General features: G+C 44.3%; 1 protein-coding gene across 2 annotated transcripts; it reads right to left on the reverse strand.

The window, feature by feature from the left end:
• Positions 1–1214: 1214 nt before the first annotated feature.
• Positions 1215–113648, reverse strand: SPRED2 (sprouty related EVH1 domain containing 2). 2 transcript variants are annotated; one of them, XM_036263288.1, is made up of 6 exons: positions 113090–113648; positions 32213–32390; positions 25166–25334; positions 22541–22605; positions 6103–6252; positions 1215–4270 (listed from the first exon to the last, which is right to left on the reverse strand). In XM_036263288.1, the coding sequence occupies exons 1-6, from the start codon at positions 113113–113115 to the stop codon at positions 3605–3607; spliced, it is 1254 nt and encodes a 417-aa protein (XP_036119181.1). In that variant the 5' UTR covers positions 113116–113648; the 3' UTR covers positions 1215–3604. The 2 variants fall into 2 exon arrangements, with proteins under 2 accessions (XP_036119181.1, XP_036119183.1); XM_036263290.1 differs by lacking the exon at positions 113090–113648 and adding an exon at positions 52350–52410.
• Between the last annotated feature and the right edge of the window lie 30531 nt (positions 113649–144179).

The following is a 144179-nucleotide window of genomic DNA, read 5'->3' on the forward strand; positions in this document are numbered from 1 at the left end:
CTATTCTAGAGGCAGCCCGAGGGGCCGGAGAGGACAGGGCAGACAGCGAGAGGCTCTTGACGGGAAGGGTGGCAGGTATACGGGTGAGGTGTGGAAGGGGCTCTGTAGTCAGTCGCCTGAGCTGAGGCCTGGTTCAGCCCTGGCCTCGTGTGACTGCACGGTCACCTCAGTTACCCTGTCTAAGCTTTTGTCCCTCAGCTGGAGACGGAGAGCAGGAGGGACGTACCTTGGGGAGCATGGGGATCAAGTGAGATCTCAGGATTCCTTCCCCACTGCGCTCTGGAGGAGCTTTCCAAGTTCTCTCTCTAAAAAATCGGAACAATTTACTCAAGATTGTCATAAGTAAATGCACACATATTGTTTTGGCAGATATTAAATTATTTTAAAAATCCATCCACTATTTCAGAGCTATCAAACTTCTTGAAAAGTTTTACATTTGAAGTTTCTACTTCCTCCGTGTTGACTCCTCACCCCACTATCATGTGGTTAATGCGTTTCCCACTCTAATGAGACAGCTTTCAAATTCCCCAGTAATCTCTTAATTACCTCCGGCTTCCTAACATCCAGTGTCTCCTGTCTTCACCGTTGCCAGTGGCCTGGAAGTCATTCTTTCTGGAGGAGTTAGAAGGTGGAGGGGCCCCTCCCTCCTCAGTTCTCTAAAGAAGGAGCTAGAACTCTCCTCTGTGATCCTTAAAAAGCCTCCACACTTGAGCTCCTCAGGTTGTCCCTGTAACTTCTGAGCATCCCAAGAGCCCACTTGGAAGGGAAAGTGGGCCGGCCCAGAGTCACTGAAACAGAACCACTCTGAGGAGGCCAAGGGTCTTGCTGTTTTAACAATTGTTTTCAGTAGAAACTGGCTGGCAAACTCCACACACACAGTTGAGCAGGAATTGGTGGAAAACAACTCGGAGGAAGTACAGCTGTTCCCTCTGAGGAGCGCGCACAGGGGAAGCCGGGCTAGGCCGGGGGTGTTCCCGGGGGTGACATACCGCATTCCTTTCACTTGAGGCAGTGAGCCGAGGAGCTGCAGGCCCCTGGGGAATATGACATAAACTTAGCCGGGAAGGGCCGCCCGAACGGACCTGCGTCCATGCGTCCGTCTGGACGAGAAGCCCCGCCCGTCCTGCCCGGAGAGCGAGGACTCCAGGGCAGCAGGGGCTCAAGTGCCACCCGCTCCGGCCAGACAAACAGCCCAAAGCCAGCAATCTCCTCGATGTGTTTATATTTACACGGTACATTTGAAAGCAATGGCTACATTGGTCATACATATTAGAAACCATAAAAAAAAGTTAAGAACTTAAAATGTACATCATACACTTGTATATATATTTTTTACACAGAGGTAAAAAGGGTTATAAAAAATCAGCACAACAGGGATTTTAGTATACAGGTAACGAATGAATTATGCTTCAGGCACTTTGTTAATGTGAGCAAATAGCTTGGGGGGTCGGGGGAACTTCCGAACAGACAATCTTTTGGTTAATGTTTTGTTACCACAGATACAAAAATAAAATCTGAATAATTTCTCTCAAATGATTGACGTCAGTATGGCAAAGCTGACTGGGAAAATACTACACACTGTTCAGCTGCAGTGTGGCAATTAGAGACGTATTTACATAAATGTCCCCATGGCTGTCCTTGTGCCCTTAACCGCTGCCTTCACAAACCAAAAGTCCGCGCGGAGTCAGGTTCCCTAGCCTAACTCTTCAGAGGGGGCCGGACGAGGGGCTGAAGGAAGGTGGGAACAGACAACTGAACGGACGAACAAAAAGCGCTGGGATGTGTATTCTTACTGAAATAAATAGGGGCACTTGAACTGAGGTCTAACAGAACAGACATTAGTGTTGTGCTTTGTAGAGAGGAGACCTGGAAAGACCTTGAGGAAGAACCTGGGGTGGGGAGGCGGTCTCTCCACAGCACAGGCTGGAGCTGGCGGAGGTTTTCTAGAGGTTCTCCAGGCTGGGAAGCGGCTCTTTTCTCCCATCACCAGGCTGACAGCTCTCTGCCCCTTTTCCAGGTGGAGAGCCCCAAACCAGTCACTCCAACAAATGAAAACGTCTACCAACTAACTCCTAAGCACAGTGGGTATTTACACTGAAGATTCTGGCGAAAGAAACGTGACAGGCTCTCAGCGGGCGGAAAACATGCCACGAAGGTGAGCGCGGCTGGCGCCTTCGCGGCACGACTGGAAAAAAGCCCCTTTCTTTGAAGACCGATGTCCTGTGTGCAACGGAGAAAGGGTCAGGGAAGCAGGGAGGGATCAGGCCAGGCCCTCAGCTGGCAGGTACCACGGGGTCACGGGGGAGAGCCGCCAGTGCTGCCGAGCCTGTGCCCAGGTTCTCCGCCACGCTTTGATTGTACTCGGCTAGGTATGGGTAAACCTGTCTCCACCGCTCCTCCTGCCCTCAGAGTTGGCTCTGCCGTGCAACAGGCTGGAGAATTCTCTCCCCCAGCTACTGCGCAGCCGCCCACGCGGCAAGGCGGCAGCAGGCCCCGCCTGCGGACTCAGCCGTGTGTGCGCAGAGGCGAGTCTGGGTGCGGAGCTGCGGGAGAAAGACACTTAGGCATCGGAAGGGTTTTTACATATGGCCTTGTTTTCCCAAGTATAAATGAAAGGTTTGGTGACGTGAAATTGAGTTCAAACGGAAAACAAAAACACAAACCCATGAACGAAATGCAACCCACAACTCCTCAAATTTGTGACATTTGAAATTTCCCCGGTTACTAGAACATACCCACTGGGGGAGGGGCAGCTCCTACAGTTTTATTTACCAGAACCTTAGTGTTTCTCAACACCGGTTTGTGTTTGATTTCCAAAACAATGAACAAAATTTCTTACTGTGTTAGTATTTTCTTCCAATATTGCTAAATTTTTGGAAGTGGTGGTGTCACAATTTTAAAAAGTTCTACCTTAGGGGTCACTGGGGAGGCTCAGAGATCTGAAATCCCCTTTCTAGCCCTGGCCCGAGAGGATGCAATGCAGTTTAAGGAATTTTCCTGATTCTCACAAGTTAATCTACGTTAAGGCTCAATTCTCAGTCATTTTACAGGTGAATGTTTTGCATCGTGAAGAACTAGCAGATTTCGGGGGTGGGGGGCGCCAGAAAATAATGATGGGTTCAAGATAGAAACTGCAGCTTACATGGGGAATTTGGCTTTAGAAAAGTTAAAGCAATCCTGTTTTGTGGTACAAGTGTGTTAACTAGCTCGCCTCCTAGACGTAATAACTAACTGCAGGTTAAGATACTTCTGCCTGGGCCTCATCATGCCGATGTCACACTCCTGCGGGAACCCAGTGATGCTCCTCAGCACCAGGCTAGCTGGGCCAAGAGAAAGAGTCTTCAATGCTCTTGGGAAAACCAACGACAAAACCCACCCCCAAAATCAGCAGTTCTGATCGCAGGCGCCTTTGAACTGGAAGAGGTGGGGAGGAAAGGCAGGAAATCAACACAGGTATAAGACAGCTGATTACAGATCGTTACTACACGAGAATCGGGGCGGAAGTTCCTTTCTCGGGAACACGGCGGGCGCGCAGGGCGGGATGGGTGGCTGGGGTGCAGGGTCCACCGGGCAGGTTCCCAGGCTGGAATGGGGGGGCATGGAGTCACACGGCCGCTTTGTGCTTCCCCCCACAGCACCTGCACATCACTCCACAGTGGTAGCAGGCCCGAAGGGGCAGGTAACAGCACATACAGGGGGCGAAGAAAGACAAGGCAATAAGAGCCATCCACCGGAGGCAAAACTTCTCGTCGCTAGTGTCGCACGAGCACGGGTCTGTATAGTCGCCCTCGGGGTCCGACATACAGTGATAGAGCATGCTGTCCGCACACCACATACAGCTCACCCGGCGGATGCAAGTTCTCACGGAGTCGGGCGCGTCCTGGCAGTGGCCCCGCCGGTTCTCCTCGTGGTTGAACATGTCCCTGCAGTACTCGCACCGGGAGCGCTCCCCATCCTCCTTCCGCCGCCGGGACTTGCCCCGCGAGGGCTGGTTCTTGATCACACCGCCCCCGCGCCCTTTGGGGTCCTCGCCGAGGCCAAAGTCTGAGGAGTCCACGTAGGGGTAGTTGTAGTCGTGCTTGGGGACCTCGCCCTTGGCGAAGCGCACGTAGGAGTCCGCGTCCTCCGAGGGGTCCAGGTGCTTGCCCCTCACCGGCGCGTGCCGGTAGTCCTCGTAGCCCGTCATCCAGATCTTCTCCCGGGGGTTGATGCGCACGATCTCCTCGTCGTCGTCCGGGAAGCTCACCTGGCGGTAGGGCCTTGGCATCGGCTGCCCCAGGAGAAAAGAGCCAGTATTTACAACAGTGGAAAAGAAAATATTCAGTATGCACCTCTCACCTTGACAAAGGCCTTTCTTGAAGAAGCTGACCCGCCCTGTAATTACTGAACACCTCGTGGGTCAAAGATGTATTTCAAATTGTGAGTCTCAATCCATTCCTGGGTCAGGAAATCAATTCACTGGGTCGAGACCAGCTTTTGCCCCCGTTTGTGTTGAAAGATTACCACATATGCGGAAAAGTGTGCAGATTGCAAGAAGAGACTTTGAAACAGACCAATACTAGAGTGCACTGCATGCTATAGGGTATTTTCATTATCTGTGTATATACAATACGTGGGTTCTGGGTCACCATATAAAATGCATTTCTCACTGTGAGTCATGTTCAAAAAGCAAAACGGGGACACCAGGAACTATAAGGCTCACTAGAACCTTGTAATCTGGTTGGGAAGATGCCCAGATCAGAAAAGGGTAGGAATGCAGACTCCAGAGGCCGGCTGCTTGGGTTCAAATCCTGCCAGGATCTCTGAGATACTGAGGGGGAGAGCTGGGATCCAGAGCCACACGCTCCAGCCTTCAAACACCTCCGAATTCGCCGGGAGGGTGAGGGGTGGCTCTGAGGCCGCTCTGCCTCCTTCCAAACGTGCCCTGTGCAGCACAGCAGGTGCTGCCTGGATGCAGGTAAGCCTGCCCTGCACAGGGCATCTCAGTGCTGGCAGAGAATGGATTCCCCCCCTTAGAAGTCCTTTGGGCATGAAGGCTTTTTAAGGGGGAAAGAGCATGGCTCTGAGCAAATCCACAGGAGTCAAATCCCGACTGTGCAATTTACTAGCAAGTTGCTACACCTCAGACTCAGTTTCCCTGGCTACCAAACTGCATAGGGCTGTTGTGAGAATGAAGACAAAGAATCCAGACGGTGTCCACACTGAGTCTGTCACACAGGATGTGCTTGATACCTGTTGCCATTGTCATCATGGCAGGTACAGAATGTTCACATGGCAGTTAGATTTACCCATCGCTTCCCAGCAGACTATGAGCAGGGGCCATGTCTCACACTCTTTGCCCTAAGTCCTCTGATTCTTGACATCAGAGTTCCCTGGGCTTTGGAAAATCACAATCCTGTAGGATTTCAAAACAAGACTTGGGAGCTGACACAGATTTTTCAAAGTAAGGAGAGTTAAAAAGTCAGTTCTTAATCTATTGCTGCCATAATAAAATCTTTGAAAATCATAATGCCAAATTATTGGGAAGCATACAATAAAATGATTTTTAAAACGTGTTATACAGACCTAGCTTTGTGTTAACTATGCCCCCTTTCTCTCTTTCCAAAGCAGACCAGTGGCCACATCACTCTGCAGGGGCGCTGGTCCACGCCCCGAAGTTTGGGAACCTGCTCTGCAAAACAGCTACTTGGTAAATATTTGCTGAATTACTGAACTCCAGCTACATCTCTCTGAGCAGGCCTGGGCCTGCAGCCCGAGGTGCCAGGGCGTGAGCCAAGGGGGTAGCATTCTTCAGTCCTGCCCATGCTCTGCGCTCACACCACGCCGGGAGGCCCTTTGCATGGAGGCACGGCTGGCGGCGTGAGCAGACTTGCCTTTGAATCTGTTCCACCAGGGACTCTGTCTCTGAGCCTTAGCTTCCTCATCTATAAAGGGGGGTGGGGGGACTGAGGACCTACGGGGTGCAGTACAAGGTGTCTGGCACACAGAAACCTCCAAGTAAGGGTGAGATGCCACCACCGCCTTCCATATGGGGTGGGGTGGTACAGAGTGGCCGGGAGCCATCTACCCCGACGAGTTCAGAGGACCGAGACTGCTGCTCACCTGTTCGAGGTGATAGTGGTCCGTGGGATATGGGTCGTGGAGGTGGCCCAGGGTATAAATCCTCCGGTGCTCACAGGATGTGGGCGAGGAGATTGTCCGAGTAGGTTGTTCCCTCTTCTGAGAGGAATTAGAAGAACTGTCTGTAGCTGTCTGTTTAGAGGGAGGTAACCAAGAGTTAATTTGAAAAAACAAAAACCAAACCCACACATCAAACCCTAACATGCTGTCTGCCCCCACTTGTGGCATCTTGCCGGACTTCCCGAAATCTCGAGTTTATCCTGGCTGTGGGAGGTGGGAGGACCCCTGAGGGGCGAGATTGTCTAAACACGATGTGGCCGCCAGACCCTGAAAGTTGGGTTTGTTTTCTCAAATGTGGGAGCAGTGACCAGGCTTTGGGGACGGGCTCACTACAGCAGGCCTCCCGCTGGTGCACCCTGGTTTGATCAAGAATGGTCATCTCCGCTGCAGCCCTGGTTCCGAGGTACTCTGGCAAGCAGGCGAGGTGCAAAAATCAAACCCAAACATCTATGCGGGGCTAATCCCGGCCTGAGAGACTCAAGAGACAAGGAGACCTTGTTGTATCCTGGCTACTGGCTTTCCAGAAATAAATTTTGTAGGAAGAAATCTTTGGGTTGGAGGCAAGCTTTGGGGTTCACTTTAAACTGGAAGCAAGATGGAGGACTGCACGGGGGGGGGGGGGGGGGGGATGAAGGCCACGGTCAGCGGAGGTGGCGAGTGCAGAGCTGTTTCCCAGCAGAGGCGCCAGGTCAGACTGGAGCCTCCCTGACGGTGTCACTGGAAGGTGATCAGATATCAGGATGGACTGTGGCCAGAGCACAGGGGGCCCCACTGCCTCCCAATATACCTACCACCTAGGTGCTTCATGCTCCCACCTATGACTCAACGAAGGGGCCGGGTGCTTGTCACTCTCCACAACCCCTCCCCACAAGCCACACACTCATAAAGGACTTTTGTTAAATGCAGCTGGCAACCACCTTTAAAACCAGGGCCCCCCACCTTTCACCTCCATAGTCGGGGACCCTCCCCCAGACGGATGAAAAGGTTTTCTGGTATCTAGGTGCCCTGTTTCTGACAAATATCTAGGAACTCCTTCCTCCTTGGCTGGTGCTCCTATATTCCCCTTATCTCATTGGCTTATTGATCTTTCACATCACATGTCTTTGTGTCATAAGTCCTTTTGGGGGCAAGGCAGGTTAAAACAAGTTATAACTTTTTACCCCTCTTCCCATTTATAAAGTAATAAATGCTCAGGAAAATGGGACTACAGGATTTAGGAAAAAGAAGACTCATTCTCATAATGCAACAAACTGCTGGTACTTTTTAAAACTTGGTGGACATGTGCAGCATCCCTTTAGGGACCCAACCCTCCTGGATTTTTCTAACTGGTTTGGTCCAAGTGATGGGCTGATGCCTCTTTCCAATCCCACCGCCCACAGCGACTACTGCAGATGTGGTCCTCTCAGGCAACACACAAAGATTTTTGACAGAGGTCAGAAACGATGCTGTCTTTTTATCTTGTTAAGACCTAAGGGTTCCATAAGCCTGGAATCATGGTGAGGGCAGGGGAAGGACCTTCTGAGGTAAAGCAAAACCAAGGTGACCCCCATGGACACCAGCTGAGCTTCTGGGTCCAGTCAAGTGAAGCCAGATCCACGCTTTGGAAACTTCAGCCAGTTGTGTTGGGTTCACCCCGTGGACCATGATGCATTTCTCCTCACTCCCGATTGGCTCTGAGGCGGTACCTCCGCCTGCGTCAGGGCCCTGGCCTCTCTGTGACCCTCATTCCTCTCTGCAGTGGGTGGAGTGAAGGGGGCGTGCAGTCTACCTTGCTCCTCTGCCTCTTGGGAGCCGCCCAGCTGGCAAACAGCACGCGCTGGCAGCCGCTCTTGGGACTGCGCGGCCCACTGTGGGGAGGCGGGGAGACCCAGCACCCTGTGCCGGCGGGGGTCCTGAGATGGCCGCTTCCTGCGGGTGTAAGCCAGGGCCACAAAGGGTCTCCTAGCTCCTACCCCTCCTCAACTGGTTCAGAACTCAGATAGGGAAGAATTACTGTTAAATCCCAGTAACTGAAAGAGACCAAGCTGATACACATGCATTTTTCTTCTTCCCAACTGCCAGTCCTCCAGTTCTCACTCTGACAAACATGGGTCGTTGTGGAGCAGACAGAACAAAGCTAAGAGCTCTCAACAGTCTCCCGTGGTGTGAGTACATACACTGTGCCAGGCCCTGGGTACCTGTGAATAGGTCACAGGTCAAATATCATCTCCACAGCACGCACGGGAAAAGACTCCGAGGAGGCAGGGCCCTGCTGACTGGCAGGCAGCCTCTGCAGGCCTGGGGTGAAATGCAGCCCGACCACCAAGCCCCCTGGACTTCGGTACCCACGTGGCTGCTTCTCAAGCTCAGGTGAGCCCATTCCGGTGCCTGCTCCCAGAGGCACTGTGTTAACCTCCACCCAAGCACGACCTCTCCAAGTAAGAAGGTGCACCCTGCTTGATACAAACCCAGGAGATAAGGGGATGACATCTCACAATACAAAGGTTTCCAAAGATTTCAATAAATAGTTCCTGAATGACCCCTTCAGTATGACTCAAATCTCAAGGGTTAAATTCTTATCCAACACCCACGATGGTCATCTCTGAGGTCAGAAGCTACTCTTATATTGAACACGGTAATCACACACACAGGGTTTAGTTCTCAGAAACCAGTTATCACATCATGGTCACTTCTGTCTTAGTCAGCTGTCACCCTAACCCAGCCCACATCCAGGTTAATGTGTAGAAAGTCATTCTGGGAAATGAGGCACACCCAGTTCTTCCAGCATTCATGAGCCAGTCAGAAAGGCCCCCATCCACCTTCCTGGCCCCAAACAGCCCTTTCCCACTGCAGAGAGTCAAGTGAGAAGCTTCTCCTAACCTACGGATGGATTTGCACAAAGCAGCAGGAAAGCCAGAAACGGAGAGGTCTGCCCACAGTTCACCACCTCCTACAGGCTGTGCTGAGGGTACGGCCTAGCCCAGCCCACAGCCTTCCCCCTGAACTGCTCTGCATGGGTCCGGACTCGGGAAAGGAGAGCCTGCCAGAGAGGCTGCGCAGGAAGCCGAGGCTCGGTTCAGATCCATACTATCAGACAAATCTTACAAAGCGGCAAGTGTGGCCTACAAACTAGAGGACTGTCCTATCAGGTCAAGAGTGAGGGGACTCACCTCCTACCCACACACACCTCTGACCTAACTCTGCTCCTGGTTTCCACTCATAGCTGGAGGGCAGCAGCCACCTAAGCTGTGCGCACAAGCTCTTGCTCCTACTGACCTGACAGCTTCACCTTTGACTCGGAAAGATTCCAGCTGTGTTTTAAACTTGCCTTGCTCTCTGGAGGGTGTCTTTGAACTGTTGCAGGTTTGAACTCAAGAACAAAGGCAGAGGGTCTTTTGCAGCTACTCTGTGTTTGGGGAGCTCAGCCTCCTAAGAGGGACAGCTTCGGCAGCAGGCCCCCCGAGCCTGGGAGCAGTCAGAGCGAGCCTGCGGTGCGGCCTGCTGCAGACAGCAGGGCCGGGCGCTGCACCTTCGTGACGCAGTCTAGCCTCCAAAACTTGCCTCTGGGTTTCAGTTTGACTCGAACTCAACGTTAGTGTCCATGATGAAAAAGATGTCCAATTAAGAAGTCTGCAACTTAACGTGAGGACCGAACGGAAGAAATGCAGTGGAGTACGATGATGTTAAACAACAGGGTCTCAGCTCAGGCAGACTGGATTTGAATCATTCTCTGCTAACTATAAATTGTGTGATTTTGGTCAAGTTAACCCTCTAACTCCAGTTTTCACACCTGTAAATGGAGCTAAAACTGTCCTCAGCATTATTGCAAAAATGAAATGAGATTAAACATTTCCCACTTTTTTCTAAACCGTTGTTGCTGATTACAGAAAAGTTACTGATTCTGTTGATCCTGTATCTGGTTGCCTTGCTTAACTCCTTATAAAAGCGCAAAGAATTGCCCAGCTGGTGTGGCTCAGTGGTTGAGCGTCGACCCATGCACCAAGAGGTCACCAGTTTGATTCCCTGTCAGGGCACATGCCCAGGTTGTGGGCCTGATCCCCAGTGGGGGGCGTGTAGGAGGCAGCCAATCGTTCTTGCTCATTGTTTCTATCTCTTTCTCCCCCTCCCTTTCTCTCTCTCTCTCAAATCAATAATAAAAAAAAATATTAAAAAAAAAAAGCTCAAAGAATATACCCAGTGACTCTGGATTTTTCTCAGTAAATCATATCACCCACAAAAGATCATCTGGTCTCTTTTCCAATATTTCACCTTCTTTTTCTTGTCTTATTGCAATTTTTGCCAAGGTTTCCAGCATGATGTGGAAAAAACAGAGGTGACAGTGGCCCTGCTTATCTTTATTTAAAAGGATTTATTCTTTTTTAAAAGCACTTTAAACATTTTTATTTATAGATTTTAGGGAGAGGAAGGGGAAAGGAGGAGGGAGTGAGGGAGTGAGAGAAAGAAACATCAACCTGTTGTCCACCTCATTTATCATTTATTGCTTGATTCTTGCACGTGCCCTGACTGGGGATATAACCTGCAACTTGGTCTACAGGGACGACTCTCCAACCAACTGAGCTATCCGGCCACAGGTGGCCCTGCCTGTCTTGTACTTGACTCTAATGGGACAACTTCCAACGCTTCTCCATTAAAATGATATTTCTCTGTAAGTGGAGTGATTCTGAAGTGAAGTTCCAAATGTGTCCTTGTCTCCTAGATGACTCAGAGTTCTCACCAGAAGATGTTAGATGTCACCAGATGCTTTTTTTCTGTATCTACTGAGATGATTACATCGTCTTTTACCTTTAATTTGTTTTATTAATGGATGAATCAAACAGACAGCTTTCCCAATATAAACCATCTTTGCAAGCTGGGATATATTATACTGGGCTTTCATTAAATTTGTTTTTACAAATATTTGATGTGATTTGTTAATATTTTACTTAGAAACTTTGTATCCAGAGTCATAAGTGAGCTTGGTTTCTGTTTCTCCACCTGAGCAGTCCTTGCCCATGACCCTCAGTGGGGTCATGCTAGTCTTCTAGACTGAGCTAGGCAGCTTTCCATGTCTCCTATGCTTTGGAACAAAAATCTATACATGGGAGCTGTGTTTCTTAACCACCAACTTTGGTCCCTTTTTGAGGGGTAGACCTTTGCCCACATTTTCAGATTTCCAACGATTACTGTAAAAACGCACACATTTTCAGTAACAAGCTCTGGTGGCCCTCTAACAGGGCAGTATGCTGAGACAAGATCTCGATAAGGAAGAAGAAAGAACAAGAGGGTGAGAAAGGAAGGGAAGGGTCCCAGCAGGTCGGAACTGAGATGAAAGAGTGGGCACTGCCAACCTTAGAGCCACAGTAAGAGCCCGACCAGCCTGGCCACATCCACTGTGGGAGCACCAACACCCATCCCTTCCTGGGGGGTTCTGGTTTGGGTTGGGTGCTGTGGGCCGGAGGTGGCACGGGCAGGGCAAGGCCAGGTGGCTTCCCTGAGGAAGGGCATTCTCGATGGTGGACAACCAGATAAAGGCCCAGAAGAAGAACAAAAGAGGCTCAGCTTTATCAGCGAACATCTGATAAACTTAAAACAGCTAGCTTCCAATGTCTGCACTGTGCAGACATAAGTTGTACTCACTTCGAGAATTCAGATATTTCCTATAATACTCCAGAATTTAACAAATGAGAGAAAGAAAACTACAGAGCTTCAGAAGTTGATCGACTCTTCTTCTGAATAACTGACTTTAATGGTATGATATCTTGCCAATAAATCATAATCTGAAGTACAAAAGATACAGGCAGAGGCCGCCTGGTCCCCAGGTCGATGCTGCCTGGCTTGGGTGGGAACTGGTCTGAATGGAGAAAAGAGACCAGAAGATCAATGCCTAATGTTGAACCTGGGGCTGGCTCCCTGCTATTTTATGGGCATATTTTGTAAAACAGGGTTTCTTACTCTTGGAAACCTGGCCATTCCTCCTGACCTATGGAGGGCCCCTGAGTTTACCAGGAGGTGCTTGAAGAAGCTGGTGCCTCTGTTCACATGTGCTGGGCCCAGCAATGAGCCTCCTTCATTTGGAAGGTTAACCTCTTTGACCCAGGGAAGCTCAAGGGAGGAGGAAAAGAACCAGGCTAGATCAGCGGAGGAAGCAGTTTGCTTAAATTAAGTTACCCACCTGGGATGGAATCGTGGCTGCAGACCAAGGATTTGGGGGGCATTCCAGGTGGGTGGGTCAGACTATACATTTCAAAGTAAAACAAGTGTTTTGGAACTATTTGCACCCTTGAGCTTCCCTGCATTTTCCTGCTAAATCTCTGATTTTCCGAAAGGGAGTGGGGGTGGAGAACAAGGGCAGCAGCAGCTGGCAGACAGTGGCTATGGAGAGAAAGGTGTGCCCAGGGCACCTGGTTTTCGGCTCTCCCGAGTAGGACACTCCGATTGAGTATGTCAGTGAGACTATGAGAAGGTTGGCAACCATCAATGTCCTCCCTCTGGGATGGAGACAGATGAACCCCACCTCCGGAGAGGCAAGTAAACAAGTACAGCCACTTCATCATCCCTGTGTCCCCAGAACACGAGCCAACGGCAGACAGTGCACAGCCATGGAGCCAAGCCCACCCAGCAGCCATTTCAGGAGGCTGCGGGCCTGGATGTTTTCAATAAGGCACAGAAAATAAAGCTAAGAAACTGCTTAAGGAGCTCAACCATATCATCTGGGAATCACACAGCAATGTTAAGCAAAACTAGCTCCATACAGAGAGAAATGGAAAACTTTGATGCCAGGCCAGAGCATTCGTCTTAGACAAGTTGTGTAACTTCTCTGGGCCTCAGTTTCCTGTAAAGAAGGGGCTGCACTGGAGATCTCTAAGGTCTGTCTGAGCTCTAGCAATTTTATGTGTAATCCTTCCTCCTCCTCCTAAGACTATGACAGGTCAGAGGGGTTTGACTAAGGCTGCTGCTTAGCCGATTCAAGCGCCACGGGATATATGTCAACTATACCTCAATAAAAACAAGTAATAAATAAAAAGAAATAAGTCATCACCATCCCCCTCGCCCCCCAGAAGAGCGAGAGAATTCACTCAAATGGTTAAGTAGAATTTCTGCCGCCTGTAGACGCTGCTATTTTGAATTTTTAAAGATGGCTTACTAGTAGGCATGACCACAATTCGTATTATTTTTACAGCAATCCACCACCAAAATAGATCTCAACATCTGATGCATTCCTCCTAGTGCAAGGGCTTCTCATTTTATTCCCTTTTAAAAGCATGCACACACAGTATATATATAAATATAAATATATGTCATTCCTCTCTACCTTGGGCTGGGAGACTAGACTAATCACATAAAAACTCTGAGCTCTTCTGCACAGCAAAAGAAGCAACCATAAAAACGAAAAGGGATTCCACTATATGGGAGACCATAGTCACCAATGATGCATCAGATAAGGGGTTAATTTTCAAATTTTATAGAGTGCTCATACAACTCAACAAAAGGAAGACAAAGAACTCAATAAAAAAATGGGCCAAGGACCTAGATAGATACCTCTCCAAAAAGGACATACAAATGGCCAAGGGACATATGAAGAAATGCTCAACATCACTAATCATCAGAGAGATGCAAATTAAAACAACTAAGAGGTATCACCTCATACCTGTCAGAATGGCCACCATCAACAAATCATCAAACAACAAGTGTTGCTGAGGGTGTGCAGAAAAGGGGACTCTAATACACTGCTGGTGGGAATGCAGACTGGTGCAGCCACTATGGAAAACAATATGGTGTTACCTCAAAAAGTTAAAAATTGAACTTCCATTTGACCCAGTGATCCCACTTCTAGGAATATACCCTAAGAAACCTGAAACACCAATCAGAAAGAACAAATGTACCCCTATATTCATAGCAGCACTATTTACAATAGCTAAGATCTGGAAACAACCCAAGTGTCCATCAGTAGATGAGTGGATTAAAAAGCTGTGGTACATATACACAATGGAATGACCTGGAGCGTATTATGCTAAGCGAAACAAGCCAAGCAGAGAAAGACAAATATCACATAATCTCACTTATTTGTGGAATATAATGAACTAAAACTGCTAAACAAAATTAACCCAGAGACACAGAGGTAGGGTACAGACTGACAAGCCTCAGAAGAGGGGGACTGGTGGGGGGGGCGGGGAGATAAACCACAGAACTTACATGCATGTATGCATGACCAATGAACATAGACAACAAGGCTGGGGGGGGGGGGGGGAGAGGAGGGTGTCAATGGGGGAAAAATGAGAAACATCTGTAACAAAAACAAATGAATAAATAAAAATTAAAATTAAAAAAACAAAAACAACTCTGGGCTGCTTCTGCCTCTCAGGAGACAGGAAACTGGATGGCCGAGTGCCCCAGGCAGTTCCTGGCTGGGGTTTGGATGAGCTGCCATTCCTAACTCTTCAGCAAAGCCCACCTTCTCCTCGGCATCTACCAGACTGACAGGCTTATGGCATACTCAATAATAGAGAGAAACATGATCGGTTGCCTTCGGTATGCAACCTGGGCATGTTCCCTGACCAGGGATCACACTGGCGACCCTTTGGTACATGGGACAACACTCAACCACCTTTCCTCTGGTGAACAGGAAGTTGTCACCCGGCCTTTGGGAACAGCTAGCACTGGCTCACCTGTCCTAAGGGCCTACACTGGTTCCAGGTGTCCTGTTTCAAAGAGGCAAACAGAGCAGAAAGTTGGCCAGGCACACACTCTTCTATGGTCCCAGCTGCTGGGGAAAAAGAGATAACTTTGTCCTAGACCCTAGGACATCACCCTTTCTGGGACCCAGAGAATAGATAAAATGGGCATTCTTTTACTGGGAGGGAGCAATAAAAAGGAAATTCCCACATGTTTAAAAAAATTGTATGTTTCTAAATTTGGAAGTTAGGTGAACAAAGTTTCGGTATAAAAGGAAGGGACTCGGCTAAGCCACAGCTTAGCTTCACCGGAGGGCTCAGGGATGGGAGCAGGAAGGCCGGGTTTCAGGTAACCCCGACTATGTACTCTGTATGAATTAGTAAAATGGAAATAATAGTGCCCCACCATCCACAGCTTCAAAAGATGAGGTGATATATGTGAAAATGAAGACAGACACAAGTGGGAGAGTTAGCAAAATGCCTTTGGGTTGCCTGAAATTGAGCATTTCAAAGCTTTTGTTTGAGCCTCAGACATTTAATTGCTTTAACTTAGCCATTCTGAGGTATTACCTATTGAATAGAAAGATCTTCCTCTTACTATGTAATGTGAGCTTGACAACGAGGTCACTTAGAAGATAAAGCAGCTCCCATCTGTCTTCTGAGACCTCCTGCGGGCCACAGCAGTCCTGGGACACTGCTCCCGCACCCGGAGCAAAGGGCTGCCCCGCCCACAATGTTTTTGCCTTTCTTAGTAAACCACCATAGACCAATGTCACTAGTTAAATTCTATTGAATTTACATTTCCAAGCTATTTTCTTTGTACCCTCTGCCCACCCCACCCTATCCCAGTCCCTTCATTCCAAAGGGAAGACAACAGAAACATTTCGCATCAGGGGGTCTTCTGAAAGGAGCCCTGGGTTTCAAGGAGGAACAGGGGACCCTCACACCTCCGCTGGAGAGACGATTGAGGTCTTACGCCAACGCTCCAGTTGAAAAGTCCACAAAGGGGGACTCTGATAGGTAAAATTGATAGGTAAAATTCACTAAAACTTACTGAATAAATATTTCCTTTTCTTAAAGTTCTGTGTAGGGCAGTAAGCAGAGCTGGGGTTTGCATTCTGGGTGAGCAGAGTGTGGATCTGAGCACAAGCCGCTTCACCTGAGCCTGGGTGATTGATCTGCAGAAATGAAGTGTCAGAAAGTCCCTGGCAGGGAGGGTGTGAGGACCAAATCCAGTGACGTGCAGGTGTGGACACAGCGCCAGGGACCAGCCCGCGTCGCCTTCTGTGGGCCAGCAGAGAGCTCCGAAGATGTGTCCACCCTGAGAAGGCTCTGCTCTCAGAGGGTCGGGAGGCCAGCTCACCGACGCAGACCCCGGTTTAGAATCCAGGCCTCTCCCTCACCCAAACTCTGCACTCAGGGTCACAGACCACTTCCACTTTTAAAAACACTCTCAGAAAATCAGTAAGCGAACCCCATTTTCTTACAAAACTGGTAGATATGGCTTCAGTTTTAACGTTTGTTCGGACTAGATTAGATGGAAAACTTTTTTTTTTTTTTTAATATATTTTAATGGATTTTACAGACAGAAAGGGAAAGGGAGAGAGAAACATGATCGGTTGCCTTCGGTATGCAACCTGGGCATGTTCCCTGACCAGGGATCACACTGGCGACCCTTTGGTACATGGGACAACACTCAACCAACTGAGCCACACTGGCCAGGGCTAGATGGGAAACTTTTAGGAAAAGAAAAATTTTGTGGTATTCTGCACTCTTCCACTTCTGTAAATAAAACTTTGACAATTATAAAATTCAGTGGATTTGTTTTTTCTACTTAATCAAGAATGAAAATAAGTACAACTTGCGAATACTCAAAGGTGCATCTAGGTAAAACAAATTGCTTCTCAGTACTTTGGTTTCAACCACTTTCTCTAACCACGCTTCAGAAAACACCTGGGGTGGATGGACGAGGTCTGCGGTATCTTTAGGGACAACCGCTCTGGAGAGCCAGAAAGTAATAAATGCAGCTTGTAGTAAACAGGATGTAAAAAGTTCAAGCACAGGGCATGAGGAAGGACCAAATCTTCCAGTCTGGGCAAAACAGGGCTAGAAGCTGATGATGCTATAACAGTCATGACATTTTTCCCATGTAAAGTTAGAATGCCTACCTAAAGAAATAAATACAGCGAAACACCAAAACATAATCCATACACCAGTCTTTTCCAACTGAGTTCTAGGAGGGAATCCAGACCCGAACAAAATGACTGAACGACTCTTCTCAGTTCTGCAAAGGACAGTGCGCAGCACCATTCCAGGTGCACAGGACACCTTCACTCATTGGATAAGGATGGATTCCTTGAGGTGCCAGGGCTTAACTGAGAAAGATCGATCGAGAGGGCTGCCCGCATCCAGAAACAATACTTAGGTGGTAGTAAACCTGGAGGGTAGGCCGTGCTACGGTCGGGCTTCAAGTTGCCATCCGTGGACCATGAGACTGTGACACTGCTGAGGAGGCTCCAAGCCCGTCACATGCAGGGGCCACATGAGCATCAGCCTCATATTTACTCTCTCATCTCTCCCCTTCCAACTTGGGTCCAAGAGAACCCTAAAATAGAACTCTTATATTTGATGGTTATATTAAAAAAAATAATAGAACAGCTGAAAGACTCTCTAATTATTCAGCAGAGGAAGAGAAAAACAGCGGTGTTGAACTGGGAAAGCTGGGAGCTCGTGTTCACTGCTCCTCCGCGATGAACTAGCTGTGAGAGCTTAGGCAAGTCACCCGTCTGACTCATCTGAAAATAACTCAAAAGCCTTTCCAATCCCAAGACCTTTAATTCTAAGGGTTGGCTTGGTTGGAGTGATCCTCGCTACCCACCAAGGCAAATACATGTCCAGTTAGCTCCTGTAGCATATCTTACCTTTAACGCGCCGCTACTTCCATAGTGGACACACTGTCCCTCACACCAGGCAGAGAGGACGGCGGAAATGAGCACTCAGAGCCACAGAAGTCAACCCCTGTGTGCTCTTTAACCTCTAAATCTGGGGGAGTCGGGATGAGTTGTGTAACGAAGGTGTCTGTCTCGATTCCACCTTCTCCTTTGCCCTCTCACCCTCCTTCTGATAAACCCCCCGATTCTTTTTTTAAAAAAAAATCAATGCATGTACGTATATCACAATCTCTCAAAGAGCAGGCTCGCCCCTCTCTATCTCAGCTTCTCACTCCCCAGAGAAACACACTTTCAACTCTCCTGGCTCTTCTTGTATTTGTCTCCATTTTTTCAATCCCATGTGGTTTATACTATTTCCTGATTTGTGGATTTAGATATTATTTAAGGACTGCTTATTATGGAAGATGAAGATCTAGCCCTTTTATACACCCTCGAGTATCCTTCTATAAAGCAAATATTTCCCTAATCCCCCAGCTTTAGAGCCAGAATCCAGCCACTCAGCACAATGACAGCTGGAGCACCGACCACACATGACCAGATTCTAGGTTAGCTGCTCTAGAAGGATGTATGCCCTGCAGCTGCATTCTCCCACGACCCTGTGATCCTTGTCTGGCGATGAAGATGCTCATATCATTTAAAAATTACTGTAGAATTCTGCAGCAGTAAATAAATCACTGGTTTGAAGGGACCAAGCCCTACACAACAGGAATTTGGAAAATTGCTCATTAAGTGACCATAAAACCCAGCGCCTCCCTTGTTCTAGACAGTTTATTTTCTCGACTCACTCTGCCCAAGAACCCTTCCTTGTGGGTTCCAAACCCTCCAAGACCTCACCTGGAGGAGTCTGGGAGGAAGCCAGTTCTAAGTTGGGGAGCGAAGCAACTCAGCTTATCCCCCGAGCTGAACTGTTCCTATCTGAAGTTTACATGGACCCCCTCCACAAAGACAAAAGCACAATGGAGGGAACAGACGTGAAGGTCTTTGCATTCTGTCCCTCTCAAGTCTCCCCAGCTCGGAAGCGACAGAAATGAAAAGCTGTCCGTCAGACGCACTGACGAGAGTATGCGCTCAGCAATTTGCAGAATGCTAACCATTCTTGTTGTTGTTTTATATTCTCTGCATTACTCATCTTAAAAATGTGTACCAAATGGCTCAGGCACTGGAATTCCCTCATACATCCATGCTTAATGCTGGGCACACCCCTGCCACCTAGGACCAGTCACTCTAACTGAGGTTTCCCATGGAGCTGAGGGGCTGCAAAAGGACTGTGCTGCAAGGGAGAAAGTGACGAGAGGGTAAGAGGCACAAGGAGCCAAAAGCTTACAGTGAGGATAAGCTAGGGGGCTCAGCTCCTGGTTGTAGACTGGGCACAACACAGCTGGAAAAATGACACATCGTTACTGAGATCCCCTCAAAATCACCCACCTTTAAATTGTTCTCTAAGATAACAATAAAGCAAATGAACAAAACAGAAAAAGCTATGATTTTACACACTATACAAGAATTCTCACGAACCACTGTCGATAGGTTCTACAACTTCAAGCAAAATGATGTATAATGAATCCCATTTTACCACAGGCTAATGTGATATCACAAGAGTTAAGTTCCTTCACTATCTCATTGGTGTTACACCGAAACAACATTGAACAAAGTGACATTACTCAAGGACCTGCTGTATCTGGGGGTCAGAACAACTATTTATTGGGCATTTATACGGCAAAGCTTCATAGGATTGCAGAGACTAAAATGATGGATAACCAGCTTCTAACTGGATGAAGATTCATACACTCTGCAGATAAAATACAAAAGCCAAAAAAGGGGCAGGCTTTCAAGTGGTGAGAGAGAAATAAACAGAGTGCCATGGGATTTTAAACAAGAGAGAACAGTCATAATTGGACAAGGGAGAAAGATGAGGACACACGAATGGGTCAACAGCCCAAACTGAGAATGTTGGAACGGCTGTTAATCGGGGGTCTCTGGTGGTGGTTCTGGCAGGAGAGATGTGGGCACACACCAGGCTGGTGGCAGTGAAATGGAAAATACAGCCATGGGGACACTGGAGGCAACAGTGTTGGCAACTGGCAACAGGTGCTTGGGCAGGGCAGGTGTCATGTGCATGCACACACTAAGAAGGGCACTAATTTGACAGAAATTGCAACATAGTTGTGCCATCCTGAGGAGACAGGTGGATAAGCTGTTTTGGGGGATAACCATTAGGGCTGGGCAGTGTGAGCAGAAATAGTCCATGCTTGGTGAGTAGGCAGGCCAGACAAGTGCCCCACGGGGAATTAGGATGCCCCTTCCTCTTCTGCTTCATTCCCTAACTGTCCACCATGTCCTGCTTTCCTCCTAACTCCAAGGAATCCCCTGAAACCGGGGGAAGCCCCTGGCTCCACCAGCAGAAACAAGATACTGTCCTGCTTCCTCAAGCGGCCTCTACAGCCTTTTCTATACACTGTTCTCCCAGGGGATTCTCCTTCTCTGGGCCATGAGGGTCTTACACCTACTTACACTCTCGGCGATCACGGAGTTCCAAGTCCTGAACTTCTGCCTTACCAATAAACGTTTAAGAACGCAGCAGCCTGGGACGCTATGGTCTGTGCCGAGTCAATGTGGCTGCTCGTTTCCTGCTCCAGCTCTCAGACAGCTCACTGACCGTCTTAGGATAGAAGGTGTGACGACAGGGAGCTCTTGGGCAAACGGGAAACCTGGAGCATAGCCCCTGATCACCGCCCCCCATCCTCACACAGGATGTGTTCTGACTTGTCAATGGCCTGAAGACAGGGCTGTCTTGAGAAGGGAGGTACTATTATTAACAGTCCCTTGTTTGTAAACAAATGGAATGACGGCAACTGGTCGTCTACATCAGGGCTACACAGAATGCAACGAACTGGATGGAGCTCCTTCCCCAGGGAGCTCCAAGGGGCTGGACGCAGCAGGCTGTTTCCCCACTCCCTTCCAGGCATTTGGCGTTACCCTCCCGCGCTGATCCCCCGTGGATTAGGGGACGAAACCAGGAGGGATGCTGGCTTCCATCCCCCTCTCCCGATTCTATAAATCACTTCTGGCAGGTAGGGGGGAAGCAGCTGTGAAGGGCAGTTTTGCTCTGGAGCTCAGGAAGCCACCTTTTAACCCGCCTGCTGTTGTTTGTCTCTCGAAACGTGACAAAGGAACAGATGTAAGCAACATGCCAACTGTTGAGAGGATCTGCTCCGAGCACTATAGGAAGCCTGTTCGAAGCCGCATCACACCGGCCGCTCCGTGGAAGGACAACTGAGTTCATTTCCTGAAACCGCTATGCTCGCTCTGCTCATGTCAGGCCCGGAGCCGCAGTGCGCAGGCCACTCACCACGCGTATCCCTGCATCCGCCTTTGCCCTTGCGGCTCCCAGCCTTGAAGCCACTTCCCTGTTCAAATGCCACCAACGTCCGGTCCCGACTCACCTCCCAGTGGTCTTCTCTGATCCCTGTCCTACCAGAAAGCATTCGGGTCCAGGGCACTGTAGTCTGTGCCAGTCTCTAAGCCTTTCACGGTCAATCTTATATCTGTGCCAACTATCCTGTTACCTGCAGCAGCCATGCTTTCCACACCTTCATATTCCCAAAGCAGTGGTTTCAAATCACCAGCTGCATGATGAGTCTATTGCAAAGCAAGTTTAAAGGGTTGCAACCAATATTTTAAAATATGAAATAAAAACTAGCTTCTAAAAGATGCTCTTGTGACAACTGGGGAACTATTAGATGATATGGGATTCCTATTAATTTTCTTAGGTATAGTAATGGTGTGCCTGTGTAAAAGAACACCTTATTTTTAGGAGGTGGATGCTGAAGTAATAAGAGGGGTGTGTGTGTGTGTTCACATCTGTAAGTACACATACATGCACAGATAAAGCAAATGAGCAAAATGTTACAACTGCTGAATCTAGGTGCAGAGCATACAGTGTTCACCATATTATTCTTTACCTTTTCCTATGTGCTTGAAAAAATCATAATGCATAGCATGAAGTACAATCTGGTTTTAGGTGTCTCTGGATGTGCATGTGTCCTAGGTTACAATATAATGGTATTTCCTACTGGAGATCAAGGCTGAGCGTCTGAAAATGCTGCCCTACAGCTCCTCACTGCACCACGCACACAGCAGGTGTGCTATGAACTATTTGTTAATTAACTCTAGAAGCCCAGGATTTAAATGAAGACGCAAGCTGAGAAATCATTTTGTCCCGTCAACTCCAGCTGTGTCAAAATACCCACGCTCTTGCCTGCCTTAGCACACTTGGGCCCAACCTCAACTCAGCCTTCAGGCCATTCATCGGAGGTTTAATTACTCATTAGCAAGGCTATTTCTGGATTTCCCCATGATGCCAGGGAGCGGTTGTGTTCATGACTGAGTAGGGTAACCAGTTGTCCTGGTTTGCCTGGGCTTGAGGTGCTTTGTAGGACTAGGGACTTTTAGTGCTAAAACTAGGCCAGTCTCAGGCAAACCAGATAGTTATTCACCAGAAGTCTGAGGGAAGACCGCGAGAGAACCTGGGACAGGTCCGGGAGAGCCGACACTGTCATGTCACATGGTGATGTTACTGCAACACGAACGACGAAGGCAAACCCAGCGCAGGAAAAACTGTGACAGGACAGAGATCTCCCGATGGCATCCCAACTGCAACAGCACATGCCAGTTGCAAAGCGTCTCTCATGCCCTTATACAGAACGTCTCCTGATGACTCACCACCAACCTGGAAAGCAAAGGGCATGGGGAACTTACCGTAAAAACGTCGTCATCACCAAGCTCAGCTTCATTATGGATGGTGGAAGATGATGTGGTTGAGCCTACAAAGACAAAAACATGTAATAAAAAGTGTTTTCAAAGAGGATAAGTCCAATCCAATCATTTAAAAGGTATATTTTAAGAAAACCACATTACATTCCTTTTGTATGTGGATCACTAGCAGAAATGTTACCTGAGAATTAATGCTTTTAATGGACTCTTCTTTAACTGACTCTTGCCAGGATACTCCCTAAATGAACTTGGCCGACTACTGTTCCCAGTTAACTCCATGAACTTCTGCACTGGCCACTAGAACAACCACACAGAGAGGCAACATGGAGGAGGGGTGGGGACAGCCTGCCCACTGCTCTGAGGTGCAAGGTCAAGACCAGCCTCCACCAGGAACCCCCCAGGTCCCAGTGGTGTACAGCGGGAAAAGCACTGGACGGACAACCCCCAAGCTAGACCTGCCACCATCTCACTGTGTAAACTGGACTCAGCTTTCTGGTCTTTTCATCTGCCAACAGACTAAACAGCCTGTATGGTCACCCCCTGTTCTGAAAGTCAGGCATTGTACTCTAAAACCCAGACTGTGGGAGCCACCTGCTAAGCTGATGCCAGGGCAAGTGTGTTTTCTCTTGCAGTACCAGGGCATCAATGAGTTTGTTTCTGCTGGCTATAATCTAGGCTCAGGTCAGAAAACTCGATTTATTCCATCATGGAATGAAGGTTCACTTTATTTACTTTTTCATCTCTTTTTTCTTTCTGGTATGCAAGCCAGTAGAAATTCCTACTTTTCCTTCATTAACAGTATCCAGTAATGTATAGATCAACAATTGACAGTTAATGGCCAAAAGGAAAAATATTTAAATCTGCCTAAGTGATAGATACACCAATGGAGAATTTTATTCTCCATTTTCTCCCTTTTTTTGGTTAAGTCTTTAAAAATATGCATTTAGAAACTATTTTGCTATTACATAAAACAGAAATTAAAAAAACTGCTCAGCCCTGGCCGGTTTGGCTCAGCGGTTAGAGCATCGGCTGCGGTCCGGAGAGACCCGGGTTCAGTTACCGCTAAGGGCACATACCTCGGTTGCAGTTTGTCCCCGGCCCTGGTTGCGTTGTGTGGGTGGCAGCCACTCGATGTCTCCCCCTCCCACTCTATCTGAACAAAATATCAAAAAATGTCCTTGGATGAGGATAAAAAAAGAAAGAAAGAACTACTCAGAAAGGGAAGTGGAATATATAATTTCCAACGAGGAATCACAGGAGAAAAAAATAAGTCCCATAATAACCTCTGCTCAATTCCTATTGCTCTTTCAGGGTTTTTCTATACTATTTGAATTATTCTAGTCAATCAATGTTTAAGGCAAGTTTTCCAGAAAACAGCTAGGTAGAGTATATATATAGAAAAAAATGACAGGTGATCAATTTTGTTTATAGATTCAGTAATTAAGTATATGGATGCACTGAAAACTATCAGTGATATAGGAGCTATTTTCTCTCTAAATATTTAAAAGTTGTTTAATAACAACATTTTAAACATTTGTTACTTATGTAAGACCTATGACATAAACAGTTTTCATTGGCTATCATGTGGTTGTATATTCATGTTCTAGCTAGAATTGTCTTACTACTAATGTTAAGCAATTTTTCATTGAAGATTGCTTTTCTCTTTTCCCATAAATCCACAAGGAAGAAAATAACTTCTGAACACTCTTATTTCTTTTTTTCCCCCTTTATTGATTTTAGAGAGGACGGGAGGAAAAAGAGAGAGAGAGAGAGAAACACTGAGAGAGAACATCGATTGGCCGCCTCCTGCATGCCCCTCACTGGGGATTTGGCCCACAACCTGGGCATGTGCCCTGACAGGGAATCAAACCAGCAACCTCTTGGTACATGGGTCAATGCTTGACCACTGAGCCACACCAGCTGGGCAACACTCTTACTTCTTAGACAGTTGAAAGACACATTTGTTTATGATTAATTTTTATAATTAATTAATTCTGAGTTTGGCTTTTTGCTTGATATTTCTTTCTTTACAGGGTTGTGGTACCATTAACCCTCTGATCTGAGAACTGAGTGTGTTAGAGTGGAGAATCTGTGTGTTTGCATCTATAAAAGTCCATGAGAACTGAGGGCCTAAGAACCTTCCAGGCCAGGATCAAATGCAACACGATGTCTACTAACCACTCACCACAGACTAAGGCCTGCACCAAACCAGGGCTCCAGGAGTCACAGATCCCTTTCCTGGTCAGGGGCAGCTGCACACCTGGGCTTTGATTATAAGAGGGCGGTGGGTAGGCCTGGAATCTATGCCTATTTGAATCCATTATCCATTTCTGAGCCAAGATAGGTCAGACCAAAGCTGTTCCAATCGTCAGGGAAAGATGAACACCAAAAAGTCCAACTGGGACTACTCCTTACTTGAAACCCATCTCCTTTTCCCCTGTGTTCTCACTTTGTATTTGTTTTCCTTGGATGTTCCTAAAGTTTTGGCATCTACTGACCTGGCCACCAACCCTCCTGCAACTACAAATATATGATGGTGGACAACTGGAATGGGAAAGAACTCAGAAAATCAACACAGTCCCACTAAGAATACAGTGACAAGCTCAATACCTTCTATAAGGTCTTCGATTGCTTTCCTCACTCCCCTGTCAAAGGCTCGAGCATCTGCAGGACTTTGGAAAGTAAGTCCAAACTTCCTATTGTCGACCTTCCAGTGATGAAAGGTTGGGTTGGCTTTGGTGTAGACCAAGTCCTTTCTTACATAGCATTCCAATACCACCTGAAGGATTGAAACACACAGGCTGGTTACTTGTGAAACAGTCTTGCTGGTGTCTGGTTACAAAAATCTAACGAGAAACCATCCATTATTGGTAGCAGCTAATGAAAACCCTCCATCCGTGCCTTCACGTATCTATGAGTCTCTCCATTTGAAAGGCTGATGATTGTCTCTGTGGACCATCCACTCTTTGCTTACCCATCACCTGACCCCCCCACCCTTGACTTTGGTGATCCCCAATGTACTATCCTTAACTATGCTCTTCTCTGTCATTCCTCTTCCTCATCCCTGACTGGGGGGCTCTAAGCTGAGGCCCGGGTCTTGGGACTTTGCTCTATTCCAGGTTTACTGCTTCCATGTCAGGGCCTTTGTATTAGTGGCTCTCAACCTTCCCTTCTCTGTCCTAAGTGATCTCAAATTCAACATGTTGAAAAATTAACTTAATCTGCTCTGAAATTTCTGTCACTGGTTTCCTCTCCCACTTCCCCATAGCTGGCAATGCCAGCCCTCTCTGTTCCTTGTCGTTGGCTCAGAAAGCTCCGTGGTTATCTTGCCTCTTCTTTCTCTACCCTCTGTTATTAATCACCGAGTCTGTTTCATTTCCCCTTCAATATCTTTTATATCAATCCATGTCAGTTGCTACCACCCTGATTCTGGGTCTCTATTAACCTTTTAGCTGGATTATTAGAACAGTCTCCAAGTTTCTAGCAATCTCGTTTTAGAACTGCCTTTAACTAAGCTATAACTTTGAGTAGACTGTCTCAGACCCTCAGTCTTTTTGTCTCTAAAGTGGAAATAACACCAACGTTACCAATGAGAAGACACACACGAACATGCTCTGAAAACACTGAGTAAAGAGAAACTTAACAGGGTAACACTCATTTTCCAGTATATTTGTGCCATCAAGTTTTACTTTTATTGACTTCAATTCCGGTCATCTTCACAATTTAGTACTAGATTTCACATTATGCTCTAACACTGCATGTGCCTTTGTCTTATTCCCCTAATTAGACTGTGAAAGATCAAGACGTATCGTAAAATAACTCCCTCAGTATCTGGCACGGTGCTACTGTTGATAAAGATACCAGAGTGTAACATTACAGCATAAAAGCATTACAGTCATGTGAATGCAAGTTCCATTCTTTATTCACAAAAGAAATCTTTAAAATATCAACAATATTTATTCCTATGTACACTAAAATAATTTTGCTAAGTGTTAATAGCTTTGATCTTGTTCTGGAGAAGTTCTTCATTTAACAAAATGAAATCCTACTAAGTAAAGGGAGAGTAAAGGCCTGCCTAAATTAGTATAAATTCAAATTAAAGAATGTCCTTAAATGAGTACAGGTTTCAAGGATACATCTAAGCAAACAGAAATTAAGTGCTGCCTACTAGATGCTCCCCAACTTATAAAATGATGAGACTAATGGTCAAATTGGCAGATCAAGTAGCAGTCCCCAGCAGTTAACTTCATTGCATTGTACTGAAAGATGACAACAGTCCCTTCGCAGTTCTATTTATGATTACATTACTTATTATGGCCATTTCCCCCTAAGAATAGTGCGATGGTTAAATGTCAGCCCAGCCCCATTCCAAACTGGGGAAATCCAAATAACCAAGGCTCTAACTAACAAATGTTATCTATTTTAGAATTTAATAGTCTCGATTCAAAGTCTCAAAATAAACTTTTTGTAAAAACAAATACTTCCAGTTTCTTAATATTTTTAGGGTGAAAAATTAGTCTTCAGTTGACATTTTCCAAGTTTAACATTAATACAATGGTACATTTTCTTACAGAAGTTTAATAAATTCTTAGAAAAGTAAAGTAAGTTCAGCCACCTCAATTAAGTGAGGGGGAAGGGATCAGAAACCATCTCTCTGTGTCCTCTTCAGCAAAATGACATCATCACATATCTAAGTTTAATGACAAAAATGAATAAGTTCAGATGCTTTCAACTTATCAACAGGTAGAAAACATCTAATGAAGTTTAGGCATTAATTTAAAACTTGAGAAAGGCTTTATAAAATATTTTTTTAAATGAGATGCATGGGGAGAAAAAAAAAGATTATATATTCTTTTTTTTTTTTAATCCTCATCCGAGGACGTTGTTCCATTCAGATAGAATAGGAGGGAGAGAGAGAGAGAAACATCAATGTGAAAGGGATGCATCGAGTGGCTGCCACCCACACAACCCAACCAGGGCTGGGGACAAACTGCAACTGAGGCACATGCCCTTAGCGGGAACCAAACCCGGGTCTCTCTGGACCGCAGACTGATGCTCTAACCGCTGAGCCAAACCGACCAGGGCAATTATATATTCTTGTTGGAGGCTTTAAAAAAATATACACAAGAAATACAAGTTGTAAAAGATTTTGAGTAATTTGGATGAATATATGAAGGCTTCATTCTTCCTTTCCTTTCCCTCCTCACCCGCAATGCCTCTCCATTTCCAGAGCTGCCCACTGTCAGTATAGTGGGCACAATCCCAGTAACCTTCCAGTGGCTTCTGTGAGTATACAAGTTTGTGTGTAAGGGTGAGTATGTTTATATGTGACCACACCTACAAATTACCTTGCTACTTGCCTTTTCTTTTCCTTAAGAACAAGTCTTAGAGACACAGGAAGGCAAAAAGTATTCTCTTCCATGGCTAATATTCCCCAGTATGAATTTATTAGAATTATTCAGTCATTCTCCATACTAATGGAGATTTTTAGGTTATTTCTTTTTTCTTTTTAACATTTTTTTCTTTATTGATTTTAGAGAAGGAGGGGAGAGAGAGAGAGAAATATCAATGAGAGAGCTCAGCGACTGGCTGCCTCCTGCACACACCCCCACTGGGAATTTGGCCCACAGCCTGGGCATGTGCCCTGACTGGGAATTGAACCAGCGACCTCTTGGTGCCTGGGTTGACGCTCAACCACTGAGCCACACCAGCCGGGCTAGGTTATTTCTAATTGGTCGCTTTTATAAACAATGCTAGAATGAACATCCTCATACATTTTCTCAAAGTTTGGTCTGCAGGTTTTTGGGAGTCCTCCGGCTGCATGCCCCCGCCCTTACAGGGGGTTCCAGGATGGCAAAACTATTTCCAAAGACTACCCTTTTTTTTGGCCTTTTCATTGTGTTGCCATGTCTCCTGATGGTGCAAAAGGAACAGTGCATCACAGTGCATCACACTGCTATGCCACAGCATAAGGTGGTGCATGGCACCAAACTGTACTAATGTCACTGGATTCATCACTGTCACAGGGGCAAAGTATAAAATGCCAGTTTTACGTAGGATTCTTCTGGATCAAGCAGTTAAAATGATGAAGTCTTGACCCTTGAATGCACATCTTTCATTTTGTGTGATGAAATAAAGTACACACATTTGGATTCTCATCTCTAATTCTGCGTCCCATCTGCTGTGATATGTTGCTATGGCTGAAGTGTACAAAGAAACTGGCTTTGCACAAAGGCACAGCTGGCAAAGGGAAGAGGATTTCTAACAGCTTCTCACTTCTGTATATGGAAGAATGATGACTGTCCCAAGGAAAAGCACTTGTGCAATCATTTCAGTTGTGAGTTGAATTGCCTGCTTTTTTCATGGATCTACTTGAAAGAACCATGGTACTCAGACCTGTGTATTTGGCAGATATTTTCTTGAATATGAACACAGTGAGCCTGTCACTTCAAGGAAAACAACTGGAGGTATTTGTTGCCAATAATAAAATTTGAACTTTCAAGAGAAAGAATTGTGGGCAGCTTCCCAATAAAGACTTTCCTAATGAGATTAGTGGTGATCTTAAGAAATGCAATTTTTTTTTTTAATCCTCATCTGAGGACATTTTTCCATATTTTATTCTGACAGAGTAGGAAGGAGAGAGAGAGAGAGAGAAGCATTGATGTGGAAGAGACACATCGAGTGGCTGCCACCCACACGACCCAACCAGGGCTGGGGACAAACTGCAACCAAGGTACGTGCCCTTAGCGGGAACCGAACCCGGGTCTCTCTGGACCGCAGGCCAATGCTCTAACTGCTGAGCTAAACCGACCAGGGCATAAGTGTGATTTTTTTTATATACTCTTTAGTTAAATGTATCAACATTTGGAAGATCTGCTTAAATCAGAAAACCATTATTTTCCAAATGACCAACACATGATATTACAAAATCAGGAATGAGTAAAAAAAATCTCATCAAAGTAAAGATAAAGCAGTGGATTTAGTGAACAATTCATTGATACGGCTTCAGATTCCATATACATGAAACCTTAAGTGTAGGATCAAAAAGTATATCTACAATGATCTGAAAACTCTATTAAAATACTTCTCCCTTTTCCAGCTGGAGTGGTTCAGTTGGTAGAGCACAGTCCTATGCACCGAAAGGTTGTCGGTTCGATTCCCGGTCAAGGCACATACCTGGGTTGCGGGTTTGATTCCCAGTCGGGGAGTGTACGAAAGGCAACCAACCTATGTTTTTCTCTCTCTACCTTCCTCTCTCTAAGCATGTCCTCAGGTGAGGATTAAAAAAAAAAAAAAAAAAAGATATAACCATTCAGGTAAGATAATGTGCTAACACAAAATAGTAAAAAAGGGAAAAAGGAAAAAAATTTTGTAGAAAAAGAACAACTAAAACAAAAAGGCAAGCAAAAGATTATAATAATATTTACAGCAAATATGGCAGATGAAGATTAATTTCCTGTTATACAAGAGGGTGTATATACATGTGAAGGAGAAAAGTAAGGTCCTAACAGGTAAACATGCGAAGGACATTAACAGATAATTCAGTTGCCACTGTTTACCAAACAGAAAAACATTTGACCTCATTAGTTATCAACAAACAACAAGATACCACCGATACTCTATCGAACTGGTAAAGATGTAAAATATCTGATCCTCGTTGTGTTAAAGAATCTTCTCATATATGCTGGTAGCAGCGCTTTGTACAATAATCAAAGTCATAAAAATTTGACATACAAATTATTCCAAGAAAATAATAAATGTGGAAAATGCAGGTATGTATCTACAAATGCAGATCAGTAATACTGGTGGGGGCAGTGAGGGAAGAAGCTTAATATTTAACACTAAGGAGATTGTCAAATAAACAAAAAGACATCAACCTGATAACAGAAACATGAAAATTCTTACAGTAATGTTAGGGCAAAAGCAATGACATGCAGAACTGTTTATGAGCTCTGACGATAGCTATGTAAAAATAAAAATATGCACGAGGAGGAAAAACGACATCAGAGCTAAAGGTGGTTATGCACGTGTGACTTTGGCTCAGTTAGGGGGTCAGAGTGACAGTATCAAATACTGGTTCCAGACTCTCAAGATGAGTCACCAAGAACAAGGAGTCTTTCTGAATCTCAATTTCTGCAGGTATGATTATACAGGCTGCTGTAAGAACACAATGACGCAACCCAACTAAAGGGCTAGCACAGCGTCAATGCTATATAAAGGGTAGTTATTTTATTTTATATTGGTAGTGTGGTTACAATGTCTTTACTGTGAATACCTTAGAAACAAGAATGTTTAATTATTTGACTACTATGTAGGGAATTTATAAAATAGACACACTTCTTAAAATGAGCTATATTCTGCCTTTAAATTTACTTCATTTTCAGAAACGAATCAAGTGTGAAAACAGCATTTCTGTTAATCCATAGATAACATTTCCAAATTGTTCTGTCGTAGCTATTTTGTAACTTTTAAAACAACAAGTGTTTGCAAAAGATTGTATTTGTATACTTAGCACAACAAACTCAACACATGCCACAGGTAAGGGTCTCAGATGTCACACTGATATATCCTGTAGTGTCTTTGTATTTTCTGTTCCATCTTGCACATTTTAAAAAATATGTTTTCATTGATTTTTTTTTAGAGAAAGAGGAAGGAGAAGGAGAGAGAGGGGGGAAGGGGAGAGAGAGAGGGAGATGAGGGAACATCAATCAGCTGCCTCCTGCATGCCCTCTACTGGGGATCCAGCCCAGGCATCCACCCTGACCAGGAATGAAACCAATGACCTCTTGGTGCATGGGAGGACGCTCCATCCACTGACCAAACCAGCCAGGCCAATACTGCACATTCTGAATCATCTGATGGCTTTTGAGTATACACTCCATGGTCAAATACAGATAGGAGCAGTGTTCTTCCAGGTTCACACCACCAATTAAAAATAGATTTGACATTCCAGTTTCCTTCATAACATAGAACTGGACATCCAAGTTCCTTCATGCAAGTGGGTGGATGATCTATGCCCCTGCCCTGTGAGATTGTGATTACACTCCAAAGTGTATATTTTTAAATGCTTAGAATCGTTATCGAAGGGTGAAACCACTACTTTCTGTTACTTCCTTTTTCTAAACATGTTTTATTCATTACTTTATGAAATAAAACCTACAGTATATTTTAGATAAACATTTATTTAGAAGTAACCAAATTCCAGGTGCCACTTTTTCTTTCCATTTACTTTTCACCAACGAAACCTTGATGGCATGCTCCAAAAGAGACAAAACCAAAAACTCAATGTTTTTAAAAACTCTGACTTCACAGCTCACTACAATCTGACTCATAATAAAGAACACACGTTTGTTTTGAATATTTTGTTACAGTGACAGAAAGACAGCTTAGTTAATCAAAGAGGCAAACCAGCCTGCCGAATACACAGCTTCTTAGCATCGAGTTACATGGTACAGGGTAAGAAGTGACTTTGCTGAAAAGCCAGGGTTACGTTTTGCAATTTGGCACCAGCTCCAGAGTTATAACTTTTAAAGCTTTTGCAAGAGTTTGAAGTCAGAGAAAGAAGGAAAGAAATAACCTACAGGAAGAAGGCTATGATTTAAGGTAAAGAAATCAGTCATTGCTGATTTAACCCCCGCATTCCATGTCTGCCATTACCAGTTTGTCTTTCTGCCGTTCACCATGGATGAGAAAGCCGCTTCGTCCATTGCCTTCGGGGTGCATGACCTTACAGACCCCCACGCGACTGATCCCGCCTCCTTCCTGTGGGAACCATCCCCCGCTGGAGTCATCTCTGGTCATAACCACAGCCTTGACACGCACAATATAGCTGTCACTAAAACGACAACAAGAAGAACGGGGCATGACAATGGTCTGGTAGCTGCAGGACATGTTTCACAGTGCAAGATGACTGACCACACCAGCATTTGCTGGGCTTGTTAAAAGTAAAGGTGTGTCTGGCAGCAACCTTAAAGGCAGCCCATCTCAACTTTTAGGGAAAAAACAAAACACTTACACTCAACATAAAAGTACATTTTTTAAAAGATGCCCAGTAACTAAAGGTGTTTGTGAGTCTTTGAAGATGTATTCAGGCATAACATTCTCCAGTTCCTGGGTGGTAAGTATTAACGATAAAACAAATGAGCTGATCTCTATAGTTTGGTATCTATACGTTAGAAAAGACGAACCTATTAACTTAAAAGGATATTATGGTTTCAATCCTTAAAACTTAGTTTATGATGAATGACCAAGGTTTAACATTTTATAAAGCTAATAATCCCCTGATTTAGCATAGCAATAGGAGAATCCATTTCCAAATCACAAATTCACTATGCAATCACTTACATAAGTGGGAAATATTTCAATTTAAGCACCCTTTACACATGTGTACCCTTTTGTTTGATTCCATTTGTTCCAGTCTAAATGTCAATTTCACATCAAGTTCTTTTGCACATTTGCCAAACATCCTCTTTTTCCTCCGGAGACCAACTCTAGCTTCTTTTCATTCTTCATCACTTTGCAGGAAATTTATTTGGATTTTCAGCAAGGCCATTAAATTCTCACTTGCTGCCCTTTTTTCTTTGGAAATAATTCATTTTTTACTCATTCAGACATATATTTCTGTCTTCTATATGCCAGGCACCGTGCCAGATTCCAGGGAAACGACGATGCAGAGTAACACAGAACCCCCCGTTTCCGTCTTCCGGGCCAGCGCACAGAGCCTGGCCACAGAGCGTGCAACCCACTGCCAGAGCCCATTCGGACTGTCCCTCTGCCCCATGCCCCTGCTCACCACACTCATCCCCCAAGGCAATGCCACCTAGACCTTCCATGACTCCCTACAGCTTACCCTCTACTGCGACCCACTCCCTTCCCACCGTGCCATCAGACTCAAGGTCCAACACCCCCTCACCTTCTTATCCTTTCCTCAGACGTTTGTGTGTAGTAAAACATACATAATGTAAAGTGTAGCATTTCAGCCATTTCAATGGCATTAATTCCATGGCATTAAGCACATTCACATTGTTCTGCAAACATCCTCACCATCCACCTCCAGAACTCTTTTCATCTTCCCAGACTAAAAATCCATGCTCAGGAAGCACTAGCTCCTCGTCCTGCCTTCTCCCCAGCCCCTGACAACCACCATTCGACTCCAGGTATCTCTTGTAAGCTCCTTTCTCTCTCTTTCTTTCTTTCTTTCTTTCTTTCTTTCTTTCTTTCTTTCTTTCTTTCTTTCTTTCTTTCTTTCTTTCTTTCTTTCTTTCCTTTCTTTCTCTCTCTCTCTCTCTCTCTCTCTCTCTTTCTTTTTTTCAGATAGAATGGAAGGGAGAGCGAGGAAGAGAGAGAGAGAAAGAGAGAAAGAAACATCGACGTGAAAGGGACACATCGAGTGGCCGCCTCCCCCACGACCCCAACTGGGGCGGAGACAAACTGCAACCGAGGTACGTGCCCTTAGCGGGAACCGAACCCGGGTCTCTCTGTACCGCAGGCCGACGCTCTAACTGCTGAGCCAAACCAGCCAGGGCTCCTTTCACTTTCTTAACCTAAAAGCAGAGGTGCTCTGGGTGGACCTCTGTGGCCCACCCACACGGGGCTGCTTTCTCTCTCACACATCTCTCCCTACTGAGCCTGGATGTGGGGTCGGGTATTCACCTCTGCTGCTGTAGGCCAGTGGCCCTCCCCCCAGTTCCTCTGAAGCCCCCAAGTCTGACCATGCCCCCACTACCCTCAATCTTTCACAGACCTCTGGGTCACTCCCCCTCCATCTCTCCACCACGATCTCTGTAATGATTCTTTGTAATTTCATTGACCCAGAGGATCCTTCCGGTTCCTTGGCCTTTCAGTTTCTGGAACTCTTCTGCTCCAGTGCCCTGGTCCTACAACCAACGTCAGCCACCCATGCCCAGTCACTACCTTAACCTCGCCATGACCAACATCTGCACAGCTTCCACCACGTCAATTTTAAGCATCCTGCTCACCAGCCACCACCTCCCGACTCTGTAAACTCACTGCCACCAGACTCCAGTAATTCCACCCCACAAGCTAGTGTTATGACCACCCCCCCCGACTGACCCCACCTCGCCATTCCCCACTCCCCCTTTGCTCTCACTGATTCTCCACCCAACTTGAGCTCCATGCTCTATCATGACATGCTTTTGCACAAAACCTTAACACGTTTGTTCTCTTTTCTCAATGTAACTGCCTGGCGAAACGCCAACTCTGGTGAAATCCCACCTACTTAATCCCATGCTCCCACCCAGGCTGCTGAACATGGTTAGAGGAAAAAACCCCACTGTTTAACTTACAGGTCTAGTTTGAAAGTTATAACCACTAACCACAATGGATTCTTAGGTGGCACCCAGTATCCTAATTCCCCAATCCCATCCCCAAGATTATTTCATGTGTCCTCTTACCACCTCCCTCACAGAGGATGGGTGAGCTCGCTTCAATTTCTCCGAGAAAACAGACACAATCAGAACTTGCACCTGTGACCATCAATATGCCTACTACTCTGTACTAGTACTCTCTTTCACTCCTTTGGTAACTGTGGCTAAACCGCCCACGACTCAAGCCAGGACCAACCACTGCAGCTTAAGTACTGTCTATGTGCTAACAGGGGCCCAATTCATGTTTCTATCCAGACCTCTTCCCTAAGCTTCAGACCAGTAAAACCAAATGGCAATGGGATTTCTCTGCTTGAGTGTCTAGCAGGCACCTAAATCCACGTTTCACGTTGAACTCTTGATTCCGGACACCTTCCTATACTGTTGGCTCTCCCTTGGAAACATATCCAGAAACCACTTTTTACTACCTCCCTCAACACTGCCCTGATCCCAGCTGCCATCACATTTCAGACTATTGCAATAGCCTCCTAAATGACCTCCTTACTCCATGCTTGCCCAACTTTCTAAGAAAATAGACAGATAACTCAGATTATTGCACTCTACTCAAACAAACCCTTCAGTAATTTCCTTATATAACTGAGTGAAAATAAAATATCTAGCACTTATCTCACGCCTCTCCTCCTTGATCATGCCACATTCATCCCACTGTCCTTGACAGTCTGCCACATGAGGCACACTCCTGCCTCAGGGCCTTTGCACATGCCAGTTCTTTCACTTAAACCTCATTTCCCACTCTTCTCCCCACACATTAAGTTCATTCTCAAGGTTATTTCATCACAGAAGACTTCTCTGTCCACTTTATATAAAGTAGCTCCGTTCACTCTTCCTAAATCTTCTTACTCTGCTTTCTCTTTCCACATGCTGCTAAGTCAACCTCTGCCCTATTTGTTTGGCCACCTTTCTCCACTAGAATGTAACCTCCATGAGAGCAGGGACTTTGCCCTTTTTGTTCACTGCTATATCCCTAGGGCCTAGAGCTGTGTTGTGCAGTGGTTGGGTTAAATACAAAATAGTTTTCAACAGCTTTTAAAAAAATTATTTGTAGCTAACAGAATCCCTGGGAAAATATAAAGTATTCAATACTCTTTTGCTTATGAGCCCAATAGCTTAACTGGGTTAGGGTAAAAATTTCCTTTTCATTAAATAGGAAAACAGAATTAAAAGAAAAAATCACATGGCTTGCATCATTAATCCATTTATCTCAGGATTCAACATGCATATTCTTTTAGATCATAGAGATTAAGAACATTTAAAAACATTTGTTTAGGGTAGTTGCATACAAACACCTTGAGAATATCATGTTCCCCCTTATACCCCATTCATTCTAGAGAAACAAAGGGTCCCAGGATGTGTAACTCTGTGGTATGAAACTCAGCTCCTCAAACCTGCAGCAAGTACACTGTGGATTCACCTACAGGAAAGGGCCAAGGTGAGGAACAAACTGCACACCTCTTGTTGAAACATGCTTTCTCTTTTTTTGTGTTGCAGCTGTGCGCTGGTCTCCTTTTCTTTAATGGGATTAAGTGTAAAAAAGGAAGTCTGTATTACTTATGTTAGTGCCATAAACTTATCTCCAGAAATTATTCATTAGAGATACAAAAAAATACCCACCCCTTGGCTTCCAGACTACAGAGGCTGTTAATGTTGACCTTTGCTCTCCGTCTGCAGGGTCCTCTTTTCCGCCTTGGTTCCTTTCCTGCCTCTTCCCAAGGGCAGACTTCTCTGTGATGGGGTGTGTGAGTTGGGGCTGAAGGGAAAGAATTCCACCCCCCACTGCCATCTCCTCTGGCAACATCTCCGACAGCCAGCATTAACTGAGGCATCTGGCTATTTAAAACAAGGCAGGGATAAAGTGTTGCACTAAAAGCTGCGAGGGATGTCTGGATAATCCAGCTGCAGGGCCGCATGCCAACTGCTTCCTATCTGTGGTGTATTGACGTTACTCAGGCATTTCACCCCACCCAGAACAGAAACGACAATGAACTCACTACCAAAAGGTACAGAGGAGGAAAACTCCCTTCCCACCTTCCCTCCCTCTTTCTGGAAAGAATTAAACAACATGTTTAAACCAGATGTGGGTGGGGGGGGGGTGGAGCAGGAAGGGCAAAGGTAGATTAGTTTTCTGCTGTGCGGAAGGAAAATGCTGCTAGTGTGCCTTAGAAAGTTTTCAAGAAATATTATTGTCAAAAATAACAACAACAAAAATGCTTCTGAAAGTTTCAACTGCTAAACCGATGTAACTGATTAAGGACCTGGTGAAGTTCCAGCCATGGGTCCCCACACCAACGAAGGGAGCCCTGGTGCCTGAATTTGAGCTAATCTGCCCCAAAGAATCAAGTCATTACAGATGGTGGCTGGCTCCCACCACCCAAACACCACCATATTTATTCTTTAGGTACATTCTGAGTAAAATGGACTCGTACAAACTGGGCTAGGGATCTGCCATTTAAATGTGGTTTCTTTAAGGAACAAGTTTTACGTTCCCAATGTGTTGTCTGATTTGTAAAAACATGACTTGCCGTCCTGTGATCACTCCACATACAGAAGAGGTAGGTGGTACCCTAAAGCAGAAAGAACAATTTCAAAGCTAGATTTTTATTGGGGGGGTGTGTGTGCTAATTCTACGGTGGCACAGCAAGGTGGAATCTCAGGCTTCACTGCTCTAAGTTCTGTCTCGAGTCAAAGCATGGGCCACATTACAGAAGTACACAAAGGAACTGCAGGACATGGTGCTGAGGGGACACTGTCTGTGAATCATGTTCAACAGCCAGACAGGTCAGCAGTGCCTTGACCTTCTCAGTAGCTGAAGAAGCTTCTTTTTTGAACTTCGGTTTCTTAGAGAGAGACAGAGAGACAGAGACAGAGACAGAGACGGGGGGGGGGGGGGGGGGGAGAATCTACCCTGCTGGGAAGTGGGGAGGGTTAACAGCAGTGATAGAGGTCAAGTGTCCGATACAGAGAAGTTGTAGCCATGACTATTTTTGCTTTAAAGACTGATTTTGATGACAAAAACAGGTCCTTTAAAGACCAGCCTCCCTGGCCGCTGACTGCCCTTCTCAGCGGCAGGAAAGTGGAGTGGCAGGGAGGCTGTCAGGCCCCTGACAATGGGAGAAAATCCAAAACGGACCTGGGGCAATTATCAACGCAAGTCAGATTTATAAAGACCAGGCTGGAGCCTACATTTTAGGCACACCTGTAGAGGAAAAGAATTCCATCTGCCATCTGTGAAGGGGCCTCCGCTCCTATTCCTGCTCCTCCCCAAGCCCCCCCCCCCCCTTCAGGGATGGAGAATGGAACTTTTACATCCCCCATAAATACTTCCTGGCCCCCTCCTCAGTCAGCCCTGATCTGATTACAGGGCATCTTTATCTCCACATTATGCTAAACATTACATTCATTTCCTCCCAGCCCTCTTTTCTACCCTTTCCCACTTCACCAGACCTTGAGAGGGATTAGCTGAGATCCAGCCTCTCAGCTCCCTCTTCCACCCAGCAGGACGTCCAGCTGCAGGAGCCACACAGAACGGAATCCTCCAGGGCAGGCGCACTGTTCACGTACTCACACCCGCCCCCTCCTGCGCCTATACATTTCTAAAGGCTCTTTGATTTCATCGAATTATATTACATGAGTATAAAATATATGTATATATGAAATATATATGTCTAGCCATCTTAAAAATAAGACTCAGCAAAATATTTCAGCAGAATCAAATGTGTTGAGAAGCCAAAGATATCGGTCATATTCTACTTAAGTGAGTGGTAGTTCCATGCGTGGCTGTTTTATTATTAAGTATCAACTACTAAAAAAAATTTTTTTTTAAAGTTGACTGCCTGGTCTTAAATCTATATATTCTGAAGTTTATAGGCAGTGAAAGTTATGCACAATGTGGTTTCACGTGCGGCGGGAACATGATTTTTAGTGCTATGCCACTGAAGGCAGAGTGTTGGCTCTCTCTGCTCACTGTCCCCCAAGATGTGTGCACCCCTTGTGTTGGTAATGGCGTCACAGAGAAGGGGGGCAGGGAAAGCCGGCTTCTGCACACCACCAGCTCTCCTCTCAAATGCTGAGGAGCAAGCACTACGAAGCAGGGAAGACATTTTCTGAATGTGTTTTCTTCATAAAGAGAGCTGCTTGGCATAATATCAGAGCTGGAGAAGCTCAAAAGTGGGCTAAGATCATGTGAGAAAAAGGCTTCCCCACAGTAACTTAACATCCGTGAAATCAGCCATGAAGTACATGATGGAGAGTTGTCTTGGAAACGGCCCTACCCCAGGATCTGGGAGGAAACAAATCTATGTGCTCGAACAGGTCCTAACACCATGACTTTGACCTCGTGGTGCCAAGGCGCTCTGTGGTGCCTGGGTCTGCGGGGACAGAAGGGCAGGCTCTGCAGTCCAGTCACCTGTGTCCCTGATTTTCTGAGACGCTGCGGTCCACCTTGCCCACACACAGCAACCCCCCCCCCCCCCAGAGTATTACAACAAAGCTTTTCTAGGTTTTCTCTTCATAATTTCAGTATTGTAAAATGGTAATGAGTTTCTAGGAATGGAACCCCAATATATAATATGGTACCCAAAAGGTGGTGGTGGTAGTGACTGCTTTTCCTTGCAATGACTGGGTGTGAAGGAGGTGGTGGTGGTGTGACCTTCACCCAGGAATCAATTAGGCTAAAAGTCAGGGGTTCTGCTTATATTGTAGGAGCCTCCCTCAGAAGGGGTGTGAATAGGTTTTCCTTCTTTATTATGTGCTGGGCTCAGAATAGTGAAAATGTTTTAGGAATCCCCACTTTCACTTTGCACCGTAACCAGTACATTCTGTAGTACTGCAAGGTCACAAGAGTCCTCCATGTTCAAATTCTACCCTCACCCGGAGGGGGAAGTATGGGGCATGCCCGTTCTCATCCTCACATGCCACATCCAATACAAGCATCTTTGTTGTTGATGCTACCTAGCTACACTGAAGCATATAAATAGACCTACTCACCCACACACACTTTCTAGTGCACATGAGAAAGGGCTGCTCTATCTATTATTGTGAAGGACACTGCCAACATGACTGATGTTTGACACAGGCATGATTATTAAATGTAATAATTTATAAATAATTCTTCAGAACCAGTCCTAGCAAGTGAAAGTTTATTAGACATGGCCTCTAGTATTTTTATTTTCCTACTGAAATTTTAACACAAAATACTCCATTAGAATAACTACTGCAAACTCTTGTTTTTATAACCTAGTGATTCTATGATTCAGAATAAATGCCCAGACCTTGTTTGACATAGTGCTGATTTAGCATGTGATGTGCCTCCAATATATTCCTTTAAATTACAATGCACTATAAATGGACACATTTGCTAATCTCCCAGGTGTTACCTTACACTTTCAGGCGGTAAGAGCCACAATGCAGCTGTACTGAATATTCTGGCCCATTCTCTCCCACAGGGGGCCAAGGCACCGCCCTGAGCCGTCTTTGGGAATGGATGTTCTTTGGGGCTGTCCCCAGTTGAGGGTGCTGGGCAATGTGCTGTTCACCACTCCAGTCCCCCTTCCTTTGCTGCGGAGCCCTGCAATCCTTCAGGGCCAGAGAAAGGAAATGAAGCAAAGACACAAAGGAATCAAGATTGAGAGTGGAAGTTAAACTTGTAAGCTTTACAGAGGCTTAAGAGGCCTTTGAGGAAATACCAGAGGCAATTAGGGATCCTCTGATATCTCCGCAGCCCTGAGAGCAATGACCTACAGCTCTAAAATCTACAGAGCTTCTGGTGGCCCCAGTGACCCCACCTTAGTGACAGCGCCAATTCTAGGGGCAAATCTCCCTAGACTGCGAATGAAAGGTGGTGAAGCCCACGCCTGGGCCCAGGCTTGTTGGAAACTGCTGCAGAAAACACTGGTTTTGGGGTTTCCTTCTCAACGAGATTTCAAAGTGATATGAGACTCACTTTACTCTACAGTACTGTGTTTGAAATAAAAATTTACATTTAACCTCTAAACTTTTATCACCTGCAGTGTAAACAAGCATAAATCCTCCACAAGAAAAGAGTGCTTCACCTGCCTTTTACTTACACTGCTCTCAATCTTCTCCTCTTTTGTGGATACCTTTGACAAAATCTTTCAATTTTGCCCAGCCGGTGTGGCTCAGTGGTTGAGCATCGACCCATGCACCAAGAGGTCACTGGTTCGATTCCTGGTCAGGGCATATGCCCAGGTTGTGGGCCAAATTCCCAGCAGAGGGCATGCAGGAGGTGGTCAATCGATGTTCTCTCTCATCAATGTTTCTATCTCTCTCTCCCTCTCCCTTCCTCTCTAAAATAAAAAAAGAAAAAAACTTAAAAAATCTTTCGATTTTATTTACTTACTATATCAAATGTCTTAAGGACAGACTATAATTTAAAACAACAACACGTCTCGTCCCAACTTTTAAGTTTAGCACTTAAATTCAGAAACCACAAAAATACTAAATATATAATACCCATGAAGATGGATCACTGAGGCACAATAAAGATAAAGGCATTAGGGCTGTTCTGCAATGTACAACCCCAAACCACAACACTGGGCTGTTTAGATCAGGCCAATGAACTGTTTGCTGAAGTATATCTTAGCTTCAGCACCTGAAAAGGCAAATTCAGAAGTTGGGTCTAGGACAGTATATTTTTTATGGCTCTTTGGCAACTCTCCCATGCCAATGTAACTCCCGAGCGGCACCTCTCGAGGTGAGTTGTGTACCAGCCAGGAGAAGCAATGCCCAGCTGAGGTTGAGCCTAGAGAGACGGGGCAGAACAGGCTTGAGAATTTATTGCAGGAGATGCACAATCAGTTTAAAAAATACTAATTTTTTCTTGAAATTTGAAAGCCATTTGCTCTAATTTCTATTAAATAGCAGAAACCCTAATTTCCCCACCCTGAAGGTCCAGGAAACCAGAGATTTCTGGTCATATGCCCCTTAAATCCTAGGTGGGGTTCCTGGTCAGCCAGTGGGACCTCTAGTAAGTAACTAGCAAGTGCCTGTACAGTGGGTAAGTCATTTGATGGTAGGTTGTAGTAAACATTTTACATTGTTTTTGAGTTTTAAAACACTGGCTCCAGAAAATTAAACCAGCTCATACTACCCTCCAACAACAACAAAGGAGTAAATATAATTTTGAAATTAAAAAAAATTAACAATTCCATTGAATTCAACAAAGCTAAAATTTATTTTGGAAAAAGACTACTTTTTAAAAACTCAGCATCAAATTATTCCTTGCATTAAAATATGAGGTCTATCATAGCATTGTACACACATTCTCTAAATGTTAATGAACATGGATATTTTAAGATCAGCTAAAACATTTAAGAAAATAATGGTAAGATTCTACCATAACTGTTCATTAACATTCAAGGCATCTATAGGAGACTTCTGAGTTTTGTCAAAAGTCACCCAAACACAAACAACTTGAACATGAGTAAATACTTTAAAAAATGAAAATTTTTGCTTGGCCAATGTGGCTCAGTGGTTGAGCATCGACCCATGAACCAAGAGGCCATGGGTTCTATTGCTGGTCAGGGCACATGCCTGGGTTGTGGACCAAGTCCCCAGTGGGGGGCATGTAGGAGGCGGCCAATTGATGTTCTCTCTCATCGGTGTTTCTGTCTTTCTCTTCCTCTCCTTCCCTCTCTCTCTAAAATCAATAAAGAAAAAAATATTTTCTTAAATGAAAATTTTATTCAAACCAAAACAGAGTAAAATAGTTCTGTCCTAAAGGGTGATAACACAGTGTGAAGGAGGACAAGGGAGGCCTGACAGGGTAGAGGCCGAAGTCTGAAATCCAGGTTTATAGTTTTGCTTTTATTGTCTGCTGCTCTGCTGAGCTCACAGTTCAGTGGAGTTCATAATTAATCAGGATCAAAGGATTACCAACTGAAACAAAATAACCCATCCCCGGAGAACCATCTTCTTTTGCCACTTTTTACTCGGAAAGCAGTTTTCCCTGTTTTTATACCCCCTCCCAGAGATGGCATTTACAATCCACATTTAAACCCCCAAAGGTCAGCTAATGGAAATTACTAAATAAATTTAATTAATTACTAAACAAAATGAACTCTCACCACATTAAAGTATACATGTAATAGAAAAATTGGTACTTCCAACACGTAAATTAACAAGGGAGTTTGTTTAAAGTTAATAATCTCTCATTTGGGTCTTTAAGTTATTGCCCTTGAACTTCTGTGCCTGACTTTCTCAGAATATCTTTTTTTTCTCTCACTGAATTGGAGAAAACAAAGGAAGAGGTTACTTAATGATCCATATGCTGAAGGGTTGAAGAGGAGGATACTAATTAATATCTGTAACTTACTTTGAAATGCACAAGAAGGTAACAGGCATCTTGGGTAGAGAGAGGGACAGAGAGAGGGATAGGCACCTATAGATAAAGCAATAATAGCAAAATGCTAGTAGCAGACAGGAGCTGGTGAGTGTTGACTGTATACCTCTTTCAGCAAAATGTTTGTTGAAAAAACTGAAGACTTTCACAAGGAGAAAAAGAAAATTTACAGTGCGACATTCTAAACGAAGATCAACAGTAACTAGAAGATGCTGATATGGTACTGAAAAGTCCAGTTATTTCTCCTCACAGGATCCAGGACACCTCTCCCATTCTTCCCCTGCCACATGCTATCCTTCCCAATCCCCATAGCAAACCATGGTCAAAAGGGGCAGGAAATTACTTTACCAAACTACTTAATACCAAATTCTAAACCTACAAAATCCTTTACAAGCCAGTCCTTACTTAATAAGACCTGTTCTCAAACAAAAGGAGGTGATCATTTAGCCCAAAGGGGGAAAGTTAGCATGTTTTGCTAGCAATAAATAGGCTGACTGGATTTTAAGAGCCTCCCTGCCTGTATTCCAACAGATGTGAATGGCAAGAATTACCAGTTTAGTTCCCTTTCTTCTAGGATTCTGCCACCTCCCTCATCAGAGATGAAAAACTTAACACAAAGAAACAACGCACAGGCAAGGCATCTGCTCTCCTTGAAGGATTCTGGATCTCTTCATTTATACCAGGTAGGGACCAGAACAGAGGTGGCCTACAGGTGGACTTTAGGTCTTCAATTAGGACTAGGGAAGAGCCACCCAAACAAGTTAGATACACACTTTTTAAGCTAGAAAGAATCTCAGAAATCATCTACCCAAGACCTCTCACTTAGATGAGAAAGTTAAAACCCACTCTGGAGGAGGAACTTGTTCAAGGTCACTGGCATTGAAATAGAAAAAGGATTAAGCTCTACTCTCTGTAAACCACCCTCTTCCCTGGCACTTCGTTTTAAAGGGGTCCTGCATTGTGGCAAATGTCCCGATAACCGAGCTATGTATGTGATCTAGAGAATATAAGACAAGTTACTCTCATTAGTCCCTTAAAATCTAAGGGACAGGCAACCCACTGTCAAAGAAATCATAAGGAGAAATGAAGAGGTATCATTAATGACACAGCCATGTGACAAAAGGGGGAGGGGGAGGGCTGGTGGGTCCTGCTCAGCATGGCAAACTTCCCTGCAGACAGAGGCAACCCTCACTTTTGGGTCATCAGTGTAAGGCGAGTGTAAATCAGCAGACAACCTCTACACACATCTTCTCACACCCAGTGGAGGCACCCCAGACTCTGCTACTCAGCATCAGTTTCTTCATATGTAAAGTGAGGGGTAGGGGCTAATTGACCTTTTAGATCCCTTTTTAAAATTGTGTTCTACACACAAGCCTGTAAAGTCATTTTGCTGTGCCAGAGAGCTCAGCAAACCTAACCCACACAAATATTCTACAAAAGCAGATTAGAAAACTTTCAGCAGTAAAATGGCAACCGAAAATATCTTTTGAATCGAAAAAAACCCCGAAACCACAAAGACCTGAAACCACGACAAACTAACAGATATGTTCTCTCAGTGCAAGTGTTATTACGCAATTATATAGTTCCCAGGGGTGACACTAGTCTATCAAAGTGTTTTGAAAGAAAACAAGAGAATGCTGAAAATTGAGTTTTAATAAGTTTAATAAGATTCTTTGAGTAAAATAGGTACAACTTTGCTATCTGACTGGTTTTACACATCACAAATGTGAGATTGTCTCCAGCCACATAAAAGAAAATCCCCAAGACATACTTAAGGGACAAACACAGGCAAAGAAGGGAAGAGGGGTCTGCCTCTTTTCTCCCAAATAGTTCATGTATATGCTGTATCGACTGACTCGAGACAGCTCCTCCAGTAGCAAAAGGTAATGAAGCATTTGCTTAACTCAAAAATGAGGAGAGACATTTACTTGTAGACCTTTGATAAAGCAACCCTGTGCATTCTGAGTTTTATGTTTGGTCTGGGATGCTTTAATGACACAAATGAATTTGGGTCCAAAAGTTTTCTTGTAAATCAGTTGTTTGAAACGGGAATGTATTTTCCCCACAGGAAAAACAAACTGGTGGGTAGCAGGAGAGTCTAATCAATTCCTCAAATCACAGTTCTCTTCCCACTGAGAGTCTCCTTAACAGAAGCCTCTTCCCCCCTCCAGTGGGAATGGCCCGTTCTATTCCGCTCCGACCAAGAGATTTCCTACCTGGGTGAGGGGTGGGGGAGAAAGGGCAAGCAAGGAAGAATTCTTAAACTTCTGATTTAGGCTTCATTATGGGGGCCCTGGAATCTGATACCACTGGGTCTTGAATAGCTCTAAAAAGAGCCAACCTGATGATCTCTACTAATAAGATTGAGAAGTCTTTACACCTGGGCAAGCAAGCAAGCAAGCAGTCAAACTGAAAGGAAGACACTAAGTTACAGCAATGGGACCAGTATCAACGCTATTGGTTAGGAATTCCAAATAAGTGTCACTGAGGCAACTGTTCTGTTCTTTTATGGTGAGCAATCAGAAGGGCAGGAACAAGGCAAGCTCTGGCTCACAGGATAATCAGGCAGCAGTGGATTCTGGACTAGTGCTTGACTACAGAGAAGAACAGGATTCATCCTATGAGGGCAATTTCCTTCTGAGTTATTACAAAACAGAGCCATCCACTCGGTACATGTGCTTCCATTAAGTGACTGTCCTGCCATAAAAGAGCTAGGCAGTAAGGAGAATGTGTAGGCCAACTAGCCATTAAGTTTGCTCACAGTTTCACATAATATTCTTAAAATAGTTTCATTTCTAGGACAATATTCTAGCTTGATTTCAAAGAGAGCTTCCAGGGAACACTAGAACTATCCCCAAATAGCTAAGTCTACTGGCTTGTGGAAGGACTAGAAGCCATCTGATTTCCAAAGTTTTGGTCTGCACAGATAATAGAGACCCATGGAGGCTAAGATGCTGAATTTGAGCTTTCCTGCCCATCACCAACATGCTCATGCCAGGAAGTCCAGTGAAGCTTTAGGTCATGCACTCAGTGGTGGCTAAAGACCATTGCCCACTGCCCGAGGCAGGACACCATGTAGCCATGGCTAACTTCTCCCACCGGGGGGCTTTACTGACCAGGTGGCAGTCTGCATGGCCAAATAGATGCAATTACACTATCCTGAAGCCTCGCTGTCACCGTAGGCTGCCATTTAGTATCAAAGAAAGAAAAAAAGAGCCCGGTCTTCATGCTTGGTCAAGAGGAACTACCCACAGCTCATTTTACTCCCCAGCACACTTCAGCCACCTCTCAAAGCTGAGCTCACCTGTAGGACAGTCCTGATCCCAGAGGGCACCATAAATACGCCATCCCAGACTGAACATTGCTACATGTCCAGCCATCCCCTATAGTGAGCAACCTGGTATATGGACGCTCTTGTGTAAACCAAAAAGGCTAGATAAACACAAGGTATTAATATATGATGGCACTTTTTCTTGTGTGTTTGCATATAGAGAATTAACTTTGACATTTATTGGAAGTCAACTCCTATCTCAAAAGGCAATTAATTTCACATCCATGCGCACTGTAGCATTATTCACAATAGTCAAGAGGTAGAAACAACCTAACTATCCATCAAAGGATGAAGTGGATAAAGAAAATACATACAATCGAGTATTTTTCAGTTTAAAAAAGAAAATCTGGCCATATGCTACAACATGGATGAACCTTCAGTGCATTATGCTAAGTGAAATAAGCCAGTCACAAAAAGACAAATACTGCATGATTCCACACCTAAATTCTGCTATCTCAAGTAATCAAACTCATAGAAACAGCAAGGAGAACGGTGCTTGTGAAGGGCTGGGCTAAGGGGTAGGGGGTGTCGTTTAATGAGTCAGTTTTTTTTGCAAGATGAAAAGGTTCTCAAGAGCTGCTGTACAATGTGCAGAGGGAACGCCAACAATGTACTGAACACCCAAAAATGGTCAAGATGGTAAATTTTGTGTGTTTTTTGCCATGCTCACAAAAATGACAACATGAGAAACAAAAAGGAGGCTACTTGAAATGGGTATACTCAAGAAGGATCCCAAATTCATAAATTTTGGGCTTTAGCAAAATAATATTTCTGTAGTTCTTAAGAAGTAAACATTACCCCCCCCACACACACACACACACTTCTCCCCTAATCTAAGAGATATTCTTCTACACCATGAGAAACAACAAATTTGCAAGATCTCAAGGTCACTATAAAAGGGAGATCTCGTGCTTTAAACATAGATGTAAATGTGGACTAATGCTCTGTGCCTTACAAATCAAGACAAACTGCATATATGCAAGACACAAACATTTCCTTTGTAATGGGTTTTACTGAGATAAAAATGGCTTTTCTTACAAAGTAATCTCAAAGAAGAACAGAAGCCAAATTAAGCATAAGAGACTTCCCCCTAATTGTTAGCTCTAAAAATTCCCTTAATCCTTAGCCATTTTATTGTATTCTAACAGAATGCTTATCATGTTTACAATATAGGTGACAGAATGCCAAAAAGTATTTTTTATTAGTCCCTTTCTATTTCTCCTATTCCAACCGCAGTTTTAAAATTATTTTAAACACACACACACACACACACACATACGCACACACAAAATCACAAGGGTTTTCTAAGAGTTCCGTTTCTTCATCATGGGGGCTTGATGATGTTTTTTAAAAATATGTCTCAAAGCAGAGAAAGAGGCCATTTTATTTTTCTTTGGAACAGGTTCCTACCAGATTTTTCTCATTGCAGTTTTTTGGCGATGTGATGAGAATACATGCCCACCCACAGACACTAATTTTACTCTTCACCCTTCCCAAGCAGCCTTATGACACATGCTGTCTGTGCTCCACTGAATGGAATTCAAGAGGCCCAGTCAAACAGCAGGTCCCCCAGGGCCAGAGCAACCCATCTCTTCCACTGGATGGGTACAAGGAACCTGTGTTTAAAAGAAAACTACAAAAAAGCCCAACCCAGCTCGGACACCTCTAATCTGAAAATCTTTACAACTGTACAAATTAACACTGAAAATGAAAAGTCATCTCTTGGGTTGAAATCTGGAAAGAAATCGTATCTGGTTGCGGTTCCTTGCACACTGAGCTCTACGAAGATGAGGCTAACTCCCCGAGCTGCTCTCAGAGTGTGTAGCAAGGAAGGTAGACTGTCATGCAAGCCAAAAGCTCTTTCTAAGAGGGCTGAAGTGCCAGCCTGCTTCTGAAGCATTTGCTTTCCCTATGGTGATCATTAGTCACAAAGAAACACTGGTGATTAAGAATCCACCTGGGGATGGGCATGATTTCTATAACTGTCCCACATGTATCCTAAGATAATGTGGGCACAGATATCAATGCAAACAAGCAGTCAGAAAATTTATCCCTGGAAGAATGCTCAAGACCAATAAAAGTCCATGCTGGTTTGATAACAGAGAGTCAGCCACCCCATTTACATGTCCTTAAGATCAGGGCTTATGCTCTAAGGAGGCTATTCTATACTTGTTTCTGGCTTTTCTGAGCTACACATGAATGTTGATTATTACCAGATAATGCTACAAGATTTATCTAAGTGCTACTAATCGCACTCGCTGTGTAGACAGAGTGACCATAAACCCTGGATGTGGGGGTACTGTGTAACAGCAGAAGAGTGGGCAATGGACAACAGGCAATGAACAGGCCCAGCCCTCCTCCTGGGGTCGGTAACCATGCACCTATAAATCATCCACCCACAGAGCAGGAGCAGAGTGTGGATTCACTACACAGATTTCCCTAAATATACTTAAGTATTTTAAAATGTTGATAGATAATCTATAGTGATTTTAAATAAACCTGTTTCTATTAAATGTTTACTGAATTCTTTATAGCTTTGAGTCACTAGAATATACTTTTAATAGATGCTAAAGAGGGGAGGGGTCTTCAAACCACAAAGACTGGGAAAACTATCCTTGATGTTTACTAATCTGTTCACTAAAATATTCTGGACTCACCTGGATGGTGTGGTTCAGTGGTTGAGCGTTGACCCATACACCAATGGGTCACCGGTTAGGTTCCCAGTCAGGGTACATGCTGGGGTTGTGGGGAGCATCCAGGAGGGGGCCAACTGATGTTCTCTCTCATCGATGTTTCTATCTCTTTCTCCCTCTCCCTTCCTGTCTCTCTAAAAATCAATAAAGAAACAAAAATTAAAAAATAATAAAATATTCTGGGCTCTAAGCTTTGAGGATTCAAACACTCTGCTGCCACTCCCCTCAAGGAAGAAGAAAAACAAAACAAAAACCAAAAAACCTTTGTCCAAGGTGGTGTCACTCTACTTGGCTCAGAAAATGTGGTCACCAAAACTATCAAATACATTTTTAAAATATTTTAATTGATTTTGAGAGAGAGAGGAAGGGAGAGGGAGAAAGAGATAGAAACATCAATGAAAGAGAACATCAATTAGCTGCCTCCCGCATGCCCCCTACTGGGGATTTGGCCCACAACTTGGGCATGTGCTCTGACTGGGAATTGAACCGGCGGACCTCTTAGTTCATGAGTTGATGCTCAACCACTGAGCCACACCAGCTGGGGTCAAATGAATTTTTGAGTAGGACAGTTCTTTTTTTATATCCATCCAAGGAGAGTTAGATGCTGAAGAACCAAAAGGGAATAGCTAAAAGTCACTTCTATACAGAGCAATTAGTGGCTCCACAGTAGAGACTGCAGTAAATCTATGAATAAAAGAAAACCCAGGAGGAATCTATCGCCAATAACAATAAATCCCCACTGAAGAAGGAATTAAAACAAGGACAGGGCTAGGCCCAGATCATAAGCATTCTTTAATTTAACACTACCCAGCACATAGCTCTGAACATAGGCAGCGTCTCACTCAATATCTATTGATCCTTCCAAGTTGAATAATATGAGACCCTTAGTACTGGCTGTGGCTCTGTATTCCTTTGCCCTCAAAAGGGGGGAGGGGGGGCTAAAAACTATGTGGTCACTCTGGAGTGATGGCTCATGGTGCTTAACAGCAAAAGGACCTCTGAGGAGTGGCGGCCCCAGCCCTAGGGGTGATTATCATTGCTGAACCTCCATGATCAATATGCCCTGAGTGTGTGATGTAACCAAAGCTGAACAAAATCTATGTTGCCCTGAAATAATCTGGAAAGGACCTGAATTATTTTCCCCTATACAAATCACAGGAAAGCAAGGCATTTTCACAGAAAATGCCAATAAATCAAGAACTTTAAAAGACATGTTTTCATAGACCTGCCTGTAATCATTTTCTGTAGGCCTCAAGGAAAAAAAACATATAACAGAAACTAAGATGTCAGCAAAATCAGAGCAAATTAGCTCTTCTGCTTTTAGTCTACATCAAGTCACATTATTTTTCTGATAACTTTGGACTAAGTGAACCCTGAGCTGAGAGCTTCCCAAGAGAACCTCATTTACTATAAGGTCATGAAATTCAGGCTTCAGTTTAAGCTAACATTTTTTTCAGTAGCTTTTCTTTTACAGCTTACAAAAATATTAATGAGAAAGAATAAAAAGGACTCTGACTTTGAATCTGAAGTATTTTTTAATACCACCAAATGCCATTATTAAATATGCACTATGCATGTATACACACATGTAAAAATAAGCACTACAGATGTGGGCAGGAAAATTCTTAGCAAAACCCCCACATATTTCAAATACTGTTCTTCCTCATTATTGTCCTCTACCATAATTAGCACGTTACAGCATAACAGGTGGCTTTCATTTATAGAATGCAAAATTAATGAAATTTGGAGATAGTCCTCTCTCTAAAAACAAACTGGCCATTCTAAAAAAAGTGTACCTCTTAATCTACAAAACAAACAGAAACGAACTAAATAGACTCCCCTCACACTGACTCTCCACATTCTCTGAATTTCTAAATGTATTTAAATAAGTAAATTTAATACATTTACTGACAGTTTAAAACACAGATGCCTCAAGGAAAACAAGACATTATTTGGGGCTGTACAAGAAAGGAGAAGAGAAACAAAGACTGCCTATATTTCCAGCTTGGTAACCCCAGATCTGTTTAATACTGTCCGAGTGATAACAGAATTTACCATCACAGATGGAGCTGCTCCAAAAGTGCTAAATCTTAGGCAAAATTGTGGGCAGTTGTGTTTTAGGTTTTGACCCAGCCATTCTGGACAGACAGCAGAAAAGTGTAAAAAAAGCTTCTGTCCCTAACAACTAAGAGGCAAAAAGTATTTTTTTAAAATACAAGGAGACACTGAATGGACTGTCAACACACAGAGGAATGTTTAATAAACTCAAATAAATAAGATATGAGCCTTAACTTGTCAGGCATTGTTTAAATTTAGTGAGTGAAGGGGGGGGGGGGTCAGACAAGAGACAGCCTCCCAATTACGCAGAGCAAACCTTCAGATCACGTGAAAGCTATAATTAAATGTTGATACCAAACCCTACTGCCCCTTCTCCCACCTAGAAAAAATTAATGCATGAATTCAGTATGAACAAATTATGATTTGTAAAAACAGACGTAGTCACTCAGTAGGAGAATAAAGCTTTCTTGCATTAAGTCATGCATCTGTAAGGGTAGGAAAAAGCACAACATTGAAAAAAAAATCCAACATCATTAGTACAACAGTTACAATTCAACCACGTCCTTTAGCTCACCTCTGCTTATTCATTTTTTTTTTTTTAAGTTTTAAGCTAGTCCCCCAAAAAGGGATACCACCTCTGCAAGTTGTTTCCTAGGCAGCATCTTTTCAATTAAAGGCTTAACAAAGGGGAGGGGTTAAAGCCATTTCTATCCGAATACCTAAGGAGAAATTTGTTTTCAGAAAAGCAGATGAGTAGACAAGAACTGTGTCCACCAAAAGACCAGGGTTACCTATGTCCTTGCACATGGACACACCACACGCAAACACACATGCTTCAGTTCTTCAGAAATTGCATGATTTTTTTCCTCCCTTAAAAACTGTTAAAAGCCAACAGTGAAGAGGTTAGGCAGAAGAGAAGAAAATAAAGTCCATGTAAACAGTAAGCACATACCTGCCGGGCGGTGCCATTTCCTCTACATTGTAGAGCCCAAGGACTGGGTATTAACATTATTGCTACTATAAAGCTTCCGATAAAAATGGACCGGCTCCTGCGGACCTGAGAACCAGCTGGCTGCTTGAGAAGTGGTTTCCCCCATATATGATTCAGTCTCCTTGACAAATATACTGCATCGTACTGGATGAGTCATCCGAGGGTTAGTCCGCATTTTATAGGCCTGTTGTGTCATTACTCACATTCAACATCCTGCTTCTCAAAAGTGGAAGCTGGAAGCCTGACAGCTGACAGATGCTTTTTCCAATTAAAATATTGTTTAAAAAAATTTCTGTAAATTACAATTATCAGTCATTGATGATATGATGAAATGCCCAGGAAGCAAGTGGCATAGCTCAATACCCGAGATTAGAGTCTGTAGAACCACAGTGCAAACTGTTCACCTGCTCCCACCCCCAATCCAAATAATTCAGTTCCGAGTCAAGAGCAAGGGCATCCTCCCTTTTTAAAGCTATTAGTGAATTAGTTTAGGCACGTCCCTCGTCGATTCTTCTGTTGTAAGTTTACCTAGTTGCAGGAGCTTTGTAAAAACTAGACATCAAAATTTTGGTCCCTGAGTTAATGTTCTTAGGTGGGATAGTGGCATTGCGTTTATAAAATGTCTCCTCTTTAGAGAAAGTATGTTAGGGGTGAAATGATATGCTCTCTGGGATTCATCATGAGATATTTTAGCCAAAAAAGGTGGGAGTGGGAAGTAAGGAAGTGTGGCAAAATCTCGGGAACTGCTGCATCTGTGAGGTGAGTCTGTAAGGGTTGGCTTATCATTCTCTCTTGAGTATCTCTAAACATCTTAATAATAAAATGTTAAAGACAATTTTTTTAGTCCCTAAATTCTCATTTGTACCCCAAACAAGGCACTTTTCAAGTTAGGTATGAACCTGCCGTACGTGTGAGTGGGCACCTTTACACAGTGCAGTCCTGGGCTCGGCGGGGGAGGGAGATGCCAGCCTGAAGCTGAAACACAAGTCCTAGGCCACGTGAGGGCTGCGCCACCCCCCAGCCCAAACACAAATGCTTGGGGCCCTCGCCTCCCAAGGCTGGGGTGTTGTTCCTTGTGCTTTCTTTGAGGCCTCGAGCCCTGGCCTCATTTGTGAGCTCAATGTTGACATAGCGAGAGAGAGGTGATTATTTCCAGCTTCCTTATATGGTTTTGGAAACGCTCCATGAGAGGTTATGTAAGTCACATCCACAGTCCCTTGCACCAACCAGTCTCTCTGCAATGTGGCACAGTGTTTGTGCGACTCACTTGATGCTCCAATTGGGTTACTTAAGCGATCTGATGGAGGACGAGAGCTTTGATTTCATGGCCAGAAAAAACCCTGCTATGGAAGCTCCAAGTATGTTAAACAAAACCACTGTTGAAACTAGATGTCATTAAAAAAAACAACCCTCTGTGTTATGTTCTGAAAGCATGACAAGTCAGCACAGGACACTTGAAATACAGAGGTCCCACAAAAGCCTAGGACCTCTTGTCAGCTCCCTTCAGTGCTGGAACTCAAGGACAGGAGTTGGGTCAGACCAAGGCTCCCACCTCGGCCAACAGCCAAGCCCAATCCTCAAAGGACACAGCCCAAAAGAACTGCAAATCCGCTACAAATGGTTGTGACACTCTCTACACAACATCAAATGACAACCTCATGAATCCAGACTGATTAGGGACCGTGTGTGGGCCTAATGAAGCCTTCCTTGGTTCTGACAAATTCTTCTCTGTAAGGACTGCAAGCTACAGGCTTATCCAAATGTTCCCTGGCAATTTAACAGTAACCTTTCACACACTTGCAAGCATGATTTACCTAATGTAACAGGTAGCATTTGGGGAATTAAACAACTTCTAGCCTAATTTGAGTTTCTACATAATTTTAACAAATAAATCCATAGTTTATTAAAAATTTTTAAAATTCAGATTTCACTATTAAAAATACAAAAGTAATAGCAACAATAATATATGCACCAGAATAAAGCTGATGTGGTAAACTGTTAAACAGTGAAATGGAAGCTTTGTACTATTCTTGCAACTTTTCTATAAGCATAGAATATTTTAAAATAAAGTTAGACACAAATACATAACTTTTGCTACAAAAAACAAAAACAAAAAACACCCCCAAACAATTTTATGGTTTAATAACCACCGTAGTTGTGCCTTGCCCATTTTAAAAAATCTTGACCATGAGGAAATTTACCAAAATGTAAATATTGAGAAATGCCACTAGGTTAGGGTTTCTCAAAGGGTGTTCCTTGTAAACAATTTTATAAGAGGCTCCAGAAACAACACACACACACACAAAACCAAATAAACACTTTGGGAAAACAACATACTATATCCTGGAAATACTATTTAAGTTTGTTTAGTCTTGTATTTCACAAACTTATTTGACCACAGGAAGCTCTACTTCCATTACTGTTAAAGAAAGCACTTTGGGAAATGTTGTAGGTGATGAAATATGGGATATCTTTTTTCTGATCTTTTGCTCTAATTTTTCTTCAGAATACACTTTACTGTCACAACAAAAAGCATCCAGACTTGGTTTCTGGTATCTCTAACAGACACTTCTATCTGGTTGACTTGCATGCTAATGACCACCGTCAGTCAGCAAACAGCTTGTGTGATGCGATTACCAGTCTCCCTTGAACACACTGGAGTGGCCTATGCCTAAGCCCCGTCAGTGGCAGCCTAGGAGCCTGCACCTGTGTGCACAGTGGCGTGGACAGCTTAGCTGGTGTTGGTGTTTCTGCTAAGAGGCAGCTGACCCTGGGTGAGGCCATCCCTAGGAGCAGTAGCTTGCTCCAGGACCAGCTCCCCGTGGCCATCTTCAGAGCACTGGGTCTTGGAACCTGGAAACGACCTGGACATCTTTGGCCTCTAAACTTCCCAGGCCAGTCTCCTAGCACTGATCCTGGGGTGTTAAGAAGCAAAACAAGCCTGGAAAACACAGCAGAATATGGTTTTTAATTTCTCTGAATTTGCTAATGGGCTCTTATTTTTAAAATTCTTGCCACGTATTAATTTGCTTTTTTTTTAAATCCTTACCCGAGGATACTTTTTTCCATTTATTTTCAGATAGAGTGGGAGGAGGGAGAATGGAAGAGAGAGAGAAACATTGATGTGAGAGAGGCACATCGACTGGCTGCCTCCTGTACTACCCCAACCAGGGCCGGGGATGAACTGCAACTGAGGTACCTACCCTTGACCAGAATCGAACCCGGGACTCTGGTCCACCGGCTGACGGTCTAACTGCTGAGCCAAACCGTCCAGGGCCCATGTATTAACTTGTACATGGGATTTTTTTTAAAGCAATTATCTGTCTGCATGTGTTTTTTTGTGGGGCTAAAGTCCAAACACTGGCTAATGTGAAGCTATAAAAGCAAACGTGGGTATCAATGACATTAGTACTGGAGGCTGTCCTGACTGCGTAATGGTAAAGAACATGAACCTGGAGTCAAGCTTTCTTGGTTCAAAATCCAGCCTGGCCATTACTTACATTACTTAACTCTCTAAGCCTCTGTTTCTTTATTTGTAAAATGAGTATAATACTATTAATGACCTCACATAATTGTTCTGTATGAGATAAATGTGATAATTCACAAGTATTTGGTCAAGGGCCTGGCCACATACAGAGCACTCATTAATTTACTCAAACAGTGATAAGGATGTTGTAAGTTTTATGAATTTAGACTGTCGGGGTGGGCGAATCACAGCCAGCAGCACACTGGTCTGTTTCCACATCGTCGATGGCTGCTTTAGCACTACAGAGTTGAGCAGTTGCGACAGAAACCGTATGGCCCCAAAGCTGAAAAATATTTACTATCTAGACCTTTACAGAAAACAGTCTGTAGACCACTGATCCACCTATGAGTGGATAAAGAACCAGTTCTTTTCCCTATAGAAGTTTTGGTCATTGGTCCCTTATTCTGTTTAATGCCTCAATTTAGAATCAGACACACACGCACGTTCTGTGGTGATTCAGTCCTCAGGAGCTATAGTTCTAAATTATGGAAGGAGCCAAGGGCTTGATAGAAAGGAAGAGGTTAAGAGCATTCAGAGTTCTGGGTTCAGGCACACCTCGTTTTACTGCGCTTCCCTTACAACACAAAACACATACCATAGCGTTCTGGCTCATGCTGGGTGGGGAAATCTATAGAGCCTGAGGTTGCCTGCTGGTCTTTCCGCCTCTCCTACTGCAGAGTCCAGTGACCCCAGCTGATGTGTATGAGTCCACAGCCTGCCTCCCCTCCCCCAAGTCACATCTGTGCATTATGTCGAAACCACATGTGTCCCCAGAGCTTGAAGCAAGAGGTGAAAGATGATCTGGAAGAGGCATTCAGGAAACTGAGCAAACAGAAATGAAGGATGCTTTCAAGAGGGCTAGGCAGCCACGGCAGGATTAATACTGCACGAGGGGCCTTCACACATGAGGGTTGCTACACCACCACCACTGCCAACAAGAGCCCAGTGAGAAGACTGGGGGCCAACTCAGAAAAATGAAGAATACGCCTCAAACGCAGGTCCCAAGACACATCCCTGCATCCAATCATGCTGCTTATTTTCTTTGGCAGAAAAACTTGTTTATTTGGGGAAAATGAACCCCCAGCATTAATGGATAATGCAGGTGAAGGGACTCCTGGGACTTGTCTCTGGGAGAGGAAATCTGAACAAAAGAAACCATTCTAATTGCTTTAGTTAGTTCTCTTACAAAAAAAGTCTAAGCCAGCTGTTCGGACAGAGATTAAATCTGGGATGTACTTAGATACACAGTGTCTTTCTGACATTCACTTGTTGCCTTACTGGCAAATATCATCTTTGCAAAGTCAATCCAACAGAAAATTGCACACATTAAATACTAACAAGGATGATGAGGGCTGGGGCTGGTCAAGGAAGAGGTGGGGAGGCTGATGATTTCTATAGTTACCTGTTAGAGCAGGATTGCCGAGATGGTACAAAAATCTCACATGCAGCCAAGTTAGTTTTCAGCCCTACAGTGTTAACTGGCTGGCACAGGGGTAAGATAAGGCTCTCTCCAAAGCTCAGAGTTAATTTGGAGATGTTCGGCTTGGCTAGAGTCAGAAGACCTTCACTACTGATTCAATGCATATGGGCTATTATGCTAAGAAGATTAAAAAATAATAACAACAGGAGACACTATGTGTGCAAAAGACCTTTCAGAGCTAGGCTTGTAGATTCAGCCAATTTTCTTTAGAAAAAGGCGAAGCGAACTCTCATTCACTGAGTATGCCACAGGTGTGGGGTTTTCAGTATGGTTATAGCAATGCACCCACAATTTTGTTCCTGATCTGTGTGGAGAAAAAATAGGGGACTGAATGATCAGGTTGATTTAGTCCAGATAATAGGAAGCTTTCAAGCATAGAATGTTACCCAAACAGGCCAGGACTGATAAAAGAGGAAGAAGGAATCCAAAATATAACAGGAATATGGAAAAGTCACTCTGAGAAATTATGGAAGGAACCAAGGGCTTGATAGAAAGGAAGAGGTAAGAGCATTCAGGGTTCTGGGTTCAGGCACACCTCGTTTTATTGTGCTTTACTTTACAGGTGTTGTTTTATTTGTTTTGTTTTAGAAATCAAAGGCAAGAACCTCCACCAGCAAAAAGATTATGACTTGCTTTACTGCCATGGTCTGGAATCGAACCTGCAATATCTCGGAGGTATGCCAGTACATGGCTAGGTTGGAGGTTGGGTGTCCACTAGAAGACCACTGTACCCTTCAAGCCTGGAGAGGAAACAGGGCAACAGGGCCTGACCTGGGCTGCAGAGAGAAACCATATTTGGGCCTAGGGGTGACATTTTAAGTTCAAGAGATGAGGTTGCCTCAAGATCTGGAGAGGGAATATAGGGAATGCTAACGGGTGACCATTTAGTGTATTTAGTATCTGCCAGGCTGAACAGTGAGGTCTGTGTTTGAAATCTGCTCAAGGTTGGACGGTTTATTCCTCAAGGTGCACTCGTACCATGACTATCACTGCACACACTGAGCGTGCTGGATTCAATCTGCCATCAGCCTAGCTCAGCCCATTCTGTTGTTTCCCTAACTTCAGCCAGATTAGACCTGAAGTTGCTGAAAGGCTGTATATTCCAGAAACAGTCTTCAGAAAAGAAATCTACCACTCATCTTGATGTTGCTCACAAAACACTCATCTAAGACAATGGAGCTTTCTAGCTAAGCAAAGCTTTGCCATGGAAGCCACCCCTGTTTATCAGATGGCTATGCAGATACTCAGCTGTGGACAGAGAAAGCTCCTCTGAGAACTCTCAACAACACGCTTTAATCATTCTCCTAATCCTGTAAATTCATTCTATTGGAGGCAGGAGCTTGGGCCTGGCTTCACCACTAGTTATATGACCTGGGGTACAATCATTTATCTTCTTGATGCCTCAATTTCTTTGTCTAGAAAATGTAAAGCTAAAACTAGTTCAGTTCCCAAAGCTCCAAAATTCTACAGGGAATGAATTGGTAACAGCTAAATGAGAAAGCTGCCTAATACAAGTAGACAGAGAAGAGAGAGGAATAGAAAGAAAACTGGGCAAGGTACTGGGGGCAAAGCTTTGTTTCCGACCCTGGATCTAAAAGGACAGGCTAAACTGACACACCAGTTAAAAAATTTTTTAAATTGAATTTAGAGAGAGAGGAAGTGAAAGAGAGAAGGAAAGGGAGAGAGAGAAGGAAAGAGAGATATTTTTGTTGTTCCACTTACTTATGCATTCTTTGGTTGATTCTTGTACGTGCCCTGACCGGGCATGGAACACACAACCCTGGTTTATAGAGATGTTGTTCTAACCAACTGACTTATCCAGCCAGGGCCTCACACACCAGTTTAAAAAGATGCAGATCTCACCCCAAGCTAGAACTGCCTTTTTTTTTGAAGAGGAAGAGAGAGAGAGAAACATTGATGTGAGAGAAACACATCGAGTGGTCACCACTCACACAACCCCAACCGGAGCCGGGGACAAACCGCAACTGAGGTACATGCCCTTAGTGGGAACCCAACCCGGGACTCTGGTCCATGGGCCGACGCTCTAGCCGCTGAGCCAAACCAGCCAGGGCAGAACTGACTTTTCCTTACAAACATCTTTAGTCAACAGTATCAGCTAATGTCAATATTAGCTGTGGTTGTATCATGTGCAAGCACTGTGCTTACAATCTCACAGGACTTTTATCCCAAGGATAGCAGACAAGGAAGCAGAGTCCAGCACATCCTCTCCGTCTTCACGGCAGTTAGTACCACGATTACTGCATTCTGCTATGACTTGCATGCCATCTTTGTCCCTTGAGATACTCAAAATGTTTCTTACTTTTTCTTGTTTACTTTTGTAGCTCAGTGTCCGGCAAATGGTAAACCCTGAAAGACCCAATTTTTTTCCTTCATTCAACAAACACAGATGAATCTTGACTGGCTTGAATAGGGAGTGGAGATGAAGATCAAGGAAGGAAATGACAGAAAAGTGGAAGCAAACTTTTGTAATGTGTACTTTTTCATTACAAAAAGTGGTAAGTTTACTGTGGAATATTGAGGAAATGCAAAGGAAAATGGTCACCTGCAATGACTCGAGGTGGTAGAATTTAAGGACATTACAGGCATCTGTAGTCATGCGACACGTGCTTGCTAACTGATTACATTCTTTGCCACTGTCTGCATCCCATTTTAAACATGACTGGGAAGTAATATTTTCCTATTTTTTTCATTTCTGATAAAAACAAAAGGTAATATATGCAGGGCTTAGCAAGATGTTTTTCTCTGCTGTAGATCAGCACTTCAGAGGGGCAAATAATTAATTTATGGGTTTCACATGTTATGGACCTTAGATATTAACTTAAAAAAATGAGGAGAGCAGCCTAGAATTCCAAAACAAACCTGAGAGACTAGTTCTAGACCACCCGCCCTTGACAGATGAGGAAACTAAGGCCAGTGGTCAAGTTTCTTACTCAAAAGCAGGAGGAGCTAGAACGGATCCAAAACTTCTGACTCTAAGTCCATTGTTCTTACTACCCAGCTAAAATCAAATTGTGTCACACTGCTGACTTTTGGTTTCCGATAAGCAATCAGAGACGAGTCCAGAACAAGAAAAGTAAATGACGGTGCCCAGAATATTTACCTGCACTGCAATTCTCAGGTGCCAGATTAAATAAATCATCAGAAGGGCAGCCAAAATCACTCATTTCTCTGAAAATTGTTTCCGACTTTGCCACAAACATTTTAGTTCTATCAGAAATTTTAAAAATGGGCCAGTGAACCTGAGTTAGGGCTCACTGGTCACCAGATCGCAAACTCTAACAGATAAGGCTTACAGACCACTGGCTTTGGCACCTCCTCCCCCTGGTTCACCCGAAGGCAGAGTTGGTGAGCACCCTGTCTCAGGAGCCCCTAAGAGTGGTCCTGGTAAAACTTGCACAAAGAGGGGAGGAAAGGGGAGAACCCAAAGTACCTTGCTCTGTGTGGTCATAAGATGAATGCCTTAGCCTTACCACCAGGGAGTCTTGCAGACACACAGTTAGCCTTCCAAATTCAACACCACCCTCTCAGTAAGAGAGCAGAAGCAAGAGTCGGAGTCCATTTAAAGAGAAAAGAGGCTCTTCCTCTCAATGAACACATCTGCTGGAGCTGGCTTACATTTGGGGACCCACTGTCCACGTGCCTCTCCTGGTCCACTGCCACCCTTGCTGTGACTCTAGGCTCTAAGGATATAGTACACATGCATCTGTCAATGTGGACTCTTAAGTGCTGACCAACGACCTCATTGGGTGCTCCATCATGAAAACAGTGATCCCTCCCAAGACTGGTGGAAGAGGAGAAAGACTGTATGCTGGCTGCCAACAGACTGTCAAGGGTAATTATAACCACATGCGATTTTCATCGCATGTACAGCTCTACTCAAAAGAGGAAGAGAGGTGTGGGAGAGATTGAGTCTCTGATCAAACCTCAGCCTGACCAGTACTCACCCGAGAGCAGTACTCAGTGTCGTAATCATTCAAGGAAGAAAAGGGACCCAGGAAAGCTTTACCCACTCTCTTTGCCTAGTTGCCCTTTAAAAGGACAGCCTTCAAGTTTCATTAAAATAAGTCTCAGATGGCTAAAAGGGACAGTGAGGGGGACAGACAATGAATGTGGGCTCCACCTATTTTATAGGCTTAAAAACCAAAGAGTAAGCTCCAAATGCACAAAATATAAAAGGTGTATTTGTGGCAAGAGCCAAGAATAGGTCCTGAGTGCCCTTGAAAATTCATTTTTCAGAAGACTTCTTAAATAAGGTCACTCCCACATGCTTTTTGTTTCAAATCTCTCCAAAGATTCTCTCTGCCCCCCTCTCTCCACTCAAGTGGGAGAAAACTATTCCATGGATTTCATTTGTTTGTTTCCTGTGAGCCCTGGAGGAATTGTTCCTGATACTAAGAATGTGCCAAATGTGGAGAGCAAGTCTTAACAGAACATTCCAAGCTCCCAGGGTGGGACCAGTTCAGCTCAAAGGGATTTTACTACTACTCAGTAGAAGCTGGAAATAAATACAAACTCACAATGTGGCTCATGGGATGCCAACGGATAAGCAAAAGACTGCACAGAAAGACTAGAATGGGAAGGGAAGCCACGCCCCCAGTTCCTCCCATCAAGCCACCTCCACTGGACACAGCAGCTAACTGTGCTGGAGGCAGCCTGCCTTCCCTGTCCCCTGCGTTCAACTTCAGATGTCAGCTCAGTTTATATTTCATGGTGAGGAAGGAGAAAAGTGCACGGGCTTCAGAATAGAACCAAAGATTTTTAATCTGCTGCTGAGCATGGCATCATGGGAAGAATATGGCACACATTCTGTGGGCTGGTCATTGCCTCATTGATCCACCCCAGAACAGATTCTGGGGTATCTAAGTACAGATAAGCAGTGGTCAGAAGCTTATGAAACAGACTAACTGAGCATAAAAGATCACTAATTTATCTGCACAGTGTAGGTACAGATGCATGTATTTTTAAATTTAGTTATTTTTTCTGCATAGGTAATACATTCATGATTCATAATCAAAATATAAAGCAGGTATACTCCTACTACATCCCATCTGCCTTGTTCCTTCTCCCAACCAACAAGCCAATTGTAACCAGCTTTTAAAAGTTGGTAAATATAAATATGCAGTCTCCACTCACCCTTTCTCACAAAAATGGTAGTATATTATTCAATGTTCTAGACCTTGCTTTCTACCCCTGAGATCTTTCTATATTGGAACACACAACTAATTCACCCCCCTTTTACATCTGTACAATATTCCATGATTTCTTTAACTAGTTCCTTATCAATGGACATTTAGGTTTTTCTGAACCTTTTGCTATTGAAAACAATCCTGTGATAAACAACTTTATATATCAGAGTTGCCTTTATATATTAAGATGTGTGTTTACTGTTCTGTAATTACCTGACCATCATACAGAGAAAGAAGGAAGAAAACCTTGGAATTGCAAATCCCATCTGAAATCAAGACAAAGCCTTTCTAAAGCAAAAACATGGTTATAGAAAAATAAAACAAGATTTTGACTCTGTATGATGCATATGTGGAAGAAGTGAGGCAGAATTCAATTATTTAGGTTGTCCATTCTCCATCCTTATCTTCCTTCTGCTCACCTCCCAAAAGTCTCACCCTTCATTCATCTTAGGGACCATCCAGGCATCTGCCCCTTTAAGAAATTGACAGCAATCTATGTTATAGAAGGGACACTAGTGTATGGTGCCACCTCAGAGAACAGAAAGTAACCCTCTTCTTCCTTGGTCATTATCTGGACCTGAACCCAGAGGTCCAGCTGGAGGTGAAGCCACACAGAGCCCTAGGAAAGCAGGGCTGAGCTGCTGTTGGCTGATCCCTCTGTCAGGGTACAAGTCCCTGGTGAACCCCAAAGGTAAGCAGCAAAGCAGGACCCCTTTGCAGAACCCAGGGAGGAGCCCAATAGGCTGTTCCAACCCTTTCCAACCGCCACCTCCAGCAAAGGAGCAAGAAATTCAAAGCTGTCCACAGAGCTGACTCATACTCTTTCCACAAGCCTCCTGATGCTTCTATTCTCAGTTTACCAAAGGGAACATGCCTTCAGGCAGGCAGAAGCAGAGAAGTACAGAAGTGTCGCGGCTGGGGTCTCGGTGAGCATTTCCTGCATGACAGGTAAGGTCCCACCAGAAGTTCTAAGGAAGATAAGTGAGAGAGACCATCCTGTAAATATCAGCTGAGTCACATGCTACTGACACGTCTTCAGCCAGCATGTGCATCATTAGCTGCGTGGATGCCAGTGACTGGCTTATGACCCTGGGGTTAAAGTCAGCTACTAATAATGAATTACACTCGGTGGGACCCTAATTGGAATAACTATGTCAAAGCATTTCTGAGACAAATTGGAGAAAACTGAACATGGATTTGGTGTTAGATGAGATTAAGGAATTACTATTAATTTTCTTAGGTGTGATAGGGTATTGCGGTTATTTTTTTTAAGTCCTTAACTCTTAGAGGTACATAGTGAAGTATTTATGGATAAAATGTTGTCTGGGATTTGCTTTAAAAGACTCCAGCCCACCTTTCCCCACAAATAAAAGTGTGTTTGTTTGGTGAGGGGGTGGAGAAAATATGAATGACTGCTGGGTGATGAGTACATGGGGTCCAGTATGCTATTCTCTTTACCTCTGTGATGTTTAAAACGTTTCATAATAAGAAAACAGGCTGTCATAACAGCCATGTGCCACTGAAACCTCACTACTGACCAGAATGAAAAATTCAGCTCCTAAGGGGGATGCCTCGGCCCCAGATGACTACACCGAAGCTCATCAACTAAGGCAATAGCTGCACCAGGGGATTTTTCATCTTGGTTCTCATACTTGGCTGCACCCTGGAACTACCTGGGATGTGTGTGTGTGTGTGTGTGTGTGTGTGTGTGTGTGTAACTTGGTGCCTGAATTAACTGTTTGAAGCGCAGCCCGAATTTCTGGATTCTTTCAAAGTTTCCTAGGTTATTCTCGTGTACAGAAAAGTTTGAGAATCAGTGCTCCAGGAACCTAATAAAGTGGTTCAGGAAAAAAGTCAAGGGTAAGTGTGAGAGGACAGTGGCAGCTGGACACTCTCTGCTCCTGCCTGTAACCCCCCTTGGCCCAATTATCTGTCTCTCTAGGGCCCCAAATCTGGGGCCCAGGCCAAGTTTCCTGAATTACTGGTGCAATCAAGGATGACACTACAGCTATAGTAAAAGCTAGTGACTTGACGAACAGAGTCAAACCAGAAGTGGGCCTACTTTCAATACAGAGAGGAGATGACCTGTTATCAGTATCAGGACTGCAGTTCACACCAAGCACTTCATTGGTGGTTTCCTCTCACCCACCTGAACATTAGGTGCCAACATGTATCTCACTGAGACCAGTGTAGTTAACTACAGAAAAGCTCCTGTTTCAAGAGGCTGAAGGGTCTTGGGCAGCTTAATTTGTTCTAGCCGCTGAGTGTTGGAGCCCTAACAGCTGGCCTTATTCAAAGCAGAGAGCAAATGGCAAGCATCCTCAGAGCACAAGCCTCACCTCACAACGGGACAGGGGGCATTTTCCTGCAGCAGGTGGCATATTCTGATGTACAGCTGTGGGATTCAGCTCACTTCCTTGTGGCTTTGGGGCTAATTTTGATGTCATCCACAGAGGCTTGGGAGAGGTGGGGAGTTTAAACTGTTGAAGCCCTCCTTCTGTGTAACTCCTCTGACCTGTCCTCACAACCCTGAAGTGCAACTGTGTTCCTGTCTCACAGATGAGAGAAGTGAGGCCCAGGGACACAACAGTCAACCAGGCAAGAGAGCAGCTCTTTCCACAGCCACGTCCTCCAAGATAAACATGAGGATATTCTGAACGTGGCACCTCTCATTTCCACCTGTAGGAAATAATCCAAAGGTTGCTTGGTGGCCCAGCCCTCCTGGATGAACCTATTAGTCATCCAGAGCCTGAAGATACAAAACCCTCGATCTTTCTTCCATCATTTCCCATGGGGACATGCACGTTCCCTCCAGCCACAGAAAGCTGACTGTTGCTTTCTAGCCAATCAGCAGTCCACAAGGAAGGGGGAATGCTGCTCGCACACCCAGCTTTAAAGTCTTGGCTCAGGACACCCACCTGAGGGCCCTTCCCTTGACATACTCACTCTCTCAGACTTGAATTCTGTGTGTCACACGGCATACACAGACCTGGAGTGCATGCCAACCTAGGTCCAAAGCCAGGTTTGGGCCTCTGCTCCTTGGATGCACGAAACCTTCTGCAGCTGTTGTCCCCATCAGCAGCTACACCCCAAACGCAAGGCCAACCGGGCTGCAGGTGCTACTTAGTACAGTAGGTGCAAATAAGACTTTTTTTTTTTTTAAATCCTCACCCGAGGATATTTTTCCATTTATTTTCAGACAGAGTGGGAGGGTGGGAGGGAGGGAGAGGGAGAGAGAGAAAAAGAGAGAGAGAGAAATCAATGTGAGAGAGACACATTGATTTGCCGCCTCCAGCACAACCCAGATGAGGGCCAGGGACCAAAGCACCACCGAGGTATGTGACCTTGACCAGAATCGAACCCAAGACTCTTTGGTCTTCAAGCCGACGCTCCAACCTCTAAGCCAAACTGGCCGGGGCAAGACTCATTTTTACTTCAAAAACAGAACCTCACGTCTTAGTAAATGTTGCCCACTCAACCCCAAACCCCTGTCCCTAAAACTTTGGCCCTGGGAGACTTCACTAGTTGCCCCAAGTCTGAAGCTGCCTGAAACCTTCTTCTTGAACTGCCTCAGGGCTAGTCTCACAATAAAGAAGCCAGCCATGAAAATTAAAAAACAAAAACAAAAACAAAAACGAATCCTTACTTTTCAGTTAAGACTCAATTTTAAGTGGATCCATCACTAAAGCTTATTTTCGACTTAATCAAACTTAGCTCTAATGACCTGAAGACCATTTCCCAAACATAAATTCTACCTTCACAATTAAAATACTTAATATCACTGATGTTTTTTCTTCTGAAGAGTTCCAAAAAGGCCTCTGAAAATGTTTCAAGCAAAAGGTTGCGGGATCAAGTGTGCGTGGCGCCTCCTGAAGGGAGGTCATGGCTTTGAAAGATAGAGCACTCAAGTACAAAAGAACATATTCAGATACAAAGGGATATGTTCTGATATGTTTGCCTTTAAGCAACAAAAACTCAGGCCACATGGTCAGATCTTCCAGTACATTTTGTCTAAGACTATAATCCATCATGCAGTATTAAATGGCATTAATGATAATCATAATGAAAGTACACTATGCCTTTAAGTGTCCTCTTTAATTCTCACAGCAGTTCTCTGAGACAGGAACTACGAGTATCCCATTTTACAGTCCAAAGCATGAAGAACCCCACCTATGAAGCCATTGAGAGGTAGAACCAAAAGAACATTCTGACTCCAGAGCTCAGAGCTCTTCACCCTCTTCTCATTCCCAAGCCTTACCAGGTGAGCCTGCCACCTTTGGAGTTGTGCTTTTGCATCAAAACAACAGCGGCAGGGCACCCTGGAGAGGCAAACAGGACGTTTGAGACAGCCCTGGACACAACAGCCACATGGGGAAGGTTCTGCAGCACACAGCACTTCAGGGGCCACGTGAGAGGTGTCCTTCCAGCAAAGCTCAGAGGCGCTCAGTTCTCAGCTCTTAGCTGGTTCAGCAACAGAACTGAACCCTCCCCTGGTGTCGTGTCCCAGCCTGCACCCGCAGACGTGTCGATAACAAACAGAAGCCTGTACAGAATGGAACAGTGCACACATGGACTGGTCTGGGCAGCGTAGCGTGACACCCAAAGTTAAGCATGGGGCTCTGGCGTCACACCCCATGTTGAATTCTGTGCTCCATCGATTTCAAGCTATGAGTTCATCTTTTTAAATTTTCTTCATCTACAAAATGGAAAAACAATGGCATCAGCTCTGGGGTATCTAATAAAGCACATGGCACAGAGTAAGCCTGAGTAAATGCTGGTTCTCCTGTGGATTATTCCAGCAAAGGTTCGGTATACCATGGATAGCAGTGTGGACATAAAGTGTCCAAAGTACCAAGTGCCTCGGTGCAGGGCTGCTCTGTCACTGAGGACAGACGCCCCACTCCCAGCACAGGTGCCCACGCAGAGAAATTCCACCATGTAACATCCTTTGGCAAATGATAACTAAACAATCCAACAGGTTCTTCCTGGACCTCTGAGGCTCCTCCTCGCATCAGGGAATTGTTTGTGGCTTTCAAATGGCAGTGGAATGTCCCCCTTTTTTCCTGAAATGCCACCCCAACATCAGGAGGTGGATGTGGTTCCGCACTCTTGCACCTCTCCTGTTTGCCCAGGATACATTTACACCCGAGTGACCACTCCAAAGGGCGGGGGGACTCGGGGACACAGGACTTGTCTGAAACAGTGGCTGTCCAGGTCCATCTGGGTAGTTCCTGGGCTGGCAGCTACTGGAGCCTGACCTGGGGGCAGAAGTACAATCTAAATAGGAAAAGAAAACAAGCCCTTCAAAAGCCCCTCTGGACACCACCATGCCTGCAGGTCCCAGGCTGACAGAGGGGAACGTTCTGGATTTGAAAGAAAAGCTTCCAGAAGGAGGCTTGTCCACAAATCAGGCTATAAAAAATAAAAATAAAAAATAAGCAAGGAGGGGTGCTTTTGAAAGGATTTTTTAAAACCCTTGCTGCTGCTTATGAAGTTATTAACTCTTGCCTAGAAGTGGTCTGTACCTGCTGCCCTAGGCAGTTTTCAGTTAGGGCTGGGTCACCCCCTCCAACCAGCCACCTGGAGAGGGGCCTCCGCTCACACCCTTCCTCGGGGAGTGTATCTGCTTCAAAGCCACGCAGGCAGCTGACCTCACAGCACAGACTAGCAGCTCTGTAGAAATGTAACGTGAGCCCATATGCATATGCCCTAATGTTTTTAGTAGTCACATTAAAAAAGTAATAAAACACAGGCAACACTAATTAGAATAATATAGCTGACATAATCCAATATATCTACAATATTTTCATGTCAACAAGTCATCAAAATGAAAGAATAACTAATGAGATAGTTTACATTCTTTTTATTCATAACAAGGCCTCCAAATCTGACATGTATTTTACACGTCCTACACCTCTCGGCTCACTCAGGCCTCATTTCAAGTGCTCAACAGTCCAGGCGGCTAGAGGCTCAGGTACTGGGCAGCAACAGGCCAGAGTCTGGCAGTCACAGTCACCTGAGTTGCCGGGGGGCGGGGAGGGAGGGCTGGTGCCTTGTGCAAAAATATGACATCCCAGCCCCACCTCAGAAGGCCTCAGTAAAAGGCAGCTGGCTTCCCTCCAAGTTCCGCTGCGGCACAAGCCGCCACCCACGCAGCCGGTCCCCAGGCCTCTCTGCAAGAGTCATACCAGAAGGCTCACACTGAAAAAATAACCCACCAGCATGCTAGCTTGGGATCTGTAAGCACAAAAAGGAGGAGACCCGAGAAAGTCTCTCAGAGGCAGGTGGACTCCCTGGGCCGAAGAGCAGAAGGCCCTGGCCTACTTACCCAAGCTAGTCTGTTTGTCTATCTGGTCGGAACTTGGCCCAAGCCTCAACAGGCTTTTCCCTCTTCCTCTGTGCAGTCATGAGCACCAAATATACTCCAATTCTCTCATTTGTGACAGGAAGAGGGAAGGTAGGGGCCCTGTTTATAGTTGAAAGATGATTATGGTTGAAAGAACAAATTATGGTCCAGCGAGGGATTTTTTGAACTCTCAGAGGGGCAGAGACATTTCTGGAACTATTATTCCCCTGTGGATGTTCAGTAGGGCATTTAAAATGTCCTCAAATAGGGCCCTTTGCAGCTGTCACTTTATCTCCCTTGGACTCTGGTCAGAAAGAAGCCACCTTTAACCTGGAGGAGGTGGCAGAGTGCCCAACAAAACCCAATGCTGGTCACTGCCCACCATTCCCTGTGTCTCCCATGTTCTGGGATAAGTCTTTCTGGTTGAGCCTTCCTTGCTGGGGTGCCTAACTGAAATCTCTCAAAGGAAAAGCCTGACACACCAGAATGGAAAAGTTATCTTATCATTTGGAGAAAATAATTTAGGGCTGGGTAGATAAACATGTACAGGAAATACTTCTATAGAGGTCTTGATCCTCTAAGATTAATAACCCACGGAACTGGAGACCAGCCTCAAACTCAGAGGAAATAGGCAAGTTATAAAAACAGGAAGAACGGGAAGTTTATTTTTGGATGAATATTTGTTCTAGTGAAGCTCTCGATACTGACAAAAACCTTGATCTGCAGGTCATTTGTTGCAGCTGAGCAGCTGCTGCGCATGTTTCCACAAGCTGTCCCACCAGATTTCCGGGTCTTTTAGGAGAGGGCCTCGCCCCACTCCTGCAAAACATCTGCCTCGCTGCCATGGCGTGGGGACTCCTTTCTCCTTCATTCCTGTTGCTGAGTAGAATCTCCAGCCAAGCTAGAAACCTCAGCACGGCCATCTCTAGCAACCCTCTCCACCTGCGTCCCCAGTGGCATCCACCACATCTGTTCCAGCATGATTCGATCAGCCTCACTTCATGGGCTGCCAGCCTCCCTGGTCTCACCAGCCCCTCACAACCCCTGCCACCATCCTTCTGTGGCTCCCCACTGCTTCTAGAATAAAGTCAGATGTTCTCCAGTTTGACAGACAGAGCTCTTCACAATCTGGCCCAACCCATCTTTAGAGCCCCATCTCCACATGCAGTACTGGCTACATGATTTGCAGAACCCAGTACCACATGAAAATGATTTATGGGGCCCTTTGTTCAAAAATTGAGAATTTATGGTAGCAACGGCGTAAGCCAAGCATAGGGCCGGCATAGGGCCGTCTAGCACGAGGCCCTGGTGACTGCATAGGCTGCAGCGGTCGAGCCAGCCTCTTCCTACACTGCCCTCAGACCGACCCCAGTGGGCAGCAGATGCTGCCACCTCTAGGCAGAACCCTTCTCCTGTTCTCAGCATCACTGAAACTCACTCTGCCCCTCAATGACTTCAAGACAAGGAAGTCAGCTTCCTCCCTCTCATGTGACCCATTCAGATACCCCTTCCATGGAGCTCTCTGGCCATGGTTTATCGTATGGTTATTTATTTACCTATCTCTCCACACCTTAATCAGACCAAGAGTCCCAAGGCCCTGGGTCCATTGCTTAGTCATGCTGCCCCCTCCCTTACAAACAAAACTTGGTACATATTAGGTCTGCTATAAATTTCTATTGAATGGCCACTTACAAAGCCTTCTATGACCCTGCCAACTGACCGATTAACGGCAAAATTAAAAATTCCCTGACGATCTTGCTTTCCCACAAGAGGAGAAGCCTGAGCTCAGTGGAGACGAAATACATATGAGGCTTGAGGGCATCTGAACAGGAACTTCCATTAACTGTCATTATGAAACCCACTGGCCAGACACAAAGGCTGCACGTGTTGACTTTGGCAGTGACTTCACAGGTGGCCTAGCTGGCACGGTGGCAGAAATCTCACCACCTTCCTGGCTGCTGCCAGCCCCATGGGGACGTGGTGGAGGGCCGGGAACAAGAGAGCCGGCATTACCTTCTCTCCCCTTACCCCCTCCAACACAGGGGCGGGTAGAACTCGAGAGGAAGATGGTGATTAATATTTCATTTCATTCCCTACCACTGCCACAGGGATGAAGGATAAAGACAAGAATCTTGGGTTTTCTTACCTGGAAACTTTAAATGAGATCTTGTTTCCCTTTTAGTTCCTTTTGGGCAAAGAAGCAGAATGAAGCAGGAAACAGAAGAGATGAACCACGATCACCGCTACCTCCTAAACGGGCACCTGCTTTATTCTTCTTCAAGAGGAAGAAAAACATTGGAAATCCCAAATAGCTTCCTAAACATTCCGGCACAGTTGACTTTTCCAGCAATTGTCTACTGAGTGTGCTCATGGGAGACAGTGAGGCAAAGGGTGGGGACAATATTGTCTCAGAAAGCACAGGCATTAACTTTGTGTGTTCTCTGATATTAGATCTTCGCTGACCTTAGTCAGAGAACCTTCCTCCTCCAGGAGACCATTCAATAACAATAACAACAGGGATGGTAGCAGCGAACATTTCCTGAGCCAGTCCTTGCTAGGTGAGGGCTGGATCAGTTATTCTCCATATGTCTCTCTGGGCATCGGGGACAGTCTGTACTTTTCTTGTTTACGGGTTTCCCTGCTTATTGTGTCCTCCCTCTTAAGAATGTAAGGTCAGTTCTGATCACCCAAAACCCAGAACAGTGCTGTCAACCGAGGAAGGTCTTAATGTAATCATGAACTCATCAAAAATATATCATCTCCATCCGTATAGTATGGTCCACCTTTTAGAGAGGGAGAGAAATCAACTAACAGGCTCTGGCTGGCTGTCTAAGGAAGGACATTTCAGGTTTGGGCCCTTCAGCTGTCATTCTGTATGTTTAGGGTACCCTGTTGTTTCAGAAGTCCTAAGCATAGAAGTATCTTATAAAATGTCCACTTTAGAGACCCTGCCACCTGTCACACAACAAATATTTCCCGAATATAGCGCATAGAAGCTTCATTTATTTATTTACTTTTAGTTGAAGCTGGTTTTAATGTTACAGAAACATACTCTGATTATGAAATATCCAGCAAATACCATAAATATCTAAAACCTCAAGGAAGGGGTCAGAGGACCCTCCTGTGACAGGGTGATTTTGGGGGAGGACCCTAAATGCCTCGTGTGGAGTGGGGTATGTGGGAAGTATTCCATCCACGGTGGTTCCCTCAGTTTTGATCACAGAACACTGAAGACAGAAACTGCACACATGGCCGCCAGAACAATCCCCTCCTTGTTCTGTACCTGCCACCTTGGCTGTGCTTCCCTGCGAAATCTAGTCAGTTCTCCAGGTACGGCCGCTGCAAAGGTAGTATGAATTCCCTCCAACAGAGGCTTCCAATTTTTACATCTAATAATTTGTAACTTTGGGTAATTTTCACACAAAATAATGGTAAGCACACCCAGGTTTCAGTTTATATATTCAGCTAAATAGATTCGATTCTGATATTAATTCGTAATAAATAACACAAAGTTTCAAGATATGCTAGTAAATGCTTCAAAATTATTTTTGAAGTAAAAACGTTGGAAAGGTTAGGTAATGTGTACATGTGAACTCCAGAGTGGAAACACTATAGCATTTGGTTAAACAAAATCAGAAATATTAAAGTAATCAACTCTAGGCAACACAGAATGCATATCTGTTTCCAACCTAGATCTATTGGTTTAGACTATTAACTAAAAATGCACATTTTAACCTAAACTTATATGTGTGTGTTTATGTAAAAAGGCAATTGATAAATGCTGAAGAAGGAGGAAAAACAACTATCTAAAAGCCACCATGAGTTAGCAATGAGGCTCTGAAGGACAAGGTTTTAGGGTATTACATGGCCTAAAAGAACCAGGCCAGTGCCTCACCCATGAGCTGTGTTCAGCCCCTTATTTTAATACAACATGTCTGGGGAAGAAGTTCAACCAGAGTGAATCCAGAGTTTATGAAACTCTGAATCTGAGCCCTCAAGGTAGGGATCGCATGTCTCCTATTAGGGGCAGAGCCAAAGACATTATCAGTGCCCAACAAACGGCTGGATGGGTAGATGAGGTAATGCCAGCCCAGGGCACCATGTGGGCAGGCTGCCCCGCCCAGCCTGTGCCTGCCTCCAAGCTAAGGTCCTCGCTCCTACTCCATCCTAGGCAGTGCTCAAATCAGCCAAGACCCACGGACTGGTGACTGCATTGTTGGTGATTTCTTAAGACTACAGCGAGGACCCTCATGAGCAGTTCTGTGGTTTGCCTTGGTGAGGGTGACTGGGAGAGCCTGGCCTGGGCTCCTCACTGGGGTGTTTATCATGCGCTCTTAGGGGCTGTTATCAATGGGGCTGGAGGTCCCTAGGTCCCCTCCAAAGAGTCTACCAGTGTAGATGAGAGACCAAAACCAGGGATTGGAGGTAAGAAAGCAATTCTTCTCCCAAACACACAAACATTCCTGTTGTGTTCTTGATGATTTCCTAAGTATCCAAAGCATAACCCATGAGCCTGAGCATGTGATCCATTATTACTAGTTTACATACTATAATATTACTTAGAATGTAATAATATTATAATGTTAATTATCTAGAACATATTAGCCTACCGTCTCCTGTTCTCCTTGGCTTAGGAGTAAACTGCCGGTCGAGGGGGAGATTCTGCATTTCTGACCGCTCCCCAGGGATGCTGGCCCTGCGGAGGGAGCTGCGAGCACCCAGGCCCTGGGAACCCTGGCTGGCCAGGCCTGTGCCCTCACTCTAGCTTCCTCTGGCGATCAGTGGCCTGTGCCAGCCTCAGGAATCCACCGGGAACTCTCCCCCGTTCTCACCCCTACAGATGCCTCATCCCCCTTCCAGAGAGAAACCACAAATGTTACATTAGTCTTTGGGGGCGGGGGGTGTCACATCTTGCCTTGGGAAGTGGTTTTTCCTATATTACTTCCCTCTTACCTCCCAAAAAAGTGTGTTAAGGGGAGGGAAGGTGACTCAGACTTTTGAACTTTTTGGAAGGAAGATGATAGACACACAGATTCTTTGAAAACAACACCCAAGTTCCAAATTTAAACTTTGTTCCAGTTTAAACATCACAGTCCCCATAAAGAAGTACCTATTATCTTTGTTTTACTTGTCAAATAACAAATTGCTAACATTTAAAAGCATAAAACATTCTTCACCCTCCCTAACATACCTAAAAAAATGTAGATTTTGTGCCTCCACCTCAAGGGAGGGGAATCCAGTGCCCATTGTTCAACCAATGTGACAAAACAAACAACCAGAGTTCTCAGCAAGGTACAAGTTCAGACAATAGCTGAAGGTGTACAGAAATGAAGTTGCTCTAACTTGAATGTACGGATTTTTGAAGGAGCTGGAAATTCTGCCAGAGTAAAACTGCATTATAAAAAAAAATGGAAACATTTTTAAAATCTGGAAAGTAAAGGAAGTTTGAAGAAATGTTTAAAACAGGTGAACAAAAAGGATAAATACTACCTGTGTCTCACCTCCCAGAGGTCACCATTGCTAACAAAGCAATGTGCAACCAGAGGAGTCTTGGTTGAGCAAAGCTAAGGATGGATACCCTGATATACACCACCCCCGCCCCATGTTCAGACTCATCCTGAAATCTGCACGGAGTCCAGAACCTTCATGGAAGATTCCAACACCTACAGAAATGTCTGATGATCTGAGCAGAGGATCCAAAATCATGTTCAGAGAGCAGGATGGCTGATGAACCAGATTAGGCAAAATAAAGGAAAAGGAGAAGTGTTTCCAGAAATAACCAAGGTTGCACCTGGACCCAGCCCTTTGCCACAAGGTCATGTGGCAAAACTGAAAGAACTCTATCACCAGAGGCCAGCAACTCTGCTATGGAAATCCCCACCCCAGGCTCTGGAGTGTGAGTGTGAGTGTGTGAGTGTGAGTGTGTGAGTGTGAGTGAGTGTGTGTGTGTGTGTGTGGCGCGCATGCGGTATTTCCTCTGTTCAAGGTCAAAGAGAGGCAATCCTGGCTATGACAGGGCCTGGAGTGAAGCAGCAGTAAGTGGAGTGTGGCTCCTCCTGTGGGCAATAAAGACAACATTGTCAAGAGGGGCAGCAAAGGGAGTGGCTGGAGTGTGGGACCTACAGAGATACAGGTGGTGGTGATCAGCTCAGAATCTGGATCCAGACTGCCCGAGTTCAAATTCAGACTCTTTTGAGAGCTGTACAACCAACCTTGGCAAAGTACTCAATCTCTCTGTGCCTCTAAAAATGGGGATGCGAGAATAGTCCTTACTTTATAGGGTGGGGATGATTAAGAAGTGTTAAGGTTTGACTCTGTGGTTACAGCATCAGCCTGAGGACCAAGGAGTCTCGGGTTCAATTCCCAGTCAAGGGCACATACTTTGGTTGTAGGTTTGATCCTTGGCCCTGGTTGTGGTCGTGTGGGAGACAACCAATTTGATGGGTCTCTCTCTCACAACACATCAATGTTTCTCTCTCTCCCTACCTCCCACTCTATCTTAAAAAAGAAAAAAAAATCAATGGAAAAATATCCTTGGGTGAGGATTTAAAAAAGAAGTGTTGAGCACTGAAAGCATTTTGAACAATACTGGCCACATGTAAGCACTATTTAAGTTTTTGCATATTTGTTTTTTTTTCTGTTTTCTAAAATAAGTCATATCAATTTTATCACCAAAAAATTGATTGTTTTACTCCCACACAGGCCCCATCAACCTGTCACTTGTCACTCACTACCTTTGGCCCTTCCTAACAAAGGACACAAACCTGTTTCAATATGCAAACATACATTAGAGCAGCGATGTTCAACCTGTGTGCCACAAGAATTTTTAAAACCTGCAAGACCTGACTATTCAGTCAGGGGCACTGACCTCTTTTCCCTTCGACTGTCAAATAAAAAAAAAATGACAACAGCCAACATAACAACAGCTATCTGGTGTGAATGCCCGTCTTGAATCACAAATATGTAGGTCATATAATAGAGTTGTATCTTATTGGTCATGTTGCATAATAAGATTGTGTCTGATTGGTTAATTCTTGGCATCAGAAATCGTTATATACAAGTATAGGCACCTGATCTTTTAAAAAGTCACTTTGGAGCAAAATGGGCAGGTAATTACTATTTATTTTGTAAATAAAAATTATACCTATTTTTTTTGTCAGATTGGCAAAAAATATAATACTTTAGAATTTTAGTAATTAGTTTATGTGCATCATGAGGTGAAAAAGGTTGCAATTGCTGCACTAGAGTGATCAACAGTATGTGGTAGGCCTTTCCGCACTAAAAGCAGGGCAGTGCTAGGCAAACCGGAGCAGCAGGTCAATGACATACAGATAAAAGAATGAAGAGTCATGTCCTTAGCACCACAGCTCAGAAATGACCACGACTAGTGCTAACAGTCTGGTGGAGTTCCTCTTGGTCCTTTTGTTATGCATATGTTTTAGGCAAAATTTGGATCATGTTTATGTAGGTATAGAGCTCTCTATCCTATTTTCACTCCATATTACTAATAATTCCTTCAAAGCACTATTTTCTGAGGCTGTCTACTATCTGGTCATATTGGTATAAGGCTTAACTACTACCCCTCTTATAGGCTCTCTCATCAACATTTTCAACTCATGTAACTTTATTTTATTTTTTATTTATTGTTGACACTATTACAGATGTTCTCCATCCCCCCACCCCTTACCTGCCTCCACCCAGCCGCCTCCCACCTCTGGCCATCACCACACTGTTGTCTGTGTCCATGCGCTATGCATCATGTTCTTTGAGTAACTTCTTCACCTTCTTTCATCCAGTTCCCCCACCCCCACCCCCTGCCTCTGTCAGTCTGTTCCATGTATCCATGACTCTGGTTATATTTTGTTCATTAGAGTCCACATATAAGTGAGATCATATGGTATTTGTCTTTCTGTCTGGCTTATTTCATATAACTTTAAATACCACTACCCATAAAATACCTTTATTTTTTTTTTATCTTTAAATTTCTAGAAGAAAAAACTTTTAGATAAAAATGAACTTTTAAAAAATACGTATTACCAAACTGCTTTTCAAAAAAGGGTGCGCTAAATTCTATTCCCAACTGCAATGTATGAAGATTGCCCCTTTGCCAAGGTCATACCAGCATTTAAAGATATTTTTCTATTTGATAATAACAGTTGAAAATATGTTATTGTTTCCTTTGCATTACTCTAATAACCTGTGAATAATTGCCACAAAACTGCTATTATGTGTTCATTTAATTGCTTTAATAATTTGTGGGTTAACTATTTTGTTGTGTTTAACCAACTATATATATTTTTCTCTTTTAAACAGTTAGCTTGGCATTTTTTAAAGTATTATGTTGTCTATATTTCTACCTTAGTGTCTCCTTTTGTAATTTCCTTAACTCTTCAGTTTTATATTGAGTCTATATATCATAATCGAGGCAAATTTTGTAGCATATTTGTTAAATTTGTCTGCAGTACTATCGCACAAAAAGGAGTTTGGAAACTTAATAGTCATTTCCTCTGTAATCTCTTCCAATACTTTTATGTGTGAACAATCCTTCCTTTAGAGATGAGTTTATCTACCTATGTGTTCTTCCACCTTGTTTTTTTGAAGGTTTTCATTTTGTTAATATTTACCTCATTGTTTTGAAATAAAATGTGAGGCGAGGTTCTACATTTGAAGGAAATCATAAAACCCATAGTACAATGGAGTTGTGTTGAAATAAGGAAATTGTTAGAAATTAAATCCGCAGGATACAAACGGGTTTGCATGACACCTACTCTCAGTAATGAATCAGCTCATTAAAAAGCTGTACTTGACAATGAATAGGATTAATCAGAACTGTGCCAGGGACACTCAGCCCTCCTCCTTGCCCAGGCCCTAGCCTTTCCGAGTGCTGCTTTGGAGGACAAGGGATGGAAGCGGAGGGCAGTGCAAAATGAGAAGGGGGAGTCTGACAGGCCTGTGGCCCCAGACCTCAATGAATGGGAGATTCTATCTGCCAATAAATAACAGGAAAAAGGAACTGTTAGGAGCCTGTCGAGAGTCTGAAATAGATCTCTTGCTTGGCTGGTGTTGCTCAGTGGTTAAAGCTTCAGCCCACACACCGAAGGGTCTTGGGTTTGATTCCCAGTCAAGGGCACATGCCTGGGTTGTAGGTTCAATTCCCAGCCCATCGGGGGCATGTGCAGGAGGCAACCAACTGATGTGTCTCTCACACCAATGTTTCTCTCTCTCCCTCCCTTCCACTCTGTAAAAATCAATAGAAAAAATATCCTCAGGTGAGAATTAACAAAAATAAATAATTTTTTAAAAATGAAACGGATCTTTCCCCTGCCTCCTTGTCAAAAGGCTAAAGATTGTGGAGCCAGCTACTTTTCCTATACAAAGTTATTGCTACAGAGATAAAAACAAGGCAGCACGTTCTTCAAAATAATCCTGAGTGTAGCATGTGGTGCTATTGTGGGAAGCACCTTACGTGGGAAACATAGCACCTACCCCCAACCTGCCCTTCATAGGGATCTCCAACCCCTCACCCTTTCCCAAATCCAGAGCTGACAGTGCGATTTTACTCAACATCTGTGTGTTGAATAATTATAGATTTTTTTCTTTGTAATGATAATTAATAATAACGGGAATTACTGGCTATAAGGAAGATTTTTTTGGTGCCTCCTGGTTCGCGGCCCCCTTCTCAAAAAAAAAAAAAAAAATCTCAAATATTCTCTTATATTAGGGAGCAATATGGTCCATTCTTTCTGGATCATTCATTCATTCATCCATCATTATTGCCATTTGTCAGGCTACTCCTGATAATGGGAGCAGAAAGCCACGCCGTCAGAGGCCCAGGTTGCAACCCAGCTCTAGCACTTACCAGCTGAGGGATCTTGAGGAAGCTACTTATTCTCTGAACCTGGACTTCTCATCTCTAAAATAGGTTCGAGCCCTGGCCTGTTTGGCTCAGCGGTTAGAGCGTCCGCCTGCGGTCCAGAGAGACCCGGGTTCGGTTCCCGCTAAGGGCACGTACCTCGGTTGCAGTTTGTCCCCGGCCCTGGTTGGTCGTGTGGGTGGCAGCCACTCGATGTGTCCCTTTCACATCGATGTTTCTCTCTCTCTCTCTTCCTCTCTCTCCCTCCCACTCTATCTGAACAAAAAATGGAAAAATGTCCTCGGGTGAGGATAAAAAAATAAAAATAAAATAGGTTCGAAACCACACAAGTAAAAACTGTGTGAGAACTACTAAGAATGTGTGAAAAATACCCAGGCAAGAAAACTATAAAGTGTCAATCAACAGCGGCTGCTACTTGGGAATAAACCTTTCCCTTTCTCCTAGGCATCTGTAGATGAGACATCTCCTCCTCCTATGTAAATTTTTAAAAGTCCAGCAAACAATTTAAATTCTCATTTCCTCTTAGGTAGCTGATTCGCTAGGAATAGATCGGTTATAACTCAACAACTAGGCAATTATATATCACTAGGTTTGGAAAGATGATTCCACAGATGAACCCCTGCTTTTAAAGTCCACGGGTGTCCAGCAAAGAAGGCCACTTTAGAGGCCTGCCATGGATGGGGGTGGTGGCTGGCGCTCCGCACAGGCCTCCCGTCTAACACCAGGAAGCCACTGTGAATGGACACATACAAGGGCTTAATGTACTTCTATTTCAAAGCAGCCTCAATAAGCCCAAAAGCCAATAATTACCTCTGGGCCAAATCTGACTAAGGAACATACACTACCCAAAGACTGATTTCTGACCACTGTATGTTTCACATACATGATCAAACATTTACCGGACCCATCTGAACTTGAAGAAAGGAGCACACCTAAAGGGTCTAAGAGATGCACGTGACCAGGCCTTGCCACATGGAGCAATTTCTCTCTGTCACCAGCTAGCTCCTCCTGAGGTGTCCAGCCCACCAGCTGCCCATCCAGGACCACAGCCTGACACCCCGCATTCCATCCAGCTTCCTCTCCAGGCTCAGATCTAAGTGTTCAGCTTTGCTCCACCTGTGGCCCCATTCCCACCATCTCCACACATTTCACTTACCAGCAACATCCATGGCTAAGTTCACCCTCAGAGGCCTTCTCCCCACTTGTGGGCAGAATGCCCCTCTCTGTCCCTTCAATCCCACTCTGTTTGTGGGGCTGGAAAGGAAGGTGACTTGCCCCCTCACTGCTTACACTCCCCAGGACTCTCTCCAACTCCTGCGTGCCACTAGATGGAAGTCAGAAAGCTCTGCCACGTAGACTCTCACCCCCTTATCTGCACCCCAATTCTCTCACATCCACTGCTTCCTTTCCTCCCCTCCCTGCGTCACCTCTGCCTCTCTTGGGCTCCTGCAGTGGCCTGAATGACCTCTCTGCCTCTGACCTCAACTGCATCTCCCACATCACACTCAATTCCTCTTCTAGCAAGTCAAATTCTGTATGTTTACTCAGTTTCCTTCATCAGCAGAAGGGGGCATCGACACCACCTACCTCATAGGGCTGTCATAAGGATTAAATGACACTGCGGGTGGCAGGCACCTGGCATAATATCTGGCACATAGTAACAAACTCAAATGTTTTTGCCTTACAGTGGGAAGCACTGCTGTGGCCATGTCACACCCCATTAAAAACCTTCAATGGCTCCCTGCAGCTTACAGAGTAATGAGCTCAGCATTCGAGGTTCGTTCTTCCTTCCGCCCCAAATCACTATTTTCTAATCCTCACCTTTCAAATTACTCCACTTCCTTCAAATATCTTTTGCTTTGAGATTTGGGGTCAGACTGTTCTAAGTTCAAATCCCCACTCTACCACTTATGAGCTTCCATAGGCAACTTATTTAAATGCTCCAGGTCTTAGTTTTCTTAGCAGGAAAGAAGTTGTTATGAGGATTAAATGGGATAAGGAGGGCACCACCTGAGCCAAGTGCCTGGGATATAGTGAGAACTCAGTAAGCACTGATTCTCCCTATTCTCCATCCGTCCTCTCGCTTTTCAGAGCCCATGTGTTACCTACCTCTGCCTAAATAAGCCCCCTCTCTGCACAGCGAGGCCTGTCCTTCAAGTCTCAACTCAAATGGCACCTTCTCCATGACAGTTAACCTGAAACCCATCCATCTAACTCATCCCCTTCCCCTTCTAAACACCTACAGCACATGGCACTGCTCTGGGCACTTGGTAAAAGCTCCATGTGCTTGCCCTGCACGACGTCCTTGACTTGACTGACGATATTTATGGGCAAGCCCCGTGTCTGATTCATCTTGTGTTCTCCACACAGTCCTGTGTGTGGCAGAAAGTTGGCAAATATTTGCTGAGTGAAAGAACACATTTCTGGAAGAAAGGCAAAGGGAGTTCCGAGCTTTGAAGACTAAGGAGCCAGCACCGCGGTGTAACTGAGCAATGGAGAGAGATGGATCTGTCCCAGGACACACTGGAGAAGTGAAGAATGTTTCATTCCAAAGGAGCACTGGAGCCAGAGCACGCAGAGCAAGGTGGAGTCAGCCTCTCCTGTCCATTCCAAGTGAAGCAGGCCTGCCCTCCACGCCGGGAGTGGCCGCCGTGTTACACAAACAAGTCACACTGCTTCTGGGCGCAAACAGCCCCCATGCTTCAGTCCTGAGGAGAGGGACTCTGGTATATCATGTGGTGAGAAATTAGATCTTTGATCCCAAGAGGCTATTCTAAACTTCTAACCAGGCCTGTCTGGTTAGCAGCTCAGTCCTTAAAAGCATGTGTTGGTAGCAAGTACAGCTGCATTCTTTTTTTTTTTTATCCTCACCCGAGGACATTTTCCCAGTTTTTGTTCAGATAGAGTGGGAGGGAGAGAGAGAAACATCGACCTGAAAGGGACACATCGAGTGGCTGCCACCCGCATGACCAACCAGGGCCGGGGACAAACTGCAACCGAGGTACACACCCTTAGCGGAAACCAAACTCAGGTCTCTGGACTGCAGGCTGATGCTCTAACTGCTGAGCCAAACCAGCCAGGGCTACAGCTGCATTCTTAATCACTTCTACCCTACAGCCAACTAAAGATAGCGTGAGGAGGTTTGCCATATGCCAAATCAGAACACAAGACTCGTTCATGCAAGAAAAATATAGTCATGACCATCAGAAAAGGAAACAGACTTGACGTTTCTCTGTTTTGAATGAAATACCGAAGTAGAAAATTTTCGTTATTGAAATAGAGGCATGCTACATATTGGCACCCCATTTGCCAGGCTTAAATGACCTACATGGCTGGGCCTCTGAGACCCTCACCCTAACACTAGTCTATACCCTGAAGATGCACCAAGCCTGCCAGAAAGCATCCACCTGATACACCCAGCCGTCTCCATTTTGAACAAATGAGCAGTAGTAACTTTTCTCACTGGCGACTAGAGTCGTTTGTGGCTTAGGACATTATCTCCCTTTTCCCTTTACCCAAACCCTATGACTCTATCAGGGCAAAACTCAATTCCTTTCTTCTGGGAAGCCACTCTCAGCTGCTGAAACCAGCCATTCCCAACCCTTTTATCTCGTTGCACACATGAACTATTACTAAAATTCGGCAGCACACACACAAAAATACCATTTTTTTTGCCAATTTGACAAAAAAAAAAAAAAGGAATAATTTTGATTCATTCATACCGGACGGCTCTTGTTGTGTTAGCGGTTGTCATTTTTTAAATGTGACAATCTAAGGGAAAAGAGGTCAGTGCCCCTGACTAAATAGTCAGGTTCTACGTGTTTTAAAAACTCTTGCGGCTCACCGGTTGAAAATCGCTGGCCTAAACCAAGATGATTTCCCCTCTCCTCCCATCAAATTGCTACAATGTTCTTGGCACCTTTTTTTAGCCCTTTTCTCACAACCAGGTAACATGTAATTATATTTCACAGACTCCGGCCTTTCTAAGCAGATGAACAACTTCAAGACAAGAGTCTTGGCTAGACTTCTTTAGACACGTCACTTCCTCCAAAGCACCTGACGGCTATTCTCGGCATTGCAGAGGGTACCCGGTGTGAACGCTTCTCCAGGGAGACCACCGATGCACAACCCTGCTGGCATCCATTTCAGCAACTATCTACTGGTTCTCTCAGGGTTAGTTCTCTTCTATCACCCTGGCCCCTCCACAAATCTCTTCCTCCTTCCCTCCTAAATAGTTATATGACACTTCAATTCAGTCAAGATTTGGTGATACACAGCTATAATTACATAAATCTTCAGAACTGACTTTGCAAAATTTGATGGTCATAGTTTCCTTCTTATAGCTTTTTGTCTTATTCCTACATTTAAAAATGACCTCCCCTTAACTGCCATTTGACCCAGTGACCTCACTTCTAGGAATATCTCCTAAGAAGCCTAAAACACCAATCAGAAAGAATATATGTACCCCTATGTTCATAGTAGCACTCTTTATACTAGCTAAGATCTGGAAACAGCCCAAGTGTCCATCAGTCAGTAGATGACTGGATAAAAAAAAAAGCTGTGGTACATATACACAATGCAGCTGTAAGAAAGAAAGATCTCTTACCCTTTGAGATAACATGGAGGGACCTGGAGAGTATTATGCTAAGTGAAATAAGCCAGTCAGAGAAAGGCATGTACCACATGATCTCATTTATCTGTGGAATATAATGAACAAAATAAGCTGACAAACAAAATAGATCCAGAGACATGGAAGTAGGGAACAGACTGACAAACCTGGGGGGGAGGGGGGGCGGGCAGGAAGAGATAAACCAAAGAATTTATATGCACATATGCATAACCAATGGACAGAGACAGCAGTGCGATGAAGGTGGGGGAAGGGGTATCAATGGGGGGAAAAAGGAGGAACATCTGTAATACTTTCGACAATAAACATAAATTTTTTTAAAAAAATGACCTCTTAGCCCTGGTTGGTTTGGCTCCACGGTTAGAACGTCAGCCTGCGGTCCACAGAGACCCGGGTTCAGTTACCGCTAAGGGCATGTACCTTGGCTGCATTGTCCCCGGCCCTGGTTGGGTCATGCGGATGGCGGCCACTCGATGTGTCCCTTTCACGTCGATGTTTCTCTCTCTCTTCCTCTCTCTCCCTCCTGCTCTATCTGAATAAAAAATGGAAAAATGTCCTCGGGTGAGGATTAAAAAAAAAAAAAAAGACCTCTTAAAACATTGGCTTGGTTTTCTACGCATTGATTACTATTTCATTGGCAAACTGGGCCAGACCTGAAAAATATTCTCTCGATAGGATCAAAAGCACGTTTGCTCTTTAGAGCCATCCCTTCTGGGACCATCTACCCTGCCCATTGAGACTGGCCATTCTCAGGGTTTGAATGTGTGGATGTGTTGCTGGGGCTTCTTCCTTTCATTTCTGTCCTGTATTGGATCCTGTTTCTTGGATTTCAAGGTGTTCTCTGTCTTTCTCCCTTGCTGATAGAATGAATGTTCTTCCACTCCCCATTTTGGGTGCAGAACTGCATCTGGAACCCTGGCCTCTTGGACTCTGTAGCAGGAACTTGCATCTAGCCCACCCCCAACTTTGCACCCCCCACCCCCCAGGCAGATAGGTCTCAGCTTTCTCTGCTCTGCTAAATCAGCGTCCACACGCTGGCGTTCCATCTTGCAAAATTTGGTTGATCTCTCTCTCTGGGAGGTTTCTGGATTTATACTGTTTTTTATTTTATTCCTTACTGTCATTTTATTAGAGTTTTGGGAGGAAGCGGAGATATATACACTTGTTCAGTTTACTTTGTTTAACCAGAAGTTAAGAGAACTGAATGTTTACAAACAGGATTACAAGGTTAGTCAGCATATCTTGTACCATTTTTCTTCTTCTGGCATCAAGCACAAAGACTTACAAGTATTGAGAGCTCAAGAAGTCTTTGCCAAAAACAGTGGGTTGGTGTTTTAAACTAAATGCTAATATTTAGACCACTCACAGATTATAAAATGTAAAACAATAAGAATATTAAAACACACAAACATCTGTTCGTTTGTCTGAGGTCATTCTAAAGGCACGTGGGTTTCCTAGGAATTCGAACCTCCCCAGGAGGGGTCTCTACACAAGCCTGTAGTTGTAGGACCTCGCCTTTCAACACAGTCTGGAAATTGCTTCTTTAGGAATAATATAGTTTATTTTATTATTTTGCTTTTTAAAAAAAAATTTAAATTGATTTTTAGAGAGAGAGGAAGGGAGAGGGAGAGACAGAAACATCGATGAGAGAGAACATCGATTGGCCGCCTCTGGCATGCCCCCACTGGGAATTTGGCCCACAACCTGGGCATGTGTCCTGACTGGGAGTCGAACCAGTGACCTCTTGGTGCATGGGTTGATGCTCAACCACAGAGCCACACTGGCCGGGCTTATTATTTTCCTTTTTTTTGCTCAAACAGCAGTGAATAAATACTAGTGCTAGTAGAACTCAAGTTCTTTGCATTTCAGGTAAAGTCATTCATTTATTCAACAAATGCTTAAGACTCTACTATGTTCAGTTACTTTCTAGGCACTAGTATACACTAACGAAAAGACAAATGAGGCTCCTGCTCACATACAGGGGGACAAAACATATAAATCAGCAGTGGTAAGTCCTATGCAGATTTAATGTCGGGTGATGTTATAGGAGGTGACCAGGGTCAGGGAAGGCATACTAGGAGCTGACATTTAAACTTAAACCAAGAAGGATCCAGTGCTAAGAAGAGCAGGAGGAACAGCATTTTAGTCAGAGGGAATGGCCAATACAAAGACCCTGAGACAAGAGCTTTCCCGGCTGGCAGGACAATGGTACCAGAGGAGCAGGAGGTGTGACAGAGGCCAAGGCAAGAATCCGGGATTGGTAAACCAGGTCAGGAATTTCCCTTATAAAACTGCTGGAAGGTTTTAAGCAATGAGAGATGTGAGCAGTGTGGTTTCTGTAAAGCTCATTTGGCTACTCTGCAGAAAATGTCTTACACAGGGGCAGAGAGAGAGGGTGCCAAAGGGCCCTGGCAATGCTTCAGGTGAGAGCCTGGGACAGCCGGACCAAGGGAGGGAGCTGCCAAGGGGAAAAGGGATAATTTCATATTCGTGTGGAGGAACAGACAACCTTGTTGATGGGTGAGAGGTGGACAGGTAGTACAGGAAAGTGGGAACAGAGATACCATGAGCTGTGGGATCTGACCACTCATTGGATGGTAACATATGTGTCAAGACAGGGAAGGTTGGGGAAGTGGGCTGGCCACTTTAGGGGATTCAAAGTTCTGTTTTGAATATTTAAGTTTAGATGCATGTTAAACGTCCATGGGGCAATGCTGATACAAGTCTGGAGTTCCGGAATGAACAGCCTGAAAAGATAATCTGTGAGTCATCTGCACACAGAAGGTATGGAAAGCCATGGGACTAGATGCTGCCCAGGCAGGCCGGTAGGGAGAGAGAAGAGGGCAGGTTTGAGCCCCTGGGGTGCTCTAGCACCTAAGAAGGTGAAGCCTTAGTGAGGTCACTATGCAATCACAGCCTCTTACGACAAACAAGAAGTTATGTTTACACCAATGTTATTGCCTGAATTACAGTAACATAAAGCAGCTATGCTGGAAGAAATTCTGACAATTCAGAAATTACTAAAATCAACAGGCATTATATGGACATACAAAGAATCATAGTTAAGATTTTTATTTTGCAAAACTACAGAAGGTTTGCTTTAGTATTCGCAAAAAAAAAAAGGTTAGACAATGATGAGCACATATGGTCAAATTGAGTAAGAGAAATAAATCTACCATGTTTAGGGCATTATCCACTTCTGCCAAAGAATTTATTGGCACAATCCATACTTCTAGCCAGCGCTGAACCCAATAACATTTGATTTACATCCAAAAGCCCAAATACATTCCCAAAAGCCAAATATAAAGCGCATCAGACTTTACTCAAGGTCCACTGTGAATCCTGAAACGTTCAAGCTTCCAGGAGACTGCACTTGGCAGTACTGTATTAACTGTCTACAGACCAAACAACGGCCCTCCCAAGAAAACAACTATTTCCAGAAGAGATTAAGAAAAGTCAGTGCTTATAATAAGATATGCTAGAGATCTTGAGAACACAAACACATCAACATACTAAAGACAAACTGAAGTCTTGCTACCCAAGTGTGGCTGAATAGCAGTAGCAGCACCAGAAAACTTATTAGAAATGCTTGCTCTCAGTTCCTCCACCTAATCTGCAATTTCGCAAGACCCCTGGGTGATTCACAGGCAAGTCAAAGCTCTGGTCCAGGAGGCCTAGGCCTTGCTCAGTACTGCGCTGGTCAGAGCAATAGTCAGGGGAATATAATGCTCACTTTACTCCACAAGCAGCAGCAAAATCAGTTTCTGAAAAAGGAATGTTCATGCTAATAATTTCCCCTTAATTGTTTTAATGATTGTGTTGTAGGGAGACAATGATGTAAAATAAAGTTAAAATCTGTAATCAAATATATTAAACATATTAATGAACTGCATGGTAACTAGGTATAAACACAAGTATAAACAACTTGTCTATGACCAAACCAAGATGTTTTAAAAGTTTCTCTCTTCTCTTGATTGCATAGCCTAACAGTCTCAGTAATGACAGTTTACTTGAGTTTTCTCAAGGAGCACCTATAATTTACTGTAGATATTCTTCATATGGTACCCTTATTCATTCATTTAGCAGATACTGCTTGAGTCCCTATTATGACAGGCACTGGAAACAACAGTAAACAAAACAGGCAAATGCCCTGCCCTTCTGCAACTAAGCCCTACTGTTCACAGATAGATGGACCTGGGGTCTCTGAGAGGTCTAGAGTTGACAGAACCCCCCCACCCCAAGTCTGCCACACAAGATTGGGGAGAAGCCAAAGGGTACAGGTTGCACATCTACAAAATAGCATGTCAATTTCTTACAAATGTGGGCACAGTTCAGTCAGTCCATGCACCACATGCCCAGCTTGGACATCCCCCTTTCTCTTCTCCCAAACAAATCCCCTCCTCCCCCAGCAACCGGCTCAGGAAACCTTTCTTGGGCCAACCTCACTTAGCTCCAGGCACCTGTTCCCTAACAGACTTTTCATTCCCTACTTCCCCTCCTGCCTTAAGGCTATCTTTGGCATTACAATGCTATAAACATGATCAGAATCAATGATGATGATGATAATGGCAGCTTGCTAAAATTTAGCATGTGCTTTTCTTCTGTGCCTAGTATTATCTCACTGAACTGTACCTACAATAGCCCATTTCCAGAAGAGAAAACTAAGGCTTAGAGTTTAAACTGCTCCAGATCTCATGACTAACAAATGGCAGAATTAGGACCCCCAAATGCCTTCTTACAGCACTTTTCAGCTTGGTAGAGAAAGTATGGAGCCGACATAAAAATATTAGAGGGAGTCGTTTTCCAGGGAGTTACTGAAATATCCTTTTCACCTTTACTTCTATCATTCAAATAGCAATTAACAAGGGCCAGTTGCCATAAATCTCCCTCGGTTTTCCCTCTTGGCTTAGATCTTATTTTATTCTGACCCCAAATATTCCTACCTAAAATGTTTAATCGTGATTCTTTTCTCCTTCATCACAAATTTGTTATAAATGCAAAGTAGCTGTGAATGATTATCCAAATGAGCAGGACGAAAACTCCAATTACGTCCAATCCACACACCTGAACTTCATGGGATTTCAACACCCCCAGAAGATTCATCAGCATGCGGGCTCCGAGAACACAAAGGCCATTTTGTGGGAGTACCGCTGCGCTGCAGTCCCTTCTGTGATTACACCTCCTTTCATAACAATGTTCAGACATTTGGTTTGAGCAAGTATAGTAATTACATTTCTCACTCTGAACTAATTTAAGCAGTTCTATCTGAGCTCCCCCACCCTCCTCCTCCTACCCAGAGCACTCCTGTTTGAGAAGACCCAAGGCCTCTTCTCAGAGTGACTCTCCTCTTTCCTTCAGGCACTTCTCAGAATTACAAATGAGTTCTCCAAGCCCACCCTCCCCTTTCTTCCTGGACCTCATCTGGATGATTCCTGGGGGAGGAGCAAATAACCAGGCCAATTAGACTCTCCTATTCCCTAATCATGTGACCTGGGTTTAAATCCCAGGCCTCAGTGTCCTCATCTGTAAAATGGTGCTTCTATCTGGCCTGGATGTTGTTGATGGGACACACCTTGAAGCTGATATTGCTGCCCTGGGGTCAGAAGATTAACCACCTCAAGGTAGCAGGTCCCCCAGAGCCCAGGGAAATGTCAGAGCCACAAACACCACCCTAGAGGCAGCAAATCCCCCAGCCTGTGCCCGCCAGAGAATATGAGAAACCAGGATTTCCTAATCCTCTCCACTCACAATCTTTCCCATCCTCCAACCCCCTTCTTATAATTCACTCTTCACAGCAGTCTAGAATAATGAATCGAAATGTTAAAAACAAAGCAAGGCCAAGTTCACCCCCTCCCACTCTCCCCTAAATCAGAGCCCAGTTTTGCTAGGTGGGACTCAATATTTCATCAGCTCGTGTCTGTGCACAAGTTTGTCTCCAAGACTATAAGGAGCTTTCACAGAGGCAGTGACAAGGGACCTAACTGGTCGTGGATATAAAGTCAGTCATTTTACCCTGTGCATCACACCTGGGATGTCCTGACTTTTTATCTCCCGGGAGGATTTTTTTTTTAGGGAGGAGAGAATGGAATGTCAGGGGCAGGTAGCAACACACACTTTAGAATGTGTTATTATTTCACTTTCTTTCTGCTTGGCAAACCAGCCCTCCTTGCTGCAGGTGAGAGATAGACCAGAAATAGTTAACATCAAGTTCCCTGCTGCAAGGAGAGAGTCTGTTCCACCAGAATGGCCTGATCAAGGGAGCCGCCACTTCCTTTGAGATAAGATCTACCTTTCCTGAGAGCACAGACCCATAGTGAGGCAGGGCGCTTCTCCAAGCCTCCAGCCTGGGCTTCTGGTCCAAGTCACTGGACACTACTTGGGGCAGTGGAAAGTTTAGTCTCTTTTTCAAATGGGCCATTCAGCTCCTTTATTCATGGCTAAAAGTCCCACAACAGCAAGTCTATATGGAAGTGGGATACAGACTGACAATCCCCAGAAGAGGGGGTGGTGGGGGAGAGATAAACCACAGAACTTATATGCATGCATGCATGAACAATGGACATGGACAACAAAGCTGGGGACAGGGCGGGGAGGGAGGGGGGAAATCAGTGGGGGAAAAAGGAGAAACATCTGTAACAAAAATAAATTAATTAATTAATAAAAAAGAAAAAGAAAAAGAAAAAAACTCCTAAATCACGACTTAATAGGAACTGGAGATGGCTATGCATCTCTGTGTGACTGTGTGTTGGTGGTGGTAGGTGATTAATACTTATGACTGAATTCAAGGAAAACACTGTATGCAGTGAAAACCCATCTGATGACAATCATTGGGGCCACTGAACTGTCCTCACCAAGTGGAGATTCAGCGTGAGGGGGCTCCATCTGTTGCTGTGAGGTAAATCAGAGGTGGGTGCGTGTCCTGCAAACTTTCTCTCTGCACGGGGACAGGGGAGGGGATGCTGCTATTTAAAGTAATTTTATGCTGTCTTTGTGTACAATGATTGTCACATACACCCTCATTCACATGCTTTGCAAAGCTAGGTTTGGGTGGCTGGTTTGCTTAAATCAAGAGACCAACTTGTACTTATTCTCTCTGGCTTGACCACTTTTGTCCTTTTACCTATGAAGACATCGTATCCATCATGCTTCACCTTGGGAGCATAGGTAACTCCCCGGAACTCCATTTTGAGGACAGTTTCTTGGCTCTTGGGACTGTCTTAAAATACTAATACAAGAGAGTTTGACACTCTAGTAATAATTTTACTTTCCAAAATAAATAATAAAAAATATCAAAAGCTAGGCCTTGACTATTTTGCTCAGTGGTTAGAGCATCAGCCTGCAGACCAAAGAGTCTTGGAATCAGTTCTGGTCAAGGGCAGGTACCTCAGTTGCGGTTTGTCCCCAGCCCTGGTTGGGGTCACCAGTCGATATGTCCCTCTCTCGTCGATGTTTCTCTCTCTCTCTCTCCCCCCGCCCCTCACCCTCCACTCTATCTGAGGATAAATGGAAAAATATCCTCGGGTGAGGGTTAAAAAAATAAATAAGTAAAAGTAAATTAATTAAAAAAAATATATATATACATATATCTTAAACGCTGGGCAAGGAAGCCCGAGAACTAAAGGGTCAAAAAAAAAAAAAAAGTTACCAAAATGTTCACAACACAACCCATATGGAGTGCCATAACCCACCAAACCAGGCCATGCCCCCTTTCCTCTTATTTTTTCTTCCAGAGTCCCCTCTGGCACCCAGCTCAGTCATAAATCCTTGGTACAGCCTAAGAGAATCCTGGTCTTCAACGAACAATGGGTAAGTAGGCCTAGACCCTCCACAACCATTGCACTTGGCTTAGACAGGATTTATCAGTCTGTTTTCAGCTCCAAAGATAGTTCCTCACAAAACCAGTCTCTTGGGCTCCTCTCCTTTCTTGCTGGTTACATTTCAAGCTGTCTATCAGAGGGCACAATCAATCCTTCCCTTCTGTCTAGACCTTAGGCCCTCTCAACAAGGCTTTAAGCTGAAACTGCTTTCCAGGTGCCAGTAGCATCCACCTGGCATGGCTCAGGCACCCCCAGTGTTCCAGACGCGGCAGCAGGCATTGTCCGGTGTTGTCTAATTGAATCCTCACAAGCCTCATCTTATTAGTTCCATTCGACAGATGAGAAAAACCAAAGTTTGGGAAAAGATATACGCAATACAAGGGACAGAGTCCGAATTTGAAACCAGCTCCCCCACATCTGAGGCTCAGACTGTTTTAATAATGTCATATGATCCCGGGCCAGTTTGGCCTGCAGATTGAAGGGTCATGGGTTCGATTCTTGGTCAATGGCATATACCTAGCTTGCAGGTTCAATCCCTGGCCCTGGTCAGGGTCGTGTGGGAGGCAGCCAATCAATGTTTCTCTCTCTCTTTCTCCCTCCCTCCCAATCTATCTAAAAATCAATGAAAAAATATCCTCAGGTGAGGATTAACAAAAAATAAATAAAATAAAAATAATGCCACATGACTCTGAATTGGTCAAAGCTCCCAGCAAATTGCTCTGACCAGAACCAGAGTCCCCTTCCAATGCTGGTGTACAAGATCCCAGTCTCCTGTCCCTGGAATTGTCAGGTTGTTTGAAATTCTTCTTTAGCCCATAAATACTAGCTTTCATCATAACTCTAACCCCTTAATCCATACACTACACAATGAACAGTGACTATCTCAAAAATCACAGAGGCCATTTACAGAGAACCCCTTCCTGGACCCATGCATTTACATACACACATCACCTAACTTAGTACTCACAGCAGCCCAGAAAGGTGGGTTTTACAGTCCCTTTTTTGCATTTGAGGTCACTGAGGCTTTGCAGGATGCGGGTAATTTGCCCCTGGTCACACAGCCAACAAGCAGCAGAGTGAAGTTCCCACCCAGGCCTGTCTTAGTCTAGAGGTGCACTGTTTGATACCATAGGCACTAGTTATATGTGGCGAACGAACACAAGAAATACACCTGGTCAGAATGAGATGCCCTAAGTGTAAAATACACACTACATTTTAAAGGTGTGGTACAAAAACAATGCAGAATATTGAATACTTTTTTATACTGATTACATGTTGAAATGACAATTTGGGGATATACATAAATAAAAATATATTAAGATTAACTTCACCCATTTCTGTTTACTTAAAACAAACATAAACCACTGCTACCAGAACATTTAAAATTACTTACGTGGTTCAAATTGTATTTCTATGGGACAGCATGGGCCTAAATCCTATCATCTTGACCAAGAAGCCCTACTGCCTTCCTGCAGTAACTCTAAAAAGAGTAAAGCCACCCTGACCGCCTCAGTTCTAGTGACAAGAACTTAGTTTCCCAACAAAGACTTGAAGGATAATTTCAAATAAAAAAAAAAAAGCATAACTTCATGTGCTGATGCCAAAGAGTTGGCAAGTAGCCTACACAGGGCTGTCCTTCCTCCCTGCTCACGTCAGACAGGAGCTTTAGCATGTTCACAGCCCTTGATAAACTTCTCAGGCAGAGTCTCTTTTTTTTACATCACTAACTGCACCAACCACCCTACTTCTGAACCTTGCTAGATAAAAAAATGGTCCCCAAATTAAAAGAGAACCTCGTTTTTTTCTCGTAAGGCTGAGGTTTACAGGTAAGAAGCTGGGTTCAAAGGTGTCATGTTCCGGGTGTACAGTGAACCCTGAGGAGCCTGGAGCCCAGCCATACCTTTGCTTTGCGGGGTGGTTCTCAGTGCAGGGCACCCGACTGGGGCGGTGCAGGAGGACCTGAGGCTGTTTACCTTGGGAAACCTACCCACTGAGGCTCCTGACCTGCGACCTAAGGGTTAGTTCTCTCGGGGTTTTCGATTTTATGTTATAATAATCCTCATCAGCTGCAGTAGAACCATTTTTTAAATTGATTGCTTTCTATGTGCCAGGTGCTGGGCTTGAGCGCATGACCCACGTTCCCACATTTAATCCTCCAGCAGTTCTTTAAGAAATTACTGTCTGCAAATGAGGAAATCACAGCTCTGGACCTAGGCAAGGCTTCTTCAACTGCAGGCTCTGAAAGCAATCCTGAGGGAGACCGAGTCCCCCTGCCCGTTCTCTAGCATTCCTATGATATCCCTGATGCTTGGTCAGTTGCAGAAGTGCTAACATGGCATCATTTAATAGTTACTTAACTTACATGCTTTTAAACAGCACTCTTACATGATGACATGACAAATGGCACTTTTACCTGTATGCAGTAACAGGCCACACGTGCATAGGTTCTGTGCAGTAACTAGCTCGAAGGGACTTGTAAAACTGTGCTACAACTGGGGACAAGAGTTACAGCTGGCATGTGGGCATGAACAGCTCACTTCCATGCCTTAATTAGCTTCTATCTTGGTGTTAACTGACTTAGAGTTAAGTGCCTTTCATACAAATAGAGGAAAGCTGACCTTTGGAGGGCTGGCGACTTGTTGGGTAAATATGTCTTTATGGACTTCATAAAATGCAGATTGTGTAAACACATACTCAGGAACTATTAAAAGCACTGGGTGGCTGGAGCAAGGCACAAAGGTGGCCTTTAAGATTCCTGAGTACTCAGTCCTTGGACATTTAAGAAAACGAACATCAAAGAAGTAATTACAATTTAGGAAACAGATCTCAAACTCTGGCTTGCAGGAAGAGGAATCACCTGGGGAGCTTTTAAAAAATGCAGATTCCCTGGGCTGCATAGCCAGAGAGGCCAATCCAGGAGGTCTGGGTGGGCCTCAGGCATGTGTGTTTTAACAAGCTCTCCAGACTACTGACTCTGAGTAGGTGGCCCAGAACCAGCTTTAAGAAACAGCGATTTCAGGGCCACAAGCAGCTCACTCACCTTCCCTGGCCTTCTGCACCCCTACTAAAGGATACTGCTCAGGGAATACAGAAGACTAGAGTCCTTCACCTACAAGTGGAGAGTTCCTTTGAAGCAGAGGAATGCCCTTGCCCATCCCTGCCCAGCACAATCAGAGCCAATAGGATGCTCTCTCAAAGGGAGAGATGTCTATTCCTCTAAGCCCATAGCAGCTGACAGTAACTGACATAGCCACTGAGAGGAAACTCAAGGGTGCAGGCCCAGTACTCGCCTCGTGCATTTTCCACGCAGACGACCTGGTGCCTTTACACTCACCCAAGCCCCGAAGCCACCTGAGACTGCACTAAGAAAGGTAAATACCCATAGCATCTAAGAGTCTGGCCTCTGGAAAAACACCTCTAGTTCTGGGCCCCATGTTACAAAAGACATGGTTGAATGTGAACACTGATAAGGAGACCAGGATGATGTCTGGCCTGAAGAAGAGATGGAGCACTGCCTTCTTGTATCAGCGGGGTGATCAGAACAGGGAACTAGCTGTCACCGCTGAACAGGGAACTAGCTGTCACCGCTGCACAGGACAGCAGGTCCATAGAAGAACTTGCTGACAATCAGAGCTGCATAGTATGTGGGTTCCTTATCTTGGAAGTGTCCAAGCAGAAAGTGAAGGGCCATCCGGTGTGGTAGAACAGGGCATACTTCTCAGCTCCGTGAATTAGTTAAGATCTTGATCCTGCATCTCAGTACGGGGTGGGGGGTGGGACTGTGTACTTTCACATGAACAAATGTGCCCTCGACCACAAATAACCCTGTCCCCAAAGCTTATCAGAGAGGTTCATTACAACATTTGTTTTTTTCTACTGGACATAGAGATTGCCAAATTAAGTATCAAATGTGGTGACTTAAGAATTCCCAAGGCCAGAAAGTGCCAAATCCATAAATAGTTTATGAGTACAGATTTTCAACAGTTAAGAATGACTACTTGTTGGTAAGAGTTAGTGTATAGTTTTATTGAAAAATTCACAAAAGCCACGTTAGAAGTTGCTAATATTCCCACTCTAGGGGTATGCCACTTCAGACATGCTAACACTCCAATTTACACCAACAAGCTACGAGTAAAACTACTTAAAGAGAGAAACATCAAGTCTTAAAAAACAGAAACAGGGATGTGAAATGGGAGAGTCTCAAAGAACAAGCTGTTTTCTCACAGGCACGCACTGCGGCACACGTTCATTCATATACGTTTGTTTGAAGTAAGTGACTGTTCATCTCACCTGCCAGATTATGAATCCTCCAAATAGGAAGAAGGGCCGACTTGCCTGATTTTTATGTGTGTGAACGCAAAACACATGACTGCCAGAACCTCGGAAGTCGGATATTTTGCTCTCCCTGAGAACTACCGAGGCTCTGTGGCTGTGAATGCTTGCCCAAGGCTGTGTCAGGTGGTTACCCCTCGACCCTGTGTCTGGGGAGGGTCCATCACCCACATCACCCACAACCAAGACCAGCTCTGCTGTTAACTCTACTGGAAGCTGTTTGGACCTCTAGAACTTTGTCAGAGGATCCAACCCCTATGCAAGACACATTAGTGTAGAAACACACACACTTGGTCAACTGCAGGGAACTTTAGGGGATACACAAATTTGGGCACTATTGGCCTAATCTTAAAGTCCACCTGCCTCAAATTTCTGTGAAGGGGGCGTTTTTTGGGCGAAGGGAGAGCGAAAGAAGGAGACAAAGTGGACTAGGCAGGAACTGGCAGGAAGCTAGAAATCTATAGGTGAGGCTGTGGCACGGATCGGGCACTGCAGGTGCACAGGCCCAGGCAGCTGTGTTCAGGATGTCATTTTTCTGGAAAAGGGTCTCAGAATTTTAATAAAGTCATTAGTAGACTTTGAGCCCATTTCTTTGGTTTGATGTTATTGTTTTCTTTTTTTATTTCTTTTTTTTAAATCCTCACCCGAAGATATTTTTCCATTTTTTTGTTCAGATAAAGTGGGAGGGAGAGAGAAGGAGAGAGAGAGAGAAACATCAATGTGAAAGGGACACATTGAGTGGCTGCCACCCACATGACCCAACCAGGGCCGGGACAAACTGCAACCGAGGTACATGGCCTTAGCGTGAACCGAACCGCAGGCCAACACTCTGTTGAGCCAAACCGGCCAGAGCTATTGTTTTTAATTATGGCAAAATATACATAACATAAAATTTACCATTGTAACCATTTAAAAGTTTTTTTCTTTTTCCTTTATTGATTTTACAGAGAGAGGAAGTGAGAGGGAGAGATAGAAACATCAATGAGAGAGAACATCGATTGGCCACCACCGGCATACCCCCCGCACTGGGGATCAGGCCCACAACCTTGGCATGTGTCCTGACCAGGAATCAAACCAGCGACCTCTTGGTGCATGGGTCAATGCTCAACCACTGAGCCACACCAGCTGGACCACTGTAACCATATTTAAGTGTGTGGTTCAGTGAGATTAGTAGAGTCACACTGTTGTGCAAGGCTGTCCCATTTTAAAGTGTGTCCTTCACAGCCCAGCTAGTGTGGCTCAGTGGATTGAGTGTCGTTCCATGGACTGAGAGGCCCCAGCTGGATTCCCTGTCAGGGCACATGACCAGGTTGCAGGCTGAATCCCCAGTGGGGGGCATGCAGGAGGCAGCCAATCAATAATCTCTCACATGGATGTTTCTATCTCTCTCTCCCTTCCTCTCTCTCTAAAATATCAATAAAAACATTAAATAAATAAATAAATAAATAGTGTGTCCTTCACAGTTTCTGAGATACTAAAATAATTTTTTTGGTCTTTCCCACATTTGCATGTGGTGCTGCCTTTCTGGGTGACAAGTAGCAATCTCAAAACCTGGCATCAGTTTGTGTTAGAAACACTGCTGTTTAAGTCAATGTATTTCCACTGCTAGGTAAAGCATGATTCTATAACTCTGTTTTCCATCAAATTTGAGCAAATACTGGTTCCACATTAACAAAAGTTTGTTAAAAATTGAATGCAAGAACTAATTCTGTTCCCTATAAAAATAAGTGGCCTGGCCCTGGCCGGTTTGGTTCAGCGGTTAGAGCATCGACCTGTGGATCTGAGAGTCCCGGGTTCGGTTCTCGCTAAGGGCATGTACCTCGGTTGCAGTTTGTTCCGGGTCCCAGTTGGGGTTGTGTGGAGGCAACCAGTTGATGTGTCTCTCTCACAGCAATGATTCTCTCCGCCCCCCGCCCCTCTCTCATGCTCTATCTGAAGATAAATGCAAAAAATGTCCTCAGGCAAGAATTAAAAAAATAATAACTGGCCCTGGCCGGTTTGGCTCAGCGGTTAGAGCGTCAGCCTGCGGTCCAGAGAGACCCGGGTTTGGTTCCCGCTAAGGGCATGTACCTCGGTTGCAGTTTGTCCCCAGCCCTGATTGGGTCGTGCGGGTGGCAGCCACTCAATGTGTCCCTTTCACATTGATGTTTCTCTCTCTCTCTTCCTCCCGCTCTATCTGAACAAAAAATGAAAATAATAATAATAATAATAATAATAATAATAATAACTGGCCTTACTCTACTAAAAAAGCAAAATAACCCCCCAATATTTACTTCTTTATTAAAACAGTGAAATTAGTATCCTAAAGGCATCTGTGTTATATCACCAAGGAAAATTTCTGAAAAAAATTAATAAGGCTTTCAAGATTTCAACCAAACCTTTTTTAAAAATAATAAAAAACAGCCACACATTTGGACAACTGTAGGTGATTTTTTTGGTGTGCTTTAGCATTTTTAAATTCAATATAAAAGACCTCTTGGATCAAAAATTAGAATTTATTTTTTATTGTCTCTTATGATCTCATTTTGCGTTGATATCAATTTGGTATCTTCCCCCCTAAGAGATTATCTGCCATCTAACTGGGATGAGATGGAACCTAGAGGAAAGGGAGAGGGGAAGGACCCACACCTCTACAACATTCCCCTCCACTGATATGAATGTGGCCTTTTGAATGTTCTCCGACATGACAGACTAATCAGGATTGACATATAACATATTAGTTGGTGTAAAACATAATTTGATATTTGTAATATATTGTGAAATGACCACCACAATAAGTCTAGTTAATATCTGTCACCCAGGGGGATCTTTAAAAGAGTCAATGCCGTCTTGGTTGGTTACAACCTTTTTCCAAACCCTGATAAGGTACATTAAAATCTCCTGGATTTTTAGAATTCTAACATGGGATGGGATGAATGTCTAATTCAGTTGGTCTAGGGAGGAGAAGGTAAGAGTGCTAACATGGAAGGGTACGGTGTCCTGGACAGCATCCCAAACCAACCCCAATATGCACCCTCTCCAGACCTCCTGTCATATTGATAAATTGTCCTTGTTGGGACAATTGGAGGAAGGGGTTCCATTTCAGGCTGCAATACCAGGGGTCGGGGCTTGACCACACCTGTCCACTTCTCTTGATCACTCAGTTCGGAACAACGAGGGGGGAACGGAGACCTGCATGTAAACCATCTATAACCAAACCACCCTGACCATTTGGATGTTTCAGAAGTACTGGAATGAGAGGCCTGAAACTCCAATGGAATCTTTTCCTCTATGAGTAACAAGGTTGCCCAGATGGTAGGGATTAACAAGGGAAAACAAAAGGCAAGGAGGTAGAACCCCAAGAAAAATAATTAAAAAAAATATATATATGAGTTTCCTATCCTACACAAGCAGTATGAGTCTTCTTATCCCAAGGGATCCTACCTGAGAACTCTAGTTTCAAAGAAGGATTGGAAAATGGACCAAGTCTTGCCACAGCAAAGTGGAGTGTGTCCTCTCAGCCTGTATGCTGGCTCTCAGGGATACTGTGTCTTGGTTTGGGGAGTTTTCATTCTCCCTTAAGCCTAGGTTTCCACATGTCCTTGGACACAAAGCTTATTAAGCCGTGTGATTCAGTAGAGGCTAATCGAGACTTTATCTGGAGTTAACCTATGAGACAGCAGCCTTACAAAAACTTAAAGTAAAAAGCTACCATAAAAATATGTTCATTATATGACCAACTGGTCAACTCTTCCCTTCCTCTCTTTGCTTTAAAAGCACCTGTTTGCTTAGAAGTGCTCAGAGTTCTCACACAAATGTGCCAAAACCACCCCCCTCCCATCCTGAACCTACCAACCCCCACCCCAGGAGACCTGCATATCAAATATTACTTCCTGCTGTCTCTGACCACACCATGTTGGCAGTTAACATCAAAAACAAACACATGGGGAGAACAGAAGGTGCTGGAGCTGGGAAGAACAAGCATAGGTAATGTTTCATCAACTTTTTTTTGTTGTTGATGCCCAGGTGCAAAAACCTGGGAACATCACATGTATTTCAACTCTTCATCTAAGGTCTCATCTTCTCTCTCCCAGGATGGCGAGCTGAAGGAAGCCCTCTTCTGCCTCCACTCCCTGCCCCCCTGTCCCTGAAACACAACGTGTGGAAGTCACACCTACTGCCATCCAAAGGCGAGCCCCACAGGGCCAGCTCCTCTATCTCAGCCTTGCACAGGGACTAACAAAGGCTAGCAATCTGTTCAGTGTTGATGGTTCACCGTCAACATGGGCCACACTCATCTGAATTGAGTAGGTTACCACCATCTTTTTCATGTTTCCTCAGGGCTCAGCAACTCAAGTGTAGCAACTGTCATGAATGTTTAACACAGCACCCCAAAAAGGACTGGAACCAAGTTCAAGTGACATCTGCTCACTGACATATGCTAAACCACCAACTAGCTGTTCATCACTCAACCTCTCTGGATTGCAATTTATGTAAAAGAAGGGAGTTGAGCTGGTGTTTTCCTAGGATCCTCTCTAGTTCTACAATTTGATGGTCAAGTTGCAACCATTTTACTCTATTGAGAAAGGGCAGTGTATCCTTTACTTCAGAAGGGCACTTTCAATTGACCAGTGCTGTGTTCCTGTAGCAGTAATAATACTAAAACAAACCAAAAATCCTCACATGGGTTCTTACCAAGTGGTAAATTCAATCTACCGAGTAAGTTGGTTAATTTTGTTCTGAATTTCACAGCCCCCTTTGCCATCTTCCAGTAAACACAATGACAACCTCTTCGGAACAAAGGTTTCGACAGAGATGCTTACTGCATTTCACTAAAGCCAGAGAGGCAGGTCTTGCCCAGATAGAGCAGAGTCACAGCTAGTAGTGGCCTCCTGAACTCCAGCCTTGCCTGCATCCTACATTCTAACTAGTTTAAATTTACCAATATATCGCTTCATCATTTATTTGCTTGAAAACCTGCAGTAGCTCCATTCTCCCTAAAGAACAAAAGTCCAAACACCTGTTTTGTTAGCCTGGCACGTAATGACCTCCCAAATTTAGCCTCAGCCAACTGGACCAGCTCTTTCTCTGAGCTCCCCCAGCATAAACCCGGAGGTGGAGTTTCCCTGTCTATGGAAGAAAGCTTTGGCCACAACATGCCTCCTCCCCAACTTGCCTGCCCTGACCTTCTCCCCCACCCCCAAAACACCACCACCATCTTTAGATCACTCCTTTAAAACTCGAGTCCCACCCTGTTGATAGTGAACATTCCCCAGGCTGGTGTAGCAAGAGGTATTTTAATTTCTTTTTTGTATTTGTTTCTATTTTTAAAAAGAATATTATACTAGGAATAAAAGTTTCCTAATATGAACTGTCCTTGCAATATTTAGAACCACAAGAGTTCTATATTACATGATTCAGTCTCCTTATTTTAGAGATGAGAAAACAGTCCAGAGAAGAAGTTTGACACCTTGCATCAGGTCCCACAGCAGAGTAGTAGCAAGGAAGGGATAGGGACCTACGTTTCCTGACTCCCAGATCTTACTACACGTGGCAACCAAGTACCTACCTTCTTTGCTACTTGATTTCTATCAAGAGCTTCTAGTGTTGGGTGTATGCTCTTTTGCACAATAAATAGTTGTATGCTGCACAACACCCGTGTTTGATAAATGCTGACTGCAAGTGTGGAGAGGACGAGGAGCTGAAAGAGAGGAGACTCACTACCCCCGCTCTCCTTCCTCTCACCAGAAGTCCCAACTTGATGCCAATTCTCCAGGGGAGATGTCCTGAGTCATTTTCAACTCCCCCCATACACCTCCAACTACACTGGTCCTCTGCTTTCCTTCAGACCTTCCACCCAATCCACCCTGCAGTAGGACCACAACCTATGCACACGCCTCCCCCAGAGAAGGACCACATTTCTTTTCTTCCAGGCAGAATGAGAGTCACAGCAATGAGTCCCAACTTTCTAAGTATAAATGTACAAAGGGAGGAAATACAGGGACTAGCCCCTTCTTCCCAGGGATTATAGTTGTCCCTTTTAATAACTGTGAGTTGAGAAAACTGGACAAACATCCATGGTGAACTCAGTAGTATTTTAATGAGGCTGTGGTTTATTATTCCATAAATACATTGAAAGAGAGTAACACATACATATGGGTGACTATGTATTTGGTTCATGAACAATACTTGGAGTGCTTGTTTATGGATTCCCAGCCACTTGTTTGGGAACTTCTGGGTGGTGCATCAGTTCAAGACTTCAGAGGGGGCATCTAAATGATAGGGAGGGACCTTATCCCCTTCCTCTAAAAGAAAAATGTGACAAGCTAATGGAAAGACGACCAGAGAGGGTGTCCAGTCAGCTCATGTCGGACTTCCCACTGCATCTGCCTCCATGTTGGAGATGTTACTATCACAGGCGCTGGCATTTTTAGAACCTCTTTTTAGGGGAAACAAAGGATCTCTCACTTCAGTCCTCTGGTCTACTCTCGGCTTTCCTAGCGATGCTGCCAGAAGAAAGCCCAATTCCCGATTCATATTCCAGTCTCTTCCCTATCTCTCACCAGGAATTATCTCTAAAGAGTAAGCACTGACAAGTGATGGATAATTTGCATTTTAACCCTATTCAAATTTCGGTAAATGGTTTAATATGCATGCTAATATTCTATCATTATTCCAATTAAGGAAACTATTATGTTAAAGTGTTTAATCAAGAGAATTAGGGAGAACTCCAGACACCTAAAATTAACCTCTAATAGTCTTGACATTCATTTCATTTAAGTGCAATTTGCCAAGCTATAAGCAACTCCCTGCTTTAAGACTTCTGCTTAGGCACGTGGGGATTCCTGATAAGACCTAAAAGCAATTCATTTCCTAACTAGATTGCTGTCTAAAAGAATAAACTAAAAGGGCTGCAATTTAAATACAATCAAATCCCCAAGCAGCCACATTCCAGAAGACTTAAACATCATGATCTTGATCCCCTGGAACAACAATGCAATTCGCATCAGAAACAACACAACCACTTCCTCTTTCTCTGACCTTCTCTGTTTAATTACTTCCTGTGATTTCTTCTATGGCTGAGCGTGCCTGCTTCCCTGGGCAGCAAGCTTTCCACACAAGACTGATTTGTCTGGAGGGCACAGAGTGCCAGCTGACTACCAGGAATTACAAACACAGTGCTGGAAATTCATATTTCTTTTTAAGTGATGGAACCCTTGGGTCTCTTGGCATTCACCAAAAACTTTTTTAAGCCATAAAAAAAGAAAAAAAGTATTCCTGCACATTCCTATCTAAAATCAAGTTATACCTCAAAGCTGGAAATCCTGCCAGGGATAGGGAAGGGCAGGAGCTTGATAATATCTGTGTATATTGTCCAATGAGCTTCCTCAACAGATCCCAAATGCCAGGTAAGTGAAGTCACCTTTGAAGACACACACCTGGCAGCTGTGAGCTATCATCACACCATGGAGAGACTCTTGCTACTCAAAGTGGGGTTCACGGATCAGCAGCAACAGCAGCACCTGCAAGTCTGTTAGAAATGCAGAATCGCAGTCCTTACCGAAACACAGTCTTCCTTTGACAAGATTCCCAGGTGGTTCCCTATGTACGGTCAAGCTTGATCCTCCTCCCAAAACGCTAGGCTAAAATGCAGGTCCAGGAGAATCCTGTGCTTTGTTAAGCCTTCTGCTCACACACGCTTTTTCCATCAGGGGTAAGGTGGTTAGTTCTCTTTCCAAAAGAGGTATCCAGAGAGCTGCTCTTTATGTCAGTACAGAACAGGCCACCTCAGAGGGCACTGCTTCCCTGCTCCACAGAACTAAAGAGGAATGCGAAGAAGAAATGTCACCTCACAGTTCTGAGGTGTTCACAGCATTCTAAGTGGGTTCTAATTTAATTCACTCAACAGTAATATAAATCAAGCTTACACACAACACAATTTTTTTATATGAGAAAACTGAGGCTCTGTGAAATCATACTACACAATGTTATCCTACAGACATGGGATTTGAAGTTCAAGGATCTGGGGTTAAAATAACAAATCCTGCTCTGTGACCCCACACAAGATACTTCACCTCTCTGAATTTTTTCCCTGCCTGTAGTTTGTGGACGCTTGGCTGTCAGTCATTTCCCAGCCATGTATGAGTGTGCAAGTACTTGTCCACACAACATACACTCACCTTCAATATAACTTGTAGAAGTTGTTGGGGATTCTATCCCCCCACCCAAAGTCTGGGAATTCCAATGCCTGTAGCTCTAGGAGGAACCCTGCAGAAAGAGGGGAAGGAAAGGGAAAACAACTCTGCAGTCAACAGACAGTCATCCAGATGACTACCCTCGCACCCTTAAGGTGTGTGAAAGTGCCTAGGACCCTAGAGGGTAAGCTCCCTGAGCAGAGAGAGGCTCTCTGAGTCACAGCTCCCGGTCAATCCGTCAGATTAAGTGTCAGGTACATTTGTTGCAGTAAGTGAATATGGCACGCAACAGCTAGTGGCTCCCTTTCCTCGAGTCTCACCCACACTGTTACATATTTTTTCCAATAAAATGAGTTATATATGGCTTTGCAGTTAGAGTACAAGTATGTTCTAAAATCAAGTTCTTTAGAATCAAAGTCTACCACATTCCAAATGCACACCTGTAATCTAGTATTCCCTAATTTTCCTTAGTGTAAAAGACATTAGGAATGGACGTCACCAGATGCAAAATTGGTTTGCAAACAGCAGAGTCCTGATCTAAAACCTGTGCACTCACAGATTAATGAAAAGGCAACCACTAGACCTTCAGGGCCAGAAGTAACACTGAGCCAGTGCACACCATCCTGGCAGAGCAGACTTGTTTTGGAATTTTGAGTCTGAGAAAAGTCACAGATTTGATTTAACCTATTAAGCAAAGGAGAGAAATTTAATTACTATATTAAGACTATATTCACACTTAAGTGGCTTTAAAAGGTCTATAAAAAGAAATAAAATTATTGGAATGTTGATGATTAAATTAAATCTCAAGTCCAGCATCCACTTTATTCCTTGGCTAGAAATATAAAATGCAAACAACCAACATAGCATGCAAGTAGACAAAACAAGTCATAAGCCACCTTACCCCTAAGAGACCCCCTGGCCCACCCATCCCCACCAAGACTACTGATTCTTGTTTTAGAAACCATTTGAACACCATTGGTAACATGATTTCTAGACCACAGATAGGATGCTACTATAGGTAAGAACACTGACAATGAAAGAGGAGACAAGCTACTATAAGACATAAAATCTCAAAAAAGCATTGCCAACTAGGATCATTCAGTTAAGGATGCCAATAGTCAACTGGGCATTACTGATATAGCATGAAAACTAAGCTGCTATTCTTGAAGTACCTACCAGGACAGCATTGGAAGGCCAAATGAGAAGAAGAACGGGACTTCTAGGCTCTAATTCTCCCATAAATCCCCTTGAACAAGTCACTTCAATTCTCTTAGGTATAAAGTGAGAGCCTGCCTCCAAAGGTTGCTATGAGACTAACCTAGTTAATGGATATCCTCTGCCTTGTAAATTCTGAAAATAAATGACAGCTACTTGATGAGACCTACCAGAGGTGGATGAGTGCCACTGATTTCCCAATTCATTGGGTGCTGTGCTAAAATACTTCGCATTTCCACTGTTCAACAGCTTGCGAAGTAGGTAGCAGAGTGAACTTCAATTACATTAACCCTGGACTCAAGGCTCAGGACACTCTCCAGGGTCCCTGAGTCAGTGGAGAGTGGGGGCAGGGTGTCACCCCAAAGCCCACGCTTTTTCCACTACTATCGTGGCAGCTGACCCTTCATGATAATTTTGAAAAAGCAACCTCAACGTCTTTTTGGACGTAGGTACCATATGAATAACTGTTTAAATGTTTATATAAAGTCAAATAATTTTTAAATTAATGGCTATTTATTTTAACCAATCAATAAACATTTGCAGAAAGCCTACTGTGGGCTTAGCAAGCCTGGGGTCTTGCTTCTCTGTAGTTCTCAGTTAGGGTGGGATGCAAATACAAAATAAACAGTGCATATCTGAAAAAAATCAATGCTAGAGGCCAGAGCCAAAGGCAATGTAAGGAGAAAAAGAAATAAAAGGAAGAGGCAATGAAAATGAAAAGACAAAGATGTCATTACTAGATGAGCTTGGAAAGACAATTTAAGAACTTAACTTGATAATTAAGTTTTAAGCATTTATGAATGGACCATAGGGAATATACCTAAGAATAAAAACAACTAGATTTGAAAAACCATTATTTTTCATGTGAGTACACAGAGGAGCCAAAGCCATGTATTTTAGAGGCTGCCCATACTGTTCTAATCTCTTCAATCACAAGTACGGAATGCTAAAGTCGAAATCCATGACTTCACCTCTATGCTCTAAGTGCAAGTAAACAGAAACTTTGTTTTTAAATAAGTATTCAACTACCCTTTAAGAATGTCATGAATAACATAAGCACAATTTGCTACACATGTGCAATATGCCACATGTGAACATACTGTTGACAAAGATTACCTGAGAAATGAATAGTTATCAAACAGTCATTCCTTAACTCTTATGCCAGTTACTATCAAGGATTTTGTTAAGATTCTGGCCAGACTTCCTTTCTCTGACATGGGACCCATCAAGCTGTGGTAGCAATCCTTCAGGACTACCCAGGGCAAGCACAAGAAAATACATTTTGCTCCACAGAGAACTGTACACACCAGTGCAAAATATTCTTTCTACCACAGTGACTTAATAGCTCTACAAAGTGTCTAAAAAATCATCAATGTTCTAGCCTTAACTATTGATCAAAAAGAAATATTTACAAGAATAGCCATCAAGTTTATCAATATGACTGGGTTTAAAAAAAAAAAAAAAAAAAAGTCAGCCCAATTTACTTAAGAGAAAATAAGCCAAAACAACCAATCACACACACCAAAACTTCGTGCTCTGCCTCTATTATCATCTTGTTCAGTTTGGGAGGATTTTGCTGTTAGATTGTGTATTTGTGTTCAGCCCAATAATGTAGGAACTATGCCAATATTGGAGTTCATCAGCACAGCTGTCTCCAACTTTAAGTGTTAAGACTCCATCAGAACCCTGCAGCTACTGCAAATTGTTAATATTGTGATTTCTGCAGATTCTCCTGCAGAGACAGAAACACAGGCTCTGGCCTATTGCACTTTACTTCCCAGTTCCTACAACAGTGATTGGAATCAAAATGGATTTTTTTTTTTAAATTTTTTTTCTTTGTTAATTTTAGAGAGAGAAGGGAGAGGGAGAGAGAGATAGAAACATCAATGAGAGAGAACATAGATTTGCCACCTCCTGCATGCCACCCACTGGGAATTTGGCCCACAACCTGGGCATTTGCCCTGAACGGGAATCAAGCTGGCAACCTCTTGGTGCCTGGGTTGAAGCTCAACTACAGAGCCACACAGGCCTGGCTCAAATTGGTTTTGAGTTGTCAATCACACATCACCATCACCAGGTAGATCTGCACCCAATTTCCACAAACCTCTATAAGGGCTTCATGTGAACATGGTAGTTTCTCAGAAGGAGGCTTCTACATACCCTGAGTTAATCAAATACAACTGCAATTAGTTGACAGGGACAAAATAGGATTTTAAAATAATTAAACCTATTTTTAATTCATAGACTTTTATTCAACAACCACAATGTGCTCAATGGTACTGAGCCAACAACTAGAAGACTAGGCAGTTGAGAAGCAACCCTGAATCCAAAAAGCTCACATTCTGGGACAGACTCTAGCTGGATATAAGCTCAAATCTAAATGGTGGTACCTGCCACACAGTGTAGGGGGAATTCTATAGAGTCCTTGGTTTTGACTTGGAAAATGTGAATGAAGAAAGTCTAGGAAGACCTCATAAAAGCAACGGCTCCAAGCTGGTTGCGGAGAATGAACAGAATGTCATTTGTTGGAGAAGGGAAGGAAGAAAGAAGAGAATTCCAGAATAAAGAGCATGAATAATCAGTTTAAGGAAAATAGTTTTGGTATTCATACTGATTCACTTTTTTCTATCTTTTACTGGTTAAAGAAATTGGAAAGCACGGGTGATCAATTATAGCTAAAAAGGAGGTATCATTTGCTAATATCCCTATGGAAACAAACCCAGCAGATAGAAGTTAGTCCAGACCCACCACCTAACAAGATGTAAGGCCTTACAAGTAGGCACTTGACTTTATATGATGACTTTATGCAGTGACAAGGACTATATTGACAATGTCCTAGCTTACAAGCTTGCTAAGTAAGGTCTTTCCAATATAAGTTTTTTTGTCTTGCTTTCAAGATTTTCTGATAAATGAACCAAGATTCCAATTCTGCAAAGTCATCTCCATGTTTTTAACATGTAAGGATTTTACTCATGTAGAGCAGAAACACATCCCCCTTTTAAGGCAAAGGCCCAGAAAACAGATCAATACTTGTTGCATCAGGTCTAATGTCCACAACTGTTAACTCTGAATTCACAGTCCTCCTATTATCTTAAGGTGTACCACAGAATTCTCAAATGCAAGTTTATTTAAATTCACTTTAACTCAGTATGTGCCTCATTGCATTTTTAGGAAAGGGAAGTGGAAGAAATTATGGCAATGACAGATTATCACTAATACAGAATTACGGACGCCATGATGGCAGAAACAGTGTGAGCTCTGAAGTCAGAATCACCAAGGTTGGCCACCCTTTCCCCTTCTGAGACAGTACTACATAATGGTTAAAAACACAGTGTCTTCCTGAGCCAGGCTGCTGGAGTGCTCACATCCCAACTCCTTCACTTACTAAGGATATGACTTTGGGCAGATTACTCAACCTGTCTGTGCTTCAGTTTCCCCATCTGTAAGTGAGAGTAACAATACCATCTATCTCATCGGATTGCTGAGAACAATAAATGGAATAAAGTGTTAAAAAAAAAAAATGTCTGCTATCTTAGGCAAGTGACTTTACACATCCTTCCCAGGGTTTTTTGAAAATTAACAAACTGAGCCTGTAAAAAACCTACCTCAGTGCTCCCTAAAGAGCCACACTAGACACTTGTTTTATGTTTGGTGTTGGATTGTAAGCTTTACATAAACTATCTTATTTAATCCTCACAGCAACTCCATGAAAGTACTAATATTTATTCCCATTTTATTCACACTCAGATAAAATCTAGGTGGGATACTTAAGTAACTTGCCTTAGATCAGAAAGTGAGCAAATAGCTAAGCCTTGAGCCTTAAGTATATTTCACAAGTGGCATTTAACACAGGATCTTTGACTGGCTCCTGGCTGAAATAACCAGTTATAAAAGACATTTTTCACATAATTGAGACTGAGTGTTACAGACATCGGGGAATTGTTCTTTATTTTGTTAAATGTGATGATGGTATTGTGGTTTCACCAAAGAGTATTCTCATCTTTTAGGAGGATCAAGTATTTAGATATAAGAATTCTGATGTCTAATTTTGAAATTGTTCCACAAAAATATTTTAGCCTTTTTTTTAAAAAATGAGAAACCTTTCAACATTAGGAATATGACTGCAGGCAAAGCTGTAAATCCATTCTTTCAACAACATGTATGTTGCAGAGAAGTATTCACAAGAAGAACAAAATAAAAAGCTGAATGAAGAACTCATGTCTCCAGGATTATAGCTTACTTGGGAGAATTTCTTCATTTTTGGGAAAATTTCTTCATTTTTGTCTGAGAATTTCCGAATTATTCATATCCATGATTAAATGCTTTAAAGGTATAGTATGAGTTAAAAATTTTTTTCTAGTCCAATGTACAAAAGACCACTTTTAATAGTTTGCTGATGCTCTTTACTTTTTAAATTATTTTTAAAATTGTAGAGTTATAAATCTTAACATGCAGTTCTAACTGGAGTGGGAATCAAAGAAGAGTCCATGTATTTTTTATATAGAAGCTGTTTTTAGGGCCATCAGTGAAAAGAGCAGATAAGCTTTCCTGAATTACTACATATTTATTAGAGAGCAACTTTAACATTAGAAGGCAAAACATGCCCTGGCCGGTTTGGCTCAGTGGTTAAAGTGTCAGCCTGCTGTCCAGAGAGACCGGGGTTCAGTTCCCACTAAGGGTGCGTACCTCAGTTGTAGTTTGTCCCCGGCCCTGGTTGGTCATGTGGGTGGCAGTCACTCGATGTGTCCCTTTCACGTTGATGTTTCTCTCTCTTTCTCTCCCTCCCACTCTATCTGAACAAAAAATGTCCTCGGGTGAGGATAAAAAAAAAAGACAAAACATTATTTTTTAAATTAAGCATAATTTTACTAGTTGTAAGATTCTTATGTATTGTATTGTGATGTGAAATGTAATAGATATTTAATAAATATATGTGTACTATCAAGAAAATCTATTTTAGCCCTGGCCGGTTTGGCTCATGGTTGGAGTGTCCGCCTGCGATCCAGAGTCATGGGTTTGGTTCCCGCTAGGGGCACATACCAAAAATAAATAAATAAATAAAAATAAAAAATAGAATCTCAAATTCCTTTAAAAGAAAATCTATTTTACCTAAGGCACAAATATAACTGCCCTAGGTCTCCAGTTTATTGTCACCATTTCTATTTATAAGTAACCCAACTTGCCTGCTTTGGAAAGTATCTGAGGGACTTCAAACATGAAACCATTAGAAGAGAAAACAGAAGATCAAAATTTACACAGAGGAGTAAATAAATCTAGCAAAAAACTAGGCTAATGTGGTTACCCTAATCAAGAAATAATTTTGGCCCTGGCCGGTTTGGCTCAGCGGTTGGAGTGTCCGCCTGCAGTCCGGAGAGACCCGGATTCGGTTCCCGCGGTTGCGGTTTGTCCCCAGCCCTGGCTGGGTTGTGTGGGTGGCAACCACTCCATGTGTCCCTTTCACATCGATGTTTCTCTCTCTCTCTCTCCCCCTCCCACTCTATCTGAACAAAATATCGAAAAATGTCCTTGGGTGAGGATAAAAAAAAAAAAAAAAAAGAATTTTGGCTCTGAGCTTCCAGACAGTATTTGGGGGGGGGGGGGGGGGAGAAGGCAATCACAGCAAACTCAGACAGAAACCTTCTTCCTGGCACTAACATTTAAAAGAAAATTTTCAGATGGATCATTACATAAGAACATTGAACAATATAACAGACAGTGTCCACAAATGCCAGTTTACAGCCCATGCAACCCGCTTTCTTAACAGGCATTTCATGTATCATGCCAAGGTCATTACATTAAAAGTAATTCTGAGAAGGCTGTTTCTGCAGTGAGCTAAGGCACCACAGTTTTTTGATTCTCAACTGAAACCAGAATGTGCCCTCAAATATCCATTGTCTCAACTGGGCTTTTGACAACAGTGGGGGCAGCCAGTTCCATGTTGAACTGCTCTGAACGCCTGGAATAGAGATATTTATTATTTTACTGGTGATCCCACTCGAAGTCCTTTTGCTTTGGATACCAGATAACATGCTGCTGTGAAAAGAGAGAGGCCAAGCCAGTATTTACAAGGGATGGAGCCAAGGAACCCAGTGTAGGGCAGTCAAATCAATCTTCGGAATTCCCAAACCCTGAGCATGGCAAGTGTCCTTCCCTGCTACTATTGCTATTTGTGTGTGCAAGGACAAAGGAGGACCCATAGAAATACCTGTTACTAATCAAGTCCTAAACGGGGTAAAGCCCAGCAGCATATACCTTCCCCCCACCCATATTTCAGCCCTAGAAACACAACTTTTTTCCATTTTCCCATTTCAAGATAGTTTACAAGGGCAAGCAAAAATGTCTAAAATAGCAGAGCCAGCATATGTGGTGGGATGGCCACAACAAGTACACCAAGCGGGATCCTCTCCAGCTATGGGTGTCCGGCAGACCAGGGGTTACTGCAATCAAAGCTCCCTGGGGACCCACAGAAAGGAAATTCCCTTTCTCAAAGACTAGCCCTTCCTAACCTCTCTCCCATCCAACCTGGCAACAGCAGACATCAAAGGATAAAGGGGCATTAAAAAATGAAGTGAGTTCTTAGAGTAGATTCTTACAGTATTCTGTCACCTGCTGCAAGAGAAGCCCTCTCGCCCAAGCCCTGAGTCACTTCCCCTCTCTACACCAAGTCTGAATGCTCGCGGAGGCAAAAGATCCGGGGCCTCTGGAGCTGTCTACCTGCAGGCCCCACGCCCCCACAGACACTCCAGGGGCCTCCCTCCAGGGCTAGTCCCTATGGCTTTCGACAGGGTCTTTGCGCCCAAGCCCGCGCCGCAGCTACCTTGGCTAATGGCAGGCAGCTCTGAATGAAAGGAGCCCAGGCAGGCTCCGGATTTATGAATGTGCAGGGGAGGAGGGGAGGGCTATCATGTGACAATAAAGGAGAGTGTCTTATTCACAAAAAAAAAAAAAAAAAAAAAAAAAAGTGGCTGGTGGCGGGCACAGACGCTGAGTAGCGACGGCTGCTGTGCGGTGGCCGCTCGGACCCGAGGCCGACGACCTCAGGCACCAGGCCCAGCGGCCTTGCCCCAAGATTGGAACGGCCTCCGGAGGGGCTGGGAAAAAACCCAACCCTACTCTGCAACGGTGAGGCTGGAGGGAGCTGCACCTTGGCGTGGGGCTGGAGAACTGCACGGGTCCCACCGGGGGCGGCGGGTCTGGCAGGGATCCCCTAGGGCGAAGCGCCCCGAGCTTTGTTACTCTCAGACCCGCGGGGCCGGGCACGCACGACTGTGCACGCGCGCACACGCGCGCGCACACACACACACATGCACACGCGCACACACACACACACACACACACACACACACACACTGGCCCGCAACGTACTGCCCCGCACGATCCCGTCCGCCCCCGCTGCGCACGCCTCGGATCCGCCCCCTGAGCTAGACCCCGCGGGGCGCCTGCCCCGGGCCCACAGGCGCGTGCACATACACCCGCACGCGCTGCGGGACCCTGGGGGAGGCTCCAGCACGCCAGCCAGCGCGTGGACCCCGGCGCACGCAGACCCCCGCACGGCCGGCGCCCAATGCTCCCCTGCTTGGCCGCGTTTTTTATGAATGAAAATGTGGTATGCAAATGAGAGCGATTCAAGAAAACGAAATGGCGGAGCCTGGGCCCCAGAGGGCTCCTGAAAGGACCGCAGGGCGAGCAGCGGGGCGGGAGAATCAGAGTCACCAAGCAAACACCCACCGACCCCAGGAAACCCGAGCGGGGGTGTCAGGTCTTCCTCTCTGGCCGCCGAGGATTTCGAGGGTGGGGGATGGATGTTTGTAACTCCCCGGAGAGGGTGCAGGGACCTCTCCGAGGTCACCAGTGCGCCCTTGGCCCCCGCAGCAGCCACCAACCCGCCGACCCCAGGCGCGCCCCCGCCGGCCCACAGCAGTTTGCCCCCTCCTCACTTAGACAACAAGGAGGGAAATCTCGCGTCCCAAACCCCACAGGCCAGCGAGTCGCTGCACCCCACGCCAAGTTCACCCGACGAGCGTCCCTTGCCTGCGTCCTCAACCCCGGACCCCCACGCTGCCCCCGCAGGGCACACGCGTCCCACCTCGCGGCCAAACTTACTCGTCCGGGTGTGTTTCTTCGGTCATTTTCCTGTTCACCTAGACGCCTGTCCCGCGGCGGGCAGCTTTGCTCCCTTCATCTTCCTGTCCGCTCACCCCCCTTCTTCACATCTCCGGAGATCGCCTGATTTGGTTGGGGAGGGGGGACGGCGAGAGATGAAGGGGGCGCCGCAGAAGGCAGAAGGGGAAGCAGGACGCCCGGGGCGCGGGGTGGTTTGGGGGAAGGGGTGCAAAGACAGGCTGCGGGGGGCAGGAGCGCCGCAGCGCCCAGGGGCGAGGCGGGAGGGGGCTCCGGGGGCTCGAGAGCGGGCGGAGGGGGAGAGCTTGGGGCAGGGGACGGCGGTGAGGGAGAGGAGAAAAACAAGCGCGCCTTGGAGCGGCGGAGACTGCTGAGAGGAGGAGAAGAGGGCCGGCCGCGGGTGGGGGCTCGGTCCGGGGTCGCCCCCGAGAGGCCGAGCCAATCACGGTTCCGGGGAGCGGTCGGCGGCCGGGGGAGGTGCGCCTGGGAGGCGGTGCAGGGCGCCCCGTCCGAGCCCCATCTCTAGACTCTGCCGATTTACTCCATATTGGATTCTCACCGCCGCCAACAGGAGGAGGAAGTAGGGCGGAAGCGATGACGTCTTCCCAGCGGCCAGAGGTGGTGGAGTGCAAAAAGCTTCCTACTTGCGACCGAAAAAGAGACAGAGAGAGAGAGAGGAGAGAGAGAAAAAAAACTTTGTCCGGTCTACTGAGCATGCCCGCCCCCCCACCTCGGGTCTTCCACTCCCGGGGGAGCGGGGGAGCGGAGTTGTTTGCGCCGTGTCTGTGTGACTCCGGATCCTCCTTCGTCAGAGCTCCGGGTTTTAAGATGCCCGAGAGGAGGGAGGAGGCGGGAGCCGGGGACTCGCACACATCTGGCTCCCGTTTAGTTCCCTCACTGGTACCAAACCCCTGGATTAAAAATCGGGGGGCGGGGGGGGAGGAGGAAGGGTGGAGACGGGGAGCTAGAGGTAGGGCCTGGCGGGGTAGGGGGGCGGTGCTCGGGCTTTGAGGACCAATTACTCCCCCACCGTTTGGTGGGAGGGTGAGGGAGGCACAGGTGCCTTTGCCAAGGTTCTTAATGTGAATTTTATGATCTTTTTTGTCTTTGGTAGGGCAACGGGCATTATTTTATATAAAAAGAATAAAAGGTAAGTCTAACGCAGCCCAGAAACCTTTGTATTTCAGTAGAAATGATGGGCTTTCTCGGGTTAAAAGGTAAGCCCAAATATATTTTTAAATTTATTCCGTAAATCCCTCTAATGTTGGTGGAGGATGGCCCTGTCCCAGGCCCTTGAAAACCATAGTTACTGGGCCAGAGGTTGCACCCCATTGGGTTTTAGCACAGTGAAATGGGGAGATGGAGAGTTTCCCTCTCCCAACCCTTTGTCTTTAAATTATTTTTCTTATCTTGGCCTGGGACGATGGCCTAAGTGGGCCCATGCTCGCCAAAGCAGCACTGTCTGGGCAATGGGCAGGGCTTGCTTCCTGGGCAGAACCCTGCACAGTTGGGCAGGGATCTTTGATTGTTTTGATCCTCTGCTGTCACAGTCTTGAAATTCTTTATAGTGTTTGAAAAAACAAGCGCTCCACATTTTTACTTTGCTGTAGGTCCCTCCAATTACATAGCGTTTGGGTATTCCCTTCTGGGGTCTTGTTAGAGAGCAAGAGATATAGTCCCTGCACCTTCCTGCTCTCCAAACACAGCAGACTTTCCATCCTCCTGAATGTGCTAAGATACTATACAGATATTTTAACTAAATAGCAACCATTGAACAAATTAAAATTAGATTAAACATAACTCAAATTAGTACACCTAAGGGGCACACACACACACACACACACACACACACACATTTGGAGAGCCACAAGTGCTCCAAAGATAGAATGAGTTTCACCTTGAGTCAAGGAGAAACTGGTGGTTTACCCTAGCTTCCTGCTGATCACAACCATGAACTTTGTGGATATGGATTGGGCTTGACCCACCTTTGATGCTGAGTGCTGGTGTGTGGTGGTGAAAAGGGCACTAGATGGGAGGAATATCTGGGTTCTGGTTTTCTCCTGGCAGCCTGGAGACCCTGAGTGAAGCTTTTAGCAGTTCTTTACTTTATTTACAAAACAGGGACAACAAAGCCACAGTTGTCTTTCTTAGTTTTTGAGGCCATTGAGAGTATATGAGAAAGCACTGAACAGAGCAAGCTCTTATTGGTCTCTAAAGCTAAGGTGTCTACCCAGTTCTCACCTTTGGCCATTGTTATTTTTTTCCTAGAGGTGCTGAAAGAGATCCCACTCAGTCATTCCTGAACTTCCGGAAAGTCATTTGTCCATATCAAAATTATCCACTCAATGGGCATTTTGGGGGGCTCCACCCTCCAGTTTCAGGGAGCCTAAATGGCAAGGTGGCAAGTGAGCTGATTATTCATTTCTGTGGGTAGGCAAGCAGAACTGGTGTCATCACTACTTATTCATCCAGCTCTCTGCTAATAGCAGTGAATGACTGGCAGGGCCCTGGAACCAGGCAGCCAGAGGAGCTAAGAAAAACATGCAAGGTCCAGAATTAACCAGGTCCCCATTTGGATGTCCTAGTGCCACAGCACCAGCAGGTTTTTAGGTTCTCTGGGCCTTGGGTTCAGTGTCTGTAGTGTCAGGATAATACCCACAAATAGGGTCGCTGGGAAGATTAAATGGCTATACAGTAAGGGTACTGTGTTAAGCATACTGCAAATAGGAAATTAATGGCAACGCTTTCTTCTTTGTAGGCAGCTGCGTTACTAAATGCTACCCTCTCCACTCCCAGTACTTCATGTTCCTCTAAAGAAAACCTACCAGTTTTCTTCTGCCTTGTTCATTACCCAAAAGGGGCCTTTTGATGGAACCGTTCCTAGCAGGTCACCTCCTGGTTCCTCCCCATCAATTACTAACTGTACTGCCACTCCATAGAAGAAATGGCATATTGGTCGAATAACTCAGATATGTATGTTGATCTGAATATCAGGGTGTTATCAAAGTCTACTGGGTTGTTACCGGAATAGGGGTTATCACGGAGTTAGGGCTTTAATTTAATGACACTACTGAAAGAGCTAAACACCCACATCCTTGTCTCTCCCCCACAATCTCCAAAGCGGGGCAAAGCAGCTCTGAACACGATCAAATCAAGGACATCGACTCAGAGTGAGATAATACAGCTTAAAAAGTAATGTCGATCTACTCACAACCCTCACGCAAACCTAACGGAGGCCCCAGCAAGATTCCCCCAACTCCCCCCCCCACCCCCCCAATCCCCAGCCTCTCAATCCTGAGTCCCGGGCTAGGCAAGCACCCCGACTCGGGTCCTTCTCGTCGGCTGCCCGGAAAACCCGGAGCGCGGAACTGAAGCGACCCTCGGTGGCCCGGGACGGGCATGCTCAGTAGACCCGCAGGTCTTGTTTAACTCAACAGCGGGTCGCGGCCCCTGCCCCTGCTCGCCCCGCACCGGCGCGGGGAGAAGCAGACATTTTATCCTTCCTAGCAATCTGCCCTCTCTTTCATGTCCTTCGTCCCCTCTCTGCGTCCTCCCTCTTCTCACCTATCGGAGTCTGGCAGGGCTGTGAGTGTAGATCTCCCCGGGGTGGGTGGCGGAACGGGATCCCACAAATCACTCGCCCTTACCCGACCAGGGGCGCGAGTGGTGGGGCGGGGTGACTTGGAAAGGACTATACTGTACCCTAAAGTGTGTGCGGCCCGGTCCGCAGAAACGCCCTCACTGACGCGGCACCCCTGCTCCAGGCCGGGGGAGGCGCGCGCAGCTGCGCCGGGGCCTGTCCTCATCTCACCCCCTTTCTGCCCCTTCGGTATTTCTCAATGACCAGCGCTCGGAGGACACTTCCGACGGGGGAGGGAGAGGGTGTCATTAGCGCTCAGTTTATCAGTTCCTTCCGGTCTGCCGGGAGCTCTGCCCTGCGCGCTGCTGGGCCGCGCCTAGGGCGCTCTGGTGCCTTTATTATTATGTTTAAATAAGCAGTCGTGTGTGCCAGCGTGTGCCAAGTGAGTTTGTAGCCCAGCTGTCTCCCCCAAGACCCACCGGCAGGCATGGAAACCCCAGCTCTCTCGTAATGAAGGGGATGATGCAAACTTAGAAACTGACCCGGTGCCCGGGAATGGTGCCCTCCCCCACCCCGCGCGCGTCGTCCCAGTCCGGGCATGAATGGCTGAAGCCAGATTGCATAATCTGCCGGGTATAAATAGCCGGCGGGCGGGCCGCTGACGCGCTCGCCCGTACCGTTATCGTGCAATACTTCAGCCCCGAAGCAGTTCACTCCCAGGTCATTTTCCCTTTCAGTTGCAATGCTGGGATTTTAAATAGCAGAGATGAAAGGCTCTTGTCCCTGCCTCCCTCCTCCCTTGAGCTCATATATTATGAATGAAACGCCAACCTCGCGGCTTCCTAAGGTGCTCCACTTCAGGTAGGAGAGAGGCTCAATGTCAAGGCAGCGGTCCGTCCAAGTTGTGTGTGTGCACGCGCTGGGGAGGGAGAGAAAGTAGGAAATGTTTATCAGGGCTGGGAAACCTTGTCGAGAAAATGTAACCGCTTAGGGTTTGCCTCTGGAGTTTCAGTTTATAATTCTACAAGCCTCAGTCATTTTAAGAGTGGTTTATGCAAAGGGTCTTTCAACTGTGGCTGCTTGCACTGGCCGCAGCTCTGTGCAAGTGCAGTTTCATTCAGAGAAGCTGGTTCCCTTTCCCCTTGGAGGCAGCGAACACCCCCGACTCTAACAGCCTTAGGGCGTTGGAAGGTTGGGGAGAAAAGCTAGCGTAACCAGTTTAGTCATTTTCTAGTTCTAGAACTCTTCTTAGAGGCCTCAGCTATGTCCAAAGTTGAGAATATCTGAAAACTTACTCTTTCCAACTGTATTTTACAAATCTGTGGTCCTTCTAAAAATGAAAGTATACAGAGGGTTTTCCCCCTTTTCTTAAACACCAAGTTTCAATTTGATTTCTCAAAATAAAATTGCCAGTTCGCCTCAAATGGATTTCTGGTGTGTGAAAGGCAATGGTCAGGTTCATTATTTTTTTAATTGGATGTCCATTCCTTTATTATTTTAAATTATTTTTAATTTTCGTTAATCCTCACCTGAGGATATTTTTTCATTGATTTTTTTTTTTTTTGAGTGGAAGGGAGGGAGGAAGAGAGAGAGAGAGAAACATCTATGTGAGAGAGACACATCAATTGGTTGCCTACCACTCAACCTCAACAGGGTCCAGGGATCAAACATGCAACCCATGTACATGCCCTTGACCAGTAATGGAAGCCAAGACCCTTCAGTTCAAAGCTCTAATTGCTGAGCCAAACCTGTCACCGATGTCCATCCTTTCATCTGCACTTAAAGTAATCTATGGGGCAATGGTTCCTGCCCTCTAAGGGCTTGGTCAGGTGGGGCAACAGGCCTGTAAAGAAAACTTTAGAGCATCAATTTTCAACCCTTTTCATCTCATGGCACACATAAACGAATTACTAAATTCTGTGGCACACCCAATCTAACAACAAAAAAAATAGGCATAATTTTGATTCAGTCACACTGGACGGCTATTGTTGTGTTGGCTGTTGTCATTTTAAAAAATTTGGCAACCTAAGGAAAAAGAGGTCAGCGCCCCTGACTAAATAGTCAGGTATTGCATGTTTTAAAAATTCTTGCAGCACTCTGGTTGAAAATCTCTGCTTGAAGGCAATGGAGTAACTGCTGTAAAACATAGGGTAAGCAGAAGAGAAAGCAGAGATCTGCCTAAAGAAAGGGGTGTTTGAGCCAAATCTTGAAGGAGGGGAGAGTGCTGATAGCCAGCTGGAAGTGGAGGGTCCTCTGAGATAGCCCGGTGAACAAAAAGGCTGGGAGGTGTGAAAGAGTATGGAGGAGGGGGGGTAACAGAAAGGCCAAGGAAAAGGGTAAGAGCCAGGTCAGGGAGGCCACACAGGCCACCCTAAGGGAGGTTAGACTATCTTGAAATCATGGAACCTTTTGTAACCGGTTCACAGCTGATCTTTGTCCAGTCCCAGTTCATTGCTCTGGCCCCCATAGTGATGCAAATGTAAGGCAAGTGGGAATCCATTGTTATGGGATTAGAGCATAAAACCTAATTCACAAACTGACAGGCCCTGGGACAGATAAGGTCCCAGACCAGTTTTGTTTTGTCTGCTTTTTTTTTTTTTTTTTTTAAATCTAGCTAACAGTTTAAAATCAGACTATTTTACATAAAAATCAAGATTTTAGGGCTCCCGAAAAAACTACTGATGTGGCTCCTGTGAGTGCCAAGCTTCTGCTTGTTACCAATCGCTGTTGCTGAGTTGTGGCTGCCTTTTCTGTCAGGCTTCTGGCTCCTATTGGCAGTTTTTGACCTCTGGCATAAAAGAATCTTTTGAGACTGGATCAAGACCCCCACTCTGAGCCCCAGGTAGGTAGAGCTTGTCACTGTGTACAGCAATTTGCCTGAGGGGCTCTGGGCTTCTTAAGAGGAAATACACCAATCCCCAATGTCCTGCCCCAGGATTCTGTAGTCTGTTTAGCCAGGCCAGGCAGGGTGGACTAAAGTGGGCTCAGCCCCAGCCCAGTGGCAGGAATTATGAGGCCCCCCTAAAATAACAACTAACATGTATCCTCAGTTCAGGCTCTGTTTCTAGGAAACAACCTAAGATAACTAGGCTCTCTGCCAACAGGACAGCTGGGAGTTCAAGTGATTGACTGGAAAAATTACCAAATAGAATCATGTTTGTACCCCAAATTTGTGGAGCAGCTCATACAAGTTATAGAAGCAAAGATTTTAAGCAGGGAGTGCTAGACTCATTTGCCTTTTTAATAGACTACTCCAGGCATGGAGGGTGGTTGGTAGGGAGCAAAGCAAAGACTAGTTACAGAGAAATCTTCCATGACAAGAATAACAACACATGACAAAGCACAGAGGCAATGGCCATGGAGAGAGAAAACCAATTCCAAAGAAACAGATGAGGTCAAAATGACTTAGCTTTATGATCTATTAGATATGGGGACTTAATGGAGAGGTCTGGGATGAGTTCCAAGTTTTTGACTTGAGAAATTGGATGGAACTTAGTGTCTTTAACATGATAGGGTAACAGGTGGAGAGAAGGAGAAGGGTTTGGTCATTCAAGATGGAGATATAATAGACAGTTGCCACTACTCAACTCTTGGACTCAGAATAGATCAGGGATTGAGGGACCTAAGGTAGCCAAAACAGAGGGAAGCAGAACCTAGAGGTAGAAATGGAGAGACAGTTTCCTGAGAATATCATTTGAGCATTTGGTCAATCTTGCCTGAAGCCTGAGGATGATCTGGACTTTTAAGATCTAGTTGGGCCCAGCCAATGTGGCTCAGTGGTTGAGCATCGACCCATGCACCAAGAGGTGGCTGGTTTGATTTCTGCATATGCCCGTGTTGTAGGCCCAATCCCCAGTGTGGGGCATGCAGGGGGTAGCCCAATTGATGTTCTCTTTCATCGATGTTTCTATCTCTCTCTCTCCATCTCCCTTCCCTCTCTCTAAAATCAATAAAGTAAAAAAAAGGATCTAGGTTGGGTTCTCTCAGTTGTAGCCCAAGTAATTCTAATGACGGACACAGAAAGCCACGTTTTAGATAATGAAAAAGATTGAGAAGAGCCCAGCCAGTATGGTTCAGTGGTTGAGCATTGACCCATGCACCAAGAGGTCGTCAGTTCAATTCCCAGTCAGGGCACATGTCCAGGTTGTGGGCCTGAACCCCAGTGGGAAGCATGCAGGGGGTGGCCCAATTGATGTTCTCTCTCATCAATGTTTTTATCTCTCTCTCCCTTCCTCTCTCTCTCTAATATCAATAAAGAAAAAATTTAAAAAGATTGAGAAGAACTAAGGATTAGATCATAAGGGGAATTTTAGAATGTGTGTTTGCAATTTAACATAGGGGCATATGGGGTCAGTGCCAGGGAGTTTCATAGAGATTCTGATTTAACAGAGCGAAACTCTCTCTGGAAATTAGTCAACACATTATGAGATATACTAATGTCTCTTTTTCCCCTCAACATCTCACCGTCACCACCTTAAATTCACATTTTCAGCTCCCTTCTCACTTTTAACACCGTGCCTCATTTTTATTGCCTTTATTCCCAGCTCCTTTCTTCTGTAAAGACTGTAACTGAGAAAGAAAGCTTCACAATGTAAGAGAATCAGAGTTAGAATTAGAAGAAAATGAAAGATATTTTAGTGACAACTGTGGCTCCAATAAACCAAACATTTTACCCAAACTATTTGGGATGGATAAAGAGAAAAGAGGAGAACAAAACTCATTACAATATAATCCCTGTATCAGTTAGCTTTTGCTGTATAACAAACCACAAAGTTCTGTAGCTTCAAACAATCAACATTTCATTATTTCTCATGAGTCTCTGGTTGACTTGGTGGCTCTTCTGATCTCTGCCTGTTTAGCTGGGTCAGGATGGTCTAGGATGGTGTCTCACATATCTGGTCATTGGCAGGCTAATTGGTCTAGTAGGGCCTGAGCTGTGTTAGCTTGTCTGTGCCACATGATCTGTTATCCTTCAGCAGGCCAGCCCAGATTAGATCACATGATGGTGGTGGCAGGGTTCCCAGATCAGCAAGAGAAGAGAAAACCCAAAGTGCATGCCTCTGCTTTCTGCCACATTTGTTAATATCCCATTAGCCAAAGTAGTCACATGGTCAACCCAGGGTCAAGAGTCAAGGAGCAGTGAAATAGACTCTTCTTGAGGAGAAGACTGGCAAAGTCACATGGCAAGGGTTGTGCATACAGGGATGAGAGGAATTTGTGACCATCTGTACAATCTATGTTAGTCTCTAACACAAATTTCACAGAGCGGGATATAATAATAACATACATGGATCACATATATTTGATAAGTATTATGTATTCTGCATACAAATACATATTAAACATTTTATGAACTATACATATTTTTTATATAAGAATCATATATTTATTTGTATATAGGTATACTATTTAGATATAAAAGTACTATTGATAGAATTAACTTCTACCTTTACAGTTCCTGATTTATGGCCAAGTAAGTAAAACTGCTCAATGTTTAGTAGATTTGTGCATGCTATAAAGCTCTTCACTATTAATTTAATGAATATACAAAGAGATCTTATGAGCTTCTTATTGTGCTTGCCCTTCTTTCTCGGCATGAAAATCATCTCTCTCATATGCCTTATTCTTAAAATAAGTATATTCCTAAAGAGATCTGGGTAATTAAAATGTTTGTAAACCAAAGCACATATTAAAAAAAAAACACTAAGGCCCTGGCCGGTTTGGCTCGGCGGTTGGAGCGTCGGCCTGCGGACCAGAGAGTCCCAGGTTCGGTTTCCACTAGGGGCACGAACCTCGGTTGCAGGTTGGGGTTGTGTGAGTGGCAACCAGTTGATGTGTCTCTTTCACATCGATGTTTTTCTCTTTCTCTCTCTTCCACCCCTCTCTTTTTAGCTCTGTCTGAAGATAAATGCAATAAATAAATAAATAAATAAATAAATAAATAAATAAGGCATCAAAGTGCCCTTCAGAATGACTTGCCATGTTTTTCTACCTCAGTTTGCTAATGTCAGTTAAGGGTTGGGAGGGTCCCCAGATGAACATTACTATAAAACCATGGAGTACTAGAGTTTAAAGGATATTAAAGAAGCACTTGTTTTAAGATGAGGAAATTGGGGCCCAGAGAAGCCAAGTGACTCAATCAAGATCACGCAAATCAGGTCACGTCCAGAACCATAACTCAGGGACTCAGAGTTCAAATTCCGTAACAAAGGTGCCTTTGTTGGAAAGGTACCAGATGGACTTGGGAAGTGTCACTTGGCACTTCTAATTATGCTGGTGGAAAGCAGTGTTGCTTATCAATATTGTAGCTCATTCATGAAGGAGAAAATGAAGACTTTTAGCTTAACAAAGACTACTCAGGGAGAGAGGTATATATCTTGCATTATGACACATTAAATTCTACTGGACCTACTGATCTAGGACAATGGTGGTAAATCCTTTCTCCAGTTTTTGGTTTAGACGTGGCTATGGTTTTTAATTTCGACTAAGTGTAGTTTTCGCCCCTTTTTTTCTGTACACTGAACTATCTCAGTGTAGCCAGTAAAATTCAAGAAGGTGTTTGCTAGGAAAATTCTGGGAAAGCTTTGAATCCATGAAAACAAAAAAAGATGGGGTGAGAGGGTTATGCCCCTTCCTGCCTGTAGACATTTTTGTGTGAAGCAGTGATGATCAGCACTGCCAGGAGCAGGGAGAGCCAGGAAAGTCAAAGGAAAGCTGACCCAGAATGCTCAATTTGCTGACCTACTGAGTTATCCAGAGTTGGAATCCACCTACTTCTGGACTTCATGTTATATGAAATAGTAAACATTATTTAAGCCACTTTTAACCAGTATCCTGTTACTTACGGCCAAACTAAGTGATTCACATCATATTCATTTGTTGTGTGCACAGCACTCCCTATTTTTAGTAAATTCCAGTGTTTTAAGAGCAGGTGCCTGGTTGATTTGCTACCTTGCAGAAGAGGACCAATAAGGTCAACTTCTAGACACATCTCTTTGAGATGTCATCTGCTGACATGGTGTAGGCTAAGAAATTATTGTTGCTATTCATGTAACAAATAAACATTGGACAATCTACAAAAACATAACAACCTCTGTGCTTACAGGCAAACATGTATGCTTGTAACATGTTGTGGTTGAAACTCAGTGATTTTGTTCCATTGTTATTTGTGATTATAAGAATAAGTCCTGCTTATTATATAAACATTTAAAGTGTAAAAATATTAAGTGAAGAAAATAATCTCCCAGCAAACCCTCCACCCAGATATATCCCCTGTTAATATTTTAAATGTGTATCTTTATAGACTTTTTCTACTTATTTATAGTATATATTTAATAAAAAATAATATAGCATATCTTTTAATAAAATAAGATCACACTAAGGTACTCCTTAGTAGTCCCTTAAAAAAAAACACACCCCAGCTCCCTGGCTCGGTAGCTTGGTGGGTTAGAGCAGTCTCCTGATGTACCCAGGTTGTGGGTTTGATACCATCAGGGCACTTACCTAGATTTGGGTTCAATCCCCAATTGAGGCATGTATGGGAGGCAACTGATCGATATATCTCTCTCACATTGATGTTTCTCTCTCTCCCTTTCTCCCACTCTGAAATCAATAATAATAATAATAATAAAACCTCAGCAATAATGTACATGAGAGGCAACTCACTGATATTTCTCTCACATCGATTTATCTCTCTTTCTCTCCCTCTCTCCTTTCCTCTCTCTCTCTGAAAGTCAATAAACATATCTTTGGGTGAGGATTAATAAAAAGATTAACCAAGTTCTATACATACATATTTATATAAAAAAGAATGCATTCAGAATTCTCAATAAATGTTTATGGGATGGACAAAAATATATATAGTTTTTGTTTTGTGATTGCAATAAATATTCTGTAGGCAAATTTACACTGCTCTTTGTATTGAAATTCTCATTTCAAACCAGCTAAGATCACACAGTGATTAAGGTTTCAAAAGAAACATTATTATCTCCTTCACCATCATAAGTCTTTTAATGGTTCTGGACTTAAAGATCTTGCATGAAGATTTTGCTGGTTCTAGAATTGAATTTTAATCATTATCCTTTTACCCAACATCAACAGCTCAAAGGTAAGTGGAAAATCCATCAGATACCTCAGTATTTTAATAAACCTGATACTTTTGCTTAGCAGATTTAAAAAATTCAGGTAACAGACCAAATGTTTTCATTTTTTTTTCCCATTACAATTTCCATTCAATATTATTCTGTATTCATTTTTATATTGCTACTTGCTGCCACATAGATGCATAATCTCTACTTTCCCATCTCTTCTTTTTTAAAATAAATTTAATTGATTGATTTTAGAGAGAGAGAAAGGGATTGAGAGACAGAGAGAAACAGAGGAAGACAGAAACATCATTCATTGGTTGGCTCCTGTATGTGCCCTGAGCAGGGATTGAACCCTCAACCTTGGTGTATCCAGACGACACTCTAACCAACTGAGCTACCCAGCCAGGGCTCCTATTTCTTCTTCCTTATTTCTACTCCCTCCTAAACCCACCATGATTTAGCTTTTGTCCTCACTGCCATTCACAAGCTGCTCCTTTGCTATATCATTTCATCTGATTGCCAAATCTGGCTATCTTTCTTCAGTACTGATTTGTCACTTAACATGGCTGACCACTTCCACCTTCTTAAAACTCTTCCTCCAGTGGCTCCCATGACCCTGACTTCTGGTTCCTCTTTACCTATCAGTTTATTCATATATTCAGCAAAATTTTATTGCGTACCTGTGTTAAGTTTATTATGATAAGGGTTTGCAATATTATGAAACTAGCATCTATTGAGTGCTTACCAAGTACCAGGCAATGTTTTTACATTTTAACCACTTTAAATGTATAAATTCAATCTCACCAGAGTGGGGGCTAGTAAACTTTTTCTTAAAGGTAAATATTTTTGGCTCTGCAGGCCCTATGGTCTATGTTGCAACCACTCAATTCTACCGCTGTAACATGGAAGTGGCCACAGACGATAAACAAATGAGCGTAGCTGTGTTCCAATAAAACTTTATTTATTTATAAAACAGGTGGCTAGATTTGGCCCAGGGTCTGTAGTTTGCCAACCCCTACTCTAAATTCTAATCTAAGTTCCACCAGGGCAGGACTTTTTGTCTGGTTTGATACATGATAGTCAGTGAATACTTGGTGAGTTACCACTCTTCTTCTGAAATAGGAACTGTTCTAATTTTCATTTTACAAACAAGGAAACTGAAGCACAGGTTTGCCAACTGGTAAGTGACAAATCCAGGATCTAAACCCAGAGAGTCTGGTGTCAGAGCCTCTACTCTTTCTTTGGTCCTCAGGCCGACGCTCCAACCGCTGAGCCAAACCGGCCAGGGCAGAGCCTCTACTCCTCATCACCACGCTCTACAGTGGTGGCACAGAGGAGAAGGTCATCAGCTATTCTCACAGACATCTGGAGAGGTTATTTTAACTGGATCCTGAAGAATGAAAAATTCACCAGGAACAAGAGGGGAGGGAGAGGCTTTGCATTCTAGGATGTGGAAACTGCAGCCATACCAAAAGAGATCCTAGCACAAAATGGCATTACGAGCAAACTGACAGCAAAGGAAGAAAGTTCCTAGGGAGCGTGTTCACTCTTCAGTAGTTCACATCTCTGGACACAGGGCTTGAGGTGGAAAGCGGTGAAGATGAGGTTAAAGAACTATGCAGGGGCCTTGTGTAGCATCTGAACAAATTTGGATTTTAACTTGGTAGCAGATGGGTTACTTAAGTGTTTTGAGCATGGAAAAGAATGACCATCTTCGCATTTTAGGTCCATTCAAAAAAAATTAATTTTTCCTTTATTGATTTTAGAAAGAGAGAGAGGAAGGGAGAGGGAGAGAGAGAGAGAAACATCAATAAGAGAAAACATTGATTGGCCACCTCCTGCCTGCCCCCACTGGGGATCAGGCCCACAACCTGGGCATGTGCCCTGACTAGAAATTGAACTGGTGACTTCTTGGTGCATAGGTTGACACTCAACCACTGAGCCACACCTGCCAGGCTTAGGTCCATTTTCTTTCTTTCTTTCTTTCTTTCTTTCTTTCTTTCTTTCTTTCTTTCTTTCTTTCTTTCTTTCTTTCTTTCTTCTTTCTTATGTGCCCCTAGCGGGAACTGAACCCGGGACTCTCTGGTCCACAGGCCTACACTCCAATTGCTAAGCCAAATCGGCCAGGGCTTAGGTCCATTTTTAAAGTCACATTTTATTTTAAAATGATGCAAGACATGCATATTGCACAACGTTCAAGATTGGAGGTCTTCTTGCTGGCCTCCGGCCTTCTAGTGTCCTGTCACAGAGGCACTCACTGGTTCCCATTAGAAAGACAACTTTCACTTAGAACAGTGGGTTGGGGTATCCTGATAATTAATTTACATTAATTTAATTAGTAAAATTAATTAGATTCTTAATTTAGTTTTGCATCAAAATTTCACCTGCTAGGTTTAGCATCCATTGATGATTATTGCCTGAAATAATAATGTGGTGACTGTAAAATGGTGCTTTTCTTGTTGTCATTCATTCCATAATTTATTAGTTTGTCTTCCAGCATATAGAATAACTTTTCTTCCTCCTCCATTTGCTTGTGTGTTTGCTTGTTTCAGTGTGGATTCAGAGATTCCTATTCCATTCAATGGGATATAGGCCACTACTATCATAATTTATTTGGGTGTCCTTTTGACATGTCCCCATCATTCTTTGAGTACTTTGTAGTAGGGAAACTGACCAATACTACCACTTTAACCAAGTGATCAAAGTTAATATCACTAGTAATAGGAGGAATCAAAATTAGGTTCCTCCTAATATGATGCTCTGAGGACACTGCATCATTTCTGTAGTGTTCCAGTTGAAAATTTGAAAGCTAAAGTGTGAGGAGACCTCAGATAAATCCAGATAAGGGCTGTTCTACAAAGTGATCTTCAAAAAGGTTAATGACATGGAAAATAAAGACATATTGAATAACTTTCTGGATTAAGTAGACTAAAGCTACATGGCAACAAAATGCAATGTGTGATCTGGTTGCTGGACCAGAAATAAATTTTTTTCTTTGGGGTAAAAGACATAAGTGAGTCGATTGGCAAAAGCTGTAGATTAAATAATAGCATTGTATCATTGTTAATATTCTGATTTGATCACTGTACTATGATTGCATAAGAGAAGATCCTTATTTTTAGGACGCACACACTGAAGTATGTAGGAATAAATGTGCCTGTCAGAGAGACAGAGAATGATAAAGTAAATGTAGTAAGTGTTAATATTTGGAAATTTGGGTCCAGCCTGTGTGGCTCAGTGGTTGAGCGTTGACCCATGCACCAAGAGGTTGCTGGTTCGATTCCTGGTCAGGGCACATGCCCAGGTTGTGGGCCCATCTCCAGTGAGGGGCATGCAGGAGGCAGCCAATTGATGTTCTTTCTCATCAATGTTTCTCTCTCTCTCTCCCTTCCTCTCTCTCTAAACTCAATAAAGGGAAAAAGAAAAATTGGGGAATTTGGGATAAAGGATATACAGGACTTCTTCATATTATTTTTGCAAGTTTTCTGTCAGTTTTAAATTATTTCAAAACACAAAGTTGAAAAACAAACAAACAACCTCATCTCCCCTAGGTACCCATGCAGTGAAATATTCGTAACCCTAATCCTGGCTAATGAGTTGTAGTTTTTAGTCTAATGTAGCAATTTTCAACCAATGTGAAGAATTTTTTAAACATGCAATACCGGACTATTTGGTCAGGGGCACTGACTTCTTTTCCCTTAGAATGTCAAATAAAAAAAATGACAACAGCCAACACAACAATGGCCATCTGGTGTGAGTGAATCAAAATTATGCTTAATTTTTTTTTCTTTTTTTTGGTCAGATTGGCAAAAAATACATTTTTTGGTGTGCCGCAGAATTTTATTAATTAATTATGTGTGCCATGACATAAAAAAGTTGAAAATCACTGGTTTAAGATGGGGCTTCTCATAAAACTATTGATTTTTTTTTTTTCCGCATAAAAAGGGAGATACTTTACAAATGCCTTTTGCCCTTTGCCCTTTCCCTTTTTCCTGCCTGAAATGAGGGCTTAATGCCTGGTTGTGGGCAGCCATCTCCAACCATGAATAAAAAAGGAACTGAAGGAGCTGAGTATTGATGGCCCCATTAGGCCCTGCCCCCGGTAAGAAGCTGATTAAGTCACTGCACTCAGGTTCTGTTATATGTAGCCAAATGCAATTTTCAATGACTTAGAACATCTAAGTGGTGTTTAGAGTTTGTGTGGCTTTGCTCCTCAGTTTTCTTCATGGACAGCTGCTTCCGACTGCCCTTAAATGTTGGTGTTTCCTAAGTTTGGATTTTCAGCCTTCTCTTCTCTCTTATATAATCCCCTTGGGTTACCTCATCCACTTCTACTAACCATTTAAACTCTGATGACTCTCAAATTTCTATCTCTGGCCTGGATTTTTCTCCTGAATTAAATAAAGACCACACATCCAGCTAACTACTGGAAACCTATGCCTATGGTCCAGCAGTTACAAAGCTGAACTGTCTTTCAGACTCTCTCTCCCTCTCCAACTGAAGCAGGATAGTTAGAAGCTTGGAAAAGTCCTTGGCAAGTGGAATGGGGGAACTGAGACAGACAGACAGCTGAACAAACTGGCCTAGCAATATAGAGCCAGATACAGAAGGTCACCAGGGTGGAAAGCCCCCGGCCCCTAGCAGCAGGCGAAACTGGAGCTGGACCTTGCCCCCAGCGTAGCCTTTCTTCCCCTAGCATATCCCTGGTCATGCTGTTTAGACACCACCCCCAACCTTTCCTCCCTATAGAATACATTTAGTTAGACCTCAGTTGTATTTCAGCTCCAGGCCCAGAAAAGCAGCAAAACCAGGCAGGGGATGCCAGGACCAGCTGCAATGACTAATGACCTCCTGTCCTAGCACTAACCAATCAGTGGATCTTGACCCTGAAAGGGCACACCTAGAATAATTGATGAATATTCTACTAAAAATAAATTTTTTTTTCTTAAAGAAGGCTGAGGCTGCTGGAAACCCAGACCTCTTTTTTTTTCTTTATTGATTTTTAGAGAAAGAGAAAGGGAGATGGAGAGAGAGATAGAAACGTCAATGAGATGGAACATGGATTAGCCGCCTCCTGCATGGCCCCACTGGGGATTGGGCCCACAACCTGGGCATGTGCCCTGACCGGGTATCGAACCCATGACCTCTTGGTGCATGGGTCGACACTCAACCACTGAGCCATATCAGCCGAGAAATTTTTTTTTCTTGATTGATTTTAGAGAGAGAGGAAGGGAGAGGAAGAGAGAGAGAGAGAAACACCGATGAGAGCCCGCTTCTTTCTAGGCAGGTGTGCATCTTCTGAATTCTAAGGGAACTCATGAAAATTGCAACCAGAGGAGCGATGGGCAGCAGCAGCTCGTCCCAGGCTAACCTCTTGAACCCGTCTCCAAGGCCCCCTTTTCTCTGACTTTTCAGTGAGCCAAAGCAACCTCGCCTAGGCTCATTCCCTATATTATAGGGCCTATAACATTTCTAGAGAGGTAAGGCAGCCCCGCCTAGGCTCTCTCTTGTTGCTTCTTCCATCCTAGGCCCTTCCTTGTTTCACTACCTACAGCTTTAATACATGTGCTCTCAAAGTCACCTGGACTCCTGTTGTGAATCTCTCCCACACAAAGTCAAGAATCCACGCACTACTGGACGGCCTGAGGCAGACCACTCTGGGCCCAGTTTCCTTTCCGGTAACACAACCACCATCCAACCACTTTCCCAAGTCAGAAACTCAGGAGTCATCTTTTCCTCTTCCTACTTTCTCACCCCCTTCATGCAATTACTCATCCAGATTTTGATGACTCTATCTCCTAAAAATTTTTAATCCATTTCCTCCTCTTTAGTTTTGTTATCTGGGTAGATGCCTCATCATCTCTCACTGGTATTTTTTCATTAACCTTCTGAACAATCTGTCTCTGTCCTCTGTTCCCCTAATACATACTGCTGTCATTATCTTTCTAAAATGCAAATATGATCACCATATTTCCTACTTGAAATTTCCTGTCACTTCAGCTGCTTATGGTAATAGTTCCCCCCACCTCAAATTCTTAATATGGTATGACAATGCCCCCAGAATAACCGTGGCTGCTCTTCAGCACCATGAGAGAAGGACTATTGACTGCTGTGGCTGGTTCATAACATTCTTAAGAGACAACTCTCCCAGCTTCCAGTGAACCAGTGATTTTCCCTGCTCCAGTGCTCTCTTCCTCACAGCAGTCGTACCCCACTTTATTCCTCGTCAGATGACCTGCAGTGTTCTTTCATTTGAAGCAAAAGTTGATTGAAATGAGATATTGGGGCCACTATGTGCAATGGTGAGGGTTGGGCATTACGTGCATCTATTGAACACTCTTCATATAGATGATATTTGGTCTGTATATGGTGTCCCAGGTGGGTGAGCTCTAGGGATGTTTATAACACAATCTGACTCCGCACTGTTGCATTGGCTGCTTTGGAGTGAAAGAAGCCTGTGTTTCTGGGACTGGTTTCCTGAAACCAGGGCTTGGAAGATGAGTGATTGATAGTCAGCAACAGAGCAGGAAACAAGGTTACCCACCGTTGGAGGTACCAACCATCAGTCTTTTCCTTTAATAACCTTTTCTGTTCTGTTCCTAGCAAAAAAATATATATTTTTCAAACCCAGATCAAATGGACCCATTTAAGCCTTCCCCCACAAAGGCAGTTAGATATTCCTCCTAGGACCTCCCATGGTACTTACTACACTATAATACAATTATGTATTTGCCTGTTTATTTCCCTGCATTTGGTTTCCAGCACCTGAAGGCAAATCTTACTTCTTTTTTTTTTTTTTTTTTTTTTTTAGATAGAGTGGGAGGGAGAGAGAAGAAGAGAGAGAGAGAGAGAGAGAAACATCGATGTGAAAGGGACATATTGAGTGGCTGCCTCCCGCTTGACCCAACCAGGGCCGGGGACAAACTGCAACCGAGGTACATGCCCTTAGTTGGAACCAAACCCGGGTCTCTCTGGACTGCAGGCTGACGCTCTAACCGCTGAGCCAAAGCGGCCAGGACTTACTCCTTTTTGTATGTCTCTCATGAGTAGAGCCAGACATGTGGGGAAGAAGTAATAAGTATCTGTTGCCTGAATGAATGGTGTTTCTTCTGGGTTCCAGGTGGGACACAGTGGAAAAGAGCTGAGACCTGGGTATCATTCCCAGTGAGTTCTTCCACTAACTAACTTTGTGACCACAATCTCTCAACAGCCCCCTTTCCTCATCCATGAATAGAGATAGTTAACACCCACCTTGGAAGAATAGTTTTGAAAATTAAGAGCTCCTGATCATATATTTGTTCAACTATAGGGATGTACTGCATGCCTTTTATGAACCAGGCACTGTGTTAGGTACCAGGGGTATAACATTGTCTTTTCCTCATAAAGCTTTTCAATCCAGCAAGAAAGACAGACAATTCAACAAGTATCTACAATAAAACATAGTGAGAATTATAATTGGGGAAGAACAAGATACCAAGGGAACATAGAACAGGGGGTATAATCTTGTCTACAGGTCAGGAAAGACCTCTTCAAATGGTGTGAAACATTTGTAAAATATTCTACTCAATGTCAGATGGGATATTATTACCAGAGAGGAGACTGCCTTTGAATTCATAGGAGGCAGATATCACACTGTGAGAAGTAAGCCTTCCCAGAATTGGTAGACTATTGAGCTAGACCCAACTTTTTTTGATATTGTTGACCAATCTTTATCAGGAGGGCATGCCCTTTGCATAGTGTTTCAAGGATCAGGGATGGATTTGTCTTCACCTATGCGTACTCCAACTTGCCTTGTGGTTCTAAGAAACTGAGCCCTCCAGTGAAGAATGTAAACCACAGAGATCGGGAATCCCGAAGTGAAATCGGAGAGGCCGGTGATGTCTCAGGCAAGGCAGCAATGTAACACTCTTTTTTTTTTTTTTTTCAGTTAATTTTCAAATAGTTTTTCTTTTTAAAAAAATCTTTATTGTTCAATGTATTAGAGATGTTCCTCATTTTTCCCCCATTGACCCCCCTCCTCCCCACTCCCGCCCCCCTCCCGCCTTTTCCCACACTGTTGTCTGTGTCCATTGGTTATGCATATAAGTTCTTTGGTTTATTTCTTCCCACCCCCCAGTCCCCTTCCCTTTGAGGTTTGTCAGTCTAGCAATGAATTTGTACTTCTTAATCCCTTCACCTTTTTCACCCATTCCCCCAACCCCTTTCCCAACTGGCAACCAACAAAATGTTCTCTGTATCTATGAGAATGTTTCTGTTCTGCCTGTTCATTTTATTTGTAGATTCAATTGTCGATAGATATGTATTCATTGCCATTTTGTTTGTTCATATATTTTATCTTTTTCTTCAAAAAGACCCTTCATCATTTTATATAATAACGGTTTGGTGGTGATGAACTCCTTTAGCTTTTCCTTGTCTGGGAAAGTCTTTATATGGCCATCGATTCTAAATGACAGCTTTGTGGGATAGAATAATCTTGGTTGTAGGTTCTTGCTTTTCATCACTCTGAATATTTCTGGCCACTCCCTTCTGGCCTGCAGAGTTTTTTTTGAGAAATCATCTGACAGTCTTATGGGAACTCCCTTGTAGGTAACTAACTGCTTTTCTCTTGCTGCTTTTAAGATTCTCTCTTTGTCTTGAACCTCTTGTATTTTGATGACGATGTGTCTTGGTGTGGGCCTCTTGGGGTTCATCTTGTTTGGGACTCTCTGTGCTTCCTGGACTTGTATGTCTGTTTCCTTCACCAAGGTAGGGAAGTTTTCTGCCATTATTGTTTCAAATAGATTTAATGTAATACTCTTGACTTCTGCCCTCAAAGGCATCTAGAACCTGCCTGCTTCTCACCATCTCTTCTATAACTCCCTGGACTAGGCCAACGTTATCGGTCATTGGGATGACTGTAAAAGTTTCCAAACTGGTCTTCTTGTTTGTACTCTTGCCCTCTACAATTTGTCTCCACTTGTATTCCAGCTCTAAAATTATTTGTTCGTAATTTGGGTGCATTCACTTGAAATCGACCAATAGTTTGCAAGGAAAGGAGGGCTTGGCTGAAAGAGTATGGAAGGAAGGCTGTGTTCACTGGCAAGACCAGGAAATGCAGGTAAGTGCTATCTGCCTACCTCACAGTGGGAACCTGTGCTAGGTAAATAAACAAGACCAAATAAGCCTTCCTTTGTTGTTTTTGAATTAAAGAGTTTTGAGATAAGTCCTCCACTCCTTCACCCTTTCCCAGACTCCCCTCCTCCACATTTCCCACACATTTCCTGAGTTGTTTCTAGGCTACAAACATCCCATCTCTCTGCCCCCTCATCTCCTTCCCAGGCTTTTCCTGACTCACCCTTCAAGGCCTTTCCCAGCAATGTAGGAATATTTTCTTGTCTGTCAAAGCCAGCTCCAAGCAATCATCCTAATACCCCAGGCCAGGGGAAGGTGTAGGGGAGCCAGCACCCCATTTGGTCAGCTCCTAAGTGTATTGCACTTGAAGGCTGGACACTCAATGTGGGTTGCAATGAGTACAGTTAACCTGACCCAGGCTTCAGACAGGACTACATCTTCTAGGGATGATCTGTTTCAAGCCTTGGTGTTCTTCAAATGTCAGCAAGGTGAGGAATTGTGGCACCATTTATTTTAACACCTTTATTTTTCTTCCCCCAATTTTTATTCTGAAATATTTCAAACTTGTAAAAAACTTGTAAGAAAAAGCAATGAAATTCATAGATTCTTCATCTAGATTAACAGTTGTTAACATTCACTTTTCCTCTACATCCCTTTTTTTCTCTAACACTTCCAAGATTATCTATTTTCTTTCTTTCTTTCTTTCTTTCTTTCTTTCTTTCTTTCTTTCTTTCTTTCTTTCTTTCTTTCTTTCTTTCATCTATCTACACAAACACATGCATATATACACACAAACACAAAATAAACCTTTTGAAACTAAATTGTAGACTTGACTTTTCACCCTAAATACTTCATCATGCATTTCATAAGAATAAGGACATTTTGCCCTGGCCAGTTTGGCTCAGCGGTTAGAGCGTCAGCCTGCAGTCCGTAGAGACCCGGGTTCGGTTCCCGCTAAGGGCATGTACCTCGGTTGCAGTTTGTCCCCGGCCCTGGTTGGTCGTGCGGGTGGCAGCCACTCGATGTGTCCCTTCACATCGATGTTTCTCTCTCTCTCTCCCTTCCTTTCTCTTCCTCCCACTCTATCTGTACAAAAAATGGAAAAATATCCTCGGGTGAGGATTAAAAAAAAAAAAAAAAAGAATAAGGACATTTTTCTACACAACACCATCTCTTTATCACACCCACAGAATTAAACATTAATGAAATATCTAAAATATAGTCCAAGTTTTCCCAAGTGTTCCAAAAGTGTCTTTTAACCCCACCCCATCCCCATCCAATCAAGGGTCCAGGGTTGCATTTTGCATTTGGTTGTCAAGTGTTTGGTTTCCTTTCATTTAGAACAGTCCCCTCATCTATTTGTTTATTTGTTGTTGTTGTTGTTGTTTTTCACAACACTGACATTTTAGAAGAGGCCAGGCCATTTGTCCTATAGAATGACTTTCATCTGGACTTGTCAGATTATTTCCTTGTGATCAGACTCTGAATAAACATTTTTTGGCAAGAATATTACATAGGACATTTTATGTATATTTCCCATTGCAAGTCATCAGAAGGTATATAATGTCAATATGTTCTATTATGGGTAAAGCTAAGTTTGGCTGCTGATTTGGGTGGTGTCCATCAGATTTCTTCTTCTTTTTTTGTTTGTTTAATTAATTAATTAACTTTAAGAGGTTAAGTAACTTGGGGTAGAAGCAGGATCTGAACCCAGGAAGTCTGGCCTGAGGGCCCAGGCCAGTGTTCATTACATTACACTGTTCCTGGTAATTAGACGCTGCACTAGAGATTTACTTCTCTAAATATTTTCTTAAATGGAGCCACTTACACTGAGAAGCTGATAGGAAATCCCTTTCCAATCATTCACACTGCTGTATAACTTGGATTCTTAGATGATTTCCTGTCCACTTGAGAGCAGATCCCCAAGACACTGGACGTTTTGACAGTGAGAAGGAAGCATTTCACACATGGATTTAACATTTACTGGCGCTGACTGGGATTGACATACGTTATTTATAGAACCCTCCAATGTCCCTGCAGGGTAAGAATTTTCCTCCTTTTACATTTGAAGGGACATTTGGGTCTCAGAGGTTGGAGCCAAGTTGGTCCCTGGGCATTCCCAGAGGCTACACAGGCCCTGGGACACTTGTGGCTGGTTAGCAGGACAGAAAGTTTCTGGAAGGGAACAGCAGGATGCTAAAGCCAAACACCCTAGTTCTGTGTAGCTCTGAGCCTAGAAGAAAACACAGCTGGTTTTATTCATTGATAACAATTGGGACAAGCCAGTGCCTTCCTGCCTCTCTGGGCGTTTGTGCCAGGGTAGAAGAGAGGATATGTCAACATGCTCTGTAATGGCAAGTGAGTGCCACAGGCCACCTGAACCCTCCACCTCCCGAGCGGGGGTATTTTAGTGGTTGAGAACACAGAAGAGAGGACTGGAGCTAATTTATAACTTTTAATTTGTCATTTGCCTCCAGTCTTTCCAATACAAATATCCTGAATGCATCAATTTAGATGCATCTGGAATCTGAAATCTAAAGCCCACCACCCCCTGCACTGACCAGGCTTTGTTTCTGTGGATTAACTTTACCTACTGTGAATTTCAGTTTAGGCTGGAAACTTCTTTGCTCAGGATTACCCGTTTTGGCTTTTTTCAGAAGTGACTCGGCAGACTCAAGCTCTCTGATGTTTCCAGCTACAAATATGTGAACCGAAGTCACAGTTGATTTGCACTTCTGGATTTAAAAACAGATATTATTTATGAACGAACTCCCTGAGTGACAGACGGGCCCCGTGGAAGCAGGACAGGAGCAAACCAGGCTTTGCAGTTACCATTTGGCCTAACTCTTTCTTTCAGAAAAGATCTCTCAGGAAGGGAGGCCTCAAACTGTGGGTCCCCATCCAGGCATTGAAGAGGCAGCATACAACCCTCCTTTTGTAGGCACCTCCCAAAATAACTCTCAACAGGATATGGCTCATTATATTAGTTCTGTAATTTTATTTTCCAGATGATGCTTGTCTTTGAAGCATGGCTGGGGGAGCTATAGCTAAGATAAAATGGGGTTCAATGTTTTGTGACAATACTTCCTTAGATTCACATATGACTTTTTAAATAAAAAAATTTTTTTTTTTTTTTAAATTTTAGAAAGAGAGAAAGGGAGAGGGAGAGAGAGACAGAAACATCGATGAGAGAGAACACTGACTGGCCGCCTCCTGCATGCCCCCCACTGGGGATTGAGCCCACAACCTGGGCATGTGTCCTGACCAGGACTCAAACGGGCAACCTCCTGGTGCATGGGTGGACGCTCAACCACTGAGCCATGCCGGCTGGGCTACACATGAGTTAAAACAAAACAAAACTATTCATATATATATACATATATATATATGAATGAATGTATTTTTGATGTTTTAAACCCTATAACACAGTCCTGGCTGGTTTGGCTAAGTGGTTAAAGCATTGCTCTCAGACCAAAGAGTCACGGGTTCGAGTCCAGCCAAGGGCACATACCTTGGTTGCAGTTCATCCCTGGCCCTGGTCGAGGTCATGCGGGAGGCAACCAGTCCATGTATCTCTCTCAAATGACTGTTTTTCTCTGTCTCTTCCTCCCTCCCTCCCACTCCAGCTGAAGATAAATGGAAAAATATCCTCGGGTGAGGATTAAAAAACAAAAACAAAAAAAAATGTGACACAATATATTGGATTGTCTTCCCTCCTGTCATTCACTTCCCACATTTGATTTAAGCACTGAGCGCTTCTTTTTTGCCAGGCTGTTCCCTGGAGCTGAAAATACATATCAGTGAGCAGAGACCAACTAGCCTCTGACCTCAAGAAACTCATGGCCCAGTGGGGAGGTGGATGATAATCCAAGGATCTCCCAAATAAATGTACAATGCAGCTGTGAGACGTTCTAAGGAGGCCAGGGGCAGGTGCTAGGAGAGTGTGCATGGGAGCCATTTGGGATATTCTGGGAGGTCAGGGAAGGAATGGTTAGGCTAAAGGGGGCACAGTGTGTGCAAATGCCCCGGACTGTCTCCAGTACCAAGGACTCTGGCCGTGAGGCTGAGCAGAGGCAGGGAGAGGGAGGGCGGTGGCGGAGGAGACTGGAGAGGCCAGTGCCAGGCCACATGGCTTTCATAAAATTATAACCCAGGCCTCACCCACAAAGATTCTCATTTAGAGAAGAAGGACTAGATATAGGTTTTCTTTTTTAAAGTCTCCCTGGTAAAGCAGTCAGGGTTGAGAATCATTAGCCTGGGTTATTTGATCCTTAACCTAAGGGCTATGGGAAAGTACTCAGTTGTTGATAGCAGGGAGGACACAGTCAGATATACACCTTGAACCCCTAGGATGCCTCCACATATATACACCCAGTGAAGAGAAAAGGAAGCCTTTAAGAAAAGTATTTAAATAGCTTTCAACTTTATAAAAATGACTTAAAGATAACAGATTAAAGATAGAGTTAACAATAGATGTGCTTTTTTTCCTCTAATGTTACCTAGGTATTCATTAGAATCGCTGGCATTAGAAATTCGAATTCAAATGGAGTGGTGCCAATTTAAATTCTAAGTCTTCAAAGACTTTTCCATTTGTCCTCAGAAATCTCTCACCCTAAATCGTGGAAGCTCCTTCCTTTAAAATGAAAATCTTATACTCACCTAAGCTCTTTATGTTATTTATTTAAAAAAATTTTTTCTTTATTGATTTTAGAGAGAGGGGAAGGGAGAGGGAGAGAGAGAGATAGAAACATTGATGAGAGAGAACACTGTCTGGTCGCCTCCTGCATGCCCTTGACTGGGGATTGGGCCCACAACCTGGGTTTGTGCCCTGACCGGGAATCGAACCAGCGACCTCTTGGTGCATGGGTCGATGCTCAACCACTGAGCCACACCAGCTGGACTAAGCTCTTTATTTTTTTAAAACATACTTCCATAAAGAACCACAAGTCACAGAAATTTTTCTGATTTGAACGCTTTTGTGTCAGTAGCGAATTTGTGATATTATAATTGTGTGATATCTTCCCAAATAAACTGCTTCCAAATAAATCAGTTTGCTGATATTTAAAGTGTTTTCACAATAATATCTCATTTGATCCTTAAAGTGATATTGTGAGGGAATTGAGGAACAAAGACACGAATGACTCCTTCAAGGTCAAACAGAAGTTAGTAGCCAAACCAGAACTAAGTCTCAGTTCTTCTGACTTTTAGCCTCATGACTTTATATTTTTTTTCCTCATGTAAAAACTGGGAAATGTGATCTCATAAATCAAGACTTTTCAGAAGATTCTAGTCATGTGATTATTATAATTGTAACATACTGTTCTCTTTCATGGAGTCTCCAGACATTAACTCAATTAAGCTTCACAACTCTACTTCAAGCGAGAATTATTTCATTTCACATTTTTTTCACTCAGGTTCAGTGCCTTCTCCATTAGACAGCTTCGTGAGGGCAGGTTCCATGTTGGCTGATGGGAACCCACCCCCAATGCCTACCATAAGTAAGCAGTCAATAAAAATGTGTTGAGTCAATACATGAATGATGAATAGAATACTGTGCACAATGGGTAGAGCAAATGAGAGAAATTAAACATATGCGTGATCAGGAATATGGCATGAATAGGTCCATTCACAAGGAGACAGTAGTGATACTTGAAAAGAGTGTCTTTGGAAAGGATATGTTCACAGTTTTCTCTCTTGTTTACACTGCCAGATTCCCAGAGACAAAAGACAGGGCCAGACCTAAGGCCCACCTTCACATCACCCGGGGAGTCAAATTCCTGAGACACCAGGGACTCCAAAGTGATAAACCAGGTGTTTTGCTAGTCTCTGTAATACTGGACACTTAGATAGGATTCTGAGTCACACAGATCCCATAAAGTCCCTAGGGAGACAGGTAGGAGCAAAAACATTAAAAGGTTTCTCCTTTTTGCAGATAAGGAAACTGAATGGTTAAGTGACTTCCTTGGATGGCGTTTTAGAAGGGGGGTCTGAACCAAGAAGGGAAGTCAGGGACAAGAAACGTCTGTACACAGCTGGGGCCATTAGGCTGAGAGGTGTTCATCTTTAAAGACCTGACGGTGGTAAAGGTCTTTGAAGGACTTTATCAGACAGATGGAGTGATGGTTTCCAGCCATGGAACTCACTTACCCTGGATGGCTGTCAAAGTAAAACGTTCCATTGGCAGGTCTGCCCTATGGGGTGTTTTTTTTTCCCCTCACATGGCGCCCACCTGGTGTGGTTGGCCTAAATAATGGCATTTGCCCACCGCTCTCTGGGGTGTTGGGCCATGTAGGGGTAAAGGTGTGGGCACCATGCCAGAACATAACCTGTGAGTGGTACCAGTTAAGACCAGTTTCTGACTCACCAAGAAATAATGCTCTAGGATCCTTTATGGGGCCAGCATATTTTTCTAGGGCAATGGATTGACCAAATGACCTTGCAAATCTACCTCCTTTCCATCTCCACTTTCTTGACATGTTGTGGCTTCATTAACTAGGGATGAATGAAATATCTTTCCAAGTTGATCTCCAAATTTAAAGATTTATTTTTCTTTATTGATTTTGGAGAGAGGAAGGGAGAGGGAGAGAGAGATAGAAACATAGATGAGAGAGAATATCAATTGGCTGCCTCCTGTGTGCCCCCCACTGGGGATCTGGCCCAGAACCTGGGCATGTGCCCTGACCAGGAATAGATCTGGGAACCTTCGGGTGCATGGGTCGACACTCAACCATGGAGCCACACTGGCCGGGCGATCTCCAAATTTAAATAAACTAAAAATAGTAATAGGAAACATATTAGTGCTTCTGTGTGTCAAGACCTCTTCAAAGTGCCTTACCTAATTATTAACTCATTTAACCCTTACAATTGCCCTCTCAGGTAGGTACTGTTACTATCCCCATTGTACAGATGAGTAAACTGAGGCACAGAGAGTTTAGGTTACTTTCTCAGAATCATATAGCTACTAAGCAATACAGATGGAATAAGGACCCAGGTAATTTGATTTCGGACTTCGTGCTCTCAGTCATGTTCCCCCAGTTATAAAGGTGAAATTGAACTGATCTTCCTGTCGTCTCCACTACAAATGTATCTACAGCATGTTGTCGCATGGACCGTGGCAAACGTTTCATCTGGATTCCAGAAGATAGATATAGGCGATGCTACATAACTAGGCTGCGAGCTGCTTGAAGCCCTTTCCCTATCTTCCTTGTAGACCTAAAACCTTTCACATAGTAAAGGCTCACTAAGTGTTCCTTGAATATTATGCACAAGTACTTGGAAACCTGTGAAACACTAAAATCTTGCTATAAACGCTATATACCCATATCGCTATGCCAATCAGAACTACCTACATCAGTATCTCTGCCGTTCCTTCTCCCTCTCTCTATATCATGCATGCTTTGTACAGACATTTCCCAACCACGAAGCTTTGTTAATTATTCCTCAGTCGCCCCTACGGAAGCCGTGGCAGGACGTACCTGGCTGCGGTGTCTGGAAATTGTCAACTTGTCTGTGTACTCACTCCCTCCTGCCCTTCTTCCTCCCGTTCCCTCCACGTAGAGCACACTTCCTCATTACAGCTGGGCCCAGTCAATGCTTTAAAAAATTATTAAAAGCTTTTTAAAACATGCTTTTCAGCGGTTACCAAACAGCAAAGTCAGTTGAAAGTAACACCATTGTTATTATTGTATTCGTTGGCAATGATTGAAATGTGACAAACACAGAATCTTCATAGCATTAAGAAAGTGATTCTTTTGACGTGATATCTCTTTAAATTTATGTTTCAAATGGAATGCAAATCTTTTAAAAATTACTTTCATTGTAAAGATCCAAATCCAGTTTTAATGATCTATGCAGCCATTTGTAAATGGGTCAGCCCACTTGTGAATGGGCTAGATTTTTTCACAAGAGTCTGGCATATTCCCACATGAAAAACTAGCAGATGAATAACCAGCCTCATGTTTGTATTTCTGTTGTCCGGAATAACCAATTAGTCAGCTGTCTCTTACATAAGTATCGATGCCCCGAGTGAGAACTCAATTCTTAGTTCTCTGGCCCCAGACCTCAGAAGGAATTGACCTCAATGCTGTGAAGCTGAAGCTGCAGGAGCCAGGGCGGTAGGTGTGAGGAGGGCTGTGGGTAGCTCCAGGGCCAGGCCTCGTCTGCTCTGGGCTGCCTGCCCCACAACCCAGACACAACGGTGTCACCACCATGAGTCACTTGGAGAGCTTCGGGAAAGGGGACAGAGCCAGTAACCTGGGGGAAACAGAGCAGGACAGATAGGTAGGCCTGGATACTTTAAGACTTAAAAGTGTCAGCTGGTGGAGAACAAAGTCTTTTAAAAGGCTAAAGTCGTCCTCAGACAGCGTGGAGCCTCCCAGGTATGATCTTAAGACCTCATTTCAGCTGAGTATGTCCTGTCTAGACCCTGCCTCTTATTTCCCTCTGCTCATCAACCACAGGTGGCTGGTGCTGCCTTCTGCCTTCCTGCTTTCTGCCTGCCTTCTTTTATTTTTTATCCTCACCCGAGGACATTTTTTGATATTTTGTTCAGATAGAGTGGGAGGGGGAGAGAGAGAGAGAGAGAGAGAGAAACATCGATGTGAAAGGGACACATTGAGTGGTTGCCACCCACACGACCAACCAGGGCCGGGGACAAACTGCAACCGAGGTACGTGCCCTTAGCGGGAACCAAACCCTGGTCTCTCTGGACCGCAGGCTGACGCTCTAACCGCTGAGCCAAAGTGGCCAGGGCCTGCCTGCCTTCTTGATGACAGCCCTGTTCTTGGTCAGCCCTGGGGCTTGCACTGAGTTCTCCCCACCGCACATGTACGTGATGTGTATACCATCACAAGCTCATGTTTACATGTGCTGATTTGTGACAAGAGTCAACACTTGTATAGTGTTTACCTTATGGCAGGCACCCCTGTAAGCACAAAGCTGTGCTTCCTTAGAGTCATGTAGCAGTCCTGGACAGCTTGAAATGCCAGAGTTTTTAATCCAACAGATCTGATGTGGGGCCTGAGAATTTGCATTTCTAACAAGGCCACACTTGGAGGACCTCTTTTGTAGAGCACCAGATAACTCTCAGATGCACTTCTTAGAAATGCTCCTGTACAGCATTGGATGGACATTGGGTAATTTTTGATTAATTTTTATTTTTATTGATTTTAGAGAGCGAGAGTAAGAGGAGAGAGAGAGAAACATCGATTTGTTGTTCCACTTATTCATGCATTCATTGGTTGATTCTTGTTGTGCCTTGACCAGGGATTAAATGCGCAACCTTGGCGTATCAGGACAATGCACTAACCAACTGAGCTCCCCGGCCAGGGCCTTGGATACTTATTATTATTATTATTTTTTAATCCTCATCTGAGGCTATTTTTTCATTTATCTTCAGATAGAGTGGGAGGGAGAGAGAGAGAGAATAAAGAGAGTGAGAGAGAAACCTCGATGAGAGAGACAAATTGACTGGTTGTCTCCCACATGACCCTGACCAGGGCTGGGGACTGAACTGCAACTGAGGTACCTGCCTTGACCGGAATTGAACCTATGACTCGTTGGTCCATGGACCGATGCTCTAATTGCTGAGCCAAACCAGCTAAGGCTGGGTAATTTTTCTTTAGACATGCTTTGTATTGATTTTTTAGAGAGAGAGGAAGGGAGAAAGAGATAGAAACATTGATGTGAGAGAGAAACATCAATTGGTTGCCTCCTGCACAGCCCCCCACTGGGGATCGAGCCTGTAACCTGGGCATGTGCCCTGACTGGGAATCAAACTAGGACCTCTCAGTCCATGGGAGGACCCTCAATCCACTGAGCCACACTGGCCAGGCTGGATAATTTTTCTTAACAGAAGAAAGGTGGAAGGGAACTCTTCAACCTAGTTCTCTGTCAAGGGTTGGGTATTGATGAGTCATACCACACTGGAGCTGGGAAATTAGTTGGCAGTTGGACCTCAGAATGAGGGCGAAGGAAAGGAAAAAGCACCACCATTGATGGGTGCCTGCTGTGTGCCAGGCGCTGTACTGGGCACTTCATCTCCGTTTGGAGTCAACCACCCAGTGCGAGTGATGTTATTTTCCCATTTTGCAGATGAGGAAACCATGGCTTAGAGGGCAAAGGGGTATGGCAGAACTTCCCAACTGGCATGCTGGAATGGGTTGTGTGCACTGAGTTATTAATCCCCTCAGCACCAGTGGTGCCAGGATGGAGCCTGAGGTACTTGGAGCACCTTTCAGTCACTGACCCCCAACCTTCAGGGAGCCCAGATCCAGAGGCTGACACTGCTGCTCAC

Source organism: Molossus molossus, unplaced genomic scaffold, assembly GCF_014108415.1.
Source record: "Molossus molossus isolate mMolMol1 unplaced genomic scaffold, mMolMol1.p scaffold_m16_p_15, whole genome shotgun sequence".
NCBI classification, from domain to species: domain Eukaryota; kingdom Metazoa; phylum Chordata; class Mammalia; order Chiroptera; family Molossidae; genus Molossus; species Molossus molossus.

Bases quoted from the DNA above. Each gene is read 5' to 3' on its own strand.
- SPRED2 (XM_036263288.1), bottom strand. From the start codon at position 113,115: ATGACCGAAGAAACACACCCGGACGA. The intron at 32,391-113,089 runs GTAAGTTTGGCC...TTGTCGTTTTAG, and splicing joins GAAGAAACACACCCGGACGA to TGACAGCTATATTGTGCGTG. The intron at 25,335-32,212 runs GTAATGGCAGAC...TCAATCCTTCAG, and splicing joins AACGGCAGAAAGACAAACTG to GTGGTATTGGAATGCTATGT.